This window comes from Phaseolus vulgaris, chromosome 10, assembly GCF_000499845.2.
Source record: "Phaseolus vulgaris cultivar G19833 chromosome 10, P. vulgaris v2.0, whole genome shotgun sequence".
In the NCBI taxonomy this organism is placed as follows: domain Eukaryota; kingdom Viridiplantae; phylum Streptophyta; class Magnoliopsida; order Fabales; family Fabaceae; genus Phaseolus; species Phaseolus vulgaris.
Window position 1 is genome coordinate 41,899,230 of NC_023750.2, and position 140,812 is coordinate 42,040,041.

Below are 140,812 nucleotides of genomic sequence, written 5' to 3' on the forward strand. Positions count from 1 at the left end.
AGGAAGAATTACTCCAGCAGTGTAAGCTGCCTGCCACATATTTTCCAGGTGCACCCTCCTGGTCACCTCTTTGATCATGACAGGAGCAAGCCTCTTTGTTCGAAGTTTCTTATGGACGCAGAGGAAATTGATCTCTGCCATATGAACAACCTCATCACGAACTCGGATTCTAGCAGGAATACCCGTTATGAAAGCAACCATCTTCTTGGTACTTTTAACACGAACACCAATATGCCAACTCCTGAAATATCCAGGAGGTTGCAGAGCCCAGCGCAGAAATTCTTTAGAGTACTTAAATCGAAACATGTTCTCATCATCCTCAACATAATTATGAGCAAGAAGGTTGTAAACTTCCTCACACATCTGCTCGGAGTTAATGTCACAAGTAACCCATTCATAGTGGTCAGGAAGGTTGTATGGTTCTTGTTTGACCTCAGATAAAGGGGTTGGAAGTTCAATAGGGCCTTCTGTCAAACTGGAGTCTCCTATATCCTTGAACTGCCCAACAGGTTGGGTTTCCCAAAATTTATGTCTTTTATCCAGAGAGAGAGATTCTTGAACTTTTTGTACTAGATTATCCAATGCAAGATCACTTTCAGCTGGTGAATTCCCATCTGGGTTGGGATTTGGTGTTTCTTCAGGTGATCCAGAGGAAGGATTGCTATCAACCATTTGAAATGCTTTCCAAAAGCGGTCTGAAAGACAAAATAAAGATTTTTCAGTATACAAATTTAGTAGAACAAAGCACAATTTTCTCCTAATTCCCACGACTTCAGCATTCCTTAATCAATGCCTTGTGGCCAACTATTATATATATATATATATATATATATATATATTATAAATATCATATAATACCCAAACTAATATATAGAGATAAATACTGACTCCTTGATCTTTATGATACCATTACAAGCCAAGATCCAGTGTGGGCCAAATAAAAGAAATAAAAATGTCTACAGGCTGTCTCACATTCTCATTTCAAATGAACTAATAAACATACAACTTAAGTTTTAAAGAAGCTCTAGTTATCGCTGTAAGTATTTTTTTGAAATGTGAGATACACATGTTTAGGTGAAACGAAGCTGTCATACTATGAAATGCATATTTGATGGGAACAGAGTTGCACTAATAGATAATGATAAGTATTTATTTTCACATAACAAGTTAACAACTTCTTCTGCACATATTAATCAGCATGGGCCATTATGAATTTACTTTGCACAGCCACAAGATCCTTGAAGCAATGCTTGCATGTTTAAAGTGACTTACTCTAGTAGGAAACTGCTACTTCAGTGAAACAAGTAAAATTAGCTTTGGCTTTGGTATACAGAGGATAAAATAATCAAATTGAAATTCACCAAGTAAAATCTAGTTCAGTTCACAAATAGATTTATGTATGATAATAGAATAAGAAAAAGTAAAATTTCCAATAAGCAACATTCAACAGAATTAATATTTCCAACATTCATCACCAAACCACAAGATCCATTATTTTCCTTTTTGGTTTGCACCAAGAATATCCCCCAACCAATAGTCGGAAATCCATAATAGTCCAAGGCAAACTAAACACTAAACCCATTACTATAGGAAACATAAACCAGAAGGTGCATTTCCATCAGGGTTTCTTCAGGTGATCCAGAGGCAACATTAGAAGGACAATCTGAAAGACAAATGACCATGTTCCAACAGTTTGATAAAAGAGGGAAAAGTTTCCCTAAGCACTGAGTAGCTGCAAAAGTTTAAGAAGAGATATTCCTCTACAATTCATCGGGAGGCAGAACACCTAACCGAAATTTTACCAGACTAAACTAAATTTAATCTGTTGAGCTTCCAAACAAGTTCATTCCATTTTAAACTTAAAATTTTACATTTTTCTTTCTTAGAATTTGAATTTCAGCTTAATTAAACTCCAAGAACTAGTTTATACGACAAGGGTTATCCACTTCCTATATTCACTATTTTAGTCATACCGCATCATTAGTCAATATGAATCTCCAACACAACTGTTCAATAACCCAACAATCTAATTTCACTTCTTTGGCACAAAAACAAGAAAACATGACCAAACAACAAAGCTTGAACATATATGTTCATCTGATTATACTAAAGCAATTTTGAAAAAGGGAAAGGAAGTGAAATCGAAGAAGGTTCAGAGCATCTGAAAGGAAGCAAGTTTAGATGAGTTTCATCAGGGTTTGGAGCAAAGTAATTAGTAATGAGTGAATTTACCTGAGAGTGTGAACGAGTGAAGAAGAAGAAGAAGAGAAGAAGAAGAGAAGAAGAAGAAGAAGAAGCAGAAGAATGGAATCAACCAAAACTGTGGGCGATATCGTGAGATCCGATGCTCTCACTGACAGAGGAGTTTGGTTCCCTACTTTAGGCCTTCGCTAAAACTGTCCAATGGGCCGGGCCCATAATCAGCTTTTCTTTATTCAAAATTGCTTCCTCCACCACCATAATTGCTTCTTGCACTTCCCATAACTGTAGAATATTAAAAAAATTCTTCATGTTCTGTCTCCAATATTAAAAAGATGACCCAAACAATATGAAAAAAAATAAAATTCTTCTACACCTTCATAGGTTCTTCTGCCACCCTCACGTAAAAATACATTTTTATCATTCTTGTGTCACCTTCATAGAGTAGCTTCCGGATGTAATCTGAAAGTTAAAAAGCATTTCCAGATTACATAATCCAAAAACTAATTATGCATATGAAAAAAGGCTTCTAAATTAGGTAGTCTGGAAGCTAATTACGAATTTGAAAAAAAACTTCTAGATTATATAATCTAGAATATTATATAGGGGTATTTTTGGAAATATGAAAATTTATGGGAATGAGAGAAGAATATATGGAGGTGCAGGAAGTAAATGTGAATGAATAAAATGTAAATATATATATATATATATATATATAAATGAAATGAATCTTTTTGTGGGTTCATATATTTATTTAAATAGTTCGTTATAATATTGGGAATATAATTGTTGAAATAATAAAGATATGTTGATAATGTTATGATTTACACCCAATTTTTTTTTATATATAATCATATATAACAAATAGATATCTGATTTACTAGTCACTTTCTTATGTTGTTTATATAAAGAATAATTATGTATATATATTTGTTCTGATTATAGTTACTATCATAATATATAGAAAACTAGTAACAACACTTTTTTTTAGAAAAAAAAAACAATAATTCGAATTTATAGTATTGGGAATAAATCTAGTTCAGAGGAACATTAATTATAATGGAAATTGTTTATTACAATTTGTCTTTTAATATAAAACAATTGTCTTTTTTTTTAAAAATGTTGTTAAAAGTTTTTTTTTATCAAGGTCATTTTTAGAATAAAAATAAAGAAATAAATAAATTTCATGTAGTATCCTATCATATCATGTTACTATTTCATTAACTATATCAGTATCAAATCAAAATAAAAACAAAAATCAAAATAAAAACTGAAAATAGGAATAAGAAATGATGTTATTTATGTTTATTGATTGATCCCAGAAGGCATCTGAAAGGGTAAACGTGGAAGGCTATATTTACTGTTTTGCCCCTTCCTTCCTTGTTCCTATAACACTCCCTCTTCTTCTCATTCGCCTCCCTTTAACTCCACGGTGCAGATCCGAGGAGTTACTCCTTTGCTCTTTTTTCTCTTTCCTTATTGCAATACCAACTCTTCAAGTTTCCACCAGGTATCTTGTTTTGCTTTTCAATTTCATAAATTATCCATTGTTCATTCATTTCTCTGCTATGAATCTGAGCCTGATCTATGTTTTCTTTTTTCGTTTTAATTCGACCCAGAAGTTTGTGATTCGTTCTTTATTAGTCTGTTAAGTTTCCGGACAAAAAGATCGTATTTTTAGATTTAATGGATTGTGGGGGTAGTGCATGTTTGATAGGTTGATTTGCTTTTTGATAATGTGAAATTTTATACTCCACGCGAGCTTAAGTTTTCAATGATCACTTTTTTGTTGTTGTTTAGTTTAACTTTGATTTTGGCACTGTTAAACTGAATCATGGAGGAGTTGGCAAAGTGGGTATTTTGACACTGAAAGATTTGTTTTTTGGTATGACATGCATCCTTTTTGCCCTTTAGAATGTCTTCTCCTGACATCAAAGACAAACAGAAGTTTAATACTTGCACTTCTTCCTGTGTATTGCAAGTTTGGCTCTTCTGTTAAATATGTCCAGTGGAGGATGTCCTTTTTTTTTATACATGTCCAATAGAAAGTCCTAGTGGAGGTATTGGTGGTTTAGTTATTTGTATGATGTTTGGTTTTCGTGTTGTTTTGGAACTATTGCTTTGTTATCTGTATCAATTTCGCCTGATTATTTGAGTGTATGGTCTTCCTTTTATGACAGGTTTTGGTTTTTCCAGTTATGGCAGGTTTGGCTCCAGAAGGAACACAATTTGATGGTCGCCAGTATGATGCTAAGATGAGTGAATTGTAAGTTCCTGTACTGTATTCTTCAGTAGTTGTATTGTAATGCTTGAGTTCTTTATTCATGTACTATTTTCTGTGATTGTATTTAAAATTTAATACACAGGCTTTCCACTGATGGGCAAGAATTCTTCACCTCTTATGATGAAGTCTACGAAAGCTTTGATGCAATGGGATTACAAGAAAATCTTCTGCGAGGGATATATGCTTATGGTATCTACTGGCAGATTGACCCTCTTAGTTTAAGTGCTTATTATTCATATCTTTTGTTTATGCCAATTGCTCTTTGAAAATCTTTAGAATTCAATTAAATGCGTAAATAAATTAATTTGTGGCAGATTAATTGAAATTACATGTAGTTTCATTAAAAATCATTTAGATTCATTGTTGTGTTTATATTACCAATGATTAAGGATTGGGGATGCTTATACTTTATAACTTGCTTCATAATGTACATCTTAAATGAGCATCAACCATTTTCATTACATATTTATGACTGCACTTTTGTATTTTAAAATTTCCCTATGTACTTATTGGAAGACAACAAAACAAAGTGGGTACATGGTAAATGAATAAAATCTTGAGATTTTAGTTGTTTTGAAACTGATGAGATATTTCGTGAGAATATAAATGATGTACTTTGAAAAGTATTATTGTTACTCATGCTTCTCTTATCACAAAATGACGTGTTGGTGTTTTATTACTGTTCTTAAGGTTTTGAGAGACCTTCTGCAATCCAGCAACGAGGAATTGTTCCTTTCTGCAAGGGTTTGGATGTGATTCAACAGGCTCAATCTGGAACAGGAAAGACAGCAACATTCTGTTCTGGAATTTTGCAGCAGCTTGATTATGGATTGGTTCAGTGCCAGGCTTTGGTTTTGGCACCAACAAGGGAGCTAGCACAGCAGATTGAGAAAGTTATGCGAGCTCTTGGTGATTACCTGGGTGTTAAGGTTCATGCTTGTGTTGGTGGGACAAGCGTCCGTGAGGATCAGCGCATTCTCCAAGCTGGTGTCCACACTGTTGTTGGCACTCCTGGCCGTGTGTTTGACATGCTGCGAAGGCAGTCTCTTCGCCCAGATTGCATAAAGATGTTTGTTTTGGATGAGGCTGATGAAATGCTTTCACGAGGTTTCAAGGATCAGGTTCTTTTTCTGATTAGTTTCCACAATTTGATTAGTGCTCCAATCTTGGTTCTCATGTACCTGTTGATTATCTTATTCCTTTTGTTGTTAAATATCCTGGAAGTTTGAGGTGTAAATTCCCTTATGTTTATAAAGCACAAATAAATTAATCACTGTCCAAAACCTTTATGCAGTGAAGGCTTATGCTCATTATCTTCTATAGGAGTCTATAATATGGTATATTGCACTTATTACATACAATCTAGCATAATTTTTGAATGTATGGCATAGATGGGAAGGGTTATAGGACAAACAAAATACAATATTTGTTTATGTGGATTGGATACAAGAATTTTCTGTTCTTCAATCAAAATAAACATCCGTTAGAAAGGTAAAAGTTTATGTATTTTCATTCATGACACAGAATATGTTGGTTGGTGTTGCAGATCTATGACATCTTCCAGCTGCTGCCATCCAAAATTCAGGTTGGGGTGTTCTCTGCTACAATGCCGCCAGAAGCCCTTGAGATTACAAGGAAGTTCATGAATAAGCCAGTGAGAATCTTGGTAAAGCGTGATGAACTGACCCTGGAGGGTATCAAACAGTTTTATGTGAATGTTGACAAGGAAGAGTGGAAGCTAGAGACATTATGCGACCTTTATGAGACTCTGGCCATCACCCAGAGTGTCATTTTTGTGAATACCAGGCGCAAGGTCGACTGGCTCACTGACAAGATGAGAAGCAATGACCACACAGTCTCTGCCACCCATGGTGACATGGACCAAAACACGCGTGACATCATCATGCGCGAATTCCGGTCCGGCTCGTCTCGGGTTCTCATTACCACAGACCTTCTGGCCCGTGGCATAGATGTGCAACAAGTGTCTCTGGTGATAAACTATGATCTGCCAACCCAGCCTGAAAACTATCTCCACCGCATAGGGCGTAGTGGCCGGTTTGGAAGAAAAGGAGTTGCTATAAACTTTGTGACAACAGATGATTCCAGAATGCTGTCTGATATTCAGAAGTTCTACAATGTGACTGTAGAGGAGCTGCCATCAAATGTTGCTGATTTGCTCTGATGAGTTAATTTTTGTTCTCTGTTAAGTCATCAGTCATCAGGCCTTTTTTTATTGCTATCTCATTTTCTCTCGCTCTAAATATTTTATCCACATTAGAGATCAAAGACATATGATCTGATGCTATTTGTATTGGATTCTATAAATTTTGTTTAAATCAATCGATTAATTAGCAGGTTGCTGTTTCAAGCCTGCATTTACTTCATTGTCTCATCTGCATTTCTTTTTGTGCAGCACTTTCTGTTTCCATTGTAATTCATGATAAGGTAAACACCCCACAGCCTGCACTTGCCAATCTTTTCAGCATACAAGTTTTAAATCAGATTTCAGTTAACTATATTTAATACAACACTCTTGAAAATTAACCATGTTTTTAATTGTAAGGCAGAGTTCGATTTGCAGGCTTCTAAATCTATTGAAGTCCAAAATATTAATATTATTATGATCCATGGCAAATTTGTCAAATAGAGATGTACTGGGATTTATTTTTTTTGTATGGTTATTATTTTATTCATATTTTAAAATAAATTACATAATCTTAGAATCAAAAGTTATAATACAAATGTACTATTTGATAATATTACATTTAAATATAATAGATGTGTTAGTTAATTTAAATATATATATATATATATATAATATTATATGTAAATATAATAGAGGATTTGGTCTAGTTCTAAATTTTTAATTCAAAATTTGAATCAAATTTTATCGAGAAAAAAATAAAATAAGTTTTTCTTAAGTAGAGTTTTGATTTTTTTTATTATTTTACACTCAGTACAAAGCATATTTTATTACACTTTAACAATTTTTTTCTGTGTTGTGACCAAGTTTCTCCAAAAGTTATTTTCATCCCTCCATTCCATTGAGTTATACGTTTGAAAGTACTGGATGTAGCTTTTGTACTGCTTAAACATGATTTTTTAACGTATCTTTCTGATGTGAACCAAACACTGCATAATATAATTATTGCAGTATGTTCCTGAATTTTTTATTTTAAAAAAAAGCTCATGCTGATGATAGAAAATATATTTACTCAGTGACTATACAATGCAAACATTACCTTCAGTGCTGAATTATTGAAGTAAGGTTAAGAATATGACAGCATGCGAATAATATTGTATCAAATAGTTTGAAGAGGATTGCTTCAATGGTAGGTACTGACACTGATAATACTAATAACCAATATTACTATGCACATTCCACCAAATCTTTAAAATAAAGTTTGGTATAGAACTCTGAAATCAACTCAAGAAAAAAATAAGGCACTTCTGATGGTATTGAAATTAAACACTTTTGTGCTATGAAAGAACAGAAAACTATGAAATCTATTAGTTTTGTGTACCAATTTCCTTCGGTTGATAGTGTTCTTGTATATGGAACTAACTAAGATAAACAATTGAAAAATTGATTTCTTTTCTTAGATAGTGTTTGACTTCTTTCTTTCTTTGTTACTAAGTCTCAAGTTTCGGTTTTTGATCGAAAGTGTACTTGCAAAAGTTATTCCGATGTTTAAGTAAGTATTCAGTGTATAATAAGTATGTATTGATTAGTACCTTTGTTTTGTTTCATCTTTTGTGTTTGGACTATATTAAGTCATTTTCCTTAGATTTAAATTATTACACTTGAAAACATCCTCCATGCCTTTTGCCTCTTCTGTCAATAATTTCAAGCTTTGAGAAGAAATACTTGAAATTTCAACCTAGATTGATGATGTCAGAGACACAAACATGTGGGATGATCCATTGGGATTAAGATACTATTTAAGATGTGGAGTGTGGACCACAATTGACTAAAAAATCAGAGTGTTTTGCTTTTTCATGAACAGAGATTGGAATTGGGGATTTTGTAAAATATACTAACGGAATGGGAGATGCTCCTCTGTCATTACTCCTCCACTTTATATACACATGAATGTTCTATCTCTTTGTTACCTATGTTTTTTATCCACTTATGTGCTTAACACCAAATTCAAAAGCTATTGTAAATTTTGAATCTTGATCTCAAGTAACATAATCAGTGAGAGAAACTTCAGCTAAAATTATGTGGAGGAAATAGGACCCATCTGAACTTAAAAGGACTGGTAATCTATTGAAATAGTAAAGTTCATTTCTTCATCTAACTTCTCAGTTAATACTTTTGAAGAAATCATTAGTAGCACCAAGAACTATAAGAAGTTAGTGTGTTTTTGCAAGTTCACAAGTTTAGCTAAGAGGGCGGTGCATTAACTTGTATTTTGTCAAAAAGGACATTACTCCTTTGCTATCAGCTACTTCCATGCCATAATCAATTGGGAGTGAAGATACAATCATATATCAGATTATAACTGAAAAGAAATATAACTTTTTACTGAAATGAAATGCTATAAATCGAAAGACATCAGTTTACAATTTGATGAATATAATTTCAAAATTACTTCATTTCATATAATTTCAAAATTACTTCATTTCAACTAAGTTATTTATCTTTTTAGTCCTAATCTGATGCATGGTTATCAATTTATTTATACCTTGAATACAGATCAAGATTCACTCATACACTCTGGAACTTACTTAGGAAAGCTAGCCTTAGCCAAAAAATCAAGGAAATCAATTTTATCAGTTCTATGTATAAAGAGTTAGTCAAACCAAAATACCTAAAACAGTTATGACATGTTGGATGCCCCCACTGACTTCATTAATCAAAACGACAAAACAAAGAATAACATTATCTTCTTCAACTGTCTCCTATTCAGAGATTTTATTATATGAAGTTAGGAAAGAAGAAATGAACAACATTGATAAAATACAACTAGAAAAAAGCAAAACCAACCGACCAACCTACCTTCTCTTTTAGCTTCATTCTTTCTCTCCTTAAAACTACACATCCTTAGTTCTTCACTCTTGTGTTTGTGTAGTGTGGTTTCCACCATGGAATTCAGATCCAAATCATGCAGGAGTGAGAGTCTGCAGCTTGAAAACTACAATGGAGGAAGGGTGGCCCCAACAGGTATGCAAGATCTGAGGTCTTACAGTTACAGTGCAAGTTATGCTGGTTCTGCTTATCCATACAAGATAGGTAAGGAAAAGGAAGTGAAGGTGGATAAAGGGAAAAACACAGTTAACAAAGTCTCAAAAAGTTGGAGCTTCAATGACCCTGAGCTGCAAAGGAAGAAGAGAGTGGCTGGCTATAAAATATATTCTGTGGAAGGAAAAATGAAAGGGTCACTGAGGAAGAGTTTAAGGTGGATCAAGAACACATACATACAAGCTGTTCATGGATGGTGGTGATGAATCTGTATATAGTTATGCACAATATAGTAATATACTACTCTCTCTTTTTTGTCTTCTATTGTGATTGATTTCCTTGTTTGAAGATGGATTCTAAATCTATTTAAACCAAATTTTCTTTCTTACAAATGCTAAAACTCCTCTCATGTATCCATAAAGTTCCTCTAAGATTTCAGGGAGTTCTGATCTATTTTAGAAGACTGATGCTGAATTTCCAAATAGTACTAAATGGTGCTTCTGGTGATTAATAGATCTTGACTTCATAATTAATCAGGATTATGATAACTAGAGACTATGTAATAGTTTTTCCTTCTTCACTCCCATTAGCAAAAGTTAAAGTCCATTTAACATTTCCAGATAAGAACAAGGATGCAATTATTAGCTTAAAGTTTTGAAATTTTTATATGGGGTGCCAAGCTATGTCCCCCTAGCAGCTATTATTAGAAATTCCATGCTTTTCATATTTCAGTGTTTTTTTTTCCTATTATGGTACAGGTCCATGGAAACCAGACTATACAATTTCAAGTGAGAAAGAAGGAGTATGAAATCAAAGGAAGAGGAAAAATAAAGAGAGATCAATAAAGCCAATGAAGAAAGAATTGGTTGAGTAATTCATTCTGTGTAGGTCTTGTATGTGATATCAACAGATCTCAAGAAGAGTTAGGACAAAACTTGTGCATCTGCAATATCTATGTAAACTATAGTGAAGAAGTGTGCTAAAGTTAACACTGTTTTGATGAGATAATGAAAATGGAATTTGCATAGGTTTACCCACATATATCACATATATCATGAATTGTTATTATCCCTCTCTTTCTCTCTAATTATTTGATTTGGATACATAATATTAAAAAAAAGGGTTTGACTAAAAAATATAAGTAGTTTGAATAATTCTTATGCTATAAATAATGTATTATTAAAAATCGTCTATTTTTATGATCATTACTTCACAGGACATATTTAAAGTATTATATAATTAATTGATTATGTACGATATTTACACTGGCGTATCAAAATTAAAGTCGTAAATTCGAGTCAAATATATATATATATTTTTTTTTTATTTGAACTTGAAATTAAAGGACTTGTCTTGCAATTCAATCTTAATTGCTTATTACTTTAAAATATTTAACAATTATAATTGGAGTGGCTGTTATTTTCCTCTGCCGAAAATTCATTGAAGCTCTGATTTCAAAGTTGTTATGAAACGGCACTCTACAAAATATTTTTGCGTAGAAAATAATGAAAAATGTTATTTGTTCCGATTGTTCATTGGTTTACATAAATTATGAAGACTTGTTTGTATCTCTTAACCACCAATTCAGGATTCGAATGTGTCACGTCAGAAGAAAGATATCTACTTTATGTGTGTAAGATAAATATTTATATTTATTTAATTAAAATTCACAATAAATAAATATCCTGAATTTCTTTATCAATGATACAACTTGACACGTTAGTTATTTAAATATTAAAATTTTAAAAAATTAACAAAGTGAATAAGTTGTGCTAAAATGGATAAAATAAAACTTTAAAAAATTATTAAAATTTTAGATCTTGATTTTATGATGACTTTTTTATAAAATCATGTCACTTTCACATAATTTTATATAAATAAAACTTGTCAACTTAATACGACTTAAACATGTCACTTTAACGAGTCTTATCCAATTCAGCAAGTTTTTAAAATTTTAGTCATAAAATTACACCCATTTTGTTAAAAAAAATCCTAAATCTGTTAATTATATTTTACAATTAACCATTTCAATATGATATGATATAATTTCTAATTGGCATTTTTACAAATATTAAAATACAAGTTATAATTTGTGATAGTCAACAAAAAATTGGACTAGTGCCTGAAATTGACGTTAAAATGAGAGAATATTTAATAGAGTTTGAATTGAAAGAGTCATGATATAGATTGGAGTTGAAAATCAACTAACAAAGAATATAAAAAGTTGGACTTTAAATAGAGTTTAATTATATGACTAGCTCACATCAACATGTTTGTAAGATGTAATGAGAAGTGAACAAAGAAATGTTATAATTCCCCAACTAATAGTGTTTATGAATGAAATGAGATGAAATGATATGATAAAAGAGAAGCATAGGAGACTAAATATGAAAGCAATCATAAAGGTGAAGCAAAACATTTGTGAGTATAACACAAAGCGTATGAAGAGAGACGAAGCCTTTTACACAGTGAGTTTAGTTAGGAAGGTGCCTATACAAATGTATTTTTATTGTATACTTAAAGGGGGAGATAATTCATAATTCTTCCCTACTTGTTCGCAGCTTTTCTTCAACACAATGCATAGACAACATTCCACTCCTTAGTTCGTCAAAAAGAGTATATAAGCCTTTTAGAATTTACAAAGAAGAAAGGTGATCGATCATGGAGAGTGGTAGCTGCTAATAATGTACCCTCTCTTCATTGAAATGTAGGCTCTCAATACCCCTAAGAGTTGTCTCCAAATTCTTTACGTTTGATGTGTTTCTGCCAGTGGATGTACGGTTCTGCTCAGATGACGTAATCGCTGAACTTCTCTGAGCACCAGGAACAGACATTTTACGAAGTGCTCCCTGACTTGAATCCAGGGTCAGAGGACGAGAAACCTCACTCTCACTGCCAACAACCACATCACGGGATTCTCGGCTGCCTGAGACACCACCTCGCCTTGCAGATCCAATTGGCCGGAAAAAATTAGAACTTGACAACTGATAAACCATGCACACAGATTGTGAGTAACACGAAAATTAATTGCCATATAAACAGATAAACAAGTATAACCTCAACCTGTAAGATATATCAAATATGATTATAATTTTGAAACAAGAAGGCAATCTGATAAAAGAAAGATCACCAACACAAACAACACAGGGTCTACATTATATTGGTTTAGTTTGCCAGCGAACTACAAGCACTGGATGAGTATATTCTCCCCCACAAAACTCTAATACAGGTCTGAAGAATTTAAGTTCAGGAAATTATATATAAAATGTCTAACATAAAGCAAAGTTTTGAATATTAAATTACCTATTTATTTCGTCCTTCATCTGTAAACAAACGCAATACAGCCAATACTGTGTAATCGGGTCATGGCCAAAATAAAAAAGATGCAACAAAAAGTAGCTTCGTAATTTTGTCTTGAATGAATGAAAAATAGTTTATTATTATTTTCCTTCTAATGCAATCCCATATTCCTGATAAATAACAATTCCCTTAATCAAACATGGTTTGAAAAGTAAATAATAGATTTAAGAAATCTGAAAATTAATGCGCAAAGAAACCATCGTCTTTAAACTTTCTGCAAGAAATATGATGACATCACAGCACAAGTAATAACCATAAATTAATACACGCACCGTAACATCTTTAGATAGAGTCGAGTCAAATGTAACTGGGCTCTTTTGCCTCGATAACACTCCATCATTAGCAAAAGGTACAGGGTTTCTCCTACGAGTAGGATCTGATGAAGACCAATTATTATGCCTACCATCCTCTCCACCTACAAAGAAGATGCCCCATAAAAAATGCAAGAGTTACATAAGAAAAAAGCATAAAAAGAATGAGTAAAATGACAAACTAAAAGGGAGAAAAAAATCACATTATAAACGACAGATCAGACATATGGAGCCAAAAGAAAATTCGTACCTAACTGTCCATCAGCATTTGCAGCCAGTGGTGGCACGCCTGAACTTGGTCCAGCAGCAGGAGGACCCTGCAAGGGTCACTTCCACTAAATTAACCTAATCTCAACAATCAATCAGCTAATACAATGAGATAGCATGCCATCACTTACAATGGCACGGGCAGGGGCAGTGGCACTTTGAGATTGCTGATATTTCAAAATGGTCCAATCAAAGACATAATCAAACTGGAACCCTGGTGCAAGAAGTAAACAGCCCAAAAGGGCATAAAAATGTCATTTGGTCCCTATAATATTTTTATCAAGGAGCACAGAACATGGTACATCCAAAAATAAAACATAAATAGAAGACCAAGGCTCAAACCTTCACGAATGAAAAGGTCACGCAGAAGTCTTTTCAAATAAGCATAATCTGGTTTGTCATCAAACCTCAGTGATCGGCAGTAATGGAAGTATGAAGCAAATTCTGAGGGATAGCCACGACAGAGAGACTAACAAAAAAGCAATCCACAGTCAGATACAATTTTGAAAACAAAATATGGACATATGATATTAAACAAAAAACCTTCTTAACTACACAACCACACCTCAATAGAAGTAGTAACTTTCTTCTCACTAATCTTCTCGTACTTCTGCTTCTTAGTACCAGCTTTCAATCCCTGCCAAGGCAGACTGCAGAACTTCCAAATGAAAAAACAGTACGTGATAAAAATATAAAAAATTAAATAACAAAAGAGAGAGGCTACTGACCTTCCTCTTAAAAAGTACATAAGAACATATCCAAGTGACTCTAAATCATCCCTGCGGCTTTGCTCTATAAAAGCATAAAAATGACATTTTCAGGTCCAAATAAATGGTCTTCCACAAAGAAATAAAGAAAGGTTACTGATCAAGAGAGACATAAGAGCATACCAATTCCTAGATGAGTATTCATACTAGCATACCTAGCAGTTCCTGTCAAATTCTTGTTCTCTCTGCAAACAATTACAAGTCAAATCCCCGAAAATCATGAAAGTACAGAATGCAACATAGAGACACAAAAATCAAGTTCTATCTTCATGTTTATTTAAAAAAATTTGGGACCATGTAAATTGATAACATAGAAATAAAAAGAATAAATACTACTAACAAATCATAGAAGAGAAATACCCATACAAGTCGTGTAAGTAACAGAAACAAGCCATGGTTGATTAAAGAAACGCATTCACAGATAGCAAGGACACAAATTGGTATTAATATTTGGAAAACAAACATAGATATTAATATTTGGAACACAGGCATAGAAGGTTCCACTGCAAGCCGAATTAGCTTCACAACTTTCAATGACATTAATTTTAAGCTGCTATTCTTTAACAAGAGATCTCACATAAACAGTTACCAACTTTATAACATGCCGATATAGGCTTTGTGATAATAATAGATACTCGTCCCTGGTTCCTAAAAGTTGAAACCTGTTTGAAGTTGAACTGTGCAAACCATAGTAAATAAAATCAGATAAATGTAAAGTACCTGTAAGGGATATGCTGATGTGTAGTAGTGTCTCTATATTTCTTAGCTAGGCCAAAGTCAATGACATAAACCTAAAATGAGGCAGATACGAAGAGCATACATCAAAACATAAGATATGATAAAAAAATTAAAAAGCAACAATTAAGCACATACTTGATTTGCACGCCTCCCTAAACCCATGAGGAAGTTGTCTGGCTTGATGTCGCGATGTAAAAATGATTTGGAATGAACAAATTCAACTCGATTTATCTGTAAGCAGTTTAAGATGTATAAACAACAGCAGTCAGTGTAAGTCGTTATAAAGAAAGATGTCTCCTCAGTAGGGGAAACCTACCATCTGATCAGCAAGCATAAGAACAGTTTTGAGAGACAATTTCCGACTACAGAAGTTGAACAAATCCTCAAGACTAGGGCCAAGTAAATCCATCACGAGGATATTGTACTCTCCTTCAACACCGTACCATTTCACATTTGGAATCCCATCTGCCAAAATAAAAGATGGCCAACCAAAAACATTAAGTTGAATGAGCATCACAAACCAACAACAAATAAAGTTTCCCCAAGAAGAGAGCTTACTTCCTCCTTGCAGTATTTTATACAGCTTAGATTCATACAACAGTTGAGGGTGCTTGGTTTTGACACTTTCCTGAAACAAAAACCAAAATAAAACAACAAAACATCCGATTAAACACATCCAACCCCGCACTCAATGATTTCAATTTTGCAGCAGACAGAAACAAAAAAAAAAAACCTTAACTTCGAAGCACTAATTAGCAAAAATTAACCAACGAGTCCAGTGTTAGAAAACAAACTAAAAGCAAACGAAAAGATATTTGATATGCTATAGCTCCAATTTCAACTCTATAACACAACGTCACTGAAATTTTCCAATTCCTAACTTCTGCAACTTTTAAATTTCTCAGCAACCAAAAAGGAGTAGCAAAAAAAAAATATGTTAAACTCTTTTTTTCAAATTAGGGTATGTCGTAGGTCTGAAAACTCACAAGCTTAATCGCAACCTCTTCATTCGTCTGAAAATTAGTTCCTGCGGCAACACAAACAAAATTAACAAAAATAGGAAAATTGGCAGTGAATAAGCAAAAAGCGAAAAGCGAAGAGCGCACCGAGATAGATCTCCCCGAAGGATCCGCTGCCAATTTTCCGACCGAGACGGAACTTGTTCCCAACTCGAGTTTCCATTCGGCCGAAACCCTAAAAGGTTTGGGAAACTGAAATTTGGAATTGGAAAAGCGAACGCGTAGTGTAGTTAGCTACGAGTTGAAGTAGGTCATGGGAGAAGAAGAAGAGGGCAAAATCGGAAAATGGGAAAAAATGAGGGCAAAATTGGGAAAGAGAAACGGATAAAAGAAAACGGAGAGAGAGAGAGAATGATGGTTGTGTGTCACACGCTTCCTTACCCTCTTCAACCTACCACCTCTTTTGTTTTCTTTGCAAAGATAAAACGACCTTCTTTTGGATTTTGTGTCGTCGTTTAATTCTTCTTTTCATTTCGGGAATATATTTCCAATTCTTTTATTTGTCTCAATTCTAAAAAAATATTTTTTTATCCATCTATTTAGAGTTTCGAGAACATAATTTTTTCTTTCTTTCTGTTATATCTTTATGTGTTTTTTAATTTTTAAATAATTCGTATATATATATATATATATTGTGTAGATGAAAAAAAAGAAGAAAGAACAATTGTACAATTATTTTATTAAAGTAAAAAATTATTATATTTCTTGATTTTTGCATAACAAAACAAAATTAAAAAATAGAACAATATTAGATTTACATATCCCTTTTATATGATGGAGGAGATTATGTAAAACATTTTTTTATCTGTGTAAAATTACACACACATACATATATATATATATATATATATATATATATTTATATATGTGTGGTTGAATGATAATATAAACCACTTAAAATTGTTAACAGACTATCAATATTATTTATCTTCTTCTATAATTCAAGTTCCAAAGTTTAATATTTTAACAATACATATTGTTGGTTAAGTTGTATATAAATTAAATTAAATTTTTAATTGAAATTAATGTTATATTGAATTTTTTATTACTTTTATTATGGGTAACTTTCACAAAACATAACTTACTTCAATTTATATTGTTAGTATTTTTTTAATTTAAATTACATAAAAGTTAAAATATAATTCAAAAAATGCTAAGAAAATAATTCAATACATTTTCAATTATATTCTAAAAATTTTATTTTTATAAAACCACAAGTAAGTAATAATGGTTAAAAAAAATAAAACAACAAAAGGTATATCAAAATATAAAAATATTAATGAAAGAAAATAAATAAATTATAATTAAATTAAATTAAATTAATTGGTAACTTAAAATTGAAATTTATAAAATAAGTTGTGTTTATTAAATGTTTTTACTGAAGTTAAACTAGTCTATAAGTTTAAGAAAGGTGATGTATTAAACCTGACTAAGTCAAAGTATTCTAGAGACATATTCAACCTTTAAGTCAATAGATATTTGGTTTTGACATGTGGTATATTTTGTTATCAACAATGTGTATTTTTTTTTTACTGAAGTTAATTTTTCTTTCATCTGCTACTTCTACTGTTTTGGAAAAGTATCTGCAAAGAATTACTTTCTACTATGGTTATGCATGCATAATTATTTAATGTTTGCACACAAAAAATCCTAATTCCTCTGTTACTTCTCAAATTTGTGAACACTGGAAATCTGTTTCAAGAATTGAACAACTTTTTGTTAATATGAACCATAGATCAAAGTACTACCTCTTACTTTTGGAGTACTAAAGTATGAATGCACCTTTATTAAAGACTAGAAGTATATCTGACCCTATAATTTATGGTTAGGATAAAAATACAAGGAAATGCAATTAAATGATGGGGAAATAAAAAAGTAAATGGAAATGCAAAAAACATAAATGATGGGAAAAAAATGAAAATGTGCAAATGATTTGGAAAATAGGAAGGTTTGCTTCAATGATTAAAGTGCATGTAAGGTTGGGGTAGGTTTGATGAAATTTGAATGTCTGACAGCACAAAAGCTTTCAATTCAACCACGACTTGGTCAATTAAACAAATATAAAGCTTCCATGGATGGCATTTTTAATTAATGCAGCACACAAATTTTGTATCCTGCAACTTTTGTTCCTGCCATGACTTCTTCAACCATAGAAATTTAAACCTACCCTCACCCCCCAATGAAATAAATACGAATAAGTACAGTCAATGCAAAGAATTTGAATAGTATAATGAATACAGAATGGACTTCATCCATTTTGGAAGAAAATTTGGGGATTCGATGTTCTAACCAAATATACCTATTAAAAACCCTTAAGCTCAAAAGAAGGGGGGAAAAATACTAATAGTACAACTTATCTGTTTCATTTCTTCGTGGTCAATTGAATCATAACCACGTTGTAAGAGAATTACACACTGAGACTTCTACGTAAATATGTTACATACAGCAGCAACTTCCATATTTTTCTGTAGTGAATGGGGGCTTTAATTCACCCCATTTAATGAGGAACCCTAAAAATACCCAAAACTGTTAAATTATGTATAGTGTCACGATGGGGCCGAAATAGTCATGGTAGATTGCTTCTTCTGCAGCCTTCCCTTGAGTTGCCTGATCTTTGCTTCCACTCTTGCGGTGAAACCAATCTTGGTTTCCTGTCTGGCTTTAGAACGCTCCCTTGTCCACATGTGTTGGTCTTCAATGTCCTTTTTGTAGTACTTGATTTCTTGGATAATGTGATGATCCATGGGATGGAAACATCTTTGGAAGGATATGTGGACAAAATAAGGAAGATTGCAAGCAACTGTAACTAAAAGGGTTGTTATCCAATAATTAGGAGCAGGACCAAGAGCTTCAGCGAGTATTTGGTAGGCACTCTTGGAATATTCTGGTGAAAGCATTCCATACAACAAGAGAAAGATGTACCAAGTGGATATGCTTCCCCATACAAACAGGTGCTGAATCCATGTAAAGTGGCTCATTGTCAACGCAATCTGACAGTTGACAGCCCAGACGATGCAAGTGAACATAGTGGTCCCAACAACAGCCATGTCGGCTACCTGGCCATCACTACGAAATGCTTGGTCGTAGAAGATGGTGACGACGAGAAAAAAGATGATGAGGGAGGAATAGAGACCATTGCCCATCCATCCCAATATTCTATACCAGTCAAAGAATAAATTCCTGGGTCCTTGTTGATACAGTGCAGGAAACTGGAAGGCACAACCAACCAACAGGCTCATTGGTAAGTTCTATTATTATACTATCTAAGAAACACATAGAAGACGTTTCAAGAGAACAAACCTGTAAACAAACTTCTGATGGAACATCTTGTTCAAAAACACCGAGTGAAATAACAGGTAATGATGTCAGAACAACATTGAACAATATCATATACCAGTCATCATAAACTGATTGACCAGAGAAGCCTGTGAAAGCCTCAAAATAGAAGATGGTGAGGCCAAATGCAATATTCTTGTAGAAGAAATAACATATCTGCAGGCATTAACATAACACTTTAGGAAAGAAATACAGGAACCAATTCAGAATGGTAACATACAAATTACTAAAACTATTCCATGATTCTCTATCCATGCAATGTATAGCACACAAGAAATTGAAGACAAGACTTCCAACATGTGAGAATAATGATTAAGCTGATTATTAATGAATTACCATTTGCGCAATTCTCTTGTAACACCAGTGTCCATGGACAACCAGAAGCCTCTCTAGAAATCGAAATTGGGCAATTGCAAAGTCACTAGCCATCACTGCCTGGAAGGAAGTTGCAGGCTTCAGTCTACAACTTGCAGAAATTTTACAAGATTCTAAATATAAACATAATGTACATTTTGTTGTCTTGCATATATGAAAAAGACAATTAACGAGTGTACATGGACCAATTATAGTTTCTGACCAAACTATATTCTACACGAGATTAATGGTGTAAACATCATTTCGAAATCAAACAAAGTTGCCAATTAAAAATATCTCCCACAAATTACAATACAACAACAAATTTGTACATTTAAATAGTTGATAATCCCTATTTCAGCCCATATTCAGAAGTCAGAACCAAAAACTTGTCACAATGAACCAAGTTAGTATTCGCACATACTTAAAATTAACATATAATAATTAATTGATAAGAAACCTTAGTAAGGATATCTAGTGCTTGTAGTATCTTCTGAATGAACAGCACAAAGCAAAGGCTTGCAACTCATTGCCCACGTGAACATTGAAAATTTTAACTTTTAAATACGATTAGAATTCAAACATAACCATATTATTATATAAAATGAATAAAAAGACTAAAAAATTGCTTAGTGCTAGATAAGTTTCACATTAAGTGTCACCTTTTGTTCATTTTATAGAAGAAATGAGTCTACAAACAACTATTAGCATAGCGAGTGTAACCTTTTCCTCAGTTTATAGAAGAAATTAATGTTGAAGTTATTACTAAAATGCAAAGAGAATTCCACTTCTCTACTGCATTAGATAAGCACTAATCACAAGTCCTAATAGGAAGAATTAACAAGAAGCCTGGTCCATAGTCTAGCTCGAAAATAGAATCAAAACATGCAAAAAATACACAAGAGCTTCTCTCTCTCTAATCCGTGTTATTTTTAAAGTATTAAAATAACATAAAACTATAATTTGGTTTTGTTTCTAAAACACAACATACAGCATTACAACTTGCAATAAATGTTAAAATCAAACCATCATTCACATTGATAGTTTAATGACATCATTGTGCTTAAAGAACCTGTCCTGTAAGCCACTGACCTGCATACCTTCAACCCCACTGATTCCAACACCAATATCTGCTTCTTGAATCATCCCGACATCATTTGCACCATCACCTATAGCTAGAGTAGTCTTCCCAGTACCTTGTTTCACTAACCTTGTTACCTGACACCAAAAGACGAAGGTGGACATCATCAAACAATTCACAAGATTATTTTTCACAGTTGATACATCAAGAAAGATTAGAAAACGCTACCAACTGATGCAATGACTATTGTGCACAACTGAACTCATGGATCCATCTAAATTTAATTGGATCTAATTTTTCCAAACAAGCTAAGGTGGATCCATGCGAGTAGTCATGCACAAATTTAACCCCAATAAGGAACGGCATAAATGTGGCAGAGTATTGTATGAAAACCTAAAAATCACAATTGAAAAGGTAAAAAGTCCTACCAGTGCCTTTTGCTTGGGAGACACACGACAACAGATGACGGATGCACAATCAACTGCCAATCCCAAAAATTGGTGCTTCATATCATCTTCTAAAGTATATGTCAGAGTTTTTCCATCAATAATTAATGCAAATGCAGCATGAGGATCCTTCTCCAGTTTTATCATTTGGGAAGCATTGGTGAGTTGGTTCGAGATGTTATCCTTGATGGCCTGGGGTGTTAAACAAAAGAACTAGGCCTAACATCAGATGAAACTCAAGTCCATAAAGTAAACTCTACCCTTTCTCAATGACAAAAGGTACCTGATTGACATCAGTGGTTACAGTATCTGTAACCGGAGTAGTTATACAGATCTGCTTCATGCCCTGTCGAAGCAAACTGCAAGAAAATCTGTACCACAGAAACAAAACAATTTCATCATGCATTTTTGCAGAGGCATTATTGAACAAGATAAACCTTAATTATTAGAACAGAAATGAAATAATTTGACAAGGTCAAATGATTTATGGTAGACAGACCCAATGTTGATTGCAGTTTCCATCTTATCCCCTGTCAACACCCAGATTTTAAGACCAGCTTGAGCAAGATTATCAATACATTGGGGAACCTGCAGAGAACAAAAAATTGAATTCGGTTGAATATTTGTAGAGGAAAAGAAATATTGACTGTAAAGAATGACAGGGCCCACCCCTTTCTGCAGTTTGTCTTCGACAGCAGTAGCCCCAACAAGAATCAACTCTTTTTCCATCATATCTGATACTCGCTCAAGCATTGAATCTCTTTCAGCCCCAACAGATGCTTTGGCTTTCTGAAATTCATTGTTCCAAGCCTTATATTCTTCCTCATCAAGCTTTCTATAAGCCAGGGCTAGTGTTCTCAAACCAGCTTCTCCGTAATCATTTAGATGTTTGGTAGTAGCCTCTAAATACATTTTTCCATTCTTTGACATGCGATCAAATATGATGCTGCATAACCAAGCAATAAAAGAAGGGATGTCAGAGTTTAAAGAGAGATGTTGAAAATATCTAAGAGCATTCATGTGGATGTGAGGTGCATTTTAGTGGCTTCTTTCTTTTGGAAGCAGGAAATTGCGGTGATTATTCCAATGCAAGGTGCATTTTAGTGGTAAACAATATTAAAATTCACAGGCTTCAATGTGATTCCGATTTCCTAAATCTAATGTAAATTTCGAGATATAGGTCCTATTGGTCATTAACAACGACAAGTCCAGCTGCCAGTAATGAAACCATAGAAACTAGGCAAGAATAACAGATTCTGAAAACTAACCTGTCAGCCCCTTTGCACATAAGAAAGATAATGCCCTCCTCATCACGCACAATCACTGACATTCGTTTTCTTTTACTAGTAAAATCCAGCAGATTCAAAAGCTTGTACTCTCTGTGGAATTCACCCAAAAGTACATAAGTAGGGGGAAAATCGTTTGAAAGATTTAGTAAAAGCAAATTTTGGAACTCCTCTGATTCAGGCTGACCTGGAGGGGGAAGTAGAAGAACATAAGAGTTTTCGGGAGTACTGACCTTTCAACCACTTGTCTAGAAGCAGAAAACTTTTCACGTACGAAAATACTTGACTGAGTCCTTCTGCAAAACTCAAAGCCAAATTCCCGTGCTGCTACAAGAAAAGACCCTTCGTCGGGTGACTCAGCTTCATATGTATAAACACCGGTCTCCTCATTCTGCTCAGGAATGGCAGTGTGGCAAACTGCTAGGATTCGGAAGAACATCAAAAGGTCATCAGCATTGGCCTCTTTCAACCAATTACAGTTCATGAGACGGTCATCTTCAAAACCAAATCCCTTTATGGCAGCCCTTTGATCATCATCTACTTTGGAAGTAACAACAGCCTCCAGTCCAATTTCTTCATCCTTTTTAACATCATCCCATGAAACTCGCACTTTAGCCTTTGGCAGGGGGAAATTGGAGAGATCTGAATCCTGGTCCTCAATGTCAGAAGCCATCTGCTTTGCTGCAGCAACTTCAACTTCACTGGAGCGCACACCATATGCAGTACCAGCAATAGAGCACTTCAAAAAGTCCATCTGATTGCAGGTCAAAGTTCCAGTTTTATCTGACAGGATAGTATCTACCTGACCCAACTCTTCATTCAAATTTGATGTCCGTGCATCAGCTGGAGTTCCAGTATCGTCATCATACATCTGAATGTCTTGGTTGATGAAGGTAGCCTGTAAAACCTTTACAACCTCGATGGAAACATAAAGTGAGATGGGTATCAAATATCCATAAAGAATAAGCGCAGTAATCAGATGACTCATTCCAGCTACTCCAATTTTCTTGGGATCATACTGGTATTCAATATTGTCCGGCCGTAAATACCACCAATTTGGGGTTTGGAACTTAGTCTTGATGACAAATCCTATGGAACTAATAACAGATATCAAAATTAGGACAGTGAAGAGGGTGTATATGATATAGTCCATCTTCTTTTCTATTGTGCTTCGTTTTGAAGGAGATTTTGTAGAATTTTGCATGACTTTGCTATCATGACCAGTGAAAATGGCCACCCCATAGATGTAATCAGTGTTCCTGAGCTTAGAATCTCGGAGAAGAATTTGACTAGGATCAAGAGGATAAATCTGGCGCTCATACTCTAAGTTTCCAACAAATGTATAAAGATTCGGGTTTGGATCTTCACAACGTATTGTTCCAGTGAAATCTTTAAAAACTTCGTCACTGTCTAGACCCAAGGTAGACTCCAAAGATCTTTTCACCTTCAAGTTGGTCTCACCGTCTAAATTCATAGTCTCCACATAGCATATCCCATCCTCATAACTCGATGACAACAGAAGCAAATCAGCTGGAAAAAACTGATCCTTTGGTACTTTTAGCACATCCCCAACCATAATGTTCTGCCACGACCTTGGACCAAAATTACCATCGCTTTTATGACGATTAACCTTTCGACGATTAATTTTGACATCCTGAACGAACCTCCGAGAATCTTCCAATGCTTCCTTTGCCATACTGAGCCCCACAACAAATGCCAAAGGAGCAATCATGCTGAGTGGGCTGAAAGGTGAAATTGGAGAGGCCGAGAGACACGCAGCCAAAAGGAAGTATATATTAGCAACCCTGCGGAATTGTTCAAAGAGTGCCTTGGGGAAAAACGTAAGAATATTGTACTTGGTCGTGGATATATCATTCTTGCAGTAATATAGAGGCTTCTTTTCATGGAAAAGAGGCTGATTGCAATACACAGTACGCGAGAACCCGGGACCCTGAAGTGGATGAGGTTCCTCCTCAACGGTAGAAGGCTTAAGGCAACCAAATGTGTAGAGATTGCTCCTCCGGAGCCTCGCCCTTATCCTCCCCCGTGCCATTTAACAGAATTCAGCTCAATGTAGAGTTCTATTTAACTTAACACATTCCCAACAAGTACACACAAACAAATCTGTTGAACCATCAACCTGCCCCTTCTTCTCAATTTCTTCTCTTAAAACCTACCAACACATACACAACCCAGAATTATTCACTAAGACAACATAAACACTGATCATTCCATGCATACAACCAAATCCACACATACAACAAATTAAAATCAAAAGTGCAAGAAACCAATCCCAAGAACAAGAAATCCAATACACGCAAACAATAAAACGTGAAACCACAAAGCTACAAACATTCCAAGTTAAATTCAAATTCAAATTCAAATCCACGAGATTCTCCGACGTCATAATTATTATTTTTTAAAAAAAACTAAAAATTAAGACAAGAATAATATCAATAAAAAAAAGAGCAAAGAAACCGGAGATCCTGCAACACACTCGTTCGTTTCCTCAGGCATGAGAAATCCGAGAATTCAAATCGACGAGCTAAACAGCGTCTGAAGAAAACAAAATGCATTCAAAAAAGCAACGTGGATCACGTTTCACTTTATTTTATCTTGTGTTTCAAAATTTGGCTAACGAGAATAATGATCCAGCTAGAGGCGTGGACAATATTGAACAACAATGCCAGCTAATTGAAGATTGAGTGCAACCAAATCCACCAAATCGAATACAAAAAGAAATCCAGTTTCTCGAAAAAAAGAAATTCAACATGACAGAGAGGAAAGCACACACACCGAACGGGAGGGGCCCGTTCATGCTGTGCAACGAACGTAACAATGCCGTAAAATGCGAAAGGAAAGAGGAAGCAGAGTCACGCTACGCGTGTTGTTCGTTGCAGATCATGGAAGGAGACAAAATGAAGAGAGAGAGAGAGAAAATAGTGAATGAAATCCAAAGAGAGAAGAAAAAAAAAAGTTTAGAGAGAGAAAAGACAGGGTTTTAGTTTATGGACAAAGAAAAAACAGAGAAAGAGAAAGAGAGAGTCCCACATCGCACACGCACTCTTTCTCTCTCTTTTTTTCCCCTTTTTTTACCTTTTAACTTTTTTTGGATTTGGGTTACAAATAGAATGGAAAAATATAAGGTTTTCATTTTTCTTTTTTGTTTTCTAATATTTATATTTATATTTATATATATATATATATATAATTTATTATGTCTAAATTCTAATTTAAATTGTGAATTATGAAGAACAATGTATGTAATCCTACGTGGCAGCCACTGAATGCAACTTTTTTTTTCTATAATATGCTTCTGCCACTAACTGCAATATATCCTAAAAAATTAAGAATAATTTGCATAGTTTGACCAAAATGAAAAAAGTGTAGTTATTCTTACAGCAGAGATTACAAAATAAGGAGATAATAAACAAATAAGGAAAATAAATAAATGACACTTGCTATTTATTATATATATTTAAAATGAAAGTTTCCATTTAAAAATAATTATATACCTTTTTTTCAATTAGAAATAATAGCCCACGTTATAAATTTTAAAATAAGAGTTGTAGGCATTACCATTCACGTCAACCCAAAAAAACAAATCATAACAACAGCTAATAATCAATTATGAAAATTAAAAGCATTATTCAAAGAATGAGACAATAAAAAAATGAGTAATTTAAGTTGTAAATTATATTATTTAGTATTTTTTTAGAGTATATATGAATAAAATTATAATTTTTTAGTATTTAGTCACATATTAAATCTAATTGTATTTTTTTTAACTTGTCTTTAAAAATATTAAGACTTCTAAATTATTATAATTTATATTTTATTCAAGTAATGACTTCTAAATTATTATATTTATACTTAGTATTGTTATTAGGTAAAAACAAAACGACAATTAAAATTTTCAAAAAATAAATATTGATTGAAATAGAAAATTATATACCAAATAAGTCATTTTCATGATTTAAATACACTTACCCCTTCAAATATAAGAGAAAAGTTTCTATATTCTTCTTTTTCTCTCTCTCCTTTAAGCCTTTTCTTTTGTATTATTTTCTTTAGTACTCTCAATTTAGCCACTCTTTGATTTTACCATTTTATTATTGCAAAGGATGAAAATGAAAAATAAATAAAAATTGTTTAAGGTGTCAATCACTTGATAACCTACTTTTAGAAGTAATATATATGATTAATTTATTTTTTAATTTGTAATGAAAAGAAAAGATAAAGAGTAGAACAGTGAATATGAAATTAGTGTAAAAGTTTATTGAGAAATTAAAGATGATGGTTGTTTTGAACTTATTTGAAGAGTTGATAGAAACATTTTATGGTTCCCATGATCTTTTGTTTCTTTGCAGCACAAATGATAGAAAAAAGAGAAAAGGATGTTGACTTGTGATATAATACCTTGGTTAAGTATATAATGTTGAATTATATTCACAAAATAATAAATATAATATATATATATATATTTAATTATGTAAAAAATTTGGAGTATTATTAGATTTCAAAATAAATTATTTCCATAGGTGAAGTATAATTTAAATTTTGAGAAACAAACATAAGTAAATACTAAATTTACAATGGAAAAACAACAATTTAAATTGTCTAAATATATATTATTCTTACCAGAAATAGATTGGTAGAGTTTTGAGTTGAGAAAGAGAAGGCTTTTCTATAAATCGAACTTTATGCGTCTGATCATCGAAAGAAATGGAAGGTTCACATACAGACTCTCTCTGATGCTTAAGAGAATAAAAATATAAGATATTTATGAGTATAAGATATAATAGAGTATGAATACTTGAGTCAAGTATTAAAAATTAAAAATAAAATATTACATGGGAGTTATCTATTTATAGATCTTCTTAAATTCTGACCATTAAAGAACATTAAACAGTAATTATGAGATATAAATTATTTTTATAATAATAATATATAACTGTTAGTAACCTATAATTGATTTATGATAACCTATAATTGATTTATGATATGATTTATGTATCTTAAATATCATATTAAATAAACGTTTATTGGTGTTGTAATTGAGGATACGTAAAATTCTTAATTTTGTATATAATTGATGTTCAATTATTCACAAAATAATAAATATAGTATATATATATATAATTATGTAAAATTTTGTGAAATATTCATAGATTGCAATTTTTTTCCTTATAAGTGAAGTGTAATTTAAATTTTGTAACAAACATAAATAAATACTAAAGTTACAATGGACAAACTTAAATGGTCTAATTCTATTTAAAAAAATTAAAGTAATATTATATATATATATATTCATAATTTTTAAAAATTTGGTTATTCATTTATTTATGATATGGCCAATTGTTAGTTAATAATTTTATTTCTCTAAATACTTGCAGTATAAAATAAAGTATAAATATCGTATAAAAGTATATGTAAGTTGTTAAAATAATAACTTTACGTTACTTGCTCTCCAGAATTTATAATATTACCTATCACGGTGAGTCATATTTAATATATGATATAATAATTATAATCATAGCTTTTAGGTTCTTTGATACCCTAAAATCAAGTATTATATTTATTAATTATTTATATAATTGAATTAAATTTAGGACCATATCAAAAAATAGAAATTACATATATTTGTTATAATTAATTATTTTTACTTGTATGTTTTTCATTGTATAGTGAAAACATTTATTACTTATTAAATAAAAATTAATTTTAAAAACATAAGATAATTAGTTACTATATTTATTAAATTAGATATTATTTTATAAATTAAATAATTATTAATATATTATTAATAAATCAGTTACCAAAACTATCCATCACTTTAGATTCTGTAGCTAAAATCTGAATAATTAATTAAATATCAGTTTAAAAAATAATTTATAAATTTTTATTAATAATAAAAATTACTTTATAGAAACTATTTATTTTATTTTCTAAAATGAATTTTTATTTAATAATTTTTTTAGTAATGGTTAATAAGTTAAAAATAAAATATAATTAATGCCTTGAAGATCAATAATTAAAAAATAATATTTTTAGGCAAACTAATCTTGAATTGTGAATGATGTCCGTATAATTTATAATTTGGTTATAGTAATAATGCGACTAAAAAATTATTAAATAGAAATAAATTTTAAAGACAAAAAATAATTAGTTGTTATATTGATTAAATTAGATATTATTTTACATATTAAAAAATTAATTTTTAAATTGGTGGTTAAAATCTTGGTAGCTAATTATATATCAATTTAGAATCTATTTATCAATGATAAAAACCAATTTAATACTACTAATTTTTTAGTCTCTCAAACAATATCTAATTTGGTCAATATAACAATTATTATTTGTTCTCTCTAAAATTACAATTTATTCTTATTTAATGATTTTTTTTTAGTAAATCTACTAATTTTAATTGACTTAATGAAATGAATAAATGTTAAAGTAAGCATAGAAGTCATATTTGAATGTATTTTTGGGTTTCTTCTCTTTTTATTTTCTAATTTTCGTATTAAATGGGTCTCCAAGAACAATACACATTTGTGTTACCTACTCGTTAGATAATTCATTTAAAATTCTAAATAATCAAAATAATTGTTAATACACACGTCATAAACAAATGAATACTAACATACAAATTACTATAAAATAATCCAACTATGATCCATTTCTGAATTTATCTCAATACAAAATGGCTTATATGATATATGTACATATCACTTTTTATGAAAGATGTCAACATATCTCATTTAGAAATACATTTTCTATACTCAATTAATATACATAAAACAATTAATACTATATTAATACATCTCAAATGAAAAATTAAGTTTCATTCATATATTACAAAGTTTCATTCATATATTACAAATTTAATATAAAACACTTATACTATCTCTAGTGGTACATATTACAAATTTAGGAATTTATATCCTTTCACTGCAAGACAATCATGAAATATAAACCAATGTTTAGAGACCAACATAATTAGTTGAAATAATAACTAAATTAGAGACTATTTTATAAACTAAAAAATAATGGTTTCTAAATTAGTTTCTATTATTTTTAAATAGTTTCTAAATTAGTATCTAATTAGCAACCAAAGTTTTAACTACCAATTATTTAGTTTCTAAATTTGGTAGCAAAAATTTTAGTTACTAATTAGATACCAATCTAGAAACTATTTAACAATAAAAACTAATTTAAAAACCATTTTAGTTTCTAGAATGATCTCTAATTTAGTTACTATTGCAACTAATTATTTTGGTATCTAAAAATTGGGTTTCTATTTCACGATTGTCTTGTAATGAAAGGATATGAATTCCTAAACAAAATTTGACGGACCATAATCCCAAGCCTATCAAAGAATTACATTCAAACCTATCAAAGAATTACATTCAAACCATAATCCCAAGCCTAATTTAAGTTTCAATGTTAGTATAAAACAAAAATTCACATACAAATTTAAGTATATCCATTTACTATTTTATGGAGTTGAAACTGCTTATTAGTTACAAATTTGTAATAAACATGTGTGTCAACTATGTGATAAAGGAGGTCACCTTCAATCCGCTGGAACAAACTTGATTGTACTTTCATGCCAGACTCATCCAACAACCAAGCCTTAAATGCATTAATGGTTAATTCTGTGGTGGTTGAAGATCCTTCATGGTATGCAAACACCAGAGCTAGCCATCATGTTACCAACAATCTGCAAAATCTATCACATAAGAAAGGTTTTATAATGATAAGAAGTCTCTTATTGTAGCAAATGGAAGCAAACTTGGCAATAGTCATATAGTTAATGCAAAGTTACAAGATCTGTCTCTTAATAATGTGTTGTATGTGCCTAAGATTACTAAGAATTTGCTAAGTGTGTCTCAGTTGGTGACTGATAATAAAGTAAATATTGTTTTTAACTCTTTTGACTGTTTTGAGAAGAACAAGTGGACAAGTTTGGTGATGCTCAAAGGAAAGGGAAGCTTGAAGATGGTTTGTAGAAGATTGCAGCTGCACCTCCCTCAAATAATTCTCAAAATTTTAGAATTGTTTCTTTTCTTCAAGTTTGTCAAGCCCTTCAAAAGCAGATGCATGACATAGGAGATTAGGCCACTCGTCTCAGAGTCTTGTCCCAAGTTTTAAACTAGTTTTGTTGTTAATAACATTAGTTTCTGTGATACTTTTCAGTTTGGAAAATCACATGCCTTACCTTTTAAAGAGTCTCACTCTCAAGCAAAACATGTTTTAGATTTAGTCCACACTGATCTTTGAGGACCTGCACCAACACTCTCAACATCTGGATACCGTTTCTATATTCATTTTGTTGATGACTTTAGTCGCTTTACCTGAATTTACCCTCTTAAAGTCGAAAGTTATGTTGTTCATGCCTTCAATCATTTCAAAACTCTTGTTGAAAATTAGTTTGAAACAAAAATAAAACAAATTTATTCAGATATTGGAACTGAGTACTTGTCATTCTTGAAAATAGTTGAAAACTCAGGAATTATCTTTAAACACACATGGCCATATACCTCGGTTCAAAATGGTAGAGCAGAAAGAAGACATAGGCACATCGTAGAAATTGGTTTAATCCTTCTAGCTCAAGCTAAAATGCTTCTGAAATAGTAGCAAGTCTTTGAAAGTGTTGTATATCTAATTAATAAATTACCTACTTCTATTATTCATGGTATCTCCCTAATGCAGAAACTTTTTGACAAAATTCCTGATTACTCTTCTCTGAAAACTTTTTGGATGCAGTTGTTTTCCTTGTCTTAGACCATACCAGAGTCATAAATTTCAATAATTTCACTCCACTAAGTGTGTGTTTAGGGTACAGTGAACTCTTCAAAGGTTATAAATGTCTTAACTCTACTGGAAAAATTTACACTTCAAGGCATGTATTGTTTAATGAAAAAGAATTCTCCTTTGCTAATGGTTTCCTCAATACTAAAGCTGTGTCAACTCCTGTGCTTGGTTTGATAGGTTGAAGAACACATTAATTTCTTGGTCTTCTAAACAGCAGCATGTTGTAGCCAGGTCAAGTACCGAATCTGAGTACAGGTCTTTAGCTTATCTTGCAGCAGAAATGTGTTGGATCACTTCTCTTCTCAGAGAAATTTCTTTTTCTTTGTCTTCAAGACCAATTGTGTGGGTAGATAATTTAAGTGCAGTTGCTCTTGCTTCCAATCATGTGCATCATGCTCGAACAAAGCATATTGAAACAGATGTTCATTTAGTTAGAGACATGGTGTTAAGGAAAGACCTCGAAATTCGATATGTGCCTTCACATGATCAGGTTGCAGATTGTTTTACAAAGGCGTTAACCAATTCTCCATTCCAATTCTTACCTGACAAACTTGGACCAAACTTCTCCGTGCAGAATTTTATACACTCTTAAATTCAAAGAATTGTACCTTGTAATCCAATATATCAAAATCATTGATTTTCAATGAACCAATCATTAAGGGGGAGAAATGAATACGTGTTGGATCAGTTATACTACAGTAGAAATGAAGTGGACCGAGTAATAATCCAATAGCTAAATTCAACACAATTGCTTAGAAAAATAAATTTCAAATAAAATTTCACAACTCTGTCAAATTTGGCTGCATATTCTATTACCGACACGGTTGCTAGACAAAGATTAAGGAATAATATAATTGAATGTAATATTCAATACTTCTGGTAATAGAAGAACTTAATGAATGACCACTTAACATATTGGAACTTAATGAAATCAACAAACTGAAGTCAAGCAAAAGAAGAGTTTGATTCGATTGTTCCTTGTTTGCATTGGCAATGGCGAAATGAGTTCCTTCATGAAAAAGCACGACGTGTTTGTGAGCTTTAGAGGAGAGGACACACGAAGCAGCTTCATCAGCCATCTTTACAAAGCTCTCAAAGATAACTCAATCGGAGCCTACATAGATTGCCTGCTCGACAGAGGAGAAGATGTCTGGCCAGCACTTGCCAAAGCAATCCAGGACTCGCATGTTTCAATTGTTGTTTTCTCCGAAAGCTATGCTTCTTCCAAATGGTGTTTGCAAGAGCTAGTGAAAATTCTTGAATGCAGAAAACAACTGGGTTTGGTAGTTATACCTGTCTTTTATAACGTGGATCCATCAGACATAAGGAATCAGAAGGGTAGTTATGAGAAGGCATTGGAGGAGCTGTTGGAATCCAACGAAGAGAAAGTTCCAAAGTGGAAAGCTGCTCTCACTGAAGCTGCCAATATATCTGGATGGGACTCCCGGACACATAGGTAAGCAAGTAACTTTCTCTACTGTTTCATCTCTTCCACTTCTTTCTCAACTTCATACACTAATGTCTTGTTCTTTCACTCTTTCTCTTCCACTTTCCCAGTTTTTGTTTTTCACAAGTTTGTTATGTTTGTACTTGAACAGAACTTTTGAAGATATTTCATGCTGTTTTTGTAAAAAGTTGCACCCACTAAATTGTTATCTTTGATTGATTCAGGTTGGAGATCTCATATAAAGACATCTCGTAGTATATAAGTGGGAACAAAACTCACCTTATAAGTCAATTTTATATTGAGTTAAGCTTCAAATTCACTTCTTAATACGGTATCAGAGTCGTGATTTAGATATAAGGACATTTCAGAAGCTTAAAGTCCACTTCTTAGGATACACTTTTGGGTGAATTATACCAGTTTTTTCTATCTTTTTCTTGATCTTGGTTCAATGCCCTTTTTTTTTCTTGAGAATCTACACCAAAATCTTTAATTTTTTTGACAACCTTAACCTCTTGTACATTATATTGTCTTCTTTTAAATGTTTGAACAATATTATAATGTCTACCCTTATACGAGTGATTGCTGAAAACTTTCACTTTTTTACAAATTTGTTCATTATTGATGAAGTTATTCACTTTCCCTTGTTAGATTCAAAGCATATCGTTAATATTTCCCTTTGGTGGTTTGTTTCATATTTTATGTTAGGGACGAGTCTCATGTCATTGAGAATGTTGTCAATGATATATTGCAAAAGCTTCATCTGCGATGCCGTAGTGAATTAAAGGGCCTTGTTGGAAATGAAGAAAATTGCAGAAATGTAGAAGTGTTACTAAAATCATGTAGGGTCATAGGAATTTGGGGTATGGGTGGAATTGGTAAGTCTACCATTGCTAAAGTTTTGTTTGCTGAACACTTTCCCCAATATGACCATGTCTGCTTTGTGGCCAATGCAAGAGAATATTTGCTGGATAAACTTTTCTCTACACTATTGAAGAAAGAAGTTTCCGCAACAAATGTCATAGGATCATCGTTTCATATGAGGAGACTCAGTAGTAGAAAGGTTTTCATTGTACTTGATGATGTTGACATGGATAGTTTAGAGCTATTGGAGTATTTATGTGGAGAGTTTGAAGACCGGCACAGCGATAGTAAACTTGTTATAACAACAAGAGATAGACAATTGCTTGTTGGAAGGGTTGATGCGATATACCATGTTCAGGAATGGAAGAAAACAGAATCTCTAAAGCTTTTTTGCTCAGAAGCCTTTAAGAAAAGTTATCCTGAACGAGGTTATGAGAGTCTCTCAGAAAGTGCAGTTGAATATGCCGGTGGCATTCCACTAGCTCTTAAAGTTTTGGGTTCATATCTTCGTTCAAAAGGAATCAATTTTTGGCAAAGTACTATAAGAAAACTCAGCTTGTATCCTAACGAGAGAATTCAGAAAGTGTTAGAAGTGAGCTACACTGCATTACATGATCTAGAAAAGAATATGTTTCTAGACATTGTGTTTTTTTTCAAAGAAAAACAGAAAGATAATGTCATAAGGATACTGGATGCCTGTGGTTTTGAAGCAACTAGTGGAATAGAAGTTCTAGCAGACAAAGCTTTGTTAACAATTTCATATACAAACATAATACAAATGCATGATTTGCTGCAACAAATGGGTTTGGAGATTGTACGTCAAGAATGTACAGCAGATCCTGGCAGACGTAGTCGCTTGAAGGATAATGAAGCTCGTGAAGTGATTAAAGAAAACAAGGTAAACCAATAATCTGCTGGCTTTTTACAAGACAGATAGTTGTAGCTAATTTGATATTGTTTACTTCTTTGGTGTTTGTCAGGGAACTGATGCAATTCAAGGAATAGAACTGGATTTGTCTAAAGTTAAAAATTTACCTTTGCATTCTGACACATTTACAAAGATGAAAACCTTGAGATTTCTGAAATTCTATAACTCCTCAGGTGAGAGTTCTAGTAATACATACCTTGACCTTCCTGCAACTCTTGACCCATTTTCTGATAAACTGAGGTACATTGAGTGGATTGGATACCCTTTTGAGTCTCTTCCATCACCTTTTTCTGCAAAGCTTCTTGTCGAGATTCACATGCCACATAGCAAAGTAAAACAACTTTGGAAGGGAATCCAGGTAACAAAAAAATGATATGTATGTACACATTTTAAAACTTTTTTGAGCATTTTCCTTTGTGATGCCTGCTTTTGAATTGTTCACAGGAACTAGATAATTTAGAGGGAATTGACCTAAGTGAATGCAAACAGTTTAAAGAGCTTCCAGATTTGTCCAAGGCACCAAGACTTAAATGGGTGAATCTCTCATGTGTTGAAAGTTTGCGGTATCTTCACCCATCTGTTTTATCCTCGGCCACACTTGTTACTTTGATACTGGATGGGTGTACAAAACTCAAGAGTGTCAAAGGTGAAAAGCGTTTAAAATCTCTAGAGAAGATCAGTGTCAATGGCTGCTTAAATCTGGAGGAATTTGCAGTGTCATTAGATTTACTTAAAATATCGAATATGAACAACAGAGGAATCCAAATGTCAGGCACATCAGTAAGGCGAAAGCGTTGTCCTTTGGAGGAGTCATTTTGCTTGACATATCTCAAGAAGATGAAGCTAGTTGATAGTGGACTACTTGTGAAGGATTTGATTAACTACAAACTACCTTCCATCAAATATTTGTACATGCTAAATCTAGATGAATGCAGTATGAGAACGTTGCCTGAAACCATTAAGAATTTTGGATATTTGAGAATTTTGTCCCTGGAGAATTGTAACCAGCTTCTGCATCTGCCAAAGCTTCCATCCAGCATCAATTACTTGGGTGCCATTAACTGCACATCATTGGTGACAGTGTCAAACTTAGTCAATTTAGCAGAAGCGATGTGGGGAAGTACCAGATTCATTACATTCAAGAACAGCTTGAAATTGGATGAACATTCATGCAAACTTCTTATGGAGAGCGTACAGTTAATAATGGTGTCTGCTGCATTTGACAACATGGTGAGAAAATCCCATGACCTCCACGGCTACAGTTATAACAGTGTTGAACTTTGTGTACCAGGAAGCAGGGTCCCACACCAGATCAAATATTGGAGCACTGAGTGCTTCATTACCATTGACCTTCCCAAACTTTCCAACTTGAGGGGCTTCATTTACTCTGTGGTTCTTTCTCCATCTGGTGAAACGAAGAAGCATGCCACTAGGATTATATGTAAACGCCACTTAAGAGAAAATACAAGGGAATCATGGGTATCTAGTGATATTGAGGGATTGAACACAGATCATGTTTATGTATGGTATGATCCATTCCACTGTGATGGCATTTTCAAATATAATGAGCCAAGTGTTTGTTTTGAGTTCTGTGTTACAAATGATAAGGGGGAAGTTGATGGCTTCATGTGTATTAAAGAGTGTGGTGTTGGAGTTATAGGTGTTTCAGAACTGCTTAGTGTTTTAGGAGAGTTGGACTGGGATTCGGATAAGAAGAAGAACTTAGTGAAGAGAGTGGAGTTGATAGCACAGGACAAAGGATAACCTTAACATCAATTGAACGATCTGCTGAAGAGGAAAACAATGGCATGAGAAATCAGATAGGGAATCAACAAGGGGACTTGAGTGAACACAGCTCCTCTCATAGTATAGTTGGTATGCAACTCATTACTCTTATATGAAGCTCGGACACGCCTTTTAAATGATGTGTTCGTGTCGGACACACGTATCGGTATATCAGTGAAGTATCAAATTCAAATAATATTTTTTGGGTCTCTAACAATTCTAACACGGTTTCAATACAATTTTAAAAAGTACAAATACAATAGTTTCCTAAAAACTCAAATTTATCGTATAAGTTTTTATTATGATTATAGAAATAAGGAACAAATCATTTTGAACCAGCAAATGAAAACATATTCTGCCACAAAGAAAAAACCCAATCATACTTATTCACATAAATCTTGATTGTCAATTTATATAGTTCATGATGATATAATATATAAATTTGTGTCCCTGTATCCTACATTTTAGAGATTACACTTGTCGAAGTGTCTGTGTCTATGCTACATAGCTTATAACTACTCATAACTATCCATTGTAAATTGTGATGATACAGTGCAATGTTTTATCACTTCATTCATTTTTCTTAAAGTTTTCAAAATTATATTCTCACTTGAACTGTCCAAAATTCCATATATGATTTTTCAATACTATTATTACTAGTTACCATGCACTCAACAAACATTTTGTAAATGGTATCATGTCTTCACTTGCACTTCTTTTTTGAATTGTATGAATCTCAGCTATTAATTTATATTTTTACTTGTGAAAGATGGAACTGCACCTCATGCAGTTAACTTTTCAATTGCAGGAGATCCATATCCTCTTCATACATCATTGGTCAATTTATTATTTTGGCAATTTATCATTCTTCTTGTCTTCAGCAGGTACAGAATTAGTCTCAAAGATGGTTGATCAAGATTCAGGTGAAGAAGATAATGAGAGGAAAAACCATTATTCTGCTGTGGAAGAGATTATCAACTCTACCCACAAGGAAGTCAAAACTGATTCTGGCACAGATTGTAGGCAGAATACTACGAATGCGGTTAGCCAAGAGTTCTTATATTTCGACAAACTTTGTATAGAAAAAGTAAAATTTCACAAACTTTGTCGTTTGTTAATATGATGATTAGGTTGTGCTTGTGCAGGTCAAAAGCAAGGGAAATAGAAGAGCAACAGCTGAACATGAAGCTAATTTACATGACCTCATTATTGAGTCACAACAACCAAACACAGAATATAAAGAGTCAGAAGACAACTCAAGTATGGAACTTAATCTATATACACTATTACTTAGTAAAATTTATACTATCATTCTTTAACAGCCACACGAACTTTATGTTGATGAGTGATATTTTCTAAGGTAATTACACAATCTGAAGTTCCACGAAATTACATCTACTACCTGTTTTTTAATTAGTTAATAGAAATGGTATATGATGTTATCTCCTTATATAAAAGTTAAGAGAAGTTTATATACAAGGTATTCACTGAATACTTCTAAATGTGCATCTGTCTTTTTGGTTTATTTTCTTGTTCAATTCATTCTTTTTTCCTACATTTTTCTTCTGCGCTAAGTCACATAATCTAAGATAGTAGTGATGGTTGAACTAGAATCAGTTAAAGACAACAGAGGGAGTAAAGACTATTTTTCTGGTGTCGAAGAGAGCATTGAATACTGTGCTTGCAGTGCAACCAAGACAACTGCTAAAAGAGGTCCCAAAGAAAAATCAACAAAGTCTACAGAAATTGTAAGTATCTTTATTTTTGCAAATTTTATCACATTATTTGAAAGTGTTAAAAATACAAAACGTAACAGTAACGTTTTCTTTACAAAGAAAAACTTAGGTATATGAAATGTCCAAGATTAGCAGCACAAGGTGAATACATGTATAATGATAATTGATATTTGCAATATAAGCAATCTGAGGTGAATTTTTGGCTAACTAAAATGGATCTCAATAAAACTTTCCAAAACAAAATGGCACAGCACTGATTGATAACAGAAGCATGTTCTGGTGCAAAGATCAAAAGAAGGTCCATCAAGGCTTGATTTCAATGCAGTTTCACAGATTCCTTATGAAACCAACCTGACGATTTATACATGCATAAAAAATTTCCAGCTCCAACAACTGACCTTGTTTTATCCACAAAGTTCAAATCATTTCTCCTTTTTAAACACTTGTTTATAGTCCCTTCGAAGTGATCTTTAATAACAAGAGGCTGATATCCTTGTGAAGGAATATCTGTTATGCCTTTTTACCTAAACAATTATTTCTATAAATTTTGGGTAATAATAAAGAGAGTGCATTATTAGTATTCCCATTGAAGTATTTAACTTTGTGAAACCTGGACTCTCCGATTTCACAGGTAGCCAATGAACATTCACAGAGCACATCACTTCAAGCCTCTTCCGAAGGGGACTCTGAGGACTTGCATGATAGGTTAGAAGAATCGAATAAGCAAGTTGTAGAAACTCATGATACAGAGAAATTTGTTATTAAATGCTCATCCTTGGACCTAGAGAATTGCCTCCAACAGTTGGATGAAAATCCATTTGCAATCCTTGACTTGCTTTCTAATGAGCTATCTCCTTCACTGAAACAATCAGAAACTTGTGTTCAAAAGGAAGCTCAAGCAAATGATGCTACAACCGTCCTCAATGAGTTCCGAACCTTAGTGTTCTCAACATCGTTGCTAAAGAAACTTCCAGACCACTCCTATCGGCAACAAATTGAAGAATCACTACACAAGCTTAACACTTATCGTAGAGAAATTACAGAAGAGCAAAATGAGGGTTTAGAAAAATTTATAGAGCTATACAATAAAGCTTCCAAAATTTCTCAGGATAAGATGTTAACCGAGGATGAACAAGCAAAACTGGCATCTGAGAAGAGAGACTTGTATAACAAACTTCAAGATTCTAAACTGAAAGTTCAACAGTTTGACACCACCATCTCAACTAGTAAGTCTAATATGGAAAACCTCCAAAAGAGACAAAGGGAAATCCATGAAGCTATGAAGAAATTTCAACAAGAAAATGAAGGCTTGGAAAATGAGAGGTCAACACTTGAGGTTTTATACTCAGAAAAACAAACCAAGAAGAACGAAACACTTGAATCAGTGAAGTGTATCTCCACTTCTGTTGTTCAAAGAACCAAACAATTAGAAGAACTTGAAGAGAAAAGATTGAGTTTGGCTTCAGCTTACGAAGACCTCAAAGAGCCATATCGAAGAATGAAGACAAAACCCCCATTTTGATGTCATTTTTATTTGAATCATTCCATAGATAAGTTCCTGGCTGTAAATAAGTTTGGTGTCAGTTTTATGATGATGGAAAATTTACAAAAGTGGTGCAGATTTCTTTCTAAACTACCGAAATGGGCAGACTTTTAAATATTTACTGCCATGGTCATAACCTTGTTTTGTTCATTTTAATCAGAAAGGAAGACATGACTTTCAGGTGTTTTTTTTTTCTTTCTAAAAGTTTTGTACGGAGTGCACGACTTTTTTTTTTTTAATGTTTTTATTTTATTTTTTCTTTCAAATCAGAAAATGCTGAAATTATATTTGTTCCGAATTTGGATATAATTGTTTTGGGCTTAGAATCATGTAAAGATTTAGATTTGTCTTATGTTCAATAATCCTATACGAGTTAAGCTAAAAATAATTTAAATACATCTTTCTTTTTTAATTCTTTAATACGTTTTTTTAGGATAATATCATGATGGAACTACAAGCTTCAAAACGGATATTACATTGAATGCGGTGATTGATCATTAAAATATTATATTAATGGACCTGAAGTTGGAACATTGGTGCGGTTTGTGAGAATATAAAAGTGGTTCCAAAGATGAACCTTCGTTTCCTTAACCCTCAACTAGAGGATGGATAAATGGTTCTAATATAAAAGTGGTTCCAAAGATAAACCCTCATTCCCTTACTAGATGATAGATAAATGGTTCCAAATCCCCTCTCAACGAGAGAGCTTATTCCAGTATGCTCAATAGTACTGCATTGCTTAGGAGTAAAACAATTTAAATCACATTACACCCTTAACCCCAAGACGCCTTTAAAAGACAACCAAATGATGATGGAGCTTCGAGTTCAAAAAGAACAATACTCCAAATGTGGTGGATGATCAGGTAATTCACAATAAAAAAAAAACTAATTCACACTATAAATTCCTTACCAGTCTTCTTATCTGGCTTAGTGGATGATCAGGTAAATAGGGGTTTGAGAGGACAAGTATATCTTTATTAATTATTATATCACATAACATGAAGTGGATCTAAATTAGCATTCGTGAAATGATTATTTTTTTAATTTACACTTTTCAAATTATTAAAAAGCTTTCAAACTGTACTACGCATTCTCAACAAAATTGTACAATATATTCTATATTGTATGATTTAAAAATATTAATTGAGAATATCATAATAGAATTAATGATTATAACGAAAGTAAATTTTTGGAAGTATAGAAATCATAACTTGCGTGTCTATCCACGGTCTTTCATACATGCACGTTCATAAAACCAATCTACACGTGTGACTAAAGTCTGCATTCAAAAAAACTTTAGAAAAAACTTTCAAGTTATATAAATACTAATAAGTTATTTCAAGAAATTCATTTAAAAAGAGTGAACATAGAATAAACCTATTGAGTTCAATTAATGCATAATATATATATATATATATATATATATATATAAACTACCCAAAAGGGTAATTTTACTAATCTCTTCTTTAATAATTGCGCCGTGTGTGCAAAAATTAAGTTTTCCAGAACATAAAGTCAACATTTTCAGAAAACTGACATTAAACCTTTTAAAAAAGTTTTGTTTTTTATACTAGAAGAAAATGGTCTTGATACCCCTCATAGATTTTTTAGAGGATTCATCCAAAAGATTTCATAGTATTATCTTAAATATAAAATTTTAAAATAATAAATTTGTGGGTCACTTTTATTTAACATAGGAGTTTAAATTCATACTAGAAATTCTCAGCGCAATAAATTTTAGATATGAGATAATGATTTTAAGTTGATTAGATTTTTACAAGTTGCTTTCTAATAAACAATTAGAAAGTATACATTTTAGTAGAATCGAAATTGAAGTGTAGAAAGTAATTAGCAGAAGTCAAAAGCGATCAAAATGAGAGAACCCCAAGAACATAATCCTTGAAAAGCTTCATGGTCCATTTGTTTCATACGATGTTGTGATGTTGGTTGGTTCCTTCCTTTCCTCGAAAGGACAGTGGAGAATATGCAAAGTTCGGAGATGTGTTCCCCCTTTGGCGAAAAGTACGATGTTTTTGTGAGTTTCAGAGGAGCAGACACACGAACAAACTTCACAAACCATCTTCTGAATGCTCTGACTCAGAAATCAATCAGCGTATTCATAGATTACGAACTCACCAAAGGAGACTACATTTGGCCAGTCCTTGCCAGAGCAATCGAGGGGTCTCGTGTGTCAATTGTTGTTATATCCGAAAACTATGCCTCCTCCAGCTGGTGCTTGAAAGAGCTGGAACACATACTCCAATTCAGAAGAACTCGGGGTATGGTTGTTATACCCGTCTTCTATGAAGTAGATCCCTCACACGTAAGGAAGCTGAGTGGGAGTTTTGATAAGTCTTTCGCAAAGCATGAGCTAGACACCGGATCATGTTCATGGGACCCAGAAGCCCACAGGAAGGATGTTTCTAGGTGGAAAGCTGCTCTCAAACAAGCAGCCAATATTTCTGGATGGGACTCCAGATCATACAGGTAGATACCATCTTCCTTGTTCATACTATTCTTTCATTGAAATATGATGAGAGTTTTAAATTTAGGACTTTTGTCTTTTAGAACATCTTCTATAGAAGTTTTTGAGAACATTTTGATATAGATAAGTACATGAGTTCCTTTGAATTGAAAAGAATTCCTTATATGTAAAAGTTAGTTTATCCTTATCTCCATCCTCATACCTAACTCTCCCACCCCTCTGAGAATGGGTACACCCGTACTTAGGCACGTATTCACTTATTTACTATTCCAAATATTAATTCTCAAATGAAAATATCAAATAACAATTATGTGAAAAGTTAAATAATTACGAAACTAACAACAACAAAAAAAGTTCTAGTCATTTAATAAATTAGAGATCTTTTAGTAATTTAATTATGAGACGTGTATTGAGATTGAGATGGAAATGGGGTGGGATGAGGCGAATATGTACATACCCATTCTCATCCCATATCCAATTTAAAAAATTGGGTATTGTCCATACCCACGCAGTACAAAGTCAATATGGAGATTTTTATTAAAATCAGGATGAGTTTGGACAATACTTACACGGACACGTTTATTTGCTATCTCTACATATAAGTGTTAAGAATCCAAGTATGAGTTCAGAGTTTCACATTGAATAGAAATCAAAATGTCGAGTGACATATAAAGAAAAAAATCCGCAAGCACGTAGTCTTAAGGTTTTGGATTGAAGATAGTTTCTTGTTATCTTAAGAATAAAAATATTTAGTTATACTAATTAAATTATTTTTATAAATAATTGAAGGGTAAATTAAAAATTATAAAAACTTAAGTATTAGAGAACATCATCTTTAGGGGAAAAACATGCAAGAGAGAGCCTTAAAATTGATGTTGGATTGGGAAACAAAATAAGATCCGGATAAAATCCTTGGAGATATTCTTCACCTACCAATTGGTGAAGTTAGCATGACGATTTAGAGGTTTGGCTTAGAGGTACGGTAAGATAGGAAAACATTGGTGGTTGAACAAAGTAGAGATTAGAGTAGGAAAGAAAGTAGTAAGTATTATTTCAGATAATTATCCTTGCTTTTATCAAGTAAATTCATAATAGTATTATTTCCCTATGTGTGGTTGGTTTGTTTCATTATTATGACAGAAATGAAGCAACGTTCATCCAGAATCTTGTCAATGATGTATTGCAAAAGCTACAGCAGAGATATCCTACAGATCTAAAAGGCTTAGTCAGCATGAAAAATACTTGTGGAAAGGTGGACTTGTTAGTGCAAAAATATCGAGTCATTGGAATTTGGGGTATGGGGGGAATTGGTAAGTCAACCATTGCTAAAGCCTTGTTTGCCAAATACTTTCCCTCTTTTGATCATGTCTGCTTCGTGGCCAATGCAAAAGAATTTTCGCTCGATAAGCTTTTCTCTAACCTATTCAGAGAGGAAGTTTCCGCATCAAATGTGGTAGGATCAACATTTGATATGAGGAGACTCAGAAGGAAAAAGATTTTGATTGTACTTGATGATATGGATCGCTTAGACGTATTGGAATATTTATGTAGAGAGTATGAGGACCTAGATCCCGCTAGTAAACTCATCATAACAACACGAGATAAGCAATTGCTCGAGGGAAGAGTTGATCAGATCTATGAGGTCAAGAAATGGAAAACCAGAGCATCTTTAAAGCTTTTTTGCTTTGAAGCCTTCAAGCAAAAACATCCAAAAAAGGGTTATGAGATTCTCTCAGAAAGTGCAGTTGAATATGCCGGTGGTGTTCCACTAGCTCTTAAAGTTTTGGGTTCATATCTTCGTTCAAAAGGTATCAATTTTTGGGAAAGTACTATAAGAAAACTCAGCTTGTATCCTAACGAGAGAATTCAGAAAGTGTTAGAAGTGAGCTACACTGGATTACATGATCTAGAAAAGAATATATTTCTAGACATTGTATTCTTTTTCAAAGAAAAACAGAAAGATCATGTCATTAGGATACTAGATGCCTGTGGTTTTGAAGCAACTAGTGGGATAGAAGTTCTCGCAGATAAAGCTTTGTTAACAATTTCAAATAGAAAGATAATACGTATGCATGACTTGCTGCAACAAATGGGTTTGGAGATTGTACGTCAAGAGAGTAGTGGGGATCCTGGTAGCCGTAGTCGATTGAAGGATAATGAAGCTAGGGAAGTGATTGAAGAAAACAAGGTAAAAGAGAAGGAACACTGACCTTTAATATGACATTTTCTTGTAGAAACTGTTGCAAATTTGATGTCATCTATTTCGTGTTTTCTTTTTTGTGTGTTTTACCAGGGAACTGATGCTATTCAGGGCATAGCATTAGATTTGTCTCAAATTAAAGGTTTAATTTTGCATGCTGACACATTCACAAAGATGAAAACCTTGAGATTTCTGAAATTCTACAACACATTGGGTCAGAGTGCTAGAGATACATACCTTGACCTTCCTGGAACTATTGAGCCATTTTCTGATAAACTGAGGTACATTGAGTGGATTGGTTACCCGTTTGAGTCTCTTCCATCACCTTTTTGCGCTAAGGTTCTTGTTGAGATTCACATGCCACACAGCAAAGTAAAACAGCTTTGGCAGGGGATCCAGGTAATTAAAGAATAGATATGTATGTAAACGTGTTGACATTTTCTTTTGAGTAGTTTCCATTGTGATGGCTCCTTTTGTATTATTTACAGGAGCTCAATTATTTAGAAGGAATTGACCTAAGACAATGCAAGCAGTTTGAGGAGCTTCCAGATTTGTCTAAGGCACCAAGACTTAAATGGGTGAATCTCTCCTATTGTGAAAGTTTGCAGCATCTTCATCCATCTGTTTTATCCTCAGGCACACTTGTTACTTTGATACTGGATAAGTGTACAAACCTCAAGAGTGTTAAAAGTGAGAAACATTTAAAATCTCTAGAGAAGATCAGTGTTAATGGCTGCTTAAATCTGGTGGAATTTGCAGTTTCATCAGATTTAATTGAAAATTTGGATTTAAGCTATACAGGAATCCAAACATTGGACACATCAGGGAGTATGCATAAACTTAAGTGGCTCAATCTGGAGGGCTTAAACCTCAAGCATATTTTAGGAGAGTTATCTTGTTTGACATCTCTCAAGGTGCTGAAGATTTCGGGTAATGAACTGGTAATAGACAAACAGCAAATACATGTCCTGTTTAATGGATTAAGGTACCTGCAAATACTATATTTGAAGGATTGTATTAAGTTGTTTGAACTCCCTGACAACATCAGTCTCTTGACACAATTACAGGAATTAAGGTTAGACAGAAGCGATTTGAAAAGGTTGCCTGAAAACATTAAGAATCTTAAAATGTTGGAAATTCTGTCCCTCGAGGATTGCAAGGAGCTTCTTTGCCTACCAAAGTTTCCATCCCTCATCAAACACTTACGTGCCATTAACTGTACATCATTGGTGTCAGTGACAAACTTGAAGACATTGGCAACAGAGATGTTGGGAATGACTAAACGCATTACATTCAAGAATAGTGGGAAATTGGATGGACATTCACTCAGAATTATTATGGACAGCCTCCATTTAACAATGATGAGTGCTGCATATCACAATGTGTTAGTAAGATCATATGGGACATACAAAATTTGCAACTATACGAGTGTTGAGCTCTGTTTACCCGGAGGGACTGTCCCTGAGCATATCCATTATCGATCCACTAAGTCCTCCATTACCATTGCACTTCCTTCGCGTTCTGAATTACTGGGCTTCATTTACTCAGTGGTTCTTTCTCCAATTGGTGGAATGAAGACTGACGGTGCTAAGATATTTTGTAAATGCCACTTGCCAGAAGAAGGTATAAAGGCAACATGGCTATATGGTGATATCAGGGGATTGAAGTCGGATCATGTTTATGTATGGTATGATCCATTACATTGTGACAACATTCTCAGATATTATGAACTATCAAAGGTTTGTTTTGAGTTCTGTGTTGCAAATGATAAGGGGGAAGTTGACGGTTCCATCTGTATTAAAGAGTGTGGGGTAGGCATTATAAATGTTTTAGAAGTGCATAGTGTTTTACAAGAGTTGGACTTTGATTCGGATAAGAAAAAGAAGTTGGTGGAGGGAGTGGAGTTGGAATCAAAGCTTGGGAATCAACAACGGGTTTGGAGTGAATCAAGCTCTTCTGATACCTCTGGTATGAACTCATCACTCCCTTTCATTGATATCTTATAATCTTCTATTAGAATAAACCTTGAATAACTGCTCATAACTTTATGCTTTAAATTGTCATGATCATTAAAAATTAGGTTGAGATGATCCAAAATATATCTAGAACTCATGGTTCAGATCATCCAGAATTAGGTTGATTTCTGCATTTTTCTTTTTCTTCATTTTTTATTACATTATATATTATGTCTCATTATCTTTTTCTTCCTTTTCCTTCTATTTCTGTCTCTCTTTTTTCCACTTGAGACAAATTACTGTCGTAAAATAATCTGTATCTTTACTAGTGTTGTTTTTGCTTTGGGTGACCTGTTTATAGGAAAGAAAGGGATAAGTTTAGGTTTCAACCAATTATTAGGGTTGTTAAAAAGTATATAAACTGAAATCAATTGATACCAAACTAAATTGAATGCTATATAATAAAACTGAATTGTTTAAAAAGACACTGAACTAAATTGTTATATTAGTGTAGTTTTTAAAAGAGGAATTGTTTCTAAAAAGAACGTTTTGAACTAATCTGGACTATAACTTGAGATTGAAAAATATAATCTAAGATTTCTAATGGTAATAATTCAAAACGCTTCAGATATTTCAATTAAGAAACAATTTAGAGTAGCTCAATTTTGTTCAATTCACCAAAACCACCATGATATAATTGAGTTTAATTTAGTTTTAAAATAGTTCACTTCAATTCATGCATTTTGCCCAGCTCTACTAATTATACCAACATTTTACTTTTCTTCAAAATAGGTGTTAACATACTATTTTTTAGGAATTATATTAGCATATTTGCACCTATAATTTTCATAGTTATTTTCTTACCCATATTTGCATTTCTACCATACCCATACTCATATTCATTTAACCTAGTTCACTGTATTTTTTTGCAATTTATCATTTTTTTTCTCTTCAAATGCAGAGTCAGACTCAGAGATTATTGTTAAACCAGATTCAGCTGAAAAGGGTAAATCTCCTCACAAGGAAATCAAAACTGATTCCAGAACAAATGCAGTAAGTCAAGAATTCTACATTTCATCAACAAAATTATCCTTCAGGATCTTACAAGTGTAAAAAAATATAAAATATAAACTTACATTTTATTGTTTTTTTAATTTTCAATTTTGTCAAACTATTATATTGTGCAGCTCAAATACGGAAGTAATAAAGAAGCACCAGTTAAATCAGATGCAACATTGCACGAGACCGTGGGGTCACATTTAGACAATGAAAATGAGTTTAGAGAAAAGTCAAGTAAGTAATTTATACCGTGGTTGATGTATCACATTAGCTACTGATATGACCAAAATAACATGTATGTGGGAGACAATCTTCATTGCATGAGCTAGCTTTTGTGCTTGTGTTGGTGATGAGGACTGTTAGACTTTATAGAGTCACCTATTATCAAAACTTTTATGAAACTAACTATCAATGTCAGTGTGCTGATAAGTTGGTTAATTTAGGATTTATTCATAGAGAATCATTTCATTGGTATAATAGGCTTCCATCTAGTCTGTTTTTAGAATTTTTTATGAATAAGTATAGTTTACCTATGTGTCGGTTTTGGTAACATATGAGTTTTGGTTTAGTCTCCCCATAAATGAAATGTCAAGTTGCATAATGACACCTAATATGAAAGTTTTTATAAAAAAAAAACAACTATCAATGTCCAGTAAGCTGAGGGATATATGTTGCAGATACAACATTAACCACTGACATAACCAAAATTATATATGTATAAGTGAAAGGTGACTCTAACTTTTGAAGTTAAACTAGACTAAACCCCAAAATATGTACATACCATTAGTTAAACCAAACACAGACAAAGTCTTTCCAACAAGAACCATATTCTTTTTACTTTTGTTCCTTGGTTTCAGCAAAAATAATTTCACGAAAATCTCACGACCCTGGTGAGTAATCTTTTATATTTATTTTTCTATATCATAATTCAAAAGTTTTTTCTGACTCACCTATATGCATCTATGATTTGGATTTAGAGTTTTTGTAGAATGTTATTCTAAGGGCTGTATATGTTTAGAGACTATCAGGCTCGGACACTCATCTTAAACGACGTGTCCATGTCGGTCATACATCGGACATCGACACTCGTATGACACATATTAGTGGAGTGTCCAATTCAAAAAATATTTATTGAATTTCTGACAATTCTAACACGGTTTTAACACAATTTTAAAAAGGAGAAATATATTAATTTTTTAAAAAACTCAAACTTGTTGTATAAATTTTTATTATGATTATAAAAGTAATGAACAAATATTTCTATAAATTTTTATTGTCAATTTATATAATTCATAATTATATAATATATAGATATGTGTCTCAGTGTCCTATATTTTAAAAATTATACATATCTCCATGTTTGTGTCGTAATAGTGTTCATATCAGTGTTTGTAGCTCACAGGCCATAGGCTTAGGCCCCATTTTTTTCCGGATATTTCTCTATAGTGTATTTATTTATATAAATATATATTTTGTTTATGACTGCATATTTCTTATTATAATGAAAAACTAATTATGAATAATTTTTTTGTTTGTCATGTAATTAAACAAATTTAATAAATATTAGATACTCTCATGGAGCATTACTAATTACTAGTTTTATGTATAAATTTATGTTGTCTATCAAAACAATTGCAATTTTTGCTTGCTAATGCATGCAAATTTTGCTATTAGATCATTATTTCAAACTCGATGAGAAAGTAAAATGAAAACTGTCAAGATAATAACATTTCAAGCACAAAAAATACGAGATGTTTTGATTCAATTATCAAAATATTGTGAAGATACTAATTAAAAAAGTAAAGACATTTGTTTAACTTATGAGATTGGAAATTTTGAATTTTGACTAAGAATGAATTTTTGGTCTGATATGTTGTGTGGTTGTTCTCTCTAACTTCTCTGTTTCTCTTCACTTTAGATTTACTCTCCTAGTCCCTCAAAAACATTTATCTTCTAGATAGTATATTAAAGCATTAATAATGGAGGGGATAAAATTAGAATAAATGCAGAATAAACTATGTGATGGAACAAGGGGAAAATTGGACAAGTAGACTAAATCCATTATTGAGGAGAATCACAGATTGCTAAAAGTCTTTTCATGATAAGCATGTGTATCTATCTTTTTTGGGTTTACTTTCTTGCTGATTCTTTCTTTTCTCCTACTCATAATTCTACGTTTAGTCACACAATCAAAGGTAGTAGTTATGGTTGAGCTAGAGAACACTGAATCGACTTGCAAGGAAACCCTGAGCACTGCTAAAAGAAGTCCAAAAGAAAATTCTAGAGAGTCTACAGAAATTGTAAGTATCTTTTATTTTGAAATTTTTTATCATATTATTTGAAAGTGTAAAAAATACAAAACGTAACTGTATCATATTATCATGAAGAAAAAACTTAGGTATATGAAATGTCCACTTGTTTTGTCCCTTCGAAGTGATCTTTAATAACAAGAGGCTGATATCCCTTGTGAAGTAATATCTGTTATGCCTTTTTACCTACACAATGATTTCTAATAAATTTCAGGTAATAATGAAGAGTATGTTTAAAACAGTATATTAGAGAGTGTTTAATAGTATTTATCATTGAAGTATTTAACTTAGTGAAACTTGGACCTTCTGATTTCACAGGTGGCCAATGAACATTTCACACCACTTCAAGCCTCTTCCCAAGGGAGCTCTGAGCACTTGCATGATAGGTTAGACAAATCGAATAAGCAAGTTGTAGAAACTCATGATACAGATAAATTTGTTACTGAATACTCATCCTTTGACCTTGAGAATTGCCTCCAACAGTTGGATGAAAATCCATTTGCAATCCTTGACTTACTCTCTAATGAGCCATCTCCTTCACTGAAACAATCAGAAACTTGTGTTCAAAAGGTAGCTCAAGCAAATGATGCTACAACCATCCTCAATGAGTTCCGAACCTTAGTGTTCTCAACTTCGTTGCTAAAGAAACTTCCAGACCAGTCCTATCGGCAACAAATTGAAGAATCACTACACAAGCTTAACACTTATCGTAGAGAAATTACAGAAGAGCAAAATGAGGGTTTAGAAAAATTTATAGAGCTATACAATAAAGCTTCCAAAATTTCTCAAGATAAGATGTTAACCGAGGATGAACAAGCAAAACTGGCATCTGAGAAGAGGGAGTTGTATAACAAACTTCAAGATTCTAAACTGAAAGTTCAACAGTTTGACACCACCATCTCAACTAGTAAGTCTGAGATTGAAAACCTCCAAAAAAGGCAAAGGGAAATCCAGGAAGCTATAAAAAAGCTTCAACAAGAAAAGGAAGCCTTGGAAAAGGAGAGGTCAACACTAGAGTTTTTATGCTCAGAAAAACAAACAAAGAAGAACGAAACACTTGAATCAGTGAAGCATATCTCAACTTCTGTTGTTTACACAACCAAACAATTAAAAGAACTTGTAGAGAAAAGATTGAGTTTGGTTTCAGCTTACGAAGACCTCAAAAAGCCATATCAAAGAATGAAGACAAAGCCCCCATTTTAGTCTTCTTTCCTGAGGTTTTTTCTTTTGATGTAATTTTTGTTTGTATCATTCCATACATAAGTTTCTGGCTGTAAATAAGTGTAGTATGTTCAAGATGATAGCTATTTGTGTAAAGTGAAATTTGTATGAATGATGTACGAGGTTTCAATTAGTATTTGACCTCAAGTTTTAATGTATTTTGTAGGGATTGATTCAAAATACTATGGTTGTTGATAAGTCACAATGTTTAACTTACAAGTGCTATCACTCTTTTACACTATCCATACTAGCTAATGTTGAAACTTCTTTTATGCATTTTTTCATGGGTTTTTCTTTAATAATTCGTGTTCACCATTGTTATCAAACCAAACAAATTTTGAGTTCTAAACTCCATTACATTTAAAAAAAGCATTAGCATGTAGAATGTCAGTCACGAATATTGTTAACTAAAATTACCTTACTCTAAATAGAAAATGTATAATTGTTACTATATAAATTAAGAGAGGTTCTTGCAGGATAAAAAAAGTTAACAGCATGGAATGAACATTTGTTAAATTTTATGAAGTGAATGTAATTTTTCCTAATTCTATTAATCATTTCATATAATTGTTCAAGATACTTTGAGCGAGAATTTCGGATCTTGGTAAAAGTCTCTTCATGTTAATCATGTGTATCTATCTTTTTGGGTTTACTTTCTTGTTGCTTCTTTCTTTTCTCTAACTCATAATTTTTCTTTAGTCACACATTCAAAGGTATCAGTGGTGGTTGAAGTAGAGAACAGTGAATCTACTTGCAAGGAAACCCGGCACTGCTAAAAGAGGTCCCAAAGAAACATTCAGAGTCTACACTTGCTTGTTAGGATTATTTCAATTTTCAAATTTCCAACCATAGCAACTGTGAATATGACAATTATTTTTTTGTTGAACTTGTATTAAAAAATGGACTTTAAACCATAACTCAACTTCATAAAACCGACTTCTAAGATGAGGTTTGCATCCACTTATATACTATGATATGTCTAATTTTTAGTCGATGTGGGATTTCCAACAACTTGATAGCATCCTGTTAAGAAGTCTTAAGTCCTCAGTTCTATAACTGTTGTTGCTGTAAGGGAAGCATTGCACAATCATCTGGCGTTCTCGGACACTGAACTGTAACAAGAATTAGCACAACTTTGGAATGCATAGAAGAGTCATTCAAGGAGAAAGTTTCTCCTAATGTTGCAAAGCTGGTTGAAGGCATTGCTTCCTCAATTGATGATCTGTTCAAGGACTTTGCCTCTACTCAAAAAGTGGTAGAAGATCACACCAGCCGTTTTCAACAAAAGCAAAAGCTTGTGCAGCAAGCAAATGAAAGATGCTCAGAAACAACAAGAATTAGTGAACAAAGAAATGGGTCAATGTAGGTTTGAAACCCAACACTTTGACAAGGAGGCTAAAGATGGTGTCTTTTCCAATGATAATAATGAATAAAGAGGTGGAATTCCTTAAATGAATACTGGTGAAGAAATTTACTCATCAAAGTACACTAAATAGTCTTACTTTTCATGAAACAAAAGTGGCTTTACGATTAACAGTTTCACAAACTGTCTCTTTCAGACATTCACTCATAATCACCTTAGAACTAGCAATATTTGTGCTTGCCAAAAACCTTCAGCAACGATTCAAAATCTGTCTACTCCATTCGTTACTTTTTGAAGATTTTGAGTCCCCCTTCTGAATTCAGAAATGATGAATTATGGGAATCTGACCTGACAACAAGGAGTGGTTCTGGAAGATTTAGCTGGTTCAAGAATATTCAATTTAACAAGTTCATCATGCACTTACTAAAGTAAAGACATGTTTTTAGATTAACATTACCCATAAGTATAATTTTCTTCTATTAATTTAGATTTTTTTATAGAGAAATTTTAGCTAAATATGCTATTAGCTAAATCTCTTGTCTTGCCAGGGGACTGAGGAATAACATTACATTTCTCTCACAGACTAGACTTGCAATTGAGTGCTCATACTTTTAATATAATGTCTAAAAGTTTCATAGATTATACTATGTCCCAGTCAATTATCATTCAGTTTATTTGCACTCCATTTTCTCTGTTGATATTGTTCAATGTTGCTTCCTGCTAATATTTGGCGATGAGTTCTTCCTGCAGCTTGACCAATATTCAGCAACCAAATTCGAGAACCAAGAGTTGGTCCCCATAAGTTTCGAAGGCTCGTCATATTCCACTAGTTTCCCTTCAGTAACCAGCAAAATAAAATGAGGAAGCAGAGAAGACTAGATAAAAGTTGTGATATATCTGAAAATTTGAAAAGGAAAAGTAATTAACTTGTATACCATGAGACAGGACCATGACCATGTCACTATCTATTACAGTTGGAACTCTGTGAGCCACAGTTATGACTGTGCATTCTGCAAATTCTTGTCTTATCACTTGTTGTAGAATGGCATCTGTTGCAGAGTCGATGGACGCAGTAGCTTCATCTAGGACCAGTATTCTGTTCCTCTTAAGTAGTACTCTACCAAGGCAAAACAGTTGGCGCTGTCCCAAGCTCCAATTTCCACCTTCGTCACTCACTGAAAAAACTTGTCAAAATTAAACTTCTATGGTTTATTGGTTTTAAAATCTCAGTGTGATAAAGCACACTGCCTAGTTTCAGTCACTTTGTACTTTACTCAAATGTAGAAAGAGCAGAATAGTGGCATGTATAACACTATATCAGAAGTCTGTTAACTCACCAGAAGAGTCCAAGAGACCTGGTAGCTTGCTGATTGTTTCCTTTAGCTGACATTTCTCTAAAGCCTAAATAATAATATACAAATAACATCTTATCAAACCTGCTCTTAATGAACTTTCTCATGAAAGAGGTCACAGATTTATTAGTCATAAAAGTTTAAGCTGTGGAGCTAGTCCATTCACCTTCCATATTTGATCATCTTGATAGAAGCCTAGAGGGTCCAAGTTGGTCCTAATGCTGCCCTTGAAAAGAGTTGGTTCTTGAGGGATGATGCTTAGCTTCGTTCTCAAATCCTTTAACCCCATCAAGCATATGTTGATCCCATCTATTAGAATATCACCTCTTGAAGGTTCAACTAAGCGAAACAAAGCACTTATAAGTGTAGTTTTGCCACTTCCAGTCCTTCCAACAACTCCCACTCTACTCCCTTCTGCAAACGTACAATTTATACCCTTGAGAACTAATTGAGCATTTGGACGATATCTAATCTGAAATCAATGTATAAAAAGCAGCAATAAGATTTGAAGTTGTCTGTCCAAATGTCAGAAATGAAATGAAGAAAAAATTGCAAGTATAGGTTAAAAAAAAGGACAAGAATACAACTGTACCAGAATAAAATCCATTAAAATATGTTATGAATTTCAAGATTTCATCTCAGAACCAATTAACAATAAGTGAAGTTGTCCAATAAATATATAAGTAACATTCCAAGAATTGTGGCAGGTGATGTTGGCCTTCCCAACTTCTCCCTCCACATATGCCTCTGAGAACATGCTAGCCTACCACAATAGATAATTTACCAAGGTGTGCTATTAGTTATGATTCCTTGTCAGAATTTATGGCTGCTTGCCTTCTTTCATTGTATTCTCTGCTATTTTTTTTTTATCAGCAAAGAATGAAATTAAATTAAGAGGGATACGAAAGGGGTATCCCAACCCTTTTACATAAACCAAATCACATTAAGAATCACCAAGAATAAAGAGATGAACAAACACCCCAGAAGCAATAGATAGATAATGTTATAAATAATACATCCTCAATTACAGCCCTTAGTGACAATTTAACATAATTTCTAATTTATATAAACTAAAAGCAGAAATCTAATAATATACAGTTATTAGGCAGATTCTATTCATCAAATAAAAGGAAACAAAAATAATAAGGGGTCCTGTTACCAACATTGATTACTCCTCTTACCTCTAGCCCTCGAAGATCGATCCTACCCTTTGATGGCCATGAAGATAGAGGTCTGTTATCCTCCACAATGGCAGGAGGCTCTGATGGTATGTGAATGAATTGCTTGATTCTTTCAACAGAGATGATATGGTCTGACAACATGCTAAACATCCTACTCCAAAATACTTGGGATTCTTTTAGTGTCAACGCATAAGAAAGAGACAATCCCACAAGACCTTACACAACAGGAGAATTGTCCAGAATTAATGGTTTGTTAACAACCTGAAATTTTTTTATCATGGTAAATAATATTAGTACTATGTATCATTACCAGATGATACAGATCCCCTGGGAAGTAGAATCAGTAATAAAGCTGCTGTGAATACTGTCAAGTTTTGAAGTATTTCAATCCTTAAAATTGACCATTCTGTGGCCACATTAGAGTGAAAGAACACTGCTGCATCCATGTCCACAAGCTTTAGGTAGTTGTTGAAAAATCTGTTCACCATGTTCAATGCTCTTACAGTAACCACTCCAAGTGATGTCTCGGCAGCAAAATTCATGACAGGAGCTTTTGTGGTTCCATTTATCCTCATCAATTCCCTTGAAGAGGCTTGATAATATCCCTTTTAAAGTTAAATAAAACACATAAATATACATATGAAGACAAGGAGTTGCTAGATCCATGATCTAATTAAGAACCGAGAATGGGAAGCTAATAATGTTAGAAGATGTGCATTTCCTACATCTATTGTGAGCATCATATTTAATGAATAGATTGTTTATTCAAGATTGATACGGTCTCAATAGGGTATAGTTAATATTTAAAGAGCTCATTGATTATGGTTTCCAATATGTCAAATTGTACACAGTTTCCCTTAGCCCCGTCAAGAAGTGAAACAAGAATCCCAATGAGAAAGACCATAAAACGATAGGTCAAGGTAATTTTAAATTCTTGATAATCTAGCATGATCTAGATCCTTTCCTTTTGAATTGTTCTATGTTGTATTTATCTAGAACTATGGTTTTCTATATAAATATTTTGATAAGGCAATACAATTCTACCAAATAAACATTAGGAAGTGAAGAAACCTGAATGTATATTGATGCCACTGTAGCCGGAACAGCAACAATAAGAACTTGCCATGTGATGGATACCATTGCACATATTGTCACTAGAATTTCAGATGCTACAAATGATACTATAGTGAGAGAATAAGGAATATCAATGTCCAAAATACTTAAATCTGAGGAAGCCTGATAGAGAGAGAAAAAAGGACAGGGAGTTACTTAGATACTTATGAATAAACAGATGGAAATATATATGTTAATACAATTAGGAAGGAAGAAGCCTTACTCGGGTTAAAATCCTTCCTACAGGGGTTGAGTCAAAGAACAACATCGGAGCATTGAACATAGATGATGTGAAACTTGAGAAGAAGGCTTCAGAAGCTTTTAATCCAAGATTAGCAGCTAGGAAAGACCTTATATATATAAATATAGCACTAAGAAATGAAAATAATGCGTAAACTCCTATCAAAATGCCACTGGTTACTTTTGGAATTTCAATAGCTAGAGCAAGCCAATACGATGATGCAGTCTGCAAAGCAATAAAAGCAAATTCTGCTAACATGGTTAAACAAAACAGGAATGAACTCCTGGAAAATGAAATATAGTCCCAGAATTGTTTCCACCCAACAGCACCAATCACTTTTTCTTCTTCTTGGGTAAGTTGTGCCCCAAGTTGTCCCTTGGTAGAAATCACCTCCTCACTTTGATTTTTAGTGAGATTAAAACTTTGAGATTCTTCAGGATGTACCATAAATTCAATATCAGAATCACTAGTATTTTCATATTTTTTATCCAATCCTATTAATGCAGCTTTATGGGCACTCACAAGCTGTTCAAAGGCAGTGCCAGAGGACTGGAGATCTTTATAACTTCCTGATTGAGTAACTTTTCCATCCTCCATTACCTAGAATTTTCATTATAATAGTATATTTACTAATGTAATATAAAAAAAAAACATAGGAACCCAAATGAGATGTTTTACCAGGATCGTATCAACTTCTGAGAGAAACTCCACTTGATGAGTCACAAGAATGACTGTTTTCTCTCTTAAAGCAGTCATGACACAGTCCTGTAATTTTTTAAATGCAGCAGTTAGTTTGATTCACCAAAATCAGGATTAAGGCAATAGTTTTACTATAATTAACAAGATATAAGTGTTATTTTCTTTACATGGAACAGAATAGCAGCTGTTTGTGCATCAACTGCACTGAATGGGTCATCAAGGAGATAGATATCAGCATCATTATAAACTGCTCGAGCTAGTTGAATCCTTTGCCTTTGTCCTCCACTCATGTTAATGCCTCGCTGGCCTATTTCAGTAAGATCACCATGGCTAAAATCATTAATATCCATATCTAAGGCACAAACTTTAGTGGCAGTCTCATATCTGGTTTTGTTCATTGGCTTTCCAAAAAGTATATTATCCCGAACTGTCCCACTTTGTATCCAAGAAGTTTGAGAAACATAGGCTATGGTGCCACCAACATTAACCTGTTTACCATTATTGTGAAATTTTAGGGAGAAAAAAGTGTTGTATGCCAAGGAATTTGGATTGACAAAAAACTGTATTTGTTTGATTAATAACTCACAGTTCCTGAGATCTTGGGAATTTCTCCAAGTACAGCATACAAAAGAGATGATTTTCCAGCTCCAACTGGTCCACAAACTGCAATTTTCTGTCCCCATTTGATTTCTAACTTCACCTCTCTTAAAGTTGGGGACACTGATTCATGATCCCAAATGAAGTTGCCTTCCTGGATTTCCACTGCATTAACTGAACTCTGCTTTATATTTCTTCCATAACCATTAATACTACTTAGCTCTTCATCAAGCAAAAAGGTATTGAGACGATCAAAGGAGACCTTAACTTGGATCATAATAGATAGAGCCTCTGGGATCATTCGAACAGGTTCTCCCATTATCCTCAATGTTGTAATAACTGTGAAAATGGTCCCAGCATTCAGTGGGGCACTTTTGAAAAGAGCACACCCAAGGAAAACAACAGTAGGAACAATGGTGGGATTCATCCAATATAGAAATGCCCCATTGGCTTTTATGATCTGTACCTTAGTCAACCATTTGAATTCTTTAGCACGTAGGGACAAAACTATGTTCTTGAATTTATCTTCCCAGGATTGTAACTTGATGATTTTCATACTATTTAGAATTTCTGAAGTTGATCTGAGACGCTCATCTTGTGCCATCATGAATTGTGACTGACAATTGTGTATGATCTGTGCAAATGGTACATTCAGAAGTCCACAGATGAGAAGAGGGACTAAACCTGGAAGAGCACCAGCACCCACAACACTAAAAAGGATAATGATGGACAAAACAAGTTGAACTGCGGAAGTCCATGTTATATGAAACCACAATGGAAATTCTCCCAATCGATATGCATCAACTGCAATGTAATTCATAACTTCTCCAGTTGAGTGCCTTGTCCTTGCTGAACTGGAAAGCTTTAGCAGTTTCTGATACACTGCCACCATCAGAGCTGATCTAATTTTCATTCCTGATCTCCTTGAGCCAAAACTGTAATGTCTCTGACACAGAGATTCAACCACTTTGCTGAGAACCATAAAACCCAGTATGGAAAAACCTTCTATGAGATCTGCCTCAGTGTTATTTGTGTAGTTTACAAAAGCATATAGTATTAGAGGAGAAATTATCATGCAAATACTTCTGAGTAATGCATAAAATGCTATTAATATGTTCTCCTTGGAGAAGGTTCTAGCAACAGACCAAAGAACCGAGTTTTTGTTGTTGTTATTGCTATTATCCCTTACAAGGGGTTCCCATGCATGCATAAAAGCTTGGTAGGCCAAGTTAGCTTCATCTTCAGGAAGAAGAAATGGGATATCTTCAAGAGCTAGTAGCTTTGAGTAACCCAGTCTGAGTAAAGAATTAACCCAAGAGAAAGTCAACTTACTCAGAAGGGTAGCACGCCCTAGTTGTGTTTGTGTAGTTTCAACTTTCTGAGCAATCAGAGGCTCAGATAAACTAGTATTGTCTTCTTGGTTACTTTGGGATGCAACAAAATAACCGAGATTTTGGAAGGAACAAAAGAGAAGTAAGAAATGTACAAGCCATTGTAGCATTTCAAACAGTCCAATTGTGTACTCTTTGAACATGATTTCAATGTTGAGAGCAGAAGCAAGTACACAGGAAGATGTCCACCAGATAGAGTTTAGAATTTTGATCCATTTGTTTCTCTGAACATGCAATGAAACTGTAAAAGAAAGCCACACAAATGCTCTGAAAATACAAGCTAACCAGCTCTTCTGATTCCACAACCTCAAGCCATTGCTAAAATGTGCAATGCTAATGAGACCACAACAGACTGAGACAACTAGGAAAACCCAGTTTTTTCTGTTGCTACCACATGCAGAACTTCCTCTGATTAATGAAATAAGCAAAGACGTGTAGAAGACACCCACGAAAAGTAATTTTAAAATGTCTATTATGCTCGTTTGGGAGCACAAAGAAGTGAAATCAAAATCTCTCAGACAAGTCCATGAGAAATCCGCTGCATATCCAGTAACAAAGAAACACTCTTAAGTTCATCACTTCTAAAGGTAACATTTCAAATCATTGTTGGGCTAATAAGAAACTACATCATATTCAAAATCCAAAGACAGCTGCATGAACAAGATGTATTGGAGATCTCTTTATTGCAGAATGAAATTCAGAACACATGACTCCACATAAATTGAAGATCTTCAACTCAATACAAAGATTTACATACAAACTTATGGTACTTAATTTGAATGATCTTGATGTAACATTATTATATTATTTTTAAATATTGACTCATCCTTTTATTTTTTATTAACTAAAATTTATATTTACAAGTCTTAACATTGTGTTGCAATGTTTCCTTGACTAGAACGAGATGAAATTCATTTTAACAATATAGAGTGCAAAAGGTGCATACATGGTTTGTTGAAGTCCTCCATTTCATCATTTAGGCTTATGTCAATTATAATTAATTTAAAATTTAGATATTATTCTGTAGGACAATAATTCACCTAAATTCTATACCATGAAAGGTATTATGCTCCTCCTGCCAAAACAATTTGTGTCTATTTATGTATACAATGTAACAATGTGTCATCTCTAGTTTCCAATAAAATCTTCAAGGAGAACATAGCTAAATGAATGCTACTCATTTGATGACTAGAAAGACTACAATGCAAGAACCTGTAAGGTAATATGATATAGCTCACAAAAGAAAAGAGAACTAAAGTGTAGTATATACCTATGTTAATCCCAAAGTAAGTCATTTTTTGAGCTTGAATGGCTTGCCCTTTTGCAGCAGAGTAGTCTCTCTGTCTGTGTAGGGATGCTCAGTTTTTAAAGAAAAACTCACTGCAAAAGTTTACTCCTTGCAGAGCAGCTTCATGTTTTCAAATATATCAATAAGTAGCATATTCTTACTATTATGCTACACTATTAAACAACAAATAAGGAAATCAAAATAATTGCTAAATTAAAAATAAAACATCAATTATATTGAAATCATTCAAAAATATTGTATTTTTTTGTCTATTTTAATGTGAATGGTCGCCTAATTAGAGCAGTGATGGACAGCAAGTCTCTTAAGATCAAATTTCCTTTTCTTTTGGCTATTAACATCACTGATGGTTGTTGTTAGTGATATTTTTTTATTCATAGAAATTGAACACGGGCATAAGAAAGTTTACAACATTTTATACTCTACTCAATCAACTGAGCAAGGCTACTGATTGTTTTTCTTAGTTTTGAATATTCTTACTGATATTTTGGGAGTTTAAAACAAAAATGAACACTGAGTAAAATTTCGGGGACAATAATAGAAGTTTTCAAACTTTCTATTTACTGTAGTTTTGTTTATAACTTTGAATATTGCTTGCAATTAATTTTGAACACTTCTATAACAGGTTCTTGAGACTCTATAAGATGAAGTTATTTTTGCATGAGTTTGATGTTGATATGCACAATAAGATTCGTTATTACTTACAACAGGTAGAACTTTTTGTTATAAGGTAAACCTATAGTCTTGTAGACACTGTCAAGAAAACCTTTATATGAAACTATGTCATAATGTGTTCGCATCATATGAAAGAAACCAAAACAAATATTCGCAAGTGAAAAGAGAACTTTTAAGGCCATCAAGTTGGCTCAGATAAATATTAGCCATCAGACAAATAATCTGACGAGGCCAATACTAGGACAGACATAAATTGTGGTTGTTGCTGTTGGCTGTATGCAATTTTTCACAGATTGTGAAATATTTCCATTGTTTCTATGTAAATTGTGTTTTAATGATTAAGAATCACACCCACTTAAAAAATTGTTAGTTTGACTATTAAAAAGTGGGCTTTTTAAGTCTAACATAATGACTATGCTGTGAGTGATCAACTTTCTGCCTCATGACTCTTTGAAAAGCCAACGGATAGGACTGTTGTGGTGAATCTCTGACGTTTACACGTGACTTTAAGGTTATATTCCAGTGAAATAGTTGAGTGCTAAATGGTAGCTTTTGTATATAAACCCAATGGATTGAAGTTTTTATCTTACTAATCTTTTAAAGCCTTGGTTATATAATTGAAATTTATAATAAATAAATACTTTTAAAGATTCAAATTACATTTTGAATGTATAATTTATAGTTTAAAATTGTAGTATAATGTTATGTTATACTAAATTGAAATTGATACACTAAAAAAAAATAGAATGTAAAAATATCAAGATAGTTGTTTTAAAATTGAAATGATTAGAGAATGGAGAAATATTTTTTTTGGCTACTTGACACAGTTATGAAATACAAGAGAGAGAAAAGTAAACAATACCTAATTAAGAGAGTAAAAAAAGTGATATTTTCACTTTCCTTATTTTGTAGATTGTTAGTATATTAGATTAAACGACAAAAGGAAAGAATTGGAATATATACACTCATGTGAATTAATTGGATACAAAATAGAAATCTTTCAAAATAGTCTATTTTACTGTGGAAACTATTATAGTTAGTGGAAGATGTTAAAAGGGTCTATATCAATTCGTTGCTTCAATCTGATTATATATTTAGGTTTTGATCTTTCAGTAGTTTTGCGTTTCAATAATCTTGCAGTGTTTTAATTACACAAAAATGAAGAATAGTTGTTCCTTTGTTAGTTTATAGTAGAAAAAACTATATTTGGGATATTGCTTAGTTATCTTAGTTTTCTTTTTTCAAAAGTGGCGTAATCATGAAACATATTGAAGTAATTAAAATAGAGGAAATCAAAGATAGACAGTTTTCATGTGTTAAAACAAAATGAGAATAAATGATAAACCTAAGCAGAGAGGAGTTGTAGTCTTGAATTTGACAAACAATGACTAAAATGCAGGAGGTACACACTAGTCAGAAAATTTGTATGGTGCTCAGAACAATAATCCACAAATTAGGGGATGAAACAACTCTCATTAAAAGACAAAAAATTGGCCATTCAACTATAAGCAGCTCATTTTCAGTGTATGCAAGCATCATTTTAAAAGGGTTCTTGTCAAATGTTCTCTGGCTGTAGCCCAAGCTTGAGTTAGTGTCTGCAATATCCAGAAAATTTCTGTTAGATTGAAGATCAAGTACATGCCATTGTTATTCTAAATTCGGCTTGCAAATATGTGTTATAGAAAAATTGCTATCAAAAGGTAATGTAACTTCAGGGAATAACCTAACCATCTTTGATCTATATGGCATATTTTGTGCATTTTGAGTTGTTCAGTACAAAAGAAATCGCACGTTAAGAACAGAAACCAAGCCAAAACAGAGTTGCATTACCTGCTCTGACAAGGGCGCATCAGCATCCAAGCTATGAGAGGTCACTTTTTCAGCAATAAGAGGTCCATTTGTTTCAAGTATCATCCTTCGATGAAAAACAATAATTAAAAAATTAAACTACTTCTCTGGGAAATAAAAGTTGTGGTTAAGAAATATATGCATACCCTCCATCAACAATCTCATCAAGACACAATAGAATGAGATCCAAGTTCTCAAGTGCCTCTCTTTTGTCAACATTGCTCCTGTATAAAAGGCACACACAGCACGATCAGTAAAGGTGCATCAAGTTTTAAATCCATATAATAAAATACAACTAAAACTACCTCAATAGAAGGGTGACTGCATCAAAGAAACCTTGAAGTACCGATGCTAAAATGAGCTCATTTTCATCATCACCACCAGTAACAAAGAAATGCAGGTCTTGTACAAATTTGTAAATAATGATATTGTTCTCAAGTAGTGTTACCTCAGCTGCAGATAATTGTAAACTATAAATCAGCTTCAATAGAAACATGAATAATACATGCGGAAGTTTGTCCTTTTCTTGAATAATAACATATAAATATCATTAGTATGTTATTATTCTGAGAGCTGCTTTCGTTGAACTATAGATTTCATGTTCATCCTAGCAAGGGAAACAAAAGAAAGATCAATCATGCCTAGGGTTGCTAGGGATATTCCCATCATATGTTTGAGATGAATATAGTAGACTACCGCTGTATATCACTTATCCCCACTAGTGACAAGCTAATAAACTTTTCAATCTTATTGCTCATCAATTAATTTAAATCATAAAGACAAACCAAAATACTACATATTATAGAACTTTTGATACATATAAAGCACAAAAGGATTTTCATAAAAGCAAACTGATAAACACCCAGGCACTTTGAGATCCCTCCCTTAAGCTAAGTACTCCACTAACATCTCATACCGCTCGATATGAGACTTAAACATCCCTTAATACCTACCCTGTGTCTATATCATAGCACTGCTATTGAGAGCCAATGTCCAAGGAGCTGACACTCTACAATGCTTAACTTGGCCTTTCTGGTCAGTCCTTCCATAGGTAATCCTTTTAGAGACACCAGCAACTATACAAATTGAAAAAGACACAAATGCTTAGGGAACCCTCCCTTCATTACGAGGGCAGAACCAAGTCACTTAAGTATTCCACTGAACATTCTACACTTAGGCATTATCAAAGAGGAACACACATTTGAAGAAAATAATGGCCCAATCTATTTCTGAACTTGGTGTGCAGCAGACAGGAATGCACAATCGTAAGAATGTTCCAAAAGAATTCAGAGAATTTTTGTATATTAATGCGAAAACACCAACAGATATGACCATGTGTGACAGTATACAATATAACCTATGATATAAAAACGTCATGAGAATACTTCACTTTATTTTTTAGTCCAAGGTTTAACATTATGACTCATATTATAATAATGTCAAGATATTGGCTATGTACAGAAGTTAATAGAACTCTTAGAAAAAATGCCCACAGACAGAAGTAGTTAAAGATCAAACCAAAAAGTAAAATAGATTAATCAATAACCAAAAGCTTATAACATAAATAAAATTGATTGATATGGCCACCTCTAGCACCTAATACAAAACAAAATGACTTCATAGATATGGTTGTCAAACTCTTACCTTCTGTTCGAGCATTTGTCTTAAAAGTCTTACTAAATACAAACTTCTCAAAAGCTAACTTTGAATGGTTTGTCGGCCAGTCATCTGAGTAATACTTGACTGCCACACGCTTCCCTTCAGAGTCCAAAAGAAGAATATTTTTTATCAAAGGACACAAACCCTACAAATGTAACAATATAACAGCCAGTCATTAAAGGAGCACTTTGCTTATCACAAATCCCATGCATAAATATCCGAAGCTTCTCCCTAATGAAAGCAAATGCAAGCAGAGTGAGTGCAACAGCTTCCTTTTGAAATCATCATTCATGGGAAAATAAAAATCCGTAATCAAGATTTCTTTCACTAGTTGGCATTACCTACCAAGTCTCTATTCACACTAACTTCTCAACATGCACTTATATGAGGAAAAAATAGGAAGGTGAAATGAATTAAGCTTTTCCAGTCAGTTAAAATTAGCTTATGTATAGGTAAAAATCAGCTTTTAAAGACTTTAAATGAGACAACATCTATAATTAATTTATGCATAAACTAATTTTAACTTGTAAAAGAAACCGAAGTTGTATTACCCCTTATTTTCAAGTACTTATTGAGAATTTTATCCAAAAAGAGCATAAATTGCAATGTTAGCAAAACTTCTGCTTACGACATTTAACATTGAAAATACATGAAAACCCTTCCAAGTCGAATAACAGAGTATCCATTATAGTGTTCACTTCATACAATAATGTACAAATATGCTTTCCAGCACATTCACTAATCATCATACATTAGTGTGCACGAAAACAATAATTAATCATTGAATTTGAATCCCTTTCTCTTAATTATCATCAATTCTACCAGGAGCAGGTACCATTTTTTCAAAAGTTGATGCAAACCCAGAAACAAATCAACACATTTATGCCTGAAAGTTCAAAAATTAAAGACTCGGAGGGAAAATGTTACAAATAGATCTGAAACGAGAGTAAACGTACATCTCAAATTAAAACACCCACTCACACGTATATCATTATTCAAATTCCAGATCACTTGATGATCCAACAAACAGTAACAAAATAAGAACTTTTTGGAAACCCAATTCCTAGATTTACAGGAATAAGTTCGTGCTCCAACGGATCCATTACGAGGGAAAAGAAAATCAAAATTCAATCCATTTCATAGTTCTTCGCGAACCTATCATATTTAGCTAAATATGCCTACAAAATTGTGATGTGTGCACAAGATATGAGAAGAAGATTTCGCAGAGAGAAAAAGAAGCTTACTTGAGATGCCATGTCAGAGAGAAGACACAATTTTGCACTGCTCAACAAAGTTTGGAATGGAAGATCTGTGATGAGAGAGGAACAAATAAGAAATTAATTTTAATAAGAGAGAAGGGCAATTTGGTAAGTAAAAATATGTCTCCTTTGTTTTTGTTGGAAAATATTTCTCCTAATTTCTAAAACAGTTCACAAACCCCAAACAAAAACTGAAAATATAAATTCTTGAATATTCAATACTATCTTTGTCACTACTTGTAAAAAAATACCCAGAAAAATTATGGGTAGTATTTAGTAATATTCTTCAATTTTTCAACTTTTTAGTTGGACTAAAGTGAATGAACATTAAATTTTGCATCTTTAAATTAGTTCAACTTGATTTCTTTTAGTATTGTCACTAATCTGAAATTGTGGATGAAAAAATGGATTATAAGAGAGATTTAACTTAATAAAAGAGAGAAAAAAATAACTTTAAATCTTAAGTATGTACTTCTTCAAAGTGAATGGTTGAAGTGGTGATTTTTTAAAGTGAGAACAAAATCTCTATTTTAAAATTATTTTCATCTTCTTATTATATAATTCTCATAGACTTATATCCAAAATTTTAATTTCCTATTTCTCTGAAAAAGTTATTTGATGAATTCGGTCATAAATTTAGACTATTGAACTGTGATTAATACTGTAACCATAGAATCTTAAACTTAATATACTTCACTATAATGATGCCCTTATGAGACCGGATTTTGAAGTGTGTTTCACGAGAATCGTAGCAGCAGGTGAATCATAAAAGGTGCAGCTTTTAGTTAAGTGTTGCTCTGGAACTGTAAGGCTCTTTACATTTTGCCTTTGATTGTTTGGATTTGGAACATGTTTAAGGAACTACCTCAGACAGTTAACCATATATAGATGTAACATTTAGCATCACTCTCCGCAGGTATCACAATTTATTACTCACTTATTCATGTGCAGCTTTTTGTTATCACGCCTTCTGGTGCATATGTTTAGGTGGCAATGTTTTTGGACTCTTGGCTATATAATCTTGGACATCATAGCATACTATCATTTGTATTCAGAGCAGAATGGAATCAAAGTGCTACTGAGCTTCCGTAGAGTTTGTCTGATCTACAAAAGTAGTCTCTGTGTTATAGAACAAACCAGAAGAATTCTTATGGAATGGTAGAGTTAATACTCACCAAAATGATGAAAGGTATGGTTATGCTCTACAGTCTCGGTTGTCTGTTCTCTCTAGTTACGCATGAATAATGTGATCATAACTTCATGATATGAATGAGGAATTGCTTTTCCATATTATGTGGTTTTATCAAATTCTGAATGTTCCAAAATAAATTGTCCACTTAGACTAATTCAAGACAAAAAGAATGGAAAATAATATACCAAACTGGACTATAAATATATCTTAGTGTTTGCATTCACAAAATTGATTTTGAATGATATGAGGGAGCACAACCATATGTTTCTTTCACTTTGATCTGTATTTAATTTTCGTTGTGTGGGAAAAATCGTTAGATCTATGTAAGTATAACAGGAAGAATTGATCTTTGACCAAGTAGACTTAGAAAAACCAGACAAAAAATTCAAAATCAATTTTAAACTCATGAACATGTGATCAAATATGTGAATATTTATCTAAACTTTCAATGTGATTTTGTACTACGTAAATTCAAATGCAATCTAAGAATGTGAAATGGGTACTCAGAGAAACGGAGTTTGGTTGTGATATCAAGCCTAATCTGAATTATATGATCTCTTGCAAGCTTCATTAATGTTTCATGGTCCAATTATTTTGTTTAAGCTCGCACCTATGCTGGTAAGTCAATGATATGAGATAACTAATTGATAGGGAGAGGACTGAAGAGTGCAAAGATTGGAACTGCAAACCTATAACCCCTATAAACTTTTCCTAAAATGAAGATAAATCGGTTAAGGCCATGGAAATGTATGGGTCAGACCTTGCAACCATGCTTTTGGATGGAACCTATTTGCTTCTTTTTTTCTTTTTGTTTCTGTTTTTGTCTTGTTGAGTTTTCAAAAGGTTCTGGTGTCAAAATCCAGCAAACCTTATCAAATGCATCTATTCATACAGAGCGTTTGCGTTTTAATATTTCAATATTAGGCTAAGATTTATCTGCTTGGGTGGTTGTAAAGATAATGTTGATTTGCCAAACTCTTTGAATACAAGGACCCGTTTCTACAAACTGCAAAGGGATATTATGTATGAACTTGAGAGGGATATCATGTCATTACATTATATCAACAATATTTAGCAGATATGAACAGTGTTCACGGGCTATAGAAGGAGGGACCACACTTGCACTTCCAGCTCTCAGGCTCATAATTTGCATACTGGATGCCCAAATGGCTGCGCCTGGTACTAGTGCTGGGAACTTGAATGGCTTCACATGGAACACAACCATAACACTTGTTCTCACAGCTTGGTGGACTTGACCCTATTTTGCTCACTCCATCATATGCTTCCTGCATTGTCTCTGACGTGCCTATGTCCATGAAACCCTTTAACATAGATAGATATTGGTCATCAGTACACCAAGTAGACCACCCAATTTCAAACAAAAGAAAGAGAAACGCACCTTTTTTGATTCCGTAGTATATGGTGGTGGAGAATGTAGAACCACTTCTTGGGCTGAAAAGGAAGGAACAAGAGTTAACATTGGAGAGAAAGAATGAAGCATATCAGCTACAGTTTAATGAGGTGATCAAGAGTCTAAAAAATATACACTGAACTGAAAGTTCTGAGGGCAAGCGATCCAAATGTCATTTTCTTACTACAAGTATGTTTGAAAAGTTTTGGAGAAATATCACTGCTAATTAATAAGTTACAGTTGGGGTATGATAAACCCACAATTGCAACTAATAGAAAGAAGTCAATCTTCAAAACGGTGTGTGTAACTGTAACTAACCTGGAAGAAATGGCTTCCTTACTGCAGAAACCAAACTCACTATTTGCAGTGCTAGTAGAAAACAGAATAATCTTCCTATCATTTTTCTTTCTTCAAAAATGCAAATGATGGATGTGATCAGATGATGTTTGTTGTTGATGGTAACGTTTGGGATGATGTTTTTGTTGATGATAGTGTTGGGAGAGACGTGCAGAATTTAAATCACTCATAATAAGTGGCTAGGGATGATTGCTGGAATATATGAAGGGTACCAAAGGAGCTTGCAAGCTTCAAATCCCAAAAAGCAGGCCGGGACCCCTAAACATTCTAAGGCTACACTTTAAAACCTATGCATTGGCCAAGAGATTTTGCTTCACAAGCAAGAGATTCAGTTTTCTTGTCACAAAGTTAAAATCTCCAGCAATTTTCATCTTCATTTGACAACTCACTAGGAAGTCCAAAGACTAGTCTTTTTTCCACTGTCTTTCTGCATCTAACCTTGGATAACTTACCTTTCAAAACAAGCCAAGCCTTTCTCTCTCAAATCAATCTGAATTAGTAGTACTATTTACGGTGGTCCACTAAATCAGAATAACAGCACCCTTTTAGGGCCTGATTGCCTGAAGCACACCTGCAAGGCCCCTATAAATTTTTTATATTTCAGATTAAAAAAAACAAATAAAAAGTTTGACGTGTAGACCACACAATACCTACAAAGCCTTTCCCTTTTCCTGATGCTTTCATTGCCATATGGGGAAGAAAGAAATCAGCAACAGAAAGCCAGTTATTTAAAGTAGTAAAAAGCACCAGTCTCTAAGCATTCAGTTCTGCAGGAAAAGAAATTTAATGAGTTAGTTAACGAATTAAATAAGGTAACATTCTCAACTTTCCATGGGTTGGTTGTTGAAGAACCTACAAGTCTCCTTATTAACATCCAATCTGGGCTATTCTTTTACTACTTGGCATTGAAGTTGGGTGTCCCACCTCACCTGCTGGATATTTTCCCGCATTAAATGAGAGCATATTCCAGTTACATCATTTATTATGGTACAAAAAGCACCATGGAAGAAAGAGAACAAAGAAGGCATGCACAATTAAACATAGAGGGTTCAGTGAGTTATAGGTGAAGTAGCCATTAAGTACTATTACTGTTATATTATGTCATTTTCTTCTGTTAAGCTTATTAGGCACTGTAAAGTAGATATTATTGCGTTGTAATTGACTGCGACCAGTTACATAATTTATAATGGTACAAAAGCACCATGGAAGAAAGAGAAAAAACAAGGCATGCACAAGTAAACATAGAGGGTTCAGTGAGTCATAGGTGAAGTAGCCATTAAGTATTACTACTGTTATATTATGTCATTTTTTCTGTTAAGCTTATTAGGCAATGTAAAGCAGACATTATTTGTGTGTAATTGACCGCAGCCAGTGCAGTTTGTGCGATAACAAATGTTTCAGGTATATGCAATAAATAAGCTCGGTGATGTTATAAAAAAGGTTAGTAAAAATGACCTGAATAGTTCATCCATCAATCATGTTAAAGGACAATAAAGGGAAGGCATGACTCAATAAGAAATGCACCTATATATATTCATTTTTGTGTAATGTGGGTGAACTCTATTGTCTGGGAATTATTACTTATAGTTATGGGGCAGGTGAGTGATTTGAGTAAAAGGATATTTCATATGTTGATGTGCTATATAGTCAAGGAAGCTGATGCTATCTACCTACATACCTGCAGACAGTTGCTAAGAAGGTGACAGAAAAGACCGCTAGTAATAATATAGAGTTTAGGCTGCTGAAAAGGAGTTAAGGAAAAACATGAGGGAGAAAAAGGATAAGCGTTACGAGTTAGATCGTTTGCATGAATGTTTGGCTGTTCATGTAACGTTAATCAGGAAATGAAAGAGCAACGGTATATTCTTCTGTTGTAACTTTTCTATTAATCTTCTTAGTACTTTTAAATAAGTTTCAAGTAAAATAAAAAGAGAATGCATTTAATGTCTTAAACTTATAAAATGGATTCAGTTCTTTTATTAATTAGAATAAGATTTGTAAGAAAATACTGTGGGAAACTTAAAATCATTCCGGGTGAAATTGTCAACATAACATAAAGTATCATCTTTGCTCTTGTGCTTTGGGCAGATATTAGCTTTTACTAATATAATGTTGAAACGAGTTCATGCAAGGATTGCTTTGATTTTTCATGAAATAAATTATTATTAGTTACATACTTTGTGTTGCTAATAGGATGTAGAAAATGTTCTCAGATAATGGAGGATGGACATTTTTGGTTTAAGTGTCTGAATTTGCTTCTAATGCAATAATGTCTGAACTTGTAGAAGCTTCTGCTTCATTGCTTAACATGAATATATGCGTTCGAATCATAGTTCCAAACACACTTTGACAGCTAGGAGGTGGAGAGGCTATCAGCATATATATTCTTAAATGCATATACATGCCAAACCAAATCAAACTTCCCTGCACCAACCAATAACTTATCCCTATCTCAGAGCATCATATGCCATTGCTCCATTATTGATACCTCACTGGAATCCAATGCCATAAATGTAATGTTGGTTAAGTTATCAGTAAGATATCATTTTTGGTATGATTTAAATCTGGCTCAGCTAAAGCGGATTAAAATGTAATTAGACACCAATATCAGTGTAATTGAATCCCAAATTTTATTCCATACAGGTGACATGTGCAAATAAATGTTTTGATAGTACAAAGTTAACTGCCTAATAAAAGAGTGGGCATACTTTGTGAATCATAAATCCTGACGATGTACTAGATGATGTTACAGATCAGAGTCTACAATTAAACTTTCACAATGATAATCTACCACCAGTCCAAGGACAATTTCTTTCTTTTTCTGAAAAGAGGACACAGCATTTATGTAGTCAATTGAAATCACAAATCATTTACTATTTATAGATCATAATTGAGACAACAAGAAAAGAAAGATAAATGGACAATGCAAACATGGTAGTATAGATGGCTAAGCTAACAACACTAAGACAAGTCTTCAAACTCCTTTGTTGTATAAAATAAGGGCACAACCTAGCCATCCTTTTTTGGTGTGCCAGATTCGGATTCTTTCTTGGGATGAATGGCCTCAACAACAGCTTCAAACTCCTCCTTCACCCGTTCAAACACATTTGGCCCTTTGACTTCATCAGTTGGAGTTTTCTCATCAATGTCGTCACTTCTCCCATGAGTTTCTTTGTGATGGCGAGGCGATTTGTCATGATGAAACACTGCCTCAAACTCCTCCTTAGCTCGCTCAAAAATGTTTGGAGATTTTACATCTTTTTCTTCCAAGAAACAAATACAAAAAATTTAAATCTTTAATATCTTTTGCAAGAAAAAAAGTGGCATATATCAAGAATCTGTCCTCACATGTACCAAGAACATTTAACCAATAATTCCAACATAAGAAATCAAGTAACTTCCCAATCTTCCTCACAAGTCCACAACCAGAAAGAAAGGAAATTTCAGCAATCGCCAAGCAGAAGAAACCATATTATGAATTAGGGCTGAAAGAATTTTTCATTTGATAATTTTCTACTTTCACTTCTTCAAAAAGTCACCTCCTCAACATTTTGTTTCTCGTTATGGAAATTATTAAAAAGAGGAAAAACTGTGAATTTTTGTAATCAAAGGTGAAAACAAAAATGAAAATTAAAAACGATTCTCACACATTTCCCTGGCCCCTTCTAGATTCAATGGAGACCACGACAAATTGTAAATCAAGAATTCAAAAGGGTACTGCCATATTGGAACCAATTTCAACAAAATCAAGTAAAGGACAATCTTTTGTAACTAAGGTCACACGATCAGAAACTGCAACAGTTGAAAGAGGAAGGCCCACGATAAAGCAGCGTGAATCCTAAGACTTTTTAAACAAAAAATATGAAAAGATGAAAGCTTTGAATGATGATAACCTGAAATCGAGTCATTGGCCTTCGGATCCCTTTCTGCCATTGAAGTTTACACTGAGTTGAGTTGAAGCTGTTTCTTTCTTCTTCTCTCCAACTTTTTTTTTTTTTTTTTCAGCTTTTCACTGTTTTTCTAATCATTTCACCTAATTTGAAAACACTATTCTATGTAAAACCACTGCCATTGAATTTATAATATAATTGTAATGCACTTAGTTATTATATTTTAATTTTAAAATGATATAAATTTTAATAAATTTAGTAATCATAATTTTAAATATACGAAATATATGTTAATACATATATAGATATTTTAATATCAGACAACAATTTAATATAAATTCTTTATAATGTTGTAAACAAAAATTAAATAGCCAACAAATACTGTTATTATTTTAATGTGATACAATTTTGTCTTTAATATAATTTTAAATGCATTAAATTAAAAACTAAATGAGTATAGATAATTCAATGTAAAATAAAAACAAAGTTTTTGTTGCATTTTATCACCGACGACAACAAAATCTAAATGAAAAATATAAGGTGAAAATAATAAAATCAAAAAACTTATAAACAATATTATGAATTATTATACTTGTAAATTAATTATTTTAAACACAAGGGGAAAACTCGATTTTAATAGAAAACAATAAATAAATTTGAATGATCAAACAAACAAAAATTAAGTGTGGAACCCAAGGCAAGAAAATTAATTAGTTTTTAATGAGAAACAAAGTTATCAAATAAACTTTCTTTTATAATATTTGATAACTTAAAAATTAAAATAAATATTTCAATATACCTACACAATAAACTTTCTTTTATAATATATCATAGATTATTATTAAAATGAAATTCAAATAATTAATATAAAACTGAAAAAAAAGTATATTATAATTAGATAATATGGTTAAAAAATTATTAGTGGTGTATGTGTTATTTAACGAAATATCATCCACGCATTTATTTAATATTTTTATTAGTTAAATTCGTTAAGAATTATGAAATTGTATTTGTCACATTTAATTTAATAAATCCCACCCATATTGTATTTTTCTTAATAATTTTAACTAAAAATACAGAGTCTGTTATGTATTTTAATACTGCTTATTTTGCTACTACTACTGATATTTTTATTCTTTCTTTGTTATCCAGTGGAAATTTATATTAATCATTATAGGTATTAAATTAAACCTAAAAAATATTATGATAATAAATCTTATTATATATTATGTTTATTTTAGTGAAATGAGATGTGACATATAACATTTTTATTTATTATAAATTATATTTGATTGTAAATTTGAAATTTTCAAATATAAATATAATGATTATATATATTAACTTATTTGCGGACTTATCACCTGGTATAAAATGAATAAATAAATTTTTAAAATAAATTTTGAATTGAGAAAACTAATAGCAATTTTCGAGGTGTGAATAGCCATTTGATTACATTTTGGGAAAAAAAGCTGTAAGCCCAAAATAGAACCCAATGCCACGTTGGTTTGGTCCTTCCGGTGATTCTACCGTATTCTAGAGTTACCGAATTACTTCCTGCACCCATTGTTTTTGAAACTGCACCCCATATCTTATGTGAAATAACAAAAATTTCCTTCTCAATTTTTAAATAAAGGAGTACAAATCAAAATACATTATGGATTTATTATTATCGAATAAATTTTTAAATTTATATTTTCAGAATAATTTTCTAAATTTTAGAATTTTCAAAAAAAAAATCTTGATTTTGTTTACAATGTATTTTTTTTATTTTGAAATTGTACTGTTATCGGTCGAACGGTCAATGTTATGGTTCAGCTCCTACAATCGAGCCGACTAAATGATACACGCCCGTATGGTCAGATCAGTACCCTCAATCTAAATAAATTCAATTAAGGTCAGTAAAGTTAAACCATCATTAAGAACTAGGTAATACACCTCTAAGCAGTGTCACCTCACTAATCCGATCCAACAAGTAGATACATTAAAATAATATAAATATAGCACATTCCAAGAAACAGGTACGTTATTAACATTAATCACTGTATACATCCAAGTGTCGAACACTCTTTGTTGACTTGAGCATCGTCGAAGTGCCTTCTGCAAGTATCACATTCGGCATTCTCCAAAAGATCGAGCAACCAAAACCCAAAGGAGCAGTAGAAAGGCTAAAGGGACAAGCTGAAGTGTGAAGTGTGAGTCGACTGATCGATAGAAAGGAGAAAAACAAAGTTACTCAATAGTTCTCTAGTTTCTATATTTTTATCAGGAACATAAATTTTTTTTTAGAATAGGATTTTGGTTTTCTAACTGTATTCAAGAATGTATTTTTAAGTTTCGGATTTTCAAATATAGAATGGAGACCTTTTAAAAATTGGAAAGTTGATTGAAGGAAGGTCAAAAAATAATCTCGTGCAAGGACCAAGTGCCCTAGAAATAGTCCAACAAACTTGTTTATACGCAATTTTGATTTTTTCTCAATTCTCGGATTTTGCTAAAACATTTGTTCGTGTACCAGACGGTGTAGAAGCTTCTACACTAATAACACTGTGTAGCACTTTGATGAAATCAATATCCAACTTTTTGAATTCAACCAACATTGCAGAGTAAAGTATGAACTTAGGCATATTTTCATACACCAAATTCGACGAAGACGTAGATTGGAGTGAAATTGAACTTGTTCTGAGAAAAGTTTAGTTAAATTTGTGTAGGAAGAAAAAAAAGTGAATTGAAAAGATTTTAGTTTTTAAACTAAGAAGTGTTTAGTTAATATAGTGTTGAGGAGTCGATGTCAAACGCAGTTTAAATATACATTCTTTTTCAATTCATCGTGATCCGATAGTGGGTGGCACGATAGGCCCAACACAAACACTCGTTAGGATATGTTCAAAATGGCTCTGATACCACATTACGAAGTGGACTTTAAGCCTAACTCAACCCCATAAAACCGACTCAATGGGGTAAGGTTTGAACCCACTTCTATACTATGAAATACTCTAATTTCTAGTCGACGTGGGATCTCTAACAAGACAATATCTTAAATGTGGTGATTGACTCTAACAATATTATCTTTCGGATTTGAAGTCGGAAGAGAAATAATTGTATATTCGATTTTGAAGGTGCACATGGGGGTGGATGGAGAATAACATGGATCACAGATGAAAGTGATGATTCACGACACAACAACATAAGTTAGTCAAGGTCGGAGTCACGCATGTAGTTCAACGTTTTGTGCAACCAATTCCCAGCAAATATACACATATTTATCATCACCAACTGAACCGCGTTGAAAACAAACACATCAAATAATTAAACAACTTAAATTCTACCTTTCAATATGAATTGAATATTATATTATGTGCTGCACTTTGCGTCGGTACCAGGAACACACTATGTTTCATGCTCTCCATTTTTTTTTTGTCTCCCATTCATATTACTATTTTTTTTCTTGTTTCTGCCTATATAATCCACTTTTCTTTCACATATAATCTGCTTTAGTTTCAGATTATAAATAAACATGTGTTTTTATTGTAAATGTGTTTTTAATGAGAATGACTTAAAAGTTATTTGAAATGATGTTTGAAATTTTATTAAATCAATCATTACATTCGATGTATTATTATTCGTGAAACTATATAATATGGATGGTCAAATAATGGTATGATAAGGTGAATAAGTTCTTATTAGAATAGACTCGAAATGACTCTTATATCATGTTAAAATGTGAACTTTAAATCTAATTTAGCCTCATAAAACAAGTTTATAAAATAAAGTTTACACTCACTTATATATTATGAAATAGTTCTAATTTCTAATGGAATCTCCAATAAACAAAAAATAATTATTATTGATCTCGATTCTTAAACACTATGTAAGTATATTGATAAGTGAAACAAAATCATATAAATTTGCAGTATTGCTACTCTTTCTATTTTTGTGTGGAAAATGAGTAAAAAGTTTAAACTTGTATGGAAAACTTTGTCCTAAACAAGCTTTTATTTTCAACGTGAAAGCTAGATCAGTCCTAGAGTTAGTATGGAGTAGTAATGGTCCAGAGTCAAAAGATCAAAATGAATCCTTTTTTTATAAAAAAAAGTTTATATATATATATATATATATATATATTACTTTGCTTTTTTTCATGATTGGTTCAAAGAACTATCTATTTTTTTATTTAAATTAAAATATAATATGTGATTACAAGCATTACTGCAATTTTTTAAACTGGTTAATTTGATCAATTCTAAATAAAAAAATGTAAAATAAATAAACCTTTTTATGTCAACTTTCTAAAAATGTCATTTCTTATTTCTACCTGCCCAAAATATGAATAATAGACTCACAGAGCTATGCAAACATAATATATTTGATTAATATTTCAAAAAAGTTTAACCACTAAAATATTTAATTTAACTGAGAGAATCTAATATTTCAAACTAAATAAAATTAAAGTGCTAATATTACTATAATATTTGTAGATGGTTTTGTCTACAACAACATGGAAGAATACTGAAAATTTATGTTAATGCTCAGTTTAAAACTTCTATTCTAAATTCTCAATTATTATATTATTTTTTATTTTAAGCAACATTTAAGTAGTCTTATGTATATAATAATTGTTTAAACATAAAAAAATATGTTTTGTGGTTTAAAAATAGCTAAAAATCATATTTATTAATTATTTATATCATTTTTTTTAAATGTTATCTTTAAAATATGTAAATAAAAAAATAAAATTATGATTTAAAAGTGATCACATGTATAGAACATTTGTAAGAACGTGTATTATGAATCACTATAGATTATGCTTTGAGTCGTAAATGTTTAAACCACAATGATAATAAATTTAAAAAAAAAAAGATAAATTACATTAAAAAATATAGCCTACAATAAAAAAAAAAATATATTTAATTATGAGTATTTTAAATTATATTTTATTAAAATTACTACACAACTGTCATTAAAACCTAATTACTTTATTTCATGATTTTGAATTTATAGATATTTTAAATCAAATTTAATTTATTCATTAACAAAATTGAAAAAAATATATGGTAAATGTACAAGACTTTTTATTTGTTAACATATATAAATCACAAACTTACACGTGTTTACAAATTAAAATTCAAATCAAAACATTTTGAAATGAAAATTCAAATTATTAATATTAATATTATTATTATTATTAATGATAATAAACATAACATTAATAATAATAATATTATTAATAATAAGATTAATAATAATAACAATATTAATATTATTATTATTAATCATATTAATAATCATAATTATAATCCTATTATAATAATAATTTAATATTATTATAATAATAAAGTTTGTGAGGTGTATGGTGGAAGATTTTATGTTTATTTCAAGAAGGATTGATTCCTCTAATAATAGATTATTAATAATAATAAATAATAAATGTAGTGTGAAAGAATAAGTCATAATTATTTTTAGTGTATATTCTCTTGTTATAAAATTAATAATACATGTATTATTTTCGACATTCAAATGAACTTTTTGTTTTGTTTATTATACTATGATGGAAATTGAATTTGATTAAATTATTATAAAGTTTATAAATAAACTAATTAGTATATGTATTAAAACTAAAAAAAAAAGTATAAATCATTTATCTTAGAATAAATATATATATATATATATATATATATATATATATTATTTGTTTTGCTCTGGCTCTTGGCTTAACATGATTCTACTTAAATAAAATGTCATTTTAAAAACAATAATATATTTTTAATTCAAACATGGTTGAATTTTTTTTTTTAACTTTTACCTTTGTAATAAGCCTAAAATAACACACATATTTTTTTAAAATTTCTATTCTCTAGTGCAAATGATAAAGTTAGTTTGGAAAATATTAGATTGTTAGGAGACAACTTTATTCAACAATTATAATATAAATGATAATTTTAAGTTTTTTTTTGTCTCTCCTATATCTTTGATAGTTTTTTTAAAAAAAAATTATGATTATTATTTACAATGGCCTGTTAATTTGACTTTACCAAACACATAATAATAACAAATAAATTTTGAAACTTTGTGTTAGAATTACATATCTTTGGTTGTGCAAAACTCATTAGGTGTGAAAACTTGACATGGTTGGAAAGATATCAATTATCACGTTTTTATATCAAATTAGTCACTTATATCTATAATTATTAACTTGAAAATTTCTATTGTTTATTAGATTCACACCTTAGAAAGAAAAGAGAAATTCACCACATGAAAAACAAGGAAAAATAATTCACCACAAATTCTCCAAATGTGTTCAAGTTTTAAAAGTTTTGCTCGGTTTCCAGTTACTTCGGAAATGGTAAGATCTTTGGCGCAAGAACGCAAGAGGAGGGGTTGATCCGTATCATCTTGACTTGGTTCTGATTTCTCTATTTTTTAAGAAAATCGAGTCCGGTTCTTCTCCTACCCATATCAAATAGAACATGCTTAGCCAAATCTTCTTCATGGAAAACCTGCTTTATTTAGATCGAGAAAATCATATGGTTTTATGAAATCATGTGCTATTTCTCGAATCCGTGGTCAATCCTATTTTTGCTTCCGCAGATGAGGTTGGAGTAAAGATTAGCAAGGGGTGACTACGTTTATTTGTTTCTACTATCTTGGAGATGCATGTGTAGATGGGGAGCGGTAAGTAACAAATTGTCATTTTCACACAAGTGTGCGGATTTGTGAGAATTACACGTACGAACATACATTTTTATGTTGATACTCTTGCCCTAACAAGTGTATGCATCATAGTTTTCTTAGACTGAGCACTGTATGAGGAATCAATTCAGATAAAACATCATGAAAAAGATAAAATCTATTTTGCATGCAATGTGTAAAGATTGAAAATCGATTTTGTCAAATAGGAAATGTTCAAAAAAATTAATTTTTGAGACTTTGTACTAAAGAGAAAATCGATTCTTGTTTATATGTTTGTCATGAAGATCTCGATTTTCATGTTTGTTGTATAGAACTCCGAATCGATATTTATTTAAATAGGATTTTAAACATTTAGGATTTGTATTTATTTAAGATTTTGAATATTTTAAGAATTATATATATTTCATATTTTTATTTAAATAGAACATCAAATATTCATATTCATGATTTGTATTTATTTAAGATTTTAAATATTTTATAAATTTATATATTTTATATTTTTATTTTATTTGAATAGTACATTAAATATTTAGGATTTGTATTTATTTAAAATTTAAAATTTTGAATATTTTAAGAATTTTATATATTTTAAATTTTTATTTTATTTAAATAAGAAATTAAATATTCAGTATTTGTATTTATTTAATATTTTGAATATTTTATGAATTTGATATATTTCATATTTTTATTTAAATAGGAAATTAAATATTTAGGATTTATATTTATTTAAATGTTTGAATATTTTATAAATTTTATATATTTTATATTTTTATTTAAATAAAATTTTACATAGTTAAAATTTTGAATATGCTAGGAATTTTATATATTTTATATTTTTTGTTAAATAGGATATTAAATATTCAGGATTTGTATTTATTTAAGATTTTGAATATTTTATATTTTTATTTAAATAGGACTTTGAATAGATAAAAATTGTATTTATTTAAAATTTTGAATATGTTAAAATTTTATATATTTCATATTTTTATTTAAATAGGACATTAAATATTCAGTATTGATATTCATTTAAGATTTTGAATATTTTTTTTAAGAAGTTTATATATTTCATATTTTTATTTAAATAGAACATTACATATTAGAATTTGTATTTATTTAAGATTTTGAATATTTTAAGAATTTTATATATTTTATTTTTTTATTTAAATAAGACATAAAATATTTAAGATTGGTATTTATTTAGAATTTTGAATATTTTAATTAGTTATTTATATGTAACAATCTTCCATTTTTACATTTATAACCCCTAATTATATTACGTAACTTGTAATTTTTTTTAAAAATAATTATTCAACGATTCGAAATAATTTAATCAAGTCAAATTTATGAAAAAAAAATCATAATTTATTATTTAAATATATTTTAATAACAATGGTAAATTTGTAAATTTACATTTTATACCTTTAAAAAAATTAAATTATTTCTCAATCATTACACCACTCACAAATTTCAATAAATCATTTATACTAATTCACTCTATTGTCCCTCTATCCAAAACCATTCACTCTCTTCCCTCTCCAATCAAAAAAACATCCTATTTATAAGGGAATGATATGTTTGTAAGTAAAAATTTAACATCATATTTTTAGGCAAATTTTGTTTTATTTTATCTTTAATTATAATACCTATTAATGCTTGTATTTGCACAAATTCATTAGTGATTTAGTGATTCTGTTTGAAATTAAAAAATGTGTTAACAGTACAAAAGAAATATTACATTTAAAATTAAAGATATTAGGTGATTTTATTTATATTTTTATACTAACATTTAATTAATAATAATTAATAATTATCAAGTAAAGATAAAGAAAGGTGAAAGTTTTAATCCTAAAATTTTATAATAGTACAATTTATATCAAGAGGTTTAGAAGAATTTTAGCGAAAACAACAAACTTGACCCATAACTTAACTTATAAAAAAATTAAACTATAAATCATATTAATAATTATAACATGCGATATATAACTATATATATATTTGGAGAAAAAAAAAATTCACAACAAAAATTTATAACGTAAGATCATCAACTCAATTAGAATTTAAATTTATAACGTAAAATCATCAACTCAATTAGAATTCATTCTAGTTCTCCCATCACTTTGGAAGAGAATTTACTTTCATACCTCGTATGATCATAATAGTAACACATATAAGGGTGAACTAGTGAATATAAAACATCTGAGTAAACTTCATCATGCACGTATAGAGATTATGTATATGAATGCAAATGAACTCACATTTAGTTATACATTGTATTGGTACGGGCGAGACCGACCCCTGGTCTCCCTGATCGAGACCCACTTGGCTGACCGAGACCAGGGAAACCTGGCCGAGACCTAAGAGACTCGGCCGAGACGACCGAAACCTGGTCTACCTGATCGAGACCAAGGAAACCTGACCGAGACCTTAGAGACTCAGCCGAGACGACCGAGACCATGGAATCTTGGCCGAGACGAGGGGAATCGTCACGGTTAGCCTGGCCGGCCGACCCATACTACCGTTAATGCTCAAACCAAGGTCAGTGAAGTTAATCCGTCATTAAGGATTAAGTAATGCAACCCTAAGCGAGATCCAACCTCCACTAATTAGGCCCAATAAGGTAAGTCCATTAGAATAATATAAATAACACACATCTCAAGGAGAAAGGTACGTCATTTATTACTGTTCACCTACCAGAGTACTGATCACCCGCTTTACTGACTTGAACGTCAGAGTGCTTTCGTAGATACCCCCACCATCCGGTGTTCGCCCGAGACCGAGTGCCTAAGGAGAAGCAGGAGGACGAGAAGAACCCCAATCCATCACCCAACAACCTGACCGACCGAAAGAAGGAGAAGAAGACTTCAATAGTTCTCTAGGTCTCATCTCCCTAGTAGGAACACACATCATTGACATGACTAAATATAAAGTTTTATCTGAGTGTAACAACTAATATATATATATATATATATATATATATATATATATATAACCAATAGACCTTAGTTTATCTATGTTCTTGATGTCAAAGTAGTATAAAACATCTGCTACTAAGCTAGATGTACACTCGGTACTAAGCTTGATGTAAGCCTCCCTTAACTTCTTATCACTTGAAATAATATTTATGTAAATAGAGAACACTAAAGTCAAGCTACATTTGTTAAAGAAGAAAATGTAAAAAAAATTGACAAAAGAAAAATAGGTAAAAGATAAAGTTGAATGTTTTTGGGTGATAAAATAGAAACAAATGATTTTTTTTGTTGAAAAATTATATAGTTTGATTGGAGTTAAATATAAATAAAAATTGATAAAAAAATACTATAAAGAGATGTCTTATTATTTTCTTAAAAGATATTCCAAATCTTCTTTTCCCTATCAAGCACACCAACCTAAACAAGTTATTAGAGGAATTTTGGTTTTTTATTTAAATACCAAAAAAAAAGGTCAACTTTCAAAATAGTTTGTAGGAGTGCCCTTATAAAATATACTTTTTATTTTTTCTATTTCTAAAGACAAAAAAAAAATGTCCCTATTGATTTTGCATTGATAGAGGGACCCATAAAAAATAGCATACTTTAGAGTTTTGACTGATTCTGTTTCTTTCACATCACCGCGTGTAAACTTTTCACATACTCATGTAACACTTTCTGCAAGTCATCACAGTATCAATTTCCAATTCCTGAATTCAAAATAACCCATTTATGGGGCTTGTTGGGCACGCAAATTTCCTTATTTCCTTTTCAAACTAAACTCCTTCAATGGTAATAAAAAATTCCAAAAGGGTCACAGTTTTCTGCAATTTCTGTCTCTTACGTATTTGAAACTGCCTCCTAGGACAATTTTCCAACCCTTTCATGTCTTCAAAACTCGTGCCTTATATAAGGCAGAACAGAAGTGCTCATTTCAATCACTAACATTAAGAAAACTCAAGTGCTATCCATATCTATCTTTGCAAAAAGGAACCTGACTTCGTATACTTTAAGGTGAATGATTGTTCAGTTTTCAGTTGGAAATATGCCTTGTGCAAGTTGCATTGAAAAATAAATATATCATCTTCCAAGGTTGTGTTATAGCATAATGTAGTTTATTTGCCTATGATTCAGAGGTAGGATTTGGTTTCAATTTTGTTAGAGCATTTTTAATCAATGATTGACTTGGTCTGCTTAGATTTTCCCTACCATTTGATCTTGGGGCAGAAATGTTAAATCTTATGACTTTATGAGAATGGCATGTTCATGAATTTGATGCATTAAATGGGTCCTTATTGACCAAGAAAGGTCTTCTTCTCTTTAAATTCTCACCACTGCCTGTGAAACTCTAACCAACCCAGTGTTACTTATTTTGTCAGCTTCAAGGGTATGCAAATGGTAACAACGGTAAGGCGTCTGGACTATGAGTCAAAGGAGGGCGAGACCACCTTCAGAACAATGAACTTCAACAAGTGCAGAAACCTTGATGAGTTGTATAAGCCTGAGGAGTTGGATGAGGTTATTACTGAGAAATCTACAAGCTTAAAGAAAAAGAAGGTGGGGAATCTGAAGCTGCAAACCACATTCTCCTTCAAATATCTACTTTCTGATAATTCTGATTCAAAGGAGAAAGATGATGCCTTGCTCAATAAACAAAGCCCCCCAATTGTGTTGCCAAATTCAGAAATTTTGTTTTTGTCAAAGCCCGTTGGGGAGCTTGATGTGGCTGCAGTCAAGCTGCAGAAGGTTTACAAGGGCTACAGGACCAGAAGAAATCTTGCAGATTGTGCAGTTATCTGTGAGGAGCTATGGTTTGTTCAATCTGCATCTTTATGATATATATTTTGTGCTCAAGGGAATTTGCTTTCTATCCGATTAGTAATAAAAAAACTATTCGATGACAGTATAAAAATTGTATTTCTCAGTGTATATACTGTTTTTTTCAATCAGAATTCAATGATTAGTGGTTGATTTAGTGCTTAATTCTTTGAAATCTCAATTTCAGGTGGAAAGCCTTGGATTTTGCTGCTCTGAGCAGGTGTTCCTCATCAAAGTTTGACTCTGGTAAATCAGAAACAGCTAGTTCAAAATGGGCAAGAGCGAGGACCATGGCTGCTAAGGTACCCCTTTTGTGTGGGAAGCCAGAATCTCTGAATAAATATTGTTTGCTTTAATATTCTAGCCACTGGTTTCCAATAAAACACAGTGGTTGCTTGAAAAATAATTGACTTGACATAACTTGTCTTTTCCAATTATATTTTTGACTGGGACCACAGAAACAAATTCAAATTTCTCATTCACTTTCCGACATTTTTTCTTTTAGTATTTTGTTATCAAAATAATTTTTCTTCTCTTTTTGTGCTATTGGTAGGTGGGAAAAGGTTTGTCCAAAGATGATAAGGCGCAGGAATTAGCTCTAAGGCACTGGCTTGAAGCTGTAAGCTGTTTTCACATCTTGATTGATTTCATTTTTTAAACTCACATCAAGCTAAGATTCCCTTGTGTTTTTCAGATTGATCCACGTCACCGCTATGGACACAATCTGCACTTATACTATGATGTTTGGTTTCATAGCCAGAGTTCACAACCTTTTTTCTACTGGTAAAATTAACAGAAAACACTTTCTGCATAAAAGTTTGAGCACCCTTTTGATTTTACTTTTCTGATTTCGTTATTACATGTTATGTGACATGAAGGTTGGACGTTGGAGATGGGAAAGAAGTAAATCATGAGCAGTGCCTAAGAAGTGAATTGTATAAGCAATGCATAAAGTATCTTGGACCCGTAAGTTTGCTTCACCTCATCTCTTTGACAATGCAACATTTTTATTTGAAGGTGGCATGGACTTTTACTATATAATTTTTGGTCAATTCTAGAGTGGCAGTGGTGTATGGAATTGCCTAGCTAGTGATGTTGACTACAGAATCAAATTTTAGGCACAAAATTCATTGATTAGTAAACTACCAACAATGCATTTGTGCATGTGCATTCAATGCACAAAAGATTAACTTATAATTACAACTTCAAATCATTCTTTATGCTATTCAATTGCTTTGACTCTAGACTATTTTAGCAGCCACCACAACTCACTTTGTTGCTTGCAAATGCAGAAAGAGAGGGAAGCATATGAAGTGGTTATTGAGGGAGGAAGGCTTGTTTATAAAAGGAGCCAGAACCTTGTTCACACTGTGGAGGGATCTAAGTGGATTTTTGTTCTTAGCTCTTCTAGAATTTTGTATGTTGGTGAGAAAAAGAAAGGTCAATTTCAGCACTCAAGTTTTTTGGCTGGAGGTGCTACTATTGCTTCTGGAAGATTGGTTGCCAAAGATGGAGTTATTGATGTACGACACGTGTTTTATTCATGCATATATTCACATGGATCATTATTCAACATAAAATGAAATTATTTTCTGTCATTACTCCAGTTTTGTAGTTTTCTGAAAATGGGAAGCATTTTGGTAGAGGCACATAAAGAATTTCACTGCACTGAAAAAGAAAAGTTGAAAAGCATTGTAGTTTCTTAATATGCATATAAATTGATGCCATTTCTTTTTGTTCAGGCGATATGGCCCTACAGCGGTCACTACCGTCCTACAATGAAGAACTTTATGGAATTCATTGGGTTCTTGCTGGAACATGATGTGGACTTGACCAATGTAAAGGTGAGTGAACCACTAAAATCCATTTTTCTCTATGGATTGGTTTTTTAGCCTTTAAGTGTGTAACTAAAGTTTTATATGGATAAACTTAAGTGTAAGTATCTACATGTGTAACATTTTGTAATTTCATGGTTTGGTTGTGCAGAAGTATGCAATTGATGATGACATCCCACCTTCAAAACCTGCTGATGAGGAGCTGCAGATGGCTAACAATGGTAGTTCAAGTGGCTTTACCATTGCCAAAAGCTGCACTGAAGACAATATAGGTCAATCTGGTAACAATATGCAAACTTCAACAGTTAAAGAGAGCAAGCCATTGTCAAGAAAATGGACAACTGGAGCTGGTCCTAGAATTGGTTGTGTGAGAGAGTACCCTGCAAAACTCCAAGTTAAGGCACTTGAACAGCTGAATCTATCACCAAGAGTCAACCATGGAAAAGTAGCAGCCAAGGCACCAATTCCCTCACCAAGGCCTAGTCCTAAAATCCACCTATCCCCAAGATTTGTGCACATGGGAATTCCTAGCCCATGAATAGTTTGCCAAAACCACACACCTTTTCTATGTTCAATGTTCTGGTTGCATAGGCATTGCTTCACACTTTTACTTTGAACCTTTAGTTTAGAATCTAGGATATAGGTCACACCACACAGCATCTAACCCATGATATTTTTTTTTTCATTTCTGTTTTGGCCAATTCTTCTGGTCATTCAGCTTATGCAGAATCAAATTTTTTTACTCATTTATTTTACCCAATTGTATTTTAGGAGTTGGGTCAATCTTGCCTTGTTGAAAGTCAAATAACATCTTTAAAAAAGAATTTCTTTACACTTTTTGCACTGTGTTCTCTTCCCCACTAAGCATTCTCCACCACTCACCATTCATAATAATCATGGTTTGGAGATGAGGCATTGCGTCAGTGATGTGAGAAATTGGTATAATATTCCACATACAGATAACATGGACATTCTGAAAGAAAGTAATGCATGATTGGTGATGGTGTTGTTGTACATGAAATTTCATTGGCTGAAGCATTTGAAAGTCAAGAATTGGCTTGTGTCACCAAAACAAAAGCAGAGACAAAAAGGGGTCAAGATTTGGTTTGGTTCAAAGACATAAGTGTCTCCTAGTCACCAGCCAAATTGACCATATTCCACAAATTAGGCAATGGATTATATTATTCTACCATAAATATTGAAACTTTCTTCCTTATATTACTTAATTCATCACAATTTTATTTTGCCCATTTCCTTTGGGGGGAAATTAACCCTCATGAACCAAGAGAAAAAAAAAATTATGATTCTCAATCTGTGAGAAACCAACTAAAATTCATCACCACTTTCATGGATTCGTTTTGTAATAACCTAGGTAGCACATACACTTATACGACACAGACACGAAAATACGTATAGTCTCTAAAATGTAGGATACGGGGACACAAATCTATATATTATATAATTATGAATTATATAAATTGACAATAAATATTTATGTACAAGTATGTTCCATATTATTTTTTTGGAGCAGAAAGATATTTTTCATGACTGCTTCAAAATGATTTGTTTTTTATTTTTATAATCATAATAAAATTTTATACAATAAATTTGAGTTTTTAAAAAATTAAGGTATTTTTTCTTTTTAAAATTATGTTAGAACGTACTAGAATTTTCAGAAATCCAACAAATACTTTTTGAATTGGACACTTCATGGATACGTGTCCTATAAGTGTTATACGAGTATCGAATACCGGCACGCCATTTAAGAGAGAAGTGTCTGAACTTCATAGGTAATAACACAACATGGAATGAAATTTTGGAAAGTTGAATTTTTCTTCTTCTCTAGAATGAGAATTATATATATATATATATACATACGTGTGATAAAACCAAATAAAGAAATTCCAATTTGAGTTTATTTTCTTGAAAAAGGAGGACCTTTCAAGTACAATTCCTTCTTTGCCATTTTTTTTTTGGCTAATTCATAAGGATGTGAATACGATAATAAAGGAGGAAATTTCAATTAGATTGAATTAAAATAAAATATGATAAAACACGTTTTACACGCCATATATTTTGTTAATTTTAATTTTTAGTACAATGAAAAAATTAATCGTCTTTATATAGTAATTATAACTTGACTTAAAATTTAATCAAGTTTATTGAGTTGTTTAACATTGTCAAATTAAAAATATCATTACCAATATTAATTTATCATATATATATTTAATAAAATTATTGTTTATTTTTGTTTTTAATACAATTATAAAAAAAATGTTTATTTCATTGGAGAGAGTTGGCACATAAACGAGAAGTCGTGGATATCACATTTTTTTTTCTTAAAATGTGAAAGAGATAAAAGAAAAATTAAAAATTCTCATATATATCAAATTAATTGTTTTAATTACCTATTGAAGTTACCTCCTAATAGTCTAATATTTCGAAACCAACTTAATCTCTTACCTATGAGAATAAAAAAAATAAAACAAATATATAATATCTTCAAACTTCTCACTACACCCCCACCTTTTACTTTCTCTCTCTTCTTCTTCCTCTCAAATTAAAGATGCAGCAACTATGGCGACAGCAACAACATTAGGGTGGTGTAGTGAGAAATAAAATTTAATATTTTTAATGTTAATATGAGAGGAAGGAATAAAAGGCAATAAAAAACTACTACGTTTAAAAAATGGGTGTTTATTCCTACACCCCAACAAATTTCTCCATGTACCCCATCATTTTTTAAAAGAATATTTAATCCTTTTAAAAATGACTTATGGATTATTCTTTTTAAAATATTTCTGAAACATATTTTTTTGGAACACATTATGGATTTACCATTTTAGAATTAAAAAATGTGTTTCATAAAGAATACTCTTGAATGATATTTTTACCTTCTGAATTTTCTATTTCAAAAGCACTTTTTGCTTACAGTAATTTGGATATTTCGAAGAGTGTAGGGTGCAGGAAGAAAAATATAGGGGTGCAGGAAGAAAATATAGGGGTGCAAGAAGAAATACTCTTCAAGAGTTGGGCTTTTTTCGAAACAATGGGCTTGGAGAGTCCATATCTAAACGACAGCGTGTCGAAGCAGTGAGTGTTGGCATTGATGGGAGGTGAATTGTGAGTGGGACATGAGAACAGCAGAAAAGCAAAAAGTCTTCGTATCCGTTTGTGTACTTTCTCTGTTCATTAACCTTTTTCTTTTCGCAAACATTTCAAATTTCAAAACACTTGTTCTACTTTTTCTTCTGCTTCGCGTTATATCTTAATTAAGCCAGGCAACAACACCAGCTTCAAACTCAAACTCCACTTGCTGTTACCACCTCGTACTTTGCAAAAGCGCCTTCTTTTCTCCAATGGGTGGTTCCGGAAGATGGCTTAAGTCTCTCATTTCCCTCAGAAAGCCCTCCACAACTGATCAAGTTTGTAAATTTTTTGTTGGGATTTTTTTGGTCTTGCTATGTTTGCCTGTGGTGATGCTTACTTGCTATGTTTCTGTATTTATCAGGATAAGGGTGGTGACAAGAGTAAGAGAAAGTGGAAGTTATGGAGAGGCACTTCAGAAGGGTTTGGGATTGGATCATCCATGCAGAAGGGGCAGGGTGGTGGTGGGTCCTTTGTGCTGGATGATGGGGCATTTGCTGCTGCTTTGGCTGCTGTTGTAAGAACTCCACTGAAAGACTTCATGGTCATCAAGCAGGAATGGGCTGCCATTCGAATCCAGGCAGTGTTTCGTGGTTTCTTGGTAAGTAGGACTCTTTTCTAGTTAGCTAATTTAGTTCAACCTTTTATATTATCATGATGCAGCTTGTTCACTCTTCAATGATTTATTTAATTTTTTGGGTTTTTAGTTATGAGTTTCTGGTTTTGAATTGTTTAAGAAACAGAAGCAGATACTCCACTGGTTTATTCTATGCTTGAACTATTTAAGACATGGAATTCTAGACAGAAGAATTAGTGCTAGTGAAGACTCCAAGTTAAATTTAGTTTCATGACCTACTAATTATACTATCATGGTATGAACTTCTGTAGAAAAATTACAAATAGGTTGCGTGGTGTTTTTGTTTTGTTAATTTCACTATTTTGAAATGTATCATAGTAAAGATAGATGGTAAAGTATTACTATAGATCTATCTATCCATGAAGAAGAGTACAAGAGCCAAGGAGAAACTTACTTCTAAATACTTATTTCCAAATAACTAATTAACATAACATTGTAATAAAACGACCAGAATCGTAGTGACACTTCAAGCTGTGATGTGAGTATTAGTAAAGATAAGATTTTGCTGTGAGTTTTTAGGTTCACTGTTTTACTTTGACTTGCTGCTATTGGCATGGTTGGATATGGACTTGGGGGGCTGCAGTACTATGGGAACATAATTTAGTGTTTTATCCACAATAGGAGTGTAGGACATTGACCTACGATTTCTTTATTTTTCTGAAATTCTCTTGCATTGTGTAGATGGGGGTTACTGTATTGGTCATTCACTCTGTTTGGGGTTTCATTAATAGAATACTGAAAGTATGTTCCATGTGTTAATGTATTTATGTCGAAGGCAAGACGAGCTTTGAGGGCCCTGAGGGCAGTGGTGAGGTTGCAATCTATATTTCGTGGTTGGCAAGTGAGGAAGCAAGCAGCTGTTACTCTAAGATGCATGCAGGCTCTTGTGCGAGTTCAAGCACGTGTCAAGGCAAGGAATGTGGGAAAAAATGTCAGTGAGCCCTGCAATGAAGCTGATCCTGTTAAGCAAGCTGAGGTATCATAAGTTTTTCACAATTTCCCTCAAGATTGTGTAACATTCTGTAATGTTGATGCCAATGTTAAATTGGTAAAGAGATGTTAACTTTTAGCAAAATTTGCCATGTTATTGTCAGCAAGGATGGTGTGACATTCCAGGAACTGCGGAAGCAGTTAAGGCAAAATTACTGATGAGGCAGGAAGGAGCAATTAAGAGGGATAGGACAAAGGCATACTCTCAGTCTAGACAGGTAATAGAGTACAAATGATCTGCTATATCTGTGGTATCAGCAGTGAGACAATTGCTAACATATATGTGCTTCAATGAAATCTGCTTGCTTTCAGAAATCATCAGTGAGTGCTAGTCCAAACTCAAAAGCTGCTAAGTCAGTGATTCCTCTCAAGCACCGCAGTCTAGACGGTAAGAGCTCAGGATGGGGCATGTTAGATCGCTGGATGTCTGCAAAACCATGGGAGAGCAGGTCGATGGTAGACACATATTTGGACTCATCTGACATGACTCCAGTGACTAGTAAAAGTGATCATTTTGTTCTTCCCTTTAATTCTAATCAACAAAATGGCTCAGTCAAAACAAGAAAGAACGGTGTGACAACCAGGATTTCATCTAAATCACTTACAACTAGTCAGTCAACTCCATCATCTTCATCCATAAGCTCTGAATGCATGTATGATGATAGCCCTTTGTCAACTTCATGCACATCTGAATCACCACCTGTACCATCTACCAACAATGTTATGATGGAAGAAACAGAGGAAGGAAATGTTTGTAAACCAAGCTACATGAACCTGACAGCATCAACCAAAGCTAAACTGAAACCCTATAGGTGTTTTTCTCAGAATTCTAAGAGAATCTTTATGGATGATTGTGTGTCACTTAATGGAGTTACTAGAAGCAGTTCTGGTTCCTATCCTTCTGCTAATATGTGGAAGAATATCTATGCAACACCTTTAAGAACACGTTATCAAAAGCGATATACAATGGAAGATAAGTAGTTGCTTTGCCATGAGCCCATCAATAAGCCCAACAGCTTGTTGTTCATTTTAATGTCATCAGTTGAATGTGTGTCCGAGTTCACAGATAATTTCTAATTGATAGTGTAGATAACACAACTAGTGTTTTGGTGTGAAGATGAAAAACACCCTGTTTCAATTTGTAAGGTCGTTTTACGCCAATTTAAAAACAGTATCTCTTTGTTTTGGGGTATATTCATGTTAATTTTGGAGAAACATTTATAATTATTTCACTCTAAGTTGTACCATCTGAAAGGCTGTAGTACAAAATATGAGCTTTAAGAAGAAACAGTGTTCTGACTTTAAGATTTTGTACGAAATATGCACAGGTTCATGTTTGTATGTTTAATTCATAAGCAAGTGGGTTTTGAGGGATGAAATAGCACACTAGTTTCATTCGTACAGTATTTATGTAAAATCTCTAGAGCAGCAAAAGTTAGACATGCTATTTTTTGTTTTTAAGAATTGATTTTCTTGTTATATTAATGGTATAAAATTGCTATGTGATATTAATGGTATATATAATATAAACCGAAGACCACTCTTAATGGCAGAAATTGCATTGGAATGTTGTTGCTTGTGTGTGATTGTGTTAAAGAGAACCTAGAACTGTTCAGTATCGTTTTCTTAAAAAATATGAACTACTATACGTTTGTGGAACTGTTCAATATCAGAAAATAAAGCTCATAAATCTCTTCTGGTTGACTCATTTTGTCTAAGTCATAAGCATTTGAATTTCATTTCGTGTAATGATTTTAAGAATAACCAAGTCATATTCAAGGAAAATTAATCTTCAAGTAATGTTAATCAAATAGGGGGAAAAGTTAATCAAATTTAGTTATATCATATGCAATGTTAAGTATATAATATTATTTTCTTCCATTAATTCCTCTCAAACTTTTTTAACTTCTTGTTTGTTTTGCTATTTCAACCCTCGTACCCAAACTTTGCAGTGCATTATCAAATTTGGACAAAAAAAGCACCAGTTGTAGCAGTCAAAATAAACAGAAGATGCAAAAACCATGACTTCAAGATTAGAATGAATTAGCTGCATTAAAAGTGTCTTATTTCCTTTTAAGCAACAGAGAGCAATCAATTGGAAAAATCTTGTGGTCCACGATGAAATGATAATGTGTAATGATGCAACAGCTAGCATGGTCCATTTGGTCCAGTTACTCATGCTCCAGAAGGACCACAGTTGAGCTTCACCAACACTTAAAAAAACTTGTGTGCGTCACTAAACAGTTGAACATGAAAGAAAGAAAACTGATGGACACAAATAATACACTGATAAAATATTTTCGGTTCCAAATAACAGTTCATAGGTCAATTTCAGAGCTATGGACAAAAACTGGTAAGTGAGACTTTAAGGCAGTATCTTCAGTGTGTTAAAGTTTGACTTGTGTCTAGTGCATGGCCAAGGTGAGGTTGCTATTCGGTTCACAGTATTCCCACGTGAGAATATGCTCTAACAGTAGCAAAAATCAGGATGCCACCAAAAGTTGTAAATAACTTTTTCAATGGATTCTCAAATGTGGCAACCTTTCTTTAATTTGGAGTAAGTATGCAAACTTCCTTTCTTGAGGGTTGCCATGAATAGAAGAAAGATGAAGTGGGGTCTTATATTAGGAGGTCTACTTTCAGGGATATCCCTTTTTTTGTGGGGCAATTGTAGCTTTTGTTTCATTGCCATTCCAGGATTCTTTTATTTCTGTTTTCATTTTCTTATTATTTGCTTCAGTAATACTGATATGACCAATAAGGATCAGAACCAATAAGTTACATGTATTAAGAACCAATTCTTCATTGGACTCATGAAAGTTGAAACAGAAGTTTGTTCAGTTTCTCCTTTTATGTTCATGGAATGACAATGTCAAAACTTGTTTTACAATTTTATTGTTCTCATCCTGGTGTGCAAGTGTGTAACCCAAGCAAGTATTCATTTCAAGCACAGCTCACATCACAGATACTCTTTGAGAATAAAATCAACTTTTGGTTCAATCACTATTGTAAACATTCATCCTATATCCAATGAAAAAAACTGTGTGTATGTGTGCAGTAATTTGTGAACTCAGCATTGTTTAGTTTCATTATTGTTCTGCTATATAAAGTATTCAAAATGATATCATGTAGCAAGGTACCACATGTGGCTTGAAGATAAGTTCAGGAAAGCAAGAAGCAACCCACTTTCTCCCTTTGGCCTCAAGGAGAAAACGTATGTTGATATTTGTTTCCTTGAAATAGGAAAAATTGAATTCTTTCTGGAGGGAGGAATAGGATGAGAAGAGGAAGTAAGTTTTTGACTGAAAATGACTCATACCAAAACCAATCTGGAAGAAGGACAGGACAAAGAAGTGCATGGCATTCTTGCATGTACTTGTTATGATTTCTCCATAAGATGGGAAAAAACAAAACTCTGACAACTACTGTGTCCACTGATGGCTCAACAAATAAAGAAAAAGAGTCTGGTTGTATTAAATAGGCATGTGAAACAATTAATTACTACTCTTGTTTTAGGACTAACCCTTTCTTCTAACACAAGCATTCTAAGCCTCTACTTTTTCTCTCCAAAGCAACATATTACAGGAACTCTCTTTTTGCTCTTGTATAGAATATAGGTCTGAGTTTATAAACGTGTTTAAATTGATAGAAAGAAACTGAATATCACTTTAGCAGCGTGAAAAACTGAAATATGCTATGTACTGTGCCTTCAATCTGAAAAATCTTAATTGATTTTAATAAAAGCTGTAGTACAAAAGATTGAAAGCAACAAACACTGAGACAGAAACAAGCACAAAAGCACCAGAGATGGAGATGGAACAAGTCTCATATATATACACAATAAGGTACAATGAGTTTTGTTGATGCAACCAATATGAATTGTTATGTCACCATCATCCTACTAATGTATATACAAGACACTGTATATAGGTGACAATAAAAGGGTACAAAGTTAGCTAGAACTAAAAAGAGAAACATGGCTAACTAACTAGCAGGACAATAATGAATTCTTGTTGGCTACTAGACCATCTACTCAGCTAGACGGTCTATTACATGAAGAGAGAGTTCAGGGAATCACTTAATAAACTCCATCTTAACTTGTAATCTTAATAATCAACACTAGTTTCCATCATCAACATTCAACAAATGCACAAAGTACATGAACTTACTCTTTTGAATTGACTTAATAAACATATCTTCAATGTTCTCCTTCTTGCCTACCTTCTTCACTTTAATCTTATGCTCAGTCTTAATGAAATTATATCTAATATCAATGTGTTTGGTCTGCTTACGATGAACATGATACTTGGTCAAACAAATCACACTTAGACTATCTACAGAAGATGATAGCCTTCTGTTGTGAAAATCCAAGGTCACTTATCACACCTTTCAACCAAATATCTCTCTTTGTTGCTTCTGCCAATGCAATATCCTCCCTTTCAGTAGTTGAAAAGGTCATTGTATGTTGGGGACTAGTTTTCCAACTAACCAAAGACCTTCACAAAGTGACCATGTCACTACTTGAGTGTTATGATGTTGCATGATCTTCACAGAGGTTCCAAAATCCATGTGTATTGTCACACATCACACTTGAGTGATCAACATCTTGCTTAAGTGTCAACACCTTTAGAGGAGAGAGAGTTGGTTTGGTCTCTCTATTTCTCAAGTCACAAGCTCTCAAACTAAATACTTCATCGCTTAAGTGTCCACACAAATCACTTAAACGATGGAGGTAATCATTACATGTTACTTAAATGTTGTTTGAGTGATGAAAGTAATAATTACATACTACTTAGACGTTGTTAAAAAAGTAAGTCACCTCTCAGATCAATATCAAGCCCAAGTGCAACATTTTATGCAATATAAGAAAAATCACAATGAAACTCTCATTACAAGAAAATCATGAAATAGAAACTAACTTTTAGTGACAAAAAATAATTAGTTGCTATAGTGACTAAATTAGAGACCATTCTTGTGAGTCACTTTATAAAAATTAATTTACATAATTTCTTACATGAGAAGTTAAGTGTTATTTGAAATTAAAATAAGGGTTAATTTTTTTTTGTCCTGTATTATGAATTTGGTTTTTGTCTCTAGTGTAAACTTTAGACCTTTTGAGTACTTATAGTAAAAAAATTATTAGAATGAATTCCTACCTCATATAGCAAAAGAATTTTTAGTGTTGATTGTATTATAATATTAAAACATTCACGTCATTGATGAGTTATCATGAAATATTTGAACATCTTAATCCATACTAAAAGATAAAAAAAATACTTACATTGATTCATTACAATAGTTTTCTTACTATAAATATTTAAATAATTTAAATTTTGAACTAACAATAAATTTACTCATAAAAATAGAAAGATGAAACATATATTTAACCCTTAAAATAAAAACCAAGCAAATGTGAACATAAGCAAATATTTTGAGTTAGACTCCAAGGTTCAATGTTTTTCTTTTTATCATTCAAGACACTAACGAGGAACACTAAAGTATTCAATGTTTATTTTTCTTCGGGATATGATTATTATAAGACTTATATTGCTTATACACAAAGTTAGTACATGTAATATTATATATAATTATTTTTATTTTCATTTATTTCCTATTATGTATAATCTTAAAATTAACATAAAATTAAAGAAATTTTATTTTTTTTATCTCGTCTAATTATTTAAATACACTCTAAGAGTAAGTATTTTAATACAATACATCAATCAATTACGAATCAACATAATTTCGTATAACTTTCAAGATTAATTATACCAAAGTGAAACATAAATTATTATATGAATATAATAAAATTAAATTCTTCATCTTAGTAATATAAAAGAAAACGTCCTTTCTAAGAAAAAAATTGTGGAGTTGGTGCAATATTATTAATGAAACTCGTAATTTATAAATTAATAGGTTTGAAGTTGTTCACCAAGCCATCATGTTGGGAAAGAAACAAAAGTATTTCTCAAATGCTCTCAAATGCTAATGTTGACCAAAATAATTATTGCAATTATCTTTTTTAATCATAGGATCAATATATACCACCACTAATTTTATTTACAGCTAGTAAAATTTATTTGAATTTTAATAAAAAATAAATTAAATAAAAGTGAAGTAGAATGTTTCAACCGTTACCAAGAAAATCATTCAATAGAAATCAATTTTAGAGAAAAAAATAATTAATTAATATAGTGAATAAATTGATACTATTTCAAATATAACTATATAATATTTTTTATAATTTCTTAGATTTCAAATAAAAATAAAAATGATTTTATTTAAAGAAAAATAAATAAAAAATAGTATTAGATAGAGAAAAAAAAGTGTTAGAATGAGAAAATAAAAACAAATAAGAAAATAAAAATAAAAATAGTGATATATAAAAAAAAAAATCCAAAAGATTCACCCTTTTTTTTCAGCATTTTCGGCAAGCCTTTTGACACATGAGCCACCGTTCATCAGAATTTTATTTTAATACATTAATGATTTCATAAGAGACTAGTGTACTACACACTTTACATAAATTAATAAGAATCTTTTACATTATTTATTCACCCACTATAATTACATATTATATAAATTTTATTATATCAGTTATATTATATTACACTACTATATTATAAAATCATTGAATAAAAAATAATTTTGGAGAAAAAAATAATTATATTAAAAAAAAATCATTAAATAAAAATCAATTTTTAAAGACAAAAAATAATTAGTAACTATTGACTAAATTAGAGATATTTTAGAAACTAAAAAACATTGATTTCTAAATTAGTTTTTATTATTGTTAAATAGTTTCTAAATTGGTATCTAATTATCGACCGATGTTTTTTTTACCAAATTTAGAATATAAATAATTGGTAGTTGGAAGTTTGGTAACTAATTAGATATCAATTTAAAAACTATTTAACAATAATAAAAACTAATTTAGAAATAAAAATAAAGATTAGAAATGTAAAAATCATCAAAACATGTATACATACATCAATCCACCTAAACCTCTTCATCTTTACAAATAAAGATTTTCATAGTCTCAGTTATCATGATTACACTCAATCAAACCAAAATAAAAAACTCAAAACCACTTCAAATAAATTTATCATGATAATTAGAATAACTATTTTGAAAAAAAAAACAATTATGTAAATAGTTTCAAAAACACATTACACTACAAATTACAATAAAATCATTAAATAGAAACCAATTTTAGAGACAAAAAATAATTAGTTGTTATATTGACTAAATTGGATACCATTTTAGAGACTAAAAAATGATTGATTTTTAAATTAGTTTCTATTATTAATAAATAATTTTTAAATTGGTATCTAATTAGTTACCAAAATCTTTGCTACTAAATTTAGAATCTAAATAGTTGGTATTTAAAATCTTGGTAGCTAATTAGACACCCATTTAAAAACTAATTATCAGTAATAGAAACTAATCTATAAACTATTTTTTTTAATCTCTAAAATAATATCTAATTTAGTACTATAACAATTAATTTTTTTATCAATTTTTATTTAATAATTTTATAGTAATGTTACCTATTAATCATATAATTCCAAAATGTCATAACACATCTAACTAAAAGCTAGAAACATATAACCAATATGATGAAGCTAAAATTGAACTATTGGGATATTCTTGAATTGAATTCCCAATGAGAATAATTAAGAAGTGCTTACTCTAGAGTTGTCATTTTACAAAGAAAAACAGGCTTTATAGATGAAGTTACAGTAGAAAAAGGAACCCTAAAAAGCACACTTTTGCAGTAATGGAGAAAAAATAATTAGCAAATTGTGTTAGGCATTGACCACTCTATATGCTTTAGTCACCAATGATTTTCACGTGAAATATTTTAAAAAAAAAGTTATATATATGCATGCAAAGTTTTGAATCAAAGAGACATATTATTCCTTTGTTGTAGTCAGCACCTTCATCATATATATTTTAAAGCTATGTCTCTTTATCACATCTTTACTTAGAGTTAAACATTATTCAACCAAAAAAGAAACAAAATCAAATCATTTCCTTCTAAATCTCAAAACATCCTCTCTCCAATTAGGTTTGCAGCCAAAGTTTATTCCACAATTCAATAATTAATATAGAGAGAAAGAATAACCAATCAAACAAATAAAATACAATAATTAATGAGCTATTTTATGTGGTATTTAAAATAATTAATATTTTTTTATTGAAACTTGGATTATGGAAAGCAAAAGTTAACTATCTTTAATTTCAACTATTTGATAATTAATTATATTAATATTTTAATTTTTAACTTAAAGTGTTAGTATGTATTATTCTATTACTAAAGTGGGTTGTGTATGCAAAAGGAATGCTTGAGATGTATATGATATGATTTGGTGGTAGCTAATTAAATATAAAGGCTTAATTATACATCACTATCACTAGTAATCTCTACAGTTGATGAATATGTGCAGTGATAATATGTTTGGTTAGGCTGTTTAAGATGCTAGAAAGTTACTTTTGATAGAAAAAAAATTATTAAATAGAAACCAGTTTTAGAGATAAAAAATAATTAGTTACTAAATCAGAGATATTTTAGAGACAAAAAAATTATTGATTTCTAAATTAATTTCTATTATTGATAAATAGTTTCTAAATTGGTATCTAATTACATTATAAGAAATTATTAAATAGAAACTAATTTTTTAGAGACCAAAATAATTAGTTGCAATAGTAACTAAATTTAGAGACCATTTTAGAAACTAAAAAAAATGGTTTCTAAATTAGTTTATATTATTGTTAAATAGTTTCTAAATTGGTATTTAATTAGCCACTAAGGTTTTAACTACGAATGATTTAGTTTCTAAATTTGGTAGCAAAAACTTTGGTTGCTAATTAGATACCAATTTAGAAACCATTTAACAATAATAGAAACTAATTTAGAAACCAAAAATATTTTTGGTCTCTAAAATTAGTTTTTATTTCATGATTTTCTACCAAGGTTTTAACTACCAATTATCTAAATTATAAATTTGGTAACAAAAACCTTGATAACTAATTAGATAACAATTTAGAAACTATTTATCAATAATTAAAACTAATTCATTTATAACAAGTAATTATTTTTTTTTCTAAAATTGATTTCTATTTAATAATTTTGATGAAGGTAGAAAATCTAAAATATTTAACTAATTATTTGAGTATTTGAGTATGATATTTCTATCTAATTGGACTGAAATGTGAGCAAAATGAAAGTGTGTGGATATCAATCATACTTTCTCTATTGTGTCAACAACTATATATTACAATAATTTAAAATGTATTTATTCATGTATAAACTGTATTATATTTGCATACGTTAAAATACGCGAAAAATGTTTTTTTTCTATTTTATTTTATTCTTTTGTTGATAATTTTTTATTATTATTAAAGTTCCTTTCTATTTTTTTTTATAAAAAAATTCTATTATTAAAGTGAAATTGTTAAGAATGTTTTCTTAGTTAAGGTATAATTTGTCTATATACTCAAAAGAACAAATGTTAACTGAGGCTAGTTCTAAAAAACCATAAAAAAATATTCTGATGAGGAACATTCACATTTTGTAGTATAGATAGTATTTTAATATTAAGACGGTTTTTTTGTGAGAGCTGATTTTAATTTAGAAATAAAAGTATTTGGATTTTGTTATTTTTTATAAAATGTTTATTTTCATTTTATATTTTTATTTAGAAAGGTAATTATCATTTCTTGATAAATGTTTTATTCTTTTATTATATTTATGGTAAAATCAATAACATTTTTAGATAAATATTATTAATATTGTAGAGATAATTGTATTCTTTTTCTTTTAAACATAATATTTGAGTGTAATCTAATTTTCTTACTAGTAATATTTTACTTTTTGTAATTGTTATTTTAAACAATGTAAATAGTTACATTTGATTTAAGAATTAAAAAGAACAATGTAACAGATTTGACTACTTAATTTTTTTTATCATAATTATACTCTTTTTCTTTATTATTGGTGGCAAGTATTTATCAAAACTATTAGTGATTAAAATTTTGACAAGAGATGTTTTACTTAATGCAGTATAATCTGACACCTTAGAAGTAAAATAAGAGCTAAAGAGAAAGTTAAAAAAAACCTGCAATCAGTTGCTTTATAAACAAAAGATTGTTAGTATGCCTATGAATGTATCCAATGTGGGACCTGGCAACACACAGGGTCCTACCACCTGCATGTGTTACACGTGTATACCCCAGTAACACTATTAACACAGTGAGCAATGAAGAATCCTTTATAAGACACACAAGTTTTGCAGGTTGACATAGCAGCTTTTAGCTATTCTGCACAAACCTTAACAGGGCAACCATCTTACACCTTCATTAAAATCATCACCTCACACACACTACAGCCACTTCTGCTTCTGCATCATATCCTCCATTTGATCACATGCACCACTACTCTTTTCATTATTATGATTCAGTGCAATCACTTTGTAAGTTTTGGCTAAAAGCCACACTCTAGAGAGCATTCCTTTTTCCTCAATCTCATCCTTTCTTTTCAAAAACAACACAAAAACTGGTAGCCTTGTCCTTGGATGTATTAGCACTTTGAGGCTTCAAATTGAGAAAAATGGGGCACCACTCTTGCTGCAACAAGCAGAAGGTCAAAAGAGGGCTTTGGTCTCCTGAAGAGGATGAAAAACTCATCAACTACATCACAACTTATGGACATGGTTGCTGGAGTTCTGTCCCAAAACTTGCAGGTGTATATCATATAATTAACAAGTCTATATACCACTTCTGTTAATATTTTTTCAGCACCTTTTCTCATTTTCTTCAAATTTTGAGTTTCTTGTTGATTATGTTATGCTTGTTTCATGATGTGGTAGGCCTTCAAAGGTGTGGAAAGAGTTGCAGATTAAGATGGATCAATTATCTGAGACCTGATTTGAAACGTGGAAGTTTCTCTCATCAAGAAGCAGCTCTCATTATTGAACTCCACAGCATTTTAGGGAACAGGTAAATAATATAACCATTGCTGGTCATATATTTTTCAGAAATGTTAATTTTACAATTACACATTAAAATTCACTAGTTTATAACTGTGATTTGTCGTCACTTTTTTTGAAAAATATCACTCTCTTAAACAAATGTTACTTTAACAACTGTAAATTAAAATGCAATGCAATAGTTTACAACTGTGATTTCAGTACAAAGTTGTTTCTTTCAGTTGTAATTGTGGTGTGGTGCATAGTTATGAATATATCATTACTCCTTTTTTTTCTTTCCTCAACTTTTCTTTTTTGTTCTATTCATGTGCATATGATCAACATTATTGTCAAAAGGGTGCTTTATCTGCTTTTTTTTCTCAACAAGAGTGCACTTTTTGTGTACAGGTGGGCTCAGATAGCCAAGCACCTACCTGGAAGAACAGATAATGAGGTGAAAAACTTTTGGAATTCAAGCATAAAGAAGAAACTCCTTTCTCATGATGCTATTCCTCCTTTAGCCACATTTTCTGATTTTCACAACCCCAGCAATAGTGGTTCCATGGAAAGTTTCTTCCCTTTTACTGCAAACCCTAATGTCATCTTAAACTTTCACCATTACACAGACCAGCTCTTCCTTCCCACTACACCATCCCCACTCCTACAAGCTTTTGATCACAGTAATGACATCAAGTTAGGCCTCAACAATCACAATGCCAATTTCCTTCATATTCAGAATCCACTACCAGAAACAACACTACCATCTTCCAATCCATCATCTTATGAAGACACATGGCCATTGGCTTGTGTAGCTCTACATCTCAATCCAAATGAAGAAAATCAAATCACCAAAAATGAAACCACCTCAGACTATGTTCTTGACAAATTCATCAACCCAACTGCATTGCAGCAACATGAATATCACTTGGTAGAACCCCTTGTGCCAAAAGTCAGTGAGAACATTGAGGATTATGTCTGCAGCATCCCATTCTCATCTGCTCCCCAAGAACAACATGAAGCTACAGAAAAATTTCAGGGTTACCCACAAGATTTAACTGTGGCAGTCAACCAATTAGAGTACATTGATGCCTTCATGTCATTGTTGCCATCTTCAACAACTTCATCATCAGTATCAAGCACCCAAAAAGTCCCATACCCTATTATTCCTTCAGGATGGGAGCCTTGAACGTTTGTACTATTTATAGATATAAATTTAATCTGATCTGCATATAGTACATTTAATTAAATAATGAGGGAATCTCTTACTGATCAATGAACTCAATTATTACTTGCATGCATTAATTATTTCTTGAACTTTTGCTCAAAAGTGCAGATCTTCTCTTATTGGTAAACCTGAACCTTGCTAGTTCAGGGGCACTTGCATTGAGCAATGCTTGCAGAAGTTCCATAAATGTGTGTAGCTTCTTTCACATATTTGTCACAATAGTACTGTATATCAGTTACTGAAGCAGCTAGTGCTGCATATGTATGAGTTTGTTCACCAATCATGTGGCTAGCTAGTTCTGTACTTTAACTCATTAATTGTTCCATTGCTTCTTCTCTCACTCAATCTCTTTCTGCGTGTAACAACATTGCATTAATTAATGGATGGCGTTGTCCAACAATGACAAAAGACCTACACATCAACATGGTCAACTCGATCAAGGACAAAGTGTCCTATATGTAGAACTCCTCCATTTACTACTTTTTACTTTATAGATTATCAGATTACTCTAAATCTCATTTTATAAACTACTTCTATAAGATTGAATTAAATTTAAAATTTATCTATTATATGGTATCATAATCATTTATAGTCTGAGAGTTTGTTGATCTTATTTTATTATTCACTACAAGAAAATCATTAGATATAAACTAATTTTAGAGACAAAAAATAATTAGTTGTTATATTAGATACTATTTTAGAAACTAAAAAACTTATTGGTATCTAAATTAGTGTTTCAATTATTGATAAATAGTTTCTAATTAAATACTGAGATTTCAGATACCAACTTTAGAATCTAAGTAATTAGTAGCTAAAACTTAGGTAGCTAATTAGACACCAGGGTTTTAGATACTAACTTTAGAATCTAAATAATTGGTAGTTAAAACTCAGGTAGCTAACTAGATACAAAAATAGAAACTAATTTAGATACCAATAATTTTTTTAGTCTCTAAAATAGTATATAATTTTGTTAATATAGCAACTAATTATTTTATATCTCTAAAATTGGTTTCGATTTAATAATTTTCTAATAGTGACCAGTCTCATACACAAATTAGTTAGAATTAAAGTACAAATCTTAATAATTCTCACAACTTTCTAATACACAAATTAGTTAGAATTCAAGTACAAATCTTAATAATTCTCACAACTTTCTAATACACAAGATGATGTTTTAAATCCATCAAGCATAAACTTATGTTAATTAATTAAGATTTCTCAACGTTGATTGATACAAGTACGCACTTATTAAGACTTAAATAAAGTGAAAACTTTATTTTGGCATCTTCCTGTGTGTATATTTACATAATAGGGAATGGTATGGTCCATTCTATGTTTGTGGAAAATGGATTTCTTCTATTCATATATAATGAGTGTTTTTTTTCTGATCTCATCATGGTTTCAATGGATAAAGTAAGTGCGTGTTTGATTTCATTACATTGGAAACATCTAAGTCAAAATTATTTTGAATAATTTATAGAAAACTCCAAGTGCAAGAGTCCAAATCCTAAGCTATAAAAATGTTGACGTAAACTTGGTTTTTCCGCAGGAAAAAACTAGAAGTTTGCTTTTAAGAAGGTTTAACTTTGACAAATATTGAACAACGCGAAAAGGCCAATTGAAGAAAACAAATGTATGGATTAGCGACAGAAAAAAAACTTAACTTAGGTTTTGTCCTTTCTCTAAATTCACCAAAACCAATTTTATAAAATTACAAACTTGCTGCTTATCATAAAGTTTTTCTTTATATTTTTTTAGTTTGTGAAATTTAAAAGTCTTTGTAACCTAAAAGAGGTCCAAATGGTATGAAAAAATGTATAAATATTTTAATTTATGTGATAAATTTAAGTGTATAGTCATAAATATCACATTAATTAGAGATAAGTGATATTAATAATATATAAAAAATAAATACTTATAAACTTAATGCTTTTAAAAAATTTAGAATGGAGGTAACATAAGTTTTTTTCACTAAAAAAATCATTAAATAGAAATGAATTTTAGAGACTAAAAAAATTATTGATTTATAAATTAGTTTCTATTATTGATAAATAGTTTCTAAATTGGTATCTAATTAGCTATCAAGATTTTTGTCAAATTTGGGGTGTAAATAATTGGTAGTTAAAACTTTGGTAGCTAATTAAATGTCAATTTAGAAACTATTTATCAATAATAGAAACTAATTTAGAAACAAAAAAAATTAGTCTATAAAATAGTATCTAATTTAGTTCATATAGCAACTAATTATTTTTAGTTTCTAAAATTTGTTTTTATTTAATAATTTTTTAGTAGTATTTATTTAGACTCAAATTTATTAAATCTAAATCTCTTCGTTACTCTTTCTAATATGTTTAGGGTTTAGGGAATGAATTAGTGAATATTTTCTTTGTTGATTAATGTGTTTTTCCGAAAAATCAAATCAATCTTTTTTTTAAGTTGTCATATGCAACATTCACAAAAATGCAATTACTCTAGTCAAGTAACATCAATGTTAAACTTCACACAAAATTAAAAACATAAAAACCCTACAAATTAAATTAAATTAAATTAGTTTTTAATTATGATTTTAAATTAATATAACCGGTTATTAAATATTATGAATATTTGTCTTTTTATTAATAAATAGTTAAAAAGGAATTTTAAAAATTATTAATAATGAAGGTTATATTAGTAATACTTAAAAAATTAATTAAATTAATTGTTTTTATATGTATTTACACTGTTTAGAACTTATAGTACATGTTAGAAACATTACACATATAAATAAAAGAGTTGAAATGTTCCCTTTTGTGAATAATGACAAAGGGTTGTTTCTACTTTATTGAGACAATCTAAGCAGAAAATTAAATATATGAATGATAGATAATTAATTTGCATGGATCGTGATTTGCATGCTATATACCCTACCACCTTGTCACATTATGATCATTAGTTATTGAAAATGTGTGGAGAATTAAAGACTAATTAAACCATTATAGTTAATGATTAGTGTCATAATTAGCCTATATTATATAGTTTTTATGCTACTTTTTGTTTCTTACTTTGTAAAAAAAAACTAAGTGTGATTATGTTAATTACCTTCTTCTGATTCTAGCTTTAACTAATTGTGTACAATAATATACAACAAATTATGTAAGTGAAACAAATATATTAATTGATAATTCTAGTTATATATATCACCAAAGCAAAGTTAAGGTAAGAACTTTAGAGTTAGAAAAAGAGAATAAGTTATATATAGTATCTCTAATGCAAAAGTTTTAATAAATGTTTTAAAAATTTAAGATTGTATCTTATAACAAATTCTTATTAAAATATCATCAGCATGTTAATGATCTTAAAATTAAGAATGGGTTATATAAGTAAAAGAAAATCATGAAATAAAAACTAATTTTAGAGATAAAAAATAATTAGTTGCTATAGTGACTAGATTAGAGATTATTTTAGAAACTACAAAATTTGTTAGTTTCTAAATTAGTTTTTTATTATCGTTAAATAGTTTATAAATTGGTATTTAATTAGCAACCAAGATTTTTGCTACCAAATTTAGAATCTAAATAATTGGTAGTTAAAACCATGGTAGCTAATTAGATACCAATTTAGAAAATATTTAACAATAATAAAAACTAATTTAGAAACCAAAATTTTTTTAATCTCTAAAATAATCTCTAATTTAGTCACTATAACAACTAATTATTTTTTGTCTGGTTTTTATTTCATGATTTTCTTGTACTGAAAATTATAAGTGTTGAGGATAAAATTATTTTTTTTCAATATTAACATCCATATTTTGAGAGCACCAGTTTTAGAGTGAAGTAATTATTACTAATCGGTTAAACTAGAGATCATTTTATAAACTAGAAAAACTATTAGTATCTAAAGTAGTTTCTATTATTAATTAAAGTTTATAAAATAGTTTTTAAATTGATATCTAACCATTAACTATCACAGTTTTAGCCACTTATTATTTTATATTATAAATTAATTGTTGGAGATCCCATATCGACTAGAGATTAGAGTCTTTCATTGTATATAAGTGGATGCAAACCTCAACCCCATGAGTCGGTTTTATGGGATTGAGTTAGGCTTAAAGTCCACTTTGTAACATGGTATCAGAGTCATTTCAAGCCTATCGTAATATTAATTTTTATTATTTTTTTAAAGACTAATTTATAATCTAAAATATCGTTAAAACTTAGATAACTAATTTAGATACAAATTTAAAAATCATTATGAGATTTTGGAAAAAAAATATCTAAGAAGGAAAAAGCATTGGTTGATGTGATGATTATCTTTGAATGATTGATTGTGTACAATGAAACAAAGCAGATAGAAAATGGGGAAAAGTCCTTGTACCTTAAAGTGAATGAGTTTTTGTGGCCCATTTTCATTTCAAATCTTCAACTTTTCTTCATATGCACGTCAATTGCAACATAACAACACACATTTTTAACATTCACACCAATTTCAATTTCCTAATTCACCTTTCACATAAAACCTATTTCCTTTATTTCATTTCTCCATATATAATAGAAATTTAGTTTTCATACAGATCAAAGTATATATTTTTTTTCTTATGCAGAATTTCCTATAACTATTTATAAAAGAAACAAAATTTAAATTACATCATTTGTAAATTTTCATATAATTTTTTCTAATTTTTATCTTTAATTTTAATTCCTAAAAAAATTATTTCATTTTTTTCTTATCTTTTTCTTCTAAAATTATTAATTTTTTTTATCAAACTAGCTAAAGGAAATTATTTTACTCAAACCAAATTAAACTAAAAGAAGTGCATACATTCCCACAAATGCTTTACATGAATGAGAACTAAACTATCTTAATTTCCTCACTTTTTTTCCATTCTTTTATTAGAGAGATATTTATGTCATTATATATATATATATATATATATATATATATATATATATATACACACACCACACACTCACTTTCTTCTTTAACTATTTATACAATAAAATAAGACAAAAGCAATTACACTTTTTGTTTTCTTTTTCATTTATTAAAATCTTCAAAAGTCACCTCTTACTATTACTTTTCTTCCACTTTTTTTTTCTTCTTTTTTTCCTTGATCAAATCACACCCTTGATTTAACTAAAACTTACTTAACTGGTCTCCATAATATAGAGTGTTTTTTATTTGGTTTATATTTTAATTTTTGTTATAGGGACTAAAAGAAATAAATAAAACATTATTTTTGTGGGAGCTAAAGTATAAGATAATATATTTTTGAAACTAAAATTAAAAATAAAATCTATAGGGACTAAAATAAATAACATTTTATAAAAACTCTAAACCAAAATAACATATTTACAAATGAGTGAAATAGAAAGGAATATATTTACATTCCACTAAAATTAAGTATAATTATTAGACATATTTATGTTGACTTTAATAACTCATTTTAAAAAAATTATTAAATCAACTACTTTTAACATTAATATAACTTAATGGAATTTCCATGTTATTCAACTGTAATAATGTTTTTATTATTATTATAAAAATATCACAATAGTCAGTTAAATACAATTTGTCTTGTAAAATTATCAATTTTTATTAATATTAAGTTTTAATTTACAAAAATAGAATCATTAAAATAAGTCAAAGAACTAGCCCAAAAAGCACGTAAACCTTAAACCAAGTCAAGTTTAAAAACATGCCTAAATTAAACTTTATTGCATTTTGTATGCAGATAATAAATCTTAAAAATATAAGGACTTTCTTTTCCTAAAAAAAATAGAAAGTTTATGTTATATGCAAATAATCTTTTTCTGCTATCAAACACTAGAATTTCTCAGAATCTCAAGTATACTCGTTTTCTCCCACTGTAAAAAACAAATCATCTCAAAGTAATCACAAACACTTTGAAATAAAACAAAAATCATGATATCCTTTAATCTTCTTAAATAAGATTTTCTTAATGGCCAATTGAACCAAAAAAATCCTTCTACAAACAGTGCCTTAAAATCTGTGCGAAACGAAATTTGGAAGCAGACAACGCACAAATCAGGCAAAGTGCAAGCTTCTTTACACCAAATAAAGCTAGATTATTGTGCAGTGCTCAACACATAAAACTAATACTACAGTTACAAATTTTGCAACTATTGACCAGAATTTCAAATAGAAATAAACAGAATGTTAACACATCCATGCACTAGTTTCCTGAAACATTGTTCATTGAAGACTGTACTTAATAAAACTCCAACCCCACACCCCAACCAAAAAAAGGAGCTCTTTTAGGTAACAACCCTGTATCACTGGGCCTTACCATGAAGTGCACTGAGTTTCTAGATTCAAACTTTAACTCCAATGTCAATGCAATGATACTAAGCTGTAATCCTATACCGCCCCTTGGCTATTCTTCGAGCAATTACTCTTCTGCCACCCTTGGTCGCTTTCCTGCTCATGTAATACAAAAAAATGTCATCTACACGGCATACCTCTGTTTTAGAGATTACAGTCGCAAATTTGCATGTAAGCCATGCATAAATTTCACCAGTTCTATCCATTTAGCCAGACAACTTTACTCCATGATTGAGGACCAGTTACACATTAATATATGGATAGATATAAAATTATATGGGGTATATCTTAAACAAACTATTATACTATCAATAGCTTCATATAGACTGATTTTAACAATCCAATGGTAGCATTATAATCATATATTCCCTTGATTATTTGTGTTGAATTTTGTGAACAATGAACTAAAATAAGAAAATTATCAAATGATTCATATTTTTGTATATTCAGAAAGCACACATTACATCAATTTTAATGTATGTAAATAAGGTATCAAATGATTTTAGAATAATATAAACAGTATGTAGATATGATAAATGGGAAAGAAACTTCTAATTTGATGGCGAGTTTTGATATAAAATTATTCAATTAGAGGTTAATGAATGGTGAGACAGTAGCAGTAAGTTGCACCAATTTGACATCTCTATCTATATGAATCAAGTTACTCCAAAAGTAACTTTTGGTAAAATTACTCCTTCCATTCAATGACATTTTCTATATATTTATTAAATATTAAAATGCAGTATTCAAACTGTTAAATATTGCCTTTAACATAGCCAAATGTCATCATGGGATTCATATATCACTCCTCACCTAATGGTATAAGGCTTTATTATTGCGTTCTAACTGTTGAATATTTTGATATCATTTCATTGATCATAGACACTAAATTTTAGATAAACCAAACATTTGTAGATAAGTAATCAAATTGTCAACATTTATTTATATTTTTAAAAAGTATATTAATATATGTTAAATTGAATTTATTCAAAAGGATTAATAGTTTTAAATTTTGATAAAAATCAACAGACTTAATCTATTTAAAAACATTTAATTTAACTGTTGAATTATTGAATGGAATAGCACTAAAAGTTATTCCTTGAGTAACCTGATTCTTTCCAATATACAAGAAAAGGAAACAATGGTCCTTGGGCCAACAAGGAAGCATTTCATATGCCACTTTGCCTAGCCATGGTCTAAAATGTGACACACACCCATTTATCTACCAATAACAAAGCAACCACAACCAGACAGATAGGCAATCTGTTTCTTTCGTTGTCACTCAATTGTATTGTCACATTCAACAAAACAAAACATTCTGTTTAAAATTCAGGCTTTCTATTTAATTAATTGAAAAGATTTATGAATATTTTTTGCCATTTCCATGTTATCTATTACGCCAACAAGACAACTAAACAAGTGAAAGTGATAGAAAGTACGATGCATAGCAACAATCGATAGCCTAATTCCTTAAAATCCCCTACACAAATTAGACCTTTGCATAGTTATTATCTCATTGAGTAAGCTAACGAATGGAGACGCCACAAGATTTTTAGATTTTTAAAATTTACTATGTCTGACATTCATGTAGAGAAAAGGAAGGGTTAAACACTAACAAGTGATATTTTCTACTTCTCTTCCCATCACGAAGAAACATATAACAAAAAAAGATCATAATCATTGATTTACCGAGCAAAAAATCCATGGTTTCTCTTTCTTTTGATGAGACTAGGTTGAAACGTCCTTTTGGGGAATAAAAGCATGGGGTCATCTGATGAAGGAGGATCCCCTGCAAAATAATCATAAATTCAGAATAAAAAGTATCTGGGAGGAGTTCAAATGCTTAAAATTTCATAAAAACATCATCTTCTCATGCAAAAGCTGATACATAATTATATTTGTAATAGAAAAATACACAATAAGTCATAACATCTGTTCATCTAAAAACTTAATTTTACCTTCCAGGGGCATTATTTTTTCTTCAATGCCGCATCTCATAATAGTGTAGTTAATTATATTTACATTAGGCACACAGAGAGACAAAGATCAATTGCAAGAAAATTGATAGAAAGTAACAAAACTCCTTCAAAATGAAATACAATGAAGAGTATAGTGAGAGTAAGTGTACCGTGGGGTAAGAAGAAATCGAGAGAAGGAAGGCCACAAGGGTAGAGAAACCCTTGGTTGTGGGGAAATTCGACGTCGTTTTGGGGAGAAATGGGAGCGGGAAGCTTAGAGAGAGAAGGGAGGAATAGGTGAGATTGAAGTTGAGGGTTATTGGAATGAAGAGGAAGAAGCGATTTGGAAAGGCGATTGAACAAGGAAGCACCACTTCTGAGAAAGCTATTCGACGCCATTGTTGGATTCACTCAAAGCTTTGCTTCATAAACCCTAACCTAAGCACTGCAACAACTCCATCTCGATGGATCGGAGTTTTGCCTCTTTTCAATTCGGATCTTTTTACCCGACCCGGAACTTGTCTTTTGGTTTGGTATCCATCTAAATAATCACACTAAAACATAATTTATACTAATTTAAATATACCATTTTTTGTTATGGTCTGTGGTTTAGAGATTTTTTTTTAAATTTTACCTTTATTTATTATTTTTAGGATAAATATTTTGTGCAAGAAATATTGATATATTTTATTTTTGATATAATAAAAAATTACAATTTTAATATAATAACTTTATTTTTAATAGTTTTGTTTAATTTTATTAATAATTAATATGATTAAGTTCGTATTTAGTATTTAATCATTATCACTATTTATTAAAAATAAATTAATATTAATATGTAATTAATCCTAAGAAACTACTAATAATCTTAAATTTATAAAAAAAAAGTTAAAATAAAAAATTCTCGTAAAGATTAATTATATAGTTATTAGGGTGCTTTCAATTACTTCAATTATTAATCAATTTCAAACAAAAATAATAAAATTAAATATTTTATTTTAAGATCGTATTTTTTTTGTATTATACTAAAAAGGAGACATATAAATTTATTATTTATCTTTATTTTTTAATAATTACATTTTCAATGGGTAAAATTAAGTAATAAAAATAGAAACTCAGTACTGACAGGGGGGTTTAGTGTTTAAACATCAAACCAAAATGTTTTAAATCAGATAAAATAATTCAAAAACAAGTGACCAAACTGATACCCAAAACAATGTATCTTTTTACCAAATGGTTCAAATTTTTTTATGCTATTATCAAAACACAACTTAACCAAACCATAGTCCATAACATATTGAAAATGATTTATTTACACATAATTGAATATTTATATATAATATATATTTTGAGAGGTTGAAATCCAATCCATGCAAGGCTGCTTAATATTCCACCATAGTCTAAAATACCATCAAACCAAGCTTAACTATCTTTCAAACAACAACTTAGAGAAAAATTACAATGAGAAGTGCACCAGTTTTCAAGTTACAAACAGAGGAAATGGCATTTTCAAAATATGCCTAGTAGATTACAGAAAGCAAATCACATCAGAAATAACTAGCGACCAGAAGAAATGAAACAATGAAGAGGGAATACAGAATATCTTGCACAAGAACATACAGATTGATACCAGTTATAGAATAAGTGTGATTGTTGCTTCTGCTCCACCTTTACAAAAGAAAGAACCATGATAAATCTCAAATCTCAAATGTACATAATCACGCTGAAGCTGAATTCTGTTTGAGGCTATTGTTCACCAGCAAGTACAGATGAAAGCCAGTGAGAAGCTGCTGTTTGAATATCCGTCTCAGTATGAGGAGACAGAGAGAGAGGAGTAACTGCAACCTGTCCATTAAAATCAGATGCAAGGTTCCTTCAGAGGAGAAAAGTTAACTTGATCGCATATATAGTAACAGATTAACAGTACAATAATGAAGACGTTTATTGTTTGAATGCAGTCCTTAAGAACATAAAATATTATTAGCTGAAAAAATTAATGATACATTTCACATTAGAAAACATGCCAAAAGATAATTTAGTTAGTCAACTTACATATCCACTCTCAAGTGCTCTGTAATCCAAATCATCATCTATATCTTCCTGCTGCTTATCCAAAAACTGCAGATAAAAGTATAGTATAGCTAAGTTCACACCCAAGAACAATTTAAATAATTAATCATCATTTAAATGTAAAAGAAAGTACTGAATCATATATAATAACATTTGACAGTCCTTTTTGACAAAAAAAAAAGACATCTTGGCACCAATGGCAAAATTGATCAACTTAAGCTATAAGTATGGTTTAAAAAATTATAGTAAAATGAGACAAATATTGACTAGTTATTCATGGAGGGAATTGCCATCGTTCTGGATTCAGAATCAAGATACAAATTAAAGTTGTTAGAGAACATCTTTCTCAATCTTTACAGAAGTCCATCTTCCATCCAAATGAACAGTGTCAAGAAATTATACCACTCATACTTTTGAAGATTATCTAGCTAAGCCTATGAGAAAGTGGAAAGTTCAACAAGGAGTAGAATGATCTTCGGATATTTTTAAATGGTGTTCGATGTTTTAATTAATGCTCTTGTTTTATTGTTTTATCATACTTAATTTAGGTATTAAATATCCTTTTTGTCTGACACTACATAGGTAAGAGAGGACAAAAGAGGGATTTATATAGGTCGTAACAAGCTTGCATATGTGGCAAGAAGTGTGGAAAAAATTGGAGTAGATCTAGAGGATGCATAGCGATATCAGGAAAGAGGGAGGAAATAGGTAGGTAATCAATTGGATAGTTTTGGGGTGATTGTGCCATATGGTAGAGAAGTATAACTATAACAGATTATTTTCTTTCTTTTTCTACATCTCCTGCTTTTTTCCTACTGTAATCATACTGTTCTATGAATTTTCTACATAATTCCTAATTTCCTTCTGTGAGTTTCAGTTCCTATCACATGATTCACATTCTGATTTTACTATTTGTCAAAAAGAAACCACAAAAATGACATAGAACATTCCATTTAACTAAAATGCAATAATAGGTTCGGGTATGTAGACACAGATTGGGTATGGATATGTGCATGAATATTAGAGTTGAGGGACATAATTTATAGATACTGCAGTACCCTCCCACTACATTCCCATCCTTGTACCAACCCACCCCTTGTATTTTCATTTTTAGGCAAGTTGGAAATGAGGTGAGGTGGTTGTCAGCCTTCCCATTTCCAAATCCATTTTGAAAAAGCAATCAACCTTCCCTAAACTTGTTATGGGACTGTTGACCCATGTTGTCATCTCCCTCTCATTTACCTGTAGTCTGAAGTACTTCTTCACCCTGTTAGAATCAGATTTTCCTGCTGCTCCAATTGATTCTACAATCTCCAAATTCTTTTTCTGAGTAGTTAATCTCCGAGCTGCACCCTGAAGTACACCAAGATGTGAAAGATTCTACTATCAGCATCAATAGCTGCACAATAATTACCACATTAAACATAAACTGAATGTGCAAAAGATGGCAATTTTTAGGACACTCACGGCGGCAGAGGCATCACGGCCAATCTGCGCAAATTGAAGACCAAAGCCTTGTTTACTGGCCAAGAAATGACCAGGAGGATAGCGGCTAGTTGAAACTGCCTGCCAATTCGGAGTGGATCTCCACATACTTTGCTTGGTCAACTTGAAGCCCTGTCAACAAAACAATACCACAGCAGCCATATTATATCTTCGGACCAAAAACAGTTAACTAAACAGTAAACAGAGTGAAACAAAACATAAGAACGGTGAAATTAAAACATATTGCCTGATTAACAAAAGGGGACAGGGAAGGAAATACATGTTAACATCACAATGTTAAATGGTCAAGTTTCAAATCCTCTTTAAGAGGAAATTTCCCCAGAATATATACAGTTACTGCCTCTGTAAGCAATACATATAAATGTATGTCATCTTTCATTATAAGAAAAGACACATCCCCATTAAAAAGGCAACTAGAAGTAAAGCTTTGAAAAGAACCTACAAAGCACTTATACCTAAAGATCTGAATGTAACATGAACCTAATCCATATTAGATTTTCTACAGTACATGGACCAAACCTAAAGATCTGAATGTAACATAAACCTTATCCATATTAGATTGTCTACCTTGCTGTTTAAAGGCGATGTAGGAATTTCAATACTCAGAAAGCAGCTTTTGGGGAAAGTTCCCTGTAAAGCATCCCTTATAGCTGCATTTATTAAAGGTAAACAGAGTTCTACTGCATCCTTGAAATCAGTCTCTTGACTTTCATCCTTCTTCCTGCAGCATGGCAGCAGGATATGTTACTAATTCATAATCTCCAGCAAGAAAATAAATTTAAGCCGGAAATCATAAATAACAATCAACATACCAATTTAATGATATTGACAAAGAAGGTACACCACATAATAATGCCTCTCTTGCTCCGGCGACAACACCCGAGTAGAACCTGTTGAATTTTAAAGCATGAAATGAACTTTTGTTCATACTCAGGGCTTTTCAATACAAAACCACTACAGACTATTATCAGGGGGAAGTAGGGACTGTGTACTAATATAGATTTATAAGTTTAACTCTATGCATAAGGGAAGAGAACAACTTACATGAGATGACCACAGCTTGATCCCCGGTTAATTCCGCTAATAACCTAAAAATTATATCATTTTATCAATAAACCATTAGTACTTCGTTAGTGAGAAGAGCGCACAAATAGTTATAATTATATGACAAATGCTAACCAGCACTGGCTTTGACCATGAAAATAAGGCCCCAGATAACGCTAGTGAAATACAATCGACAGGAGTTCCTGGAGGATTATAAATTAGGAAAGAGTAAGGAATTTATGCAAGTATCATTGTCACAACTATGACAACAAACCCAAAAATTAAGCATTTCCCAACTCTGGATCAATTATGTCAGTAATGTGAAAGCCAAGACAGTATGAAACTCCTTGATTACAAAAAATAAAAATAAAAACTTTATCCTAACAAGTGAGATCTGCTACATAAATCACACAACGTGATTCAGTCCAGTTAAGAAGATCACAACTAAATGTCAGTTGCTACTATACCATGATTCCACGCAAGATGATGATGATGATGATGATGAAGAAGAGACTTTTTTTTGACAAGAAACTAACCAGTAAACAACATCAACTACGAACGAAGTTAAAGTGAACTCACTGAAGAACACCTTTTTTCATATTCACAACTAGAACCAAACCACGTCTACAAGAACTTCCCACACATCGGATCTAACAAAGTAAAGACAAACAGTGGCGAAGACTGAACAGTAAGCAAACCACTAAGCTAAACTCCTTTAAAAAAGAAGAAGATTCCAAACAATTAAGAATCTCTTCATCCAAATGAGTAAAAACAGCAAAGAAGTTTGAATCCAAACCTGAAACTTCAAAGGCGGTGGCACCGTCAATCAGAGCAGAAGAGGCTTCCACGGTTTCTCCGAGAGTGAGAGAGTGGCCCGAAACAGATTTGTCCCTGAAGCAACCATTTTCACGAACTAACAAATTACAAAGAGCGAGAAATCAAACGAAGCCAAAGCAAGCAAGAAGGAAGCATGCGATGAAACAATTAGAGAGAACGCATAGTGGGACCCACGATTGGGGAACGCAGACATGGACATCGTAGAGGCCGAGGCCAACGAGAGCTTGGACGAGGAATGTTAGACCCGGAGACTCGATGCCGTCGCTGTTGGTCACCAACACGATGGGTTTGGAGATGGAGCTGTCGCCGGCGACGGCGTCACCGGCGGGTGAAAAAAGTTGCGAGCTTGAAATTGAGGGTTGGGCATTGTTGTTGGGTTCTTCTTCTTGCTGTTGCTCGGTGCGCTTTCGGTTGAGAAGCACTTCTTGGAGGCCTGTGGGCATGGCGTTGTTCACGGAACCAGACGACGTCGTCATGGCAGAGACCAGAGAGAGAGAGAGAGAGAGAGACAGTGTTTAGTTTCGGTAGGATTATGAACTATAGAGTGAGCTTTTTTCCCTCGTTTTAGTTAAATTAAATGCGTTTGATTTTATTTTTTTGTTACTTTTTTTCATAGTAATTAAACATTTTAATAATGGTACTTAAAATTTACATTTTTTACATTTAATCTCTTTTTCGTTTATTTTGTATTGAAAAATCTCACCCATTATTTTACATTCATTTTGATGCATTTACTCTATTTAAATTTCCACATAACCAATATAAAAAAAATAGAAAGAGTATAAAAACCCTTTTGTTCTTCAATAGAGTGTTCAGTTTTGTTTGACAACAACATTGAGCAAAGTCAATCTCCGAAACAAACTCAAATCTTTCTTATTCTCTCGTATTAGATTAGATAATGCATATGTTATAGTGTTTCACTCTGTTTCCTCGTCCTCTTTGGAATTTGGTATGTACAAGAGTTCCACCTTCTCTCAGGTTCTCTCTCACTCTTTCTTTTCTGTATCAATAATGTGTTCATCAAATTAAAGTTTTTTCCTGGTGGGGTTTTGAGTCTGCTATGATTTTGTATTGCTTGTTATGAATCCACTTTAGGGTCAACAAAAAACTGTCTTGTGTTGGTGGGTGTTTGTCATTTAAAATTTGAAAGATGAGACATGTGTTGGAGCTTGAAATTTATGAGACTCTAATGGGCAATTGACACTTTGTACTGAGCAACTTGTACCAATTTTCATCCTTTTCTGAGAGTATGGCTGGCAAAGGAACAGGATTCTATAAAATTCTGCTTTGTTTAGCTCTTCCTCTCTCACTGTTGTCTCTCCCTTTTCTCTCTTCTTTTGCTAATACTTTCAGTTTGAACACTGACTGAATAATAAATTCTTATTATTGTTTTTAGTGCTGGAGTTATTCTCAAAAATTTAATCAAGAACCTGACAATAATTGTTTTCCCTTTGAGCTTAAATGGAAAGGGAAAAGTGGTTGTAGGACGAAATGCAATGTAGTGTCCTACAGAAAGGCTTTGGACTCTCTTAATCCATGTGATTTATCATTACTTTCTTTAACTAGAGTGTATGTTTTATTATGAATACTTGACTGCTACATGCTTTTACTGGTTACTGCCATGAGGGAAATCGCATTGCTGATATTGCTGATAATATAGAGTCACTCCATGAAGTGAAAAATATTGTGCACAAATGTTTGACAGAGCAGTTTGAAGAAATGCCAAATGATAAAGTGAAAAAGAAGGGTAATCGGAAACGTAGGCAAAAGGACCACCTGAATATGGAATGTGAATAGCACCAGTTCAGAGCAGTCCAAGCTCATTCTGACCTTAGCCTACTGATATCTATAACTTCAGGTTGTTTAAAAGGGCGAAGGTTTATAATCAAATGATCAACACCACTACAAGAACATATTTGACAGAAGAGGATGGCATTTTTATTAACATTGAAAAAAATTATTGAGACATTTGAATGCAGATAGTTTGTAAGTATATACTGGACATTTCTAGGCATTTATTGGATCATCCTCTGGTTGTCTATGTATAGCCTGGTTTTTAAATGTTTATTATTATATTAATATGGTTCATTTGATCTTTATTCTTGCAGTGGGAAAATTTTGCCACCATGGTATTGTAGTAGTTGCTTCATATTCTTGAGTCCACCAGTACTTATAATCACTATTTCATGCTCCTCTTCAAGTAGACCCTTCCATTTCTGTCATTCCTCTTAGTTTCAATTTATTTGTGCTTTCTTCATGCTCCAAGCACTTAGTCTTGTAATATTGACATCAGATGTGCCATTATTGAAAGCATATAGTTGTGCTTTATCATTGATCGCCAATGTTGGGTAAACTCTGGCTGTGATACAAGCCCTTCCCTCTCCTCCAAAACTCTCTACGACAGAATGATCAATCTGTGGAAGGGAAAAACTCATGCATTAGAAAAATTATAGATCATTTGAACAAAAGAAAAGAAAAAAAATGACTCTTAACATACACTTCTTTTTATTATCATCCCCATCAATACTATTAAATATACATTTCTACAAATCATATCTTTTTTGTAGATGAATGTTTGTGTTCAAGTATATAAAATTATGCTTATGTGCACTTGCTAAAACTTAAAGAGTTCCATTTGAATGCAATCTCTGCAAGTATTAGTGGCTTCATCAGCTGAAACTTACCAGTGTTCTCAATGAAAGCTTTTCATGAAGAGGTTCCACGTCAACAAAAGCTCCATAAGTGGTCAAATCATTGTTTTTATTTAAGGAAGACCTGTTTTCATACATGCATTTGTATGAGTTTAGAGACAAAATTGATTTGATAGAAATAAATAGAGGACACAAACAAATTAACCTGCTCTGATCACTGCATAAGAGCACCAAATTTTTATTTTGGTATTTGAATATTCTGAAGAAAACTGATGTGAACTCTTGCAACCCCTCTGAAGCAAAAACTAGCAGACCAAACGGACCCAGTTCACTTTTAATGGATGAACCCTTTTGACTACAGAGAATTTTGGGGTCTGTCCAATTGTCCAATACTTCAGCCTCTATCAATTTACTCACTTCAAATGAAATTTCAACATCAGCCTGCAAAAGACAAATGATCACTCTAATTTAGAAACAAGCCTTAACTGCTAACTTGGTTCCCAAGCATTTTAATTGTGGGATTTTAGTCTTTTCATTTCAACTGTGACAATTGATTTTTGTAGGTATGTTTTTCTTATTCTGATATTGTAGATTAGATTTTTTTAGATTTCACTATGATTTTAGTCTCTTTGTCATTTAAAATCTATGGATCACACTTCTTTATTATGTCTGAGAGACTAAAATTACATAATTAATCTGATTAGTACAAATCAGATATTGAAATATGATAATAGAAAATTATTAAGAGACTTAATCTTCACAATTGAAACTTGAAAAAACTAGAATTGCTCTTCTAATATCAAGATGGTTGATTGAATTCTAATGTGTAACATGAGCTAAATTTAAAAATAAGTATTCCTATATTTAATATTTAAAGAGTATTATAAAGAGTATTATAAACAACTTTGAAAAAAAGACAGTAAATAAAATCATATTGCTATAAAACCATACTGCAACCCTTGTTATGAAATCTACCTGTGTTGCTGTAACACCATTAATTTGAAGCAATTGGCCTCCTTTTAGCACTTGGGGGGGCAAGTTCACTGGGTTTGTACGCAGCTCTTCAATTTCCACCACAGGCCATTGTACCAACTGTTTACCAGAGTCATGCACCCACATAGCCCTTGGAATTCCCTACAAATATATATATGTGGATCTTGGTCATGTTATTTATAACTAACCATACTCCATCAATCACAAAACCATGGCTAAAAACCAAATCTAATTATTTGAGCCAAGATTCAAAATGTTTTGATTTGGTCAAGTCTTATATTGATTTTAGAAAGAATACAATGAACAAACCAATAATGACAATATTGAAATGAACTTACAATGATTCCAGACCATCCTTTCTTGATATCATCTGCCTCAATGGAGGATTCATCCACCCACCCAAACAAAACCCTTCTCTTCTTTCCATCATCAAAGAAAGATTTTGAGGCATAGTATTTTCCATAATCATATCTTGAAACAAATTCATCAAACCCTTTATCAGGGAGAAACACATCCTTGGCAGCATTGTAACTCCCAATCATATAGTAATCCTGACTTTTCATGCTAGCCTTGAGCACATGCCTAACATGATCACCATTCACAGATGTGTCAACACCCAATTGGCCATTCTTCAAAACTGGAAAAAAATCTGGGCACTCCCACATTCCACTGTCTTTGGTTGAATATAAAGGGTGTTTTGCTTGAACCCAATTAACAAAGTCTTTGCTCCTATACAAAAGTGCCATTCCCCTAGTTCTTCTTTTGCTTCCAACAAGTACTCTCCAGTGTCCATCTTGGCCTAGCCAAGCAGTGGTGGGGTCCCTAAAATCTGACTCTATATTGTTATCACTAGTTGCTGCCATTAGAGGGTTTTGGGGGAACTTAACCCATTCTTTAAGAAAAGGGTCAGACAAATTTTTGGGCTTGGCCAAGTTTTGAACTTGGTGACCCATGGAGTCAATTCCTGTGTACAAAATGGCTGGTTTGTTCCCAGGAAGCAGTGTAGTTGATCCTGACCAACATCCTTTTATATCAGACGGCTGAGATGGGAAGATGGCAGGATCTAGTGTGGTCCAGTTCACAAGATCCTTTGACACTGAATGTCCCCACACAATATTTCCCCAAACTGCAGCTTGTGGATTGTATTGATAGAACAGATGATAAAGCCCTCCATATCTCATTGGTCCTGCCAAAAATCCCAAGACAAATTTTTATTTTCCAACCCAAAATAATAAGAGTTTGATTGTTCTTTCATATAAAATAAAAACAGAAACAGAAAACAACTAAAGACAGTTTAATGTTTTTTTCCACTTTGACTTTTTCACAATATGTTTTTTAAAACACAAACAAACAAATCCAACATCACAAAAGAGGTGCACATGCACTGAAGAGGGAAATTCATAATAAGAGAACTGAACTAACCATTGGGATCTGCAAGTCCAAATACACCAAAGTGTCCATTTGAGGATAACATGTCAATTCACAAAAACAAGAAGCAAAAACAGAAACTGTATATTAGAGACATAAAAGATTTGCACAATAAAGAATGTGAAAAGAATAGGAAGGAATGAATAAAGGAAAGATGTTAGAATTACCATTTATCCAATTCTTGGGAGGTTGGAAGTGATAAGCAGTTCTGTAAGGTTGATCATTGGAATCAGAAGATAGAGTCTGAAGATTTCTGCTAAAATGATGTGTAGCTAAACTGCCATAAATGACAGAAAAGAGAGTTAACAGCCAAATAGTAGGCATTGTCATCATGGTTGCTATGTGGTGATGTTGTGTTGTGAAGGAAAACAGTTGTGCTCTGCTATCTATTTATACATGCAACATTGTTGTGTTGTGGAAATTTGTGAATGGTTCAAAGCACATAGATCAAGGAAAATGTTAATCTTTCACTCCAAAATTTGGATGCAAAGAGTAGGAAAAAGAAAGGAAGGTAAGAAGAAGAATATGAAGTCACTTTGGACCATTTTGTTAGAATTTTCAAGTCAACAGTCGTATGCCTGTTCGCTTGGACCATTTCTTCAAAGTACATTATGAGTAATGAAACCAAAATACAAATAAAAATCCAAGTGTTAGATAAGAAAGTTTTAAGTGAAAATTAGTTTATAATCTCAAGTGAAATTAGTGTTATGATCTCTTGTGTGGATTTACTTTTAACTAATTAATGTTAAATATCCTCCTTATCATCTCCTCCAATGATCCAACAAACACTTGTTATAGTATAAAATGAATTACATTTTAAATCTTTTTAATTTTAATTTGTAATTTTGTTACTTGTTCTGGGTTTAAGTCCGTTCATGTTAAGAAGTGGGCTTTAAGCCTAACTCAACCTCATAAAACCGGCTTAATGAGGTGAGGTTTGCACCCACTTATACTATGAAAGGCTCTAATCTCTAGTCGATGTGGGATTTCCAACACACCCCTCATGCCGAGGCTACTAACTCGTGCGTGGAGATATATGTTATGGGTGGTTCAATAACGACCCGATGGCGGGTGATCTGATAAATCCAACAAATGCTGCATTATTAAAACCACTAATCACCGTATCCGAATTATTGTTTATTTTGAAACTTAGAATCTCATCAGGATCTTGTCATTGAATTGTGTCTGACAATAGTAAGATAAGATAATAATAGGGATGCATCTTATTAAGAATTTTATTTTCTTTAATGGCAATAAAAATGACTTAGTATTACATTGGAAATTAATTTTGTTACATTAAACTTCTACCCATTACTTGGTAAAAGATGTACAGTTGGCCATTATTGGCAGAAATAAATGATTTGAGAAAAATAAATTTGACTGAACAAAGCAGATATTGCATTAATGTTGAAAACCTAACCAATGCTAAGAAGAGGTCTTATTAGCATCTATCCTTGCATTAAATAACAGGAGATGATGAAACCATTTTACAGATGTTTGGATACAAAATTAAAATTATTTTTCAGACTTTATATTTTTAATAAAAAAAATTAATATTGTATCTAAATATATTCCGCGTTAATTGGGATATTCACCAATTATTTTGTTAAATAAAATTATTTTTAGTAACAATATATCTAAAAAAATACTTTTAATTTTGAATTTAAATCACTTTTGACAAGTTACATTGACCCATCTCGTTAGAGAGAATAGACTAATCAACTAATCCACAAAATTTAAACATTTTTTTAATTTTATTATTTTTTATAAAAAAAATGATATTTTCTATACCATACTTATTTGAGCTTTTATATTTAAACAGGTTAATTAATATTTGTAATTGAAAACAATTTAATTTTACATCTTAAACTATTATATTACACCCATTAATTAAACTTAATATATCTTCATGATTCAAATATCTTACACCCATCAAACAACGAAACATGAAAATAAAATTTAAAAAAAAAACATAAATAGACTTTGGAGTCAACATATGAGCATATATGATGAATTTTAAAAAAAACATAAATAGACTTTGGAGTCAACATATGAGCATATATGATGAATTTAAAAAAAAAAACATAAATAAACTTTGGAGTCAACACATGTGATCTAGGAGTTAAGAATTGGTTAAGATGAATTGCTACCTTAATATTTCTTAGTTATATTTTTTTTTAAGTTGATATGAGATAATATCACTAAAGTTAATAATTAATATTGATGTATTAATCACTTTGGAGTTTAAATATTTATTATGATTTTATCCTTAAAAAATATTTATAAAAAAATTAAGAAATAAAATATATATAAATTGTCTTAAATTTCGTAAAGGTATAATATATATTATCTCTTTTAGACTTTTCTTTTGTAACCATCAGTCGATTATAACTCCTTTATATACTCTTATAAAAGTTTACTGAGTCGCAAATAATAGATATTTCTTTTCTCAAACTTCCACTTTGTGTTTTCTCCTTTACCCATTTGCCTTCTTCTTTACATGTGTGATTATGTTATTCGTACCAAAACAAGACTTACTTAAATTGTTAACATTATGAAGAGATTTGAAATTATAAGTATAGAAAATAATGGAGGTTTAGGTCATCGAAAAATTATTATCAAAAGTTAAATTGCCATTTCTTCTTTATTTATTAATTTGTAAGATAATTATGTGATCACACTTAACTATATAATAAAGTGAGAATGAAGGCAAAAGAAATATTTTGAAATAGTAAAATGCCAGATTTAATGGCACCATTTTTCTTAATTGATGTTTTGAATTTTTCAGCTTATCAAATACAAATAATGATATGCATATTATTGTTATCCTAATGGTGTTTAGAGGCATTAATAAAAGTGAAAATCATGATAATAAAATTTGATCTCTTCCACCCCTTCTGCCTAAAATTTTACTTAATATGAGCTTTCTTCATACTCCAAGCATGCAATCTTGTAATCTTGACCTCTGAAGTACCATTGTTAAAAACATATATTTTTGCTTTATCATTTATTGCTAATGTAGGATAAACTCTTGCAGTGATGCACCCTCTTCCTTCTCCTCCAAAACTCTCTACCACTGAATGATCAATCTGTGTAAGGGACAAAACAACTTCATTAAAAATAACAAAGAACAAAATCTCTCTATCATAATTCTTACTATACCCTAAACCCTAAACTTTAAACTTTAAATTTAACTCAACCTTGAAAAATTGACTTATAAAATGAGATTTGCACTTATTTACATATTATATAATATTTTTATTTTTGATCGATATGAGATTTCTAACTTCGATATAAAAACTGATCAAAATTTGACAATATTCTATTCTCCAATAACCAAATTTTCAATATAAATAATTAAGGAGTCTATTTAGTAAATAATATTAACACATTCATTTTTAAAAACTATTTATTTTTGTAAAAAAACTATCATAAAACTCGACATCTCAACTAACTTACACTTTACAGGTTTCAACAATCATCTGGCACCATATTAAAAAAAATACAAACAAATATGAAAACTAGTCCAAAATCAATAAAAAAACAACTTAAAAGAAAAATCATAAGTAGGAGAAACTATTTTTAAAATGAGTTTATCTTGGAAAAAATATACTTTTTTGTACATAGATTCTATGTACATGTACATAAAACTATTTTTATTAACTTTTGTATATGGTTATATATGTATATATTGGTTTAATAAAACCATGCACTTGTTAAAACCTAAAAGTTTCATTTGAATAATGCATGCTCTTTGCACATCTTGTGGCTTCATAGATGGAACTTACCAAGGTTCTCAATGACAGCTTCTCCTTAAGAGGATCCACGTCAACAAAAGTTCCATAAGTGGTCAAATCATTGTTCTTGTTCAAGGAAGACCTGAAATGCATGCATTTGTATGATATCAGAAGAGTTTGAAGAGAACTTGAGTTGAAGTTGATGGAAACAATAAGAGGGTAGAAAACAAATTAACCTGCTCTGATCACTGCACAAGAACACCAAATATTTGTGTTGGTATCTGAATATTCTGAAGAAAACTGATGTGAACTCTTGCAATCCCTCTGAAGCAAAAACCAGCAAACCAAAAGGACCCAATCCACTTCTGAGGGATGAACCCTTTCTGCTACATAGGATTTGAGGGTCAATCCAATACTTCAATCTTTCAGCCTTTCTCAATTCACTCACTTCAAATGAAACTTCAACATCAGCCTGCAAAGGACAAATCATAAACTTTGATGTTATGTTTTATTATCATCATTTATTAAGATTCTCTTTATTCATTGAAATTATCTATCAAGATTTATTTTAAACAACTAAGATTATTAAAATAATTTACTGAGAAAGAAATGTTTTTAAAAAGTATAATTAATATATGTTTTAGACAGAATTTGAATATTCAAAGTTAGATTTCATCTTATGCATATTTTATAGATAATATTAAAATAATAATAATAATAATAATAATAATAATAATATAAGAAGTATTTTTTTCATGTCACTACTAAAAATTATTACACAGAAATCAATTTAAAATATAAAAAATTATTAATTATTATATTAATTAAATATAATATTTTTAGAGATTAACAAAAAATATTAATATCTAAATTATTTTATATTATTAATAAATAATTTTTAAATTAATATTTAATTATTTAATAAGATTTTAACTACTAATTATTTAGAGTTTAAAATTGATAACTAAAACGTAATTAATTAGATATCAATTTTAAAAACTATTACCAATAATGTGATTTACATATCAATAATTTATTTTAACATTTAAAATATTATTTAATTTAATTAATATAATAATTAATTAATTTCTATTTAAATTTCTTGTAGTATGTGTTGTGTTAAACTTATAAGTTAACTTCAAAATGTTCCAAATACAATGTCACAGATATATAATACAGCTACAGATGTACTGTACTATTATTTTTAACCAAGATTCTTTGAAAACAGTTTCAATATTAAAGGTTTTGTGGTCTTCAAAAACATTGCTACCGTAAATGATGGTTGTGTTTAGACATTTGACCCTAGTTTTCCTCAATACTAAAGTTTTTCATAAAAAAACACACTTCTGCAACCATGATCCTAATCATAAACAATTCAAAACCTTTACTACATTAATAATACTATTGTTACTCGATTCAAACAAGTAAAACTTACCTGTGTTGCTGTGACACCATTAATTTGAAGCAAGTTGCCTCCTTTTAAGTCTTGGGGTGCCAACTTCACTGGTTTTGCTCTTAGCTTTTCAATTTCTTCCACTGGCCACTGCACCAGCTGTTTACCAGACTTATGCAGCCAAATAGCCCTTGGAATTGTCTGCAAAACACATGTGCATCATTGACCAAATTGCACCACCACTCTTTCCAACTACTGTTTAAGGTCAACTTCATTTTCTAAAGCAAATAAAGAAAGGACAAAAAAACTGTGGAACCATTGTATGAGTTGGCTCATGTTATTTTAAATCATATCATTAGATCTATGCCATAAACCATGCCCAAAAAAAAATCTAACTATTTGATCCTAGAATCAACACATTGGTTTGATCAAGTCTTGTGTCTTGATTTAAGAACATGGTGAGAAAACCAATAATAAGAATTTAAGAAAGTGAAATCAACTTACATGGATTCCAGACCATCCCTTCTTGATATCATCAGCAACACTTGATGATTCGTTCACCCACCCAAGCAAAACCCTTCTCTTCTTTCCATCATCAAAGAAGGTTTTTGAGGCATAGTATTTTCCAAAATCATATCTGATAATAAAATCATCAAACACTTTATCTGGGATAAACTTATCTTTGGCAGCATTGTAACTCCCTATCATGTAGTAATCATGTTTTTTGTCATCCAAACTAGCCTTCAGCACGTGCCTAACATGATCACCATTCACAGATGTGTCAACACCCTTTTGGCCATTCTTCAAAACTGGGAAAAAATCAGGGCACTCCCACATTCCACTGCCTAGGGTTGAATGCAAAGGGTGTTTGACTTCATCCCAATCAAGAAAATCTTTGCTCCTATACAAAAGGGCCATTCCCCTAGTTCCTCTTTTGCTTCCTACAAGTACCCTCCAATCTCCATCTTGCCCTAGCCATGCAGTAGTGGGATCCCTAAATGAACTTGAATTGATCTTATTAGCACTTGTTGGTGCCATTTTAGGGTTCTTGGGGGACTTAACCCATTCCCTGAGAAAAGGGTCAGACAAATTTTTGGGCATGGCCAAGTTTTGGACTTGTTGATTCAGTTGGTTAATTCCAGTGTATAAAATGGCTGGTTTGTTACCAGGAAGCACTGTGGCTGATCCTGACCAACAACCTTTTATATCAGACGGCTGAGATGGGAAGATGGCAGGTTCTAGTGGGGTCCAGTTCACAAGATCCTTTGACACTGAATGTGCCCACACAATGTTTCCCCAAACAGCACCTTTAGGATTGTACTGATAGAACAAATGATAAAGTCCTCCAAATCGCAATGGTCCTAAAATTCACCAAGTTTTTTCTTTTTATCAATAATAAATAAATAAAATAAAACATTTCAGATATCACTGAAACTTCCACAGAAAATCTTGAATCAGGTGGATGCAAGATTTCACAAGTAAAGACAATTCTTCATTTTCCATCTCAGAAAAATAAGAGATAGTAAACTACAACACGTATCAACTTGATAATTCTTTAAACTATTTTTGTTGGATTCAAATAACAAGTCTTTCTTAAGCTTCTCTTCTTTATTATTTTATCTAAAAGGAATCACGCCACGACACTTAGTCTCTGTTAACATGTTATTTTCTGAAACATAAAAAAACTAGTACTTTTGACTTCACCTTCAACTCCATGCATCACTGTTATTATAAGAGAAAAAAGCCGACCAAATGGAAGAAACTTCTTCATTAATTACGTGCTCCTTTTTTTATTTCTCTCTGGCCCTACTCTATAGATTTAGCTCAATATTTGCGTTATTGTACTTGGATTTCAAACCATCATGAATTTCCAGAAATTCTTAAATAACTATATGTATTATTTAGATGGATATGAAAATAGGTGATGACATGTTACAACAAGGATTGAAGGAAACTATGTACAAGAATATGAAAATTATGCAGTGAGGGAAGAGATTCACAAGAGGACTGAAAACTGAACTAACCATTGGGATCTGCAAGTCCAAACACACCCACATGTCCATATCAGGATAGCATGTCAAATGGCAAAAACAAGAAGAAACTGTGTATCAGAGGCATGAAATATATTTGCACAAGAAATAAGAAAATGAAAAGAATAGAAAGAAAGGAATAAAGGGTAAAAGAGAAACTTTGTAGTTGAAGGAAAGATGTTAGAAATACCATTTATCCAATTCTTGGGAGGTTGGAAGTGATAAGCAGTTCTGTAAGGTTGATCATAAGAATGATGAGAAGATGAAGTGTGAGGATGAGCAGATGGAGTGGCACAAAGGGCAGAAAAAAGAGTGAACAGAGAAATGGTAGAGATGAACATAGTCATGGTTGTTATGTGATAATGCTGTGGCTGATCTCAACTATTTATATAGATTATACAGATAGCTGTGGTTGAATTTTGTGAATGAATAAAAAAGTGTAAATTACTGAGAGATTTGTTATGCATATAAAAAGGAAGAAAATGGTTGAGTGAAACTGAAACATGACAGAGAAGCAATCAGCAGAGTAAGTAATTTAGTATTTAACATGTTTAGTGTCAGAATATTGAAGTCAACGTAACTATGGAAGATCATCACCTCCATTTTTTTAAGCATAGAGAAAAAAAAATAAAGTGAATTAGAATAGAAGGAAAAGTTACAATTCCTGTGTGAAAATTAAAATATATATATATATATATATAAAGAAAGTAAGGCGATTTTTAATAAAGTAATATATTAATTAATCTTTAAATAATAATTAATAAATATAGAAAGAGTAAAGTAAAATAGTTATGAATTGTAATATCACTACAATAAAATCATGAAATAAAAAACTGAATTAATTTTTAAAGACAAAAAATAATTAATTATTACTAAATTAGATATCATTTTACACATAACTTATTACACATGTGTCATGGTACGAGACCATTTACCTAATTTATCTACATAAAATATTAACTTAATAAAAAATATTTAAAATTTATAGCTAAAAAGTTATTTTTTATTAATTTAAAAAATATAGATTCTTTATGCGAGCTAATTCGCATGCCACGGACCAATAAAATCAACCCATATTTTTTTATACAGGTCGGAGTTATACAAAACGGACTAACCCGCATCATCATCCCTTCTAACATATTAAATCATAAATAATTTTTTTTATACAAGAAAGATTAAACAGTGTTTTTTTAAGTGCAAGTGGATTATATTTATTCTTGTGAAATAATTTTCCACAACATGTACAAAAAAATTGTGGTGAAATGGAGTTCTTATCTATAATATGCTATCACTAGGTTTCTCGTGACTTCAGCTCCCAAAAGTTCAAAAAGTTTTAATTTCGTCACTTTATTTTTCCAAGTTTGTTCATTGTTTCTAGATTTTTATTTGATTCATTTATTTTAAAGTTTTTATATATGTTGCTATTTAAAAGTGCTCCTTTGCCTCAAGAATTCGAGTTTCCTTTCGTGTTTTTGTCACACATTTCAGATTTATGTAAGTTAAAATTTATTGTCAAAAAAATGAATAATGATACAAAAGTTATATATGTTAACTTTCTAGAGTTTTTTATTTAGAAATAAAAAATACTTTTCAAATTCTTCATCTACCTTTTAATTCATGGTTTTGGTCATTATAGATTCATAATTTTTTTCCATCGTGTATCACATCATATTAATTTGCAGACAATTACCATATCAATTCTAACCTACACGTACATTTTTTAAAATTTCTAAAAATTATTCTTATTTTAGATTTGAAAATCTGAAATAGTAAATATAATTTAAAAAAAAATACATTCCAGACAAAAAATTATGAACACAAAATTAAAATTACATTCTACATAAAAAAAAATCTGAAATTCATAAATGTGTTCCGAAAATTTAAATTTAGAATAATTCTAGATAAAAGATTCCATAAATAATTTTTATTTACACCCTCCTTTTAGGTCATTTTCGTCATTTAGAAAGAATATTTTTATCATTTTCAATAGATCGGTGCATCTTGAAAATGATATTGTACAGGGAAAATTTGCCTAATTTGCAAATTATTTTATCAAATTCAACTGGTAGCCCAGCCAACTCACCGTTTTAAAATCTATGAATTGGGCTTGATTTAACTTTCAAGGTCCAAACTATACAGAATAACGCAATCAATCAATTACTAATCAATTACTTTCTGCACTCAATCAATTGCTTTCTGCACCTGACAAACATTTTAAAATCTCATTATGCCCTTGTCTTTGTTAAACACTCTGGATATAAATACGTCTATGTCTGTAGTTGAGAAATGCGTTATGGATATCATTATTTGGAATTGGGTTTTGTATTTTGGATGTACATATCCGGAATTGGGTTTTGAATTTTGGATGTACATATCTGGAATAGTTAATTGTGTTCTGTAAGCGATTAACATTTGCAGTTGAAGCTCCCGGACGCCTATGTCCGTAGTTGAGAAATGCGTTATGGATATCATTATTCGGAATTGGGTTTTGTATTCCGGATGTACATATCTGGAATTGGATTTTGAATTTCGAATGTACATATCCAGAATAGTTAACTGTGTCCTGGATGTGGGCATGCAGAAGCTATGTAGCACAGATACGGATACGGACACTAACACGACAAGGATACGGATACGGAGATACGTATAATCTCTAAAATGTAGGACACGGGGACACGGATCTATATATTATATAATTTTGAATTATATAAATTGAAAATAAATATTTATGTGCAAAAATATGTTTCATATTCTTTTGGGAGCAGGAAAATATTTTTCATGACTGGTTCAAAAGAATTTGTTCCTTATTTTTATAATCATAATAAAAATTTATACAATAAATTTGAGTTTTTAGAAAATTATTGTATTTATACCTTTTAAAATTGTTTTATAATCATGCTAGAATTTTTCAAAATCCAACAATTATTTTTTTAATTGAACACTTCACCAATAAGTGTCCTACGAGTTTCGACACCGATACGTGTGTCCGACACGAATACGCCATTTAAGAGAAGTGTCCGAGTTTTATAGTGCAGAAGTATATATTTTTGACTTATGAATTTCTATATCCGGAAGCTAAGTGATATTTTATTTTTCAACATTCTCAATGGATACAGCTGCCTCAAAGGAGAAATGTGAACGGAAGAATGGCAACAAGACATTGTCTGCTACGTTCAGTGCGAAAATGAAGATGACAGGGGCGACTACTGCGCGAGCATGAAGGTGACAGTAGTCGTGGCGGCTGCTGTGCGAAAACGAAACGGTGTTGTGATTGAGTGCAGATCTCTCCTTTAACCTAATTTTAATTTCATTAAGGACATTTTCGTATTTTTACAAATTTTATTAAGAATATTTTAATATTTTTGCAAACATGACTGGGTGCCAATTCAAATTGATTGGGTGCGGGAGAATCATCCTTATATATTTCGTTTATGAGTTTCTTTTTCTACATGTCATCAATATGAAAATTTTCACTTGTTGGTTTATGAAAAAATTACTTTTAAATTATGTAATATTTTGCATAAATTTTTTTTGAATTACTCAATCTAAAAATAAAAAATAATTTTGAATTATATAATACTTTAAATTGCACAATTTAAAAACAAATTTTTATATGAAAAAATAATTATGAACTACACAATTTAAAAATTATTTTAATATATGTACTATACAATATGAAAGAAAATTGTTTTTTAGATGTTTAATCCAAAAAAAAAATTAAAAAAATGTTTTTAAATTGTGTAATCTAATTTTTTTCAAGATTACATCATTTGATAGTTTTTTTTTTATCTTAAAGTGTAATTTATCTTCCAAATTTAAGTAGTCTAATTCAACTTAAATTCAAAATTATCAAATATATACTTTACCATTTAACTTATTAAATTTGTCAAGTTGCAATACTAACATAAAAGTTTTATAAAAAAAATATCAAATTAATTAGATATGAATTATTCAAATTATAAGTTAATATGGTGAATTATTCAAATTCTATTCATATTGATTAATTTTATTTTATTTTAATTTTAAATTATTTTATTTTAATTTTAAATAAATGAAATAAATATATTGGACCGTTGGTGAAAAAAAAAACTGTATGGGAATTTAATAGATTATGGTTTGGTGCAAATTATTATAAAATTCAACAAAAAGTGATCATAAAAGAAATTAAAACTTAAACATAACTTTGGACTGATTTTCAAAAAAAATTGCTAACATGACAGCATTTCGATGTATATATGAGTTTTAAAAATTGAATCTACAAAATACTTAATTATACAAAAAAAAATATGCCTTTTAAAATAAAATAAAACAATTATATTCAAAATTTATTTAATAGCTTATATTGTTTTTCTAAAATGTTAATATTCTAAAAAAAATAAAAATAAACGTTGTTGTTAATTTATTTGGTAAGTTTAATTTATTTAGCATTAATACAAAATTAATATTCAAATGAAATTTAAACTATATTACTTATGTATTATATATTTGTCAACTAACATTTTAATTTAAATTGATTTTATAAAATAAATAATACAATTCTCTTAAAATAATATAAAATTGAACAAGCTTGTTTATTGATTCTCTATACATACATTAAAAACATTCTTATTGTTTTTTAATGAAATACATAATAAAAAAAAATACATTTGTTATTGTAAAATTTCAAGAAAATAAATATCCATATCTCAATTGAAATAAATCAATTATCAGTTGGTATTAAATAAATATTAAATTAACAACATCAAATGTTTTATTAATAATTTCTTCTTGGAATCTAGTTCTTTTTTATTTGTAAAAATTAAACAGGAATTTACAAGAATTCACTCATTCTAATAAACCATTTTGTTAATTGATATTTGTAAAAATTAATTGATATTATTTCTTTGTATTCTAACAATACATTTAAGTAATCCTTTTTAAAACATTTAATTAATTTTTTTGACAAAATTTCAATTAACAAAATTGCATCATGAAAAAAAATATTTATTAAATATTTAAAAAAAAGAAAAAAATATTTATTAAATTTTCATATAATATTAATTAATAACATTATTTAATATTGTTTTCAAATCTAGTTTACTTTATATATGTATATAGTTAGTGTCCTCGAATCAAATGAAGAGAGACCAATCTCTGTGTTTAGTATACTCTTGTAATAAAAAAAAATTAACGAATTTTCTAAAATATCAAATAAAGAACAACATTTTGTTGGGCTTATTAGAAAAATATATGCATCAATACATTTCTATAAACAGTATATAATATATTTCTATAAACAGTATATATATTAAATTGAATAATATTAAATGATCCATTAATATTTTTCTTAGTTTCTGTGTATAGGTAGAATAAACTTTTAAGGTTTTGTGTAATCCAGTTTAAAAGTTCTAAAATTTCACCAAAATTCATTAGCATTAAATAATTTAATGTTATTATTAAATGATAATGTTGAAAATAGAACTCAACAACTATAATGATAAAGTGCTATTGAAATTCCATTGAACTATAAAGTAAAAACTAATAAAAAAGTTTATCATATTGAAGAAACAATAAATAATTAAATGTTTTAAATCCGTAAGAGATTACAATATTTAAAAGTTTTCTATAATTATTTAAAAATAAAAAAATGAACTAAAAATGTTTTTGAATTGGATAGAAGTAAATAAAGAGATGTGTTGAAATTGAAAAGGTTAAAATTATTAAATTTTATTTGTATAATATTAAAAAAATCATTAAATAAAATTAATTTTAAAAAATTAAAATAATTAGTTGTTATATTAACTAAATCCAATACTATCTTAAAAAAAATATTAATATTTAAATTAATTTGTATTATTCATAGTTTCTAAATTGATATCTAATTAGCTTTCAATGTTTTATATATCAATTTTAAAATTTAAATAATTGATAGCTAAAATTTAAGTATTAAATAAATACCAATTTATAAATTATTTATCGATAATAAAAGTTAATTTAGATGTCAATTTTTTTTTAATCTTTAAAATAATATATAATTTAGTTAATATAACAATTAATTATTTTTTATCTTTAAAAATAGTTTATTTTAATAATTTTAATTAAACATATATAAAAAAAATCACACTGAGCATCTTATTCAATAAAGTTAACAAAAATATTTTATAAGGTAAATTTGGTTTGAATTATTTTAAGCTTTATTGAACCTTTAAATGGTTTTTCTTTAACTTCTACAATGAAAACTTTAACGGGTGTGAAAACATATGAGGACACACTTGTAATATCCAATCAAACATGCTAAAAATATATACTTATGAAAACATATACTTGAAATTAGGTTAACTAAAAATATTTAAAAAAAAATTAATATTGTACATAAAAATTTGTCCACTTCCCTCCCACACTTTATATCATTTAATTGAAAATGTAATAAACTTTTTTACTTTGTTTCAATAAACTTATTCAGAAAAGAAAATGAAAAATAATAAAGAAAAATAGTTTTTAATAAAAAAATTAACTTATGTATAGATAAAAAATAAAAACTATACAATCTCAAGGAAAAAACAATTTCAATTATTTTCTTAGATTAAAGGATTAACCGAAACAAAAAAGGTCGACAACAACGGTTCTACCAACGACTCTCGTTTTAGACTCAATCGTTTTGGTTTAAGATTTAAAACAAAGGTTTCACCCACAATCATTATTCTAGAAACAATGTTACCTTATTTTGATGGACAATGTTTTACAGAAAAATAATATATATTTGATATCGTAAATGGACTTTTTTCCACTAGTAATTTATTTACGAACATTATATGATGAATATTTATTTTTTCATACTTAAATTCTGATTCTTAATTAATTTTGAAAATTATTATCACACTTTAAAAAAAAATATAATCTATAAGGAACTAGTCTTAACATAAAGTCTAAATCACTATTACCAATAACGTAAAATTAAGATTTACAAGCATGTATTTATATACATGGTTTGTTTCTAAAAAAAGAAAGAAAAAAAAAATACAACCATAAAAATCTAATTCATTATGAATAAAATATATTTTATTAACGTTGGTCGCAAAAACTTTAATTAATATAAACCTATGAACAATTTTTGCTTAAAAAAAATAATTTTAATAAAAAATATAACTCCTATTAACGAAAATTGTTTTTTTTTTTACTTAAACTGGTCGAAAAATAATTTCATAATTATCCATAATTTTTTTAGCCAACATGAATATAAAAATAGTTATAGCTGAGAAAATTCTAACCAATATTTATGTAAAAATAACCTAAACCTAAATTAAAAAAAAAACCTAGCTAATATTTATTGAAATAGTAGCACGATTAACATTAATTAAAAAAATATCAGTGACTATAATTGAAAACCAACACATTGACTTAAGTCAATGAATAACCTTAATATTAAAAAAAAAAACTAACATCGATTAAAAAATAATATTAAATTACGAGTTAATAAAAAAAAACACTCTTACTAAAAAATAATTATAAAAATTAATAAAAAGTTAATGTAATTTTTTTTAAGTAAGTCGAATACATCTTATTACCAAAAACTATTTCAACAGTGAGGTCAACACTAACTAACGAACTAGTGTATGGAAAAAAAAATACAAAATATGAGAGAAAATAAAAAAAAATTCAAAATTCTGATATTTTAGTAGAATTAAAAATTATATCATTTTAATTAATCAAATTATTGAAATTATGAAATTTTAATATTTTCAAAATTCTTTATTCAAACAAATATTTTATCATAAAACATTGTTAATTTAAAGAAAAACAGTCATATTCTAAAAAAATTCTTCCTGAAATATATAGTAATGTAATAAAACATAATAAATAAATTACAATGTATATATCCAATCATTTGCATCTCATTATAACAAAAATGCTAATATTTTAAATATTACAAATATTTACACTTATTTCCAACAGTGTCAGGCATACCTTCTCAGTAAAATTTAAAATAATTTAGTTTCTTTCTTAAAAACATTAGAGTTGAAAATAGAAATTAACCATTATAATAATAAAAATTCATTGAACTACTATAAAATAATAAAGAGCTATCATTCGATTTTTTTTTTATAATTAAATGTTAAAAACAAAATACATTAATTACAATCTAGAAAATTATTATATTACTATCTCTTAACATTTATTTCATCAAATCTATAATACATTAATTGTAATGTTTAAGAAAGATTCATAAAAAGTATAGTATTCAAAGGTTTTAAATAATTCATTAAATAAAAAGATACATAGAACAAAAATGTACTTAAACAGGATATAAATAAATAAAAGAAAGAGATTGAAGATGTAAAAGCATATTTAATTCAAATTATCTAAGGTGTTAAGCTAACACAACTCTTTGTAATCTTTATATGAAATCAAATTACCAAGCTTTTCATAAACACTTTTAAACACAAAGAATAATTAAAATTAGTTCATACATAAATTAGAAATTTAGATTAATAATTTATGCATAAATTAATTTTAATTTATAAAAAATCATTTTGTTTGTTCCCTATAAATATTTATAAAAGAAAATCTCCAAACTTTATCTTTAGAAATAGATGTGGAAGATGCACATATTTATCATCCAATCAAACATGTTAAACCTAATGTGATTTCAACTAAAAACATTTAAGGAAAAGGTTATGGGGCTAATTTCCCCTCCCAATAATTTATCTCATTTATTTATTTAAAATTACTATAAAAGTTATATTTTTCTAATAAATTTACAATGGTTGACTTTTATTGCATTAGGAAAAATTGAAACCAATGAATAAATAAATAAATGTGCATATTAATTATTAATAATAGTTATAAATAAATAAATAAATGTGTTACATTGATTTACAAGAATTGATGAAAAATAATCATATGCATGCCTTAATTGTTAGAAGGGGTGAAAAAAAAATTGATTTTTTTCTGTTTTTGTCATAGTTTCCACAACTGGAAGATCAAAGGCATGTAAAAAGGAGAATGAATGAAAAACATAATTGTGAGAGACTTTGGTCTCAGCAATTGGGTGGTACCAAAAAGAGGCAATAAAACTATTGAATTTGGAAGCTTTGTTAGCAGTAATATAAGAGAGAGAAGAAGACTCATCCACTTCTACCATTTCCAAACCTTATTCACACAACACAATACACAAAAACTTCTCTCTCTAGACCAACAATTTCAAACACACTCGCCTCTCACTGCGCGTGCCCTTCAAACATGACCATCTTCTCCTTCTTGGGTCCTCTCTCAGGTGCAAAACCCCTATTCCTTTTTCACCTTCTTATTGATTGCCCTTTTCATTTTCTTGATTCACAGCTTGTTGGGGTGACCCTTGTGTGATTTTTTCAACTATGGAATGGTAAAGTTGGGTTTTTTTATTGGTGCTGATAGCTTGGATACGTTTTGGCTGTTTTGGCTGGGGAGGTTTACTTGTGGGGTTTGTGGGTACTTGGATTTGGGAGTCAAGATTCAAACTTTACTGTGTTCAAGGATTGAATTAGAGAAGATTGTAAACAGATGATTTCTTGATGTAGGGGGGTTGTGGGACTGTGTTTTCATGGGTAGGGAGTTGTTTTTTACTGTTATGTTTCAATTATTATCAGAGGTTGCGTGAAAAAGATAAATAGAATCTGTCTGGATTGTGTTTGTAAGTTTTTTTTGTTGCTGTTGAAGTTGTAATAGGTTATAGCTTAACTGAACAGACTGATATGCATTGTTTTCTCATTATTTTCCATTTTTCTTGTCTATGTCGGATTCTTCGTAGAGTAATAGTGCTACTCATCACTAGATCATTTCAAATTTGGAATGATTTGAAGGGAATATGATAGGAAGCTTCAACCAGACTGATTCAATTGAGTGCTGTGAAGCTGCAATGCAGAAAGCTTATTCTCAGGAATCTGGTCCTGCACTGAAGAAGTCAAAAACCAAAATTTTGGCTTCTCAAAATGTAGATTATTGTGAAATGGCAGAAAGTGAGGACAGACTTAGTGACATGCCAGATTGTCTTATTCATCACATCTTGTCATTTCTGGAAACAAAGGATGCTATTCAAACTTCTGTTTTATCAAAGAGGTGGAGGTATCTTTGGGTTTCAGTTCCCTGCCTGAATTTCAGTAGCAAATCATTCACTCGGTTGGTTGACTTCAAGAAGTTTGTGCTGTGGGTCCTAAACCACCGTGATTCTTCTCATGTCAAACTTCTTGTTTACTATCGCTTTGGGGTAGATTATGCCACAGATCAACATCTTTTGAATAAGGTTATTGAGTATGCAGCATCACATGGGGTTGAAGAAATCAAAATCAATCTCCGTGCAAAAACATCTGGTAGTCCTCCTGTTGAAATTCCTTTGTCTCTATTTTCTTGCCAATCTTTGAAAAAGCTTGAGTTAAAAGATTGCCATCCTACGAATGTGTCATCCCCTATAGGTTGCAAATCATTGGACCTGTTGCATCTGGAACAGTTTGCAATGGATCCTGCTGCTGCTGACTTTTCAAATCCATTTGCAAGTTTGGCAGAACTATTTGGTTTCACAACGTTGACAACCCTGCATCTAAATAACTTCACTCTGTGTTACACAGGAATTGACTGTCTGGATCCATTTGCTAATTGTGTCCATATGAAGAATTTGCACTTAAGTGAAATGTCCTTTAAGTCAGATTTGAACCCTAAGGATTTTGTGATATCTGCTCCCAAACTCAGTAACTTGAATCTAATGTGCAACCGCTTCAAATGCAAGATTGTAGTTGCTGCACCACAGCTTTCCAATTTCACTTACTTGTATTCTACACCTTGTGCTTTCTTTGAGTTCCGCCTTCCGTCTTTGGATGGCTTGGTCATTGATATACATGAACCACATGATCGATTTGAAAAATGTCGACGAAGGAAAAGAGAGGAGACTCTACATGGTTTGATCAACATGTTACGGGGATGTCATAGTGCAGAGGCTATTAAACTATCTTTCTGTACAGCTGCGGTATGTAGAAATTTCTGTTATGTTTGTTCCTATGACTGCAATTGTTGGCATGTATAATTTTTTATAACTTTTTCAATCTCAGGTAACTTGTGGAACTGCAGCCCTGTTAAAGCCAGAATCTTTGCCTCCTAGTAAATTGAAGTCATTGAACTTTGGAGTGGGATCAACATATAAAATCTTCATAAACAACCTTGACCATATAACTGCCTACTTCCGCAATTGTTCTCAGCATGCAGACTTTGAGATTGTGGCTGTTTAGAAGGTATTTATAAATCATATTCATTCACTAATATTCTGTTCTCTCTGTTACTATAATACTAATTATATTCCTTAATATGTTTGTCATAGTTCATCATAAATCACTCTAAAATCAAACAAAACAAAATAAAAGAACTTGGTTCAATGATTGGTTGACGTTTCTAATCAGTGGATAATACTAAAACTTTCAACCTAATATTACATTTATTTTGCTCACATAGTTGTTCCATGACTTAAGACAACAAATATATTCATTGCCTTTAATTTTTGTATGTATTGGGATTTACTGATGTTTATATATTTTAGCATGTTCAAAAGTTTGAAGAGCTATTGAATATGCTCATTGCTATTTGTTTGCATTATCATCTCTCTCTTTCCAATGTGTGTTTGGTGGCTAGCATAAAAAGTAGTAGAGAATAGATATTAATTTTCCTAACTCCCAACCTTCTCTTTCTCGACCCAGTTAATCTTCCTTTTCTATTAGTCTCCCTTTTCTTTGATTAACAACCACCCTTTATGAACTAGTGATTACAATACTTCTCATGTTTCAAACACAAACTGTCTCTGCTTGTGATAATTTTGGGACTTTAGTTCATTGTTAGCATTTTGTTGCATTACGAAACCTCGTCATGTCTTGGTTCATGTAACAATTCTTTGAACCTGAGCCTGAGCCAAAGTTGTTATTCTAGGACATGTTTCATGCCCATGAGTTATGAGAGACAAGAAGAGAAGCTCAGTTGTCAGTATCAGATTTTAGAGGCTGGTGAGGTGTAGACAAAAAATAAGGACTTCTAGTCTTTATTTTTTGAGCATAGTGGTCTTG

The 140,812-nt window shown here is 31.2% G+C and overlaps 17 protein-coding genes, 2 long non-coding RNA genes and 1 pseudogene across 30 annotated transcripts in view; 9 read left to right on the forward strand and 11 right to left on the reverse strand.

The window, feature by feature from the left end:
- LOC137818509 (glycylpeptide N-tetradecanoyltransferase 1-like) overlaps nt 1–2,358 on the reverse strand; it is a 3,225-nt gene extending 867 nt beyond the window's left edge. The window contains exons 1-2 of the mRNA XM_068621976.1: nt 2,233–2,358; nt 1–695 (exon numbers count right to left, since the gene is read on the reverse strand). The exon at nt 1–695 is cut by the window's left edge and continues 867 nt beyond it. Coding sequence (XP_068478077.1) covers nt 1–672 — 672 coding nt within the window. The 5' untranslated portion in view covers nt 673–695; nt 2,233–2,358. The remainder of the gene's footprint in view (nt 696–2,232) is intronic.
- A 1,132-nt stretch (nt 2,359–3,490) lies between these two features.
- Nucleotides 3,491–6,862, forward strand: LOC137818385 (eukaryotic initiation factor 4A-10-like). 2 transcript variants are annotated; one of them, XM_068621784.1, is made up of 5 exons: nt 3,491–3,709; nt 4,396–4,465; nt 4,566–4,672; nt 5,174–5,604; nt 6,030–6,862. In XM_068621784.1, the coding sequence occupies exons 2-5, from the start codon at nt 4,398–4,400 to the stop codon at nt 6,663–6,665; spliced, it is 1,242 nt and encodes a 413-aa protein (XP_068477885.1). In that variant the 5' UTR covers nt 3,491–3,709; nt 4,396–4,397; the 3' UTR covers nt 6,666–6,862. The 2 variants fall into 2 exon arrangements, with proteins under 2 accessions (XP_068477885.1, XP_068477886.1); XM_068621785.1 differs by having other exon boundaries at nt 3,580–3,709; nt 4,380–4,465.
- Nucleotides 6,863–9,396: 2,534 nt separating this feature from the next.
- Nucleotides 9,397–10,694, forward strand: LOC137818389 (uncharacterized). Its single transcript, XR_011082071.1, has 2 exons — nt 9,397–9,960; nt 10,427–10,694. It is a non-coding gene; the product is annotated as an uncharacterized lncRNA (long non-coding RNA).
- A 1,380-nt stretch (nt 10,695–12,074) lies between these two features.
- On the reverse strand, nt 12,075–16,546 carry LOC137818388 (casein kinase 1-like protein 2). Of its 2 annotated transcripts, XM_068621791.1 has the most exons (14): nt 16,218–16,546; nt 16,098–16,138; nt 15,670–15,739; nt 15,428–15,576; nt 15,247–15,342; nt 15,094–15,164; nt 14,497–14,558; nt 14,335–14,398; nt 14,172–14,256; nt 13,949–14,075; nt 13,738–13,820; nt 13,590–13,656; nt 13,301–13,443; nt 12,075–12,652 (listed from the first exon to the last, which is right to left on the reverse strand). In XM_068621791.1, the coding sequence occupies exons 1-14, from the start codon at nt 16,291–16,293 to the stop codon at nt 12,347–12,349; spliced, it is 1,440 nt and encodes a 479-aa protein (XP_068477892.1). In that variant the 5' UTR covers nt 16,294–16,546; the 3' UTR covers nt 12,075–12,346. The 2 variants fall into 2 exon arrangements, with proteins under 2 accessions (XP_068477892.1, XP_068477891.1); XM_068621790.1 differs by having other exon boundaries at nt 14,172–14,398; nt 16,218–16,526.
- A 1,783-nt stretch (nt 16,547–18,329) lies between these two features.
- Nucleotides 18,330–25,557, reverse strand: LOC137818386 (probable phospholipid-transporting ATPase 4). Of its 4 annotated transcripts, none has more exons than XM_068621789.1 (11): nt 25,428–25,557; nt 22,867–24,806; nt 22,616–22,726; nt 22,017–22,293; nt 21,847–21,935; nt 21,631–21,718; nt 21,330–21,539; nt 20,913–21,038; nt 19,803–19,901; nt 19,431–19,622; nt 18,330–19,339 (listed from the first exon to the last, which is right to left on the reverse strand). In XM_068621789.1, the coding sequence occupies exons 2-11, from the start codon at nt 24,684–24,686 to the stop codon at nt 18,677–18,679; spliced, it is 3,675 nt and encodes a 1,224-aa protein (XP_068477890.1). In that variant the 5' UTR covers nt 24,687–24,806; nt 25,428–25,557; the 3' UTR covers nt 18,330–18,676. The 4 variants fall into 4 exon arrangements, with proteins under 4 accessions (XP_068477890.1, XP_068477888.1, XP_068477889.1 ...); XM_068621787.1 differs by having other exon boundaries at nt 21,330–21,560; XM_068621788.1 differs by lacking the exon at nt 25,428–25,557 and adding an exon at nt 25,131–25,409.
- Nucleotides 25,558–32,375: 6,818 nt separating this feature from the next.
- Nucleotides 32,376–39,846, forward strand: LOC137819339 (putative disease resistance protein At4g11170; annotated as a pseudogene).
- A 1,739-nt stretch (nt 39,847–41,585) lies between these two features.
- Nucleotides 41,586–51,222, forward strand: LOC137818689 (putative disease resistance protein At4g11170). The gene is made up of 8 exons (XM_068622251.1): nt 41,586–42,237; nt 43,376–44,423; nt 44,529–44,834; nt 44,924–46,403; nt 47,352–47,443; nt 47,578–47,683; nt 49,631–49,749; nt 50,077–51,222. Exons 1-8 carry the CDS (start codon nt 41,735–41,737, stop codon nt 50,959–50,961), a joined length of 4,539 nt encoding a protein of 1,512 aa, XP_068478352.1. The 5' UTR covers nt 41,586–41,734; the 3' UTR covers nt 50,962–51,222.
- A 1,575-nt stretch (nt 51,223–52,797) lies between these two features.
- On the reverse strand, nt 52,798–60,528 carry LOC137819539 (ABC transporter C family member 8-like). 2 transcript variants are annotated; one of them, XM_068623420.1, is made up of 12 exons: nt 60,187–60,528; nt 57,515–59,454; nt 57,096–57,416; nt 56,908–56,994; nt 56,212–56,829; nt 55,947–56,111; nt 55,186–55,480; nt 54,876–55,090; nt 53,861–54,166; nt 53,680–53,743; nt 53,278–53,517; nt 52,798–53,177 (listed from the first exon to the last, which is right to left on the reverse strand). In XM_068623420.1, exons 1-12 carry the CDS (start codon nt 60,209–60,211, stop codon nt 53,047–53,049), a joined length of 4,407 nt encoding a protein of 1,468 aa, XP_068479521.1. In that variant the 5' UTR covers nt 60,212–60,528; the 3' UTR covers nt 52,798–53,046. The 2 variants fall into 2 exon arrangements, with proteins under 2 accessions (XP_068479521.1, XP_068479522.1); XM_068623421.1 differs by lacking the exons at nt 52,798–53,177; nt 53,278–53,517; nt 53,680–53,743 and having other exon boundaries at nt 53,903–54,108.
- Nucleotides 60,529–62,211: 1,683 nt separating this feature from the next.
- Nucleotides 62,212–65,824, reverse strand: LOC137818610 (coatomer subunit zeta-2-like). The gene is made up of 6 exons (XM_068622135.1): nt 65,649–65,824; nt 64,390–64,549; nt 63,051–63,198; nt 62,892–62,969; nt 62,728–62,812; nt 62,212–62,492 (listed from the first exon to the last, which is right to left on the reverse strand). The coding sequence occupies exons 1-6, from the start codon at nt 65,658–65,660 to the stop codon at nt 62,433–62,435; spliced, it is 543 nt and encodes a 180-aa protein (XP_068478236.1). The 5' UTR covers nt 65,661–65,824; the 3' UTR covers nt 62,212–62,432.
- A 2,027-nt stretch (nt 65,825–67,851) lies between these two features.
- LOC137818815 (EPIDERMAL PATTERNING FACTOR-like protein 3) lies at nt 67,852–68,792 on the reverse strand. The gene is made up of 3 exons (XM_068622431.1): nt 68,585–68,792; nt 68,255–68,307; nt 67,852–68,177 (listed from the first exon to the last, which is right to left on the reverse strand). Exons 1-3 carry the CDS (start codon nt 68,664–68,666, stop codon nt 67,947–67,949), a joined length of 366 nt encoding a protein of 121 aa, XP_068478532.1. The 5' UTR covers nt 68,667–68,792; the 3' UTR covers nt 67,852–67,946.
- Nucleotides 68,793–71,331: 2,539 nt separating this feature from the next.
- LOC137818869 (uncharacterized) lies at nt 71,332–72,682 on the reverse strand. Of its 2 annotated transcripts, none has more exons than XM_068622505.1 (2): nt 72,517–72,682; nt 71,332–71,886 (listed from the first exon to the last, which is right to left on the reverse strand). In XM_068622505.1, the coding sequence occupies exons 1-2, from the start codon at nt 72,554–72,556 to the stop codon at nt 71,633–71,635; spliced, it is 294 nt and encodes a 97-aa protein (XP_068478606.1). In that variant the 5' UTR covers nt 72,557–72,682; the 3' UTR covers nt 71,332–71,632. The 2 variants fall into 2 exon arrangements, with proteins under 2 accessions (XP_068478606.1, XP_068478607.1); XM_068622506.1 differs by having other exon boundaries at nt 71,332–71,880; nt 72,517–72,674.
- Nucleotides 72,683–83,055: 10,373 nt separating this feature from the next.
- LOC137818611 (IQ domain-containing protein IQM1-like) lies at nt 83,056–86,651 on the forward strand. 2 transcript variants are annotated; one of them, XM_068622136.1, is made up of 9 exons: nt 83,056–83,180; nt 83,546–83,977; nt 84,172–84,286; nt 84,538–84,603; nt 84,679–84,767; nt 84,863–84,950; nt 85,277–85,507; nt 85,727–85,828; nt 85,971–86,651. In XM_068622136.1, the coding sequence occupies exons 2-9, from the start codon at nt 83,556–83,558 to the stop codon at nt 86,355–86,357; spliced, it is 1,500 nt and encodes a 499-aa protein (XP_068478237.1). In that variant the 5' UTR covers nt 83,056–83,180; nt 83,546–83,555; the 3' UTR covers nt 86,358–86,651. The 2 variants fall into 2 exon arrangements, with proteins under 2 accessions (XP_068478237.1, XP_068478238.1); XM_068622137.1 differs by lacking the exon at nt 83,056–83,180 and having other exon boundaries at nt 83,481–83,977.
- A 2,263-nt stretch (nt 86,652–88,914) lies between these two features.
- Nucleotides 88,915–91,972, forward strand: LOC137818612 (protein IQ-DOMAIN 8-like). Its single transcript, XM_068622138.1, has 5 exons — nt 88,915–89,244; nt 89,331–89,567; nt 90,379–90,579; nt 90,698–90,811; nt 90,906–91,972. Exons 1-5 carry the CDS (start codon nt 89,179–89,181, stop codon nt 91,572–91,574), a joined length of 1,287 nt encoding a protein of 428 aa, XP_068478239.1. The 5' UTR covers nt 88,915–89,178; the 3' UTR covers nt 91,575–91,972.
- Nucleotides 91,973–100,897: 8,925 nt separating this feature from the next.
- On the forward strand, nt 100,898–103,103 carry LOC137818721 (transcription factor MYB26-like). The gene is made up of 3 exons (XM_068622296.1): nt 100,898–101,338; nt 101,465–101,594; nt 101,972–103,103. The coding sequence occupies exons 1-3, from the start codon at nt 101,206–101,208 to the stop codon at nt 102,747–102,749; spliced, it is 1,041 nt and encodes a 346-aa protein (XP_068478397.1). The 5' UTR covers nt 100,898–101,205; the 3' UTR covers nt 102,750–103,103.
- Nucleotides 103,104–108,676: 5,573 nt separating this feature from the next.
- LOC137818457 (uncharacterized) lies at nt 108,677–111,620 on the reverse strand. Its single transcript, XM_068621902.1, has 3 exons — nt 111,238–111,620; nt 110,799–110,898; nt 108,677–109,205 (listed from the first exon to the last, which is right to left on the reverse strand). The coding sequence occupies exons 1-3, from the start codon at nt 111,464–111,466 to the stop codon at nt 109,133–109,135; spliced, it is 402 nt and encodes a 133-aa protein (XP_068478003.1). The 5' UTR covers nt 111,467–111,620; the 3' UTR covers nt 108,677–109,132.
- An 853-nt stretch (nt 111,621–112,473) lies between these two features.
- LOC137818458 (uncharacterized) lies at nt 112,474–117,072 on the reverse strand. Its single transcript, XM_068621903.1, has 10 exons — nt 116,699–117,072; nt 116,484–116,578; nt 115,823–115,890; nt 115,688–115,731; nt 115,456–115,533; nt 115,211–115,364; nt 114,605–114,754; nt 114,380–114,490; nt 113,120–113,185; nt 112,474–112,912 (listed from the first exon to the last, which is right to left on the reverse strand). Exons 1-10 carry the CDS (start codon nt 116,998–117,000, stop codon nt 112,814–112,816), a joined length of 1,167 nt encoding a protein of 388 aa, XP_068478004.1. The 5' UTR covers nt 117,001–117,072; the 3' UTR covers nt 112,474–112,813.
- Nucleotides 117,073–117,340: 268 nt separating this feature from the next.
- LOC137819014 (uncharacterized) lies at nt 117,341–118,550 on the forward strand. Its single transcript, XR_011082220.1, has 2 exons — nt 117,341–117,502; nt 118,230–118,550. It is a non-coding gene; the product is annotated as an uncharacterized lncRNA (long non-coding RNA).
- On the reverse strand, nt 118,499–122,060 carry LOC137819013 (beta-fructofuranosidase, cell wall isozyme-like). 2 transcript variants are annotated; one of them, XM_068622708.1, is made up of 7 exons: nt 121,764–122,060; nt 121,591–121,599; nt 120,507–121,354; nt 120,151–120,309; nt 119,381–119,616; nt 119,209–119,299; nt 118,499–118,938 (listed from the first exon to the last, which is right to left on the reverse strand). In XM_068622708.1, exons 1-7 carry the CDS (start codon nt 121,927–121,929, stop codon nt 118,759–118,761), a joined length of 1,689 nt encoding a protein of 562 aa, XP_068478809.1. In that variant the 5' UTR covers nt 121,930–122,060; the 3' UTR covers nt 118,499–118,758. The 2 variants fall into 2 exon arrangements, with proteins under 2 accessions (XP_068478809.1, XP_068478811.1); XM_068622710.1 differs by lacking the exon at nt 121,591–121,599.
- A 2,240-nt stretch (nt 122,061–124,300) lies between these two features.
- On the reverse strand, nt 124,301–129,160 carry LOC137819015 (beta-fructofuranosidase, cell wall isozyme-like). Of its 2 annotated transcripts, XM_068622711.1 has the most exons (7): nt 128,947–129,160; nt 128,751–128,759; nt 127,231–128,087; nt 126,769–126,927; nt 125,570–125,805; nt 125,385–125,475; nt 124,301–124,685 (listed from the first exon to the last, which is right to left on the reverse strand). In XM_068622711.1, the coding sequence occupies exons 1-7, from the start codon at nt 129,101–129,103 to the stop codon at nt 124,506–124,508; spliced, it is 1,689 nt and encodes a 562-aa protein (XP_068478812.1). In that variant the 5' UTR covers nt 129,104–129,160; the 3' UTR covers nt 124,301–124,505. The 2 variants fall into 2 exon arrangements, with proteins under 2 accessions (XP_068478812.1, XP_068478813.1); XM_068622712.1 differs by lacking the exon at nt 128,751–128,759 and having other exon boundaries at nt 128,947–129,159.
- An 8,515-nt stretch (nt 129,161–137,675) lies between these two features.
- LOC137818894 (putative F-box/FBD/LRR-repeat protein At1g78840) overlaps nt 137,676–140,812 on the forward strand; it is a 3,974-nt gene continuing 837 nt past the window's right edge. Inside the window, exons 1-4 of one of the 2 annotated variants that reach the window (XM_068622541.1) lie at nt 137,783–138,009; nt 138,523–139,081; nt 139,184–139,731; nt 139,814–139,993. In XM_068622541.1, the coding sequence (XP_068478642.1) occupies nt 138,580–139,081; nt 139,184–139,731; nt 139,814–139,990 (1,227 nt within the window). In that variant the 5' untranslated portion in view covers nt 137,783–138,009; nt 138,523–138,579 and the 3' untranslated portion in view covers nt 139,991–139,993. Of the gene's footprint in view, nt 138,010–138,522; nt 139,732–139,813; nt 139,994–140,812 lie in introns of both variants that reach the window. The other variant, XM_068622540.1, reaches the window with a different exon arrangement.

Excerpts from the sequence above, each read along its gene's own strand:
- LOC137818385 (XM_068621784.1), top strand. The coding sequence starts at position 4,398 with ATGGCAGGTTTGGCTCCAGAAGGAACACAATTTGATGGTCGCCAGTAT. Across the intron at positions 4,466-4,565 it reads GATGCTAAGATGAGTGAATT|GCTTTCCACTGATGGGCAAG; the intron begins GTAAGTTCCTGT and ends TTTAATACACAG. Across the intron at positions 5,605-6,029 it reads CACGAGGTTTCAAGGATCAG|ATCTATGACATCTTCCAGCT; the intron begins GTTCTTTTTCTG and ends TTGGTGTTGCAG.
- LOC137818388 (XM_068621790.1), bottom strand. The coding sequence starts at position 16,293 with ATGGAAACTCGAGTTGGGAACAAGTTCCGTCTCGGTCGGAAAATTGGC. Across the intron at positions 16,139-16,217 it reads CTTCGGGGAGATCTATCTCG|GAACTAATTTTCAGACGAAT; the intron begins GTGCGCTCTTCG and ends GTGTTGCCGCAG. Across the intron at positions 15,165-15,246 it reads TAGGGAGGCGTGCAAATCAA|GTTTATGTCATTGACTTTGG; the intron begins GTATGTGCTTAA and ends GCCTCATTTTAG.
- LOC137818386 (XM_068621787.1), bottom strand. The coding sequence starts at position 24,686 with ATGGCACGGGGGAGGATAAGGGCGAGGCTCCGGAGGAGCAATCTCTAC. Across the intron at positions 22,294-22,615 it reads ATGTGCAAAGGGGCTGACAG|CATCATATTTGATCGCATGT; the intron begins GTTAGTTTTCAG and ends TTGGTTATGCAG. Across the intron at positions 19,340-19,430 it reads CATCAGAAGTTTGTTTACAG|TTTCCTGCACTGTATCAACA; the intron begins GTTTGTTCTCTT and ends TGTGCCTTCCAG.
- LOC137818689 (XM_068622251.1), top strand. The coding sequence starts at position 41,735 with ATGCAAAGTTCGGAGATGTGTTCCCCCTTTGGCGAAAAGTACGATGTT. Across the intron at positions 44,424-44,528 it reads AAGTGATTGAAGAAAACAAG|GGAACTGATGCTATTCAGGG; the intron begins GTAAAAGAGAAG and ends GTGTTTTACCAG. Across the intron at positions 47,444-47,577 it reads CTGATTCCAGAACAAATGCA|CTCAAATACGGAAGTAATAA; the intron begins GTAAGTCAAGAA and ends TATATTGTGCAG.
- LOC137819539 (XM_068623420.1), bottom strand. The coding sequence starts at position 60,211 with ATGACTTACTTTGGGATTAACATAG. Across the intron at positions 56,995-57,095 it reads CAGCTGCTATTCTGTTCCAT|GACTGTGTCATGACTGCTTT; the intron begins GTAAAGAAAATA and ends AAAAAATTACAG. Across the intron at positions 55,091-55,185 it reads CAGGGGATCTGTATCATCTG|GTCTTGTGGGATTGTCTCTT; the intron begins GTAATGATACAT and ends CTGTTGTGTAAG.
- LOC137818610 (XM_068622135.1), bottom strand. Across the intron at positions 63,199-64,389 it reads GACAAATGCTCGAACAGAAG|CTGAGGTAACACTACTTGAG; the intron begins GTAAGAGTTTGA and ends AATTATCTGCAG. Across the intron at positions 62,813-62,891 it reads GATGAGATTGTTGATGGAGG|GATGATACTTGAAACAAATG; the intron begins GTATGCATATAT and ends TTTTCATCGAAG.
- LOC137818815 (XM_068622431.1), bottom strand. The coding sequence starts at position 68,666 with ATGATAGGAAGATTATTCTGTTTTCTACTAGCACTGCAAATAGTGAGT. Across the intron at positions 68,308-68,584 it reads AAGGAAGCCATTTCTTCCAG|CCCAAGAAGTGGTTCTACAT; the intron begins GTTAGTTACAGT and ends CTTCCTTTTCAG. Across the intron at positions 68,178-68,254 it reads ATACTACGGAATCAAAAAAG|GGTTTCATGGACATAGGCAC; the intron begins GTGCGTTTCTCT and ends TCTATGTTAAAG.
- LOC137818869 (XM_068622505.1), bottom strand. The coding sequence starts at position 72,556 with ATGGCAGAAAGGGATCCGAAGGCCAATGACTCGATTTCAG. Across the intron at positions 71,887-72,516 it reads GGCCAATGACTCGATTTCAG|AAAAAGATGTAAAATCTCCA; the intron begins GTTATCATCATT and ends GTTTCTTGGAAG.
- LOC137818611 (XM_068622136.1), top strand. The coding sequence starts at position 83,556 with ATGCAAATGGTAACAACGGTAAGGCGTCTGGACTATGAGTCAAAGGAG. Across the intron at positions 84,604-84,678 it reads TAAGGCACTGGCTTGAAGCT|ATTGATCCACGTCACCGCTA; the intron begins GTAAGCTGTTTT and ends TGTGTTTTTCAG. Across the intron at positions 85,508-85,726 it reads CCAAAGATGGAGTTATTGAT|GCGATATGGCCCTACAGCGG; the intron begins GTACGACACGTG and ends CTTTTTGTTCAG.
- LOC137818612 (XM_068622138.1), top strand. The coding sequence starts at position 89,179 with ATGGGTGGTTCCGGAAGATGGCTTAAGTCTCTCATTTCCCTCAGAAAG. Across the intron at positions 89,568-90,378 it reads CAGTGTTTCGTGGTTTCTTG|GCAAGACGAGCTTTGAGGGC; the intron begins GTAAGTAGGACT and ends TTTATGTCGAAG. Across the intron at positions 90,812-90,905 it reads CATACTCTCAGTCTAGACAG|AAATCATCAGTGAGTGCTAG; the intron begins GTAATAGAGTAC and ends GCTTGCTTTCAG.
- LOC137818721 (XM_068622296.1), top strand. The coding sequence starts at position 101,206 with ATGGGGCACCACTCTTGCTGCAACAAGCAGAAGGTCAAAAGAGGGCTT. Across the intron at positions 101,339-101,464 it reads TTCTGTCCCAAAACTTGCAG|GCCTTCAAAGGTGTGGAAAG; the intron begins GTGTATATCATA and ends ATGATGTGGTAG. Across the intron at positions 101,595-101,971 it reads CACAGCATTTTAGGGAACAG|GTGGGCTCAGATAGCCAAGC; the intron begins GTAAATAATATA and ends TTTTGTGTACAG.
- LOC137818457 (XM_068621902.1), bottom strand. The coding sequence starts at position 111,466 with ATGGCGTCGAATAGCTTTCTCAGAAGTGGTGCTTCCTTGTTCAATCGC. Across the intron at positions 110,899-111,237 it reads CGATTTCTTCTTACCCCACG|GGGATCCTCCTTCATCAGAT; the intron begins GTACACTTACTC and ends ATTATTTTGCAG. Across the intron at positions 109,206-110,798 it reads AACCATGGATTTTTTGCTCG|GAAAGCGACCAAGGGTGGCA; the intron begins GTAAATCAATGA and ends TTACATGAGCAG.
- LOC137818458 (XM_068621903.1), bottom strand. The coding sequence starts at position 117,000 with ATGACGACGTCGTCTGGTTCCGTGAACAACGCCATGCCCACAGGCCTC. Across the intron at positions 115,365-115,455 it reads TTGTCAATATCATTAAATTG|GAAGAAGGATGAAAGTCAAG; the intron begins GTATGTTGATTG and ends GCCATGCTGCAG. Across the intron at positions 114,491-114,604 it reads GCCGTGATGCCTCTGCCGCC|GGTGCAGCTCGGAGATTAAC; the intron begins GTGAGTGTCCTA and ends GGTGTACTTCAG.
- LOC137819013 (XM_068622708.1), bottom strand. The coding sequence starts at position 121,929 with ATGATGACAATGCCTACTATTTGGCTGTTAACTCTCTTTTCTGTCATT. Across the intron at positions 119,617-120,150 it reads ATGGTGTTACAGCAACACAG|GCTGATGTTGAAATTTCATT; the intron begins GTAGATTTCATA and ends TGTCTTTTGCAG. Across the intron at positions 119,300-119,380 it reads TTATGCAGTGATCAGAGCAG|GTCTTCCTTAAATAAAAACA; the intron begins GTTAATTTGTTT and ends GTATGAAAACAG.
- LOC137819015 (XM_068622711.1), bottom strand. The coding sequence starts at position 129,103 with ATGACTATGTTCATCTCTACCATTTCTCTGTTCACTCTTTTTTCTGCC. Across the intron at positions 126,928-127,230 it reads AGGGATGGTCTGGAATCCAT|ACAATTCCAAGGGCTATTTG; the intron begins GTAAGTTGATTT and ends TGTGTTTTGCAG. Across the intron at positions 124,686-125,384 it reads AGCTGTCATTGAGAACCTTG|ATTGATCATTCAGTGGTAGA; the intron begins GTAAGTTCCATC and ends TCCCTTACACAG.